The 144,179-nt window shown below is 42.8% G+C and overlaps 4 protein-coding genes across 4 annotated transcripts; 2 read left to right on the top strand and 2 right to left on the bottom strand.

Annotated features, from left to right (window-relative positions):
* Positions 1-4,097: 4,097 nt before the first annotated feature.
* On the bottom strand, positions 4,098-18,234 carry LOC147900160 (guanine nucleotide-binding protein subunit gamma 2-like). The gene is made up of 4 exons (XM_087377345.1): positions 17,940-18,234; positions 5,296-5,348; positions 4,917-4,961; positions 4,098-4,699 (listed from the first exon to the last, which is right to left on the bottom strand). Exons 1-4 carry the CDS (start codon positions 18,129-18,131, stop codon positions 4,621-4,623), a joined length of 369 nt encoding a protein of 122 aa, XP_087233471.1. The 5' UTR covers positions 18,132-18,234; the 3' UTR covers positions 4,098-4,620.
* A 9,844-nt stretch (positions 18,235-28,078) lies between these two features.
* Positions 28,079-30,022, top strand: LOC147900161 (20 kDa chaperonin, chloroplastic-like). The gene is made up of 5 exons (XM_087376846.1): positions 28,079-28,348; positions 28,538-28,717; positions 29,112-29,267; positions 29,486-29,563; positions 29,655-30,022. Exons 1-5 carry the CDS (start codon positions 28,190-28,192, stop codon positions 29,826-29,828), a joined length of 747 nt encoding a protein of 248 aa, XP_087232972.1. The 5' UTR covers positions 28,079-28,189; the 3' UTR covers positions 29,829-30,022.
* Positions 30,023-49,604: 19,582 nt separating this feature from the next.
* Positions 49,605-101,670, bottom strand: LOC147900162 (serine/threonine protein phosphatase 2A regulatory subunit B''beta-like). Its single transcript, XM_087376775.1, has 12 exons — positions 101,371-101,670; positions 89,275-89,535; positions 89,011-89,116; positions 88,795-88,894; positions 72,260-72,365; positions 72,038-72,128; positions 69,899-70,040; positions 51,681-51,828; positions 51,302-51,411; positions 50,494-50,650; positions 50,009-50,134; positions 49,605-49,900 (listed from the first exon to the last, which is right to left on the bottom strand). Exons 1-12 carry the CDS (start codon positions 101,515-101,517, stop codon positions 49,760-49,762), a joined length of 1,635 nt encoding a protein of 544 aa, XP_087232901.1. The 5' UTR covers positions 101,518-101,670; the 3' UTR covers positions 49,605-49,759.
* Positions 101,671-139,688: 38,018 nt separating this feature from the next.
* LOC147900163 (putative protein phosphatase 2C 58) lies at positions 139,689-143,475 on the top strand. Its single transcript, XM_087376821.1, has 5 exons — positions 139,689-140,041; positions 140,318-140,554; positions 140,683-140,959; positions 142,837-142,991; positions 143,082-143,475. The coding sequence occupies exons 1-5, from the start codon at positions 139,979-139,981 to the stop codon at positions 143,217-143,219; spliced, it is 870 nt and encodes a 289-aa protein (XP_087232947.1). The 5' UTR covers positions 139,689-139,978; the 3' UTR covers positions 143,220-143,475.
* Positions 143,476-144,179: the final 704 nt, after the last annotated feature.

The following is a 144,179-nucleotide window of genomic DNA, read 5'->3' on the forward strand; positions in this document are numbered from 1 at the left end:
GTTTTTACACTTTTACTTTCACTAGATTTAGATCCCTTTATCATAAAAATATACATAATAGTCACTCTTTCATTTTTACATAACATAAATTTTCTTATTCATTGACATCCTTTGTACCCTGTTATTACCTTTAAAAAGTATTGAAAAATAATTCCTTTAAGAAACATCCCTCATAATCACTCTCAATATAATAGTACTATACATATAAAATTACTTATTAAACACATTTATATCAATATGACAAGAGCTTTCTAGTGTTTTAATAGCATAAATAACAAGATATTTATTGATATTTTTCTAAATAAGTTTGAATTACTATAAATAAGTATTAACTTGGGCTTATATATCACTCTCATAAAATATATGCAATATTTAATACTATATATGCAACATTTTCTAAAATATAATCCCATATATGTGCTCAAATGGGGTTTTTCATTCAATTTGAGTGACTGAATGACTATATTTGGACATTGGATGTGAAAGTTATGCCACTTTTCCATGGTAGTTTCGCCAGCGAAACTACCTTGGAAGACCTACTTCAAAGGGGTTTTGCTGCCAAAGAGGTTTCTTTGGAGAAACCCTTCATGAAGCGAGGTTGAGAGAGAGTTTTCAATGTCACCCCCTATTAAGTAAAAGTTGTAAGAAAAATCATAAGGGATTTCTCATAGTGAAGTCTACTCTACATGTGCCAGGTTTCTTCAAAATCCAACCCATTATGTTACTCACCATTCCCAAAAATTCATGAAAGATTTGTGTATAAAATAGGCATTGCTATAATACTTTGCATATTTCTAAGTGAAACTATGTTTTGTTCTTATCTATTTTTGCCATATTTTTACATAGTTGGAAGCTTTTTTTTCCCTTCGCTCGGATGCTCGGAAGATTTTGCTCAGAAAATGGTCGTCCCTGTAGTGGAGGTAGGGTAGTGGTATAGGTGGTGAGGAGACTAAATAGAGGTTGCCACAAAGGAGCATAAAAGCACCTCACGAAGTTGGTATGCAAATCTAGGATTATCCATAAGTAGGGATTTAAAACACATCACGGTACACATAGCCAATAAGGTCAAAATGTCGAATTATTGCAAGGTAACAAAATTAAATCATCTAGGTTTAAAAACTTATGGTATTAATATATAAGACCAACCAAATATATAAATGATTGAACAAGGTAGCATTGTCCATACCATGTCAATTAAGTCAGCATAGTAGTGTGTGTGCATCCATTTTGGCTGCCTAATCATTAAAGATAAATCATAAAGGTGGATCAATGATATATAGCCATGGTTAAAAGAGTCAAAAACTGTCACATCTTCCAAAGCTTACAAGGTACCAAATAATAAATTCAATAGTCATTGGACACTTGCATATTACGTCGAAGTTTGCATAGAGACCACTTTCTCAATACCATGTCATCTAAGTGAGCTACATCATATCAAAACAATGCATCAGTATTAGGCAATAATACAGGGTGTTACTATGAAAAGATTATAGGGATGTGTGTGTGTGTGTGTGTGTGTTTCAATGTACACATGATGTAGATTGATATACAAACTCCAATCTCTAGTACTAACTACCAAGCACTCTATTGAGGTGCACACACTTGTATGCATTCTTGTATCCTAGAGTTATGCTCTTGCTTTTATCCATTTGGGTAGCCAATATAGGGACATCATGTTTCAAGGAGATAATCTCTTTCTAAAAATTTGCACTATCCTCACCTGGTGAGTTGTGAGGCATAGACTACAACACTCTTTCTTCCTCTGTAAGCTTGCTGCAAAGTGTTTACACTAGGTTAGAGCCTCCCAAATCCTTCTTACGTCATAGGAAGTTGAATTCTTGCAAATGATCCCTTGGTTCATTAACCTAATGCAATTGGAATAACTAGGCAATCCATGGTGACAATCTCCTACATTGAAGCAACTTAACACATTTTCAAATGTAAGTGGTGTACTAGTTATGGGATCCATTGAATAGATTCCACCAATGCTCTATTGGTCGACCTTCTCTTTGGGGGAGGGCGATCCTCCTTGAAAAGAAAGGAAGTGAACTTTAGGGTCCTCCTTCGGGAAGGGGGTAGTGCACTTTTTGAGGAATAGTGGGGACCCACCAAACCCATGGACATGCAATTTTCACAAGACGATAGGAGCCACTTAGGCCTTCTTAGTCCCTCATCCAATTTTATCATCCATTCCTTCTGAGGACTTAGTCCCTTATTCTAGTTGTCCAATCCATTCTTATGAGGACTCAATCCAAATCTCCCCTGATGGCTAGTCCTTCTTTATCATGCCATAATGGTCCACTTTTCTTTCCCAAGATGTGGAAGTTTTGTTTTGATACTTTTGACTTTCTTTATATGCATTATGGCAATCAAAATAATAAAGAAGAAATAGCAATCAACATTGATGTCAACATTTTATATTTGTGAAGCTCCATATTTGTGTGTAACAGGGGTCCTTAAGACTTTGAGACATATAGGGACAAAGTTTACATAAGATCATTTCTAATACTTTATTTAAGAGTGATGTTGCAACCTTTTGAGTGGAACACATAGAGACACTCATAATTCAAAAGCAATATAAATGAGACAATCATGACTACAGATTCTATTGTGAGTATATTTAGACACATCAAGGATTTCACAAGAAAAGTAAATGAAAGCCGATCGAGAGTGAAGATCTCTAGGCACATCAAGCATAGTGAGCACACCTTTGCATAGGTTACTCACTATGGAATGGGACTAGGGAGAAGTCTGATACAGCAGATAGATAGAAAATTTGAAGATGTACGCATTGTGGAGTTTTACCAGGGAGAACACCTATGCATAGGGGTGGACATCATGAGTAGAGATTGCTGAGAGAAGTGCAAAAAGTTTGAGAGGAGGGGATGGAGGAGATAAGGTAGCCGTCATATACCAAGATATTACACATTATTGACATACTCTATTCCAAAAAAATGTCCTAGTACAAGGTTTGAGGGGAGGGGATGGAGGAGATAAGGTAGCCGTCATATACCAAGATATTACACATTATGGACATACTCTATTCCAAAAAAATGTCATACAAGATTATACACATAACCCTATTAGGCAAATTACACTCAATCTTTACATGTGAGACATGTCCACCATTCTTTGCATACGCGCTTCTCAAATCAAATTTAAATTCCTCTTCCTCAATTGCACTTCTTAAAATGAGGGTGGAAGCATAAGAATTTTTCTAAGAGCAAAAATACAAAGACCAATTTGGGTAGACTCCAACTTGCCCTCAAGAGTACAAAAATCTATCAAAGTTTAAAATTTGCTCATTTTGAGGCAATAGATAAAATGAACTTCACTAAACAGTAGCTTTTCCCTAATAGTGTGGTGATGCATTTGTATGTGTTTGGTGAAAGCAATGCATTCTTGGCCAAGTGTATGCTGCTCATATTGTCAACAAGATGAAGGGATTTGGAGAGAGAAGGATTTCACCCATGCTTTGAGAGCACCAAAGATGAGAGCAACGCATTGTTGTACGAAGATCTTCTAGCTTAACATGACTTGAATACAGATAAAACAAGAGAGTTGAGAGGTTCATTTGGCTAGATAGGCAAATTGTGTTATAACATTCAAATTCTTCATCAATGCCTCATAAAAAGGCGCAAAAGATTGCCTCCATAGGATTTCTTGCTATTTTCAAGTTGGACAATTAAGTATTAAAAGAGACACTTACAAAAATTCATAAGCTACATATGAACAACCCTAATGAAGTGAGAATCACATAATGTAAGTGTACTTCACGAGTTAAAATTCTCGCCAGGGAAAGACAATCTTAAAAAGGTAAAATCAAGCTATTGCTTCATACCCAATAACATGTGGCTCACTCAAACTTGTCAAATTGATATAAAGCAATCACAATACTAGAAGTCATTTTTCAGAAATGTAATATCAAACTTTAGAATTGAAAATAAAACATTAACATGAATAAGAAAGAAGTGGGATAGAAATCTTACAACCAACAACAAAAAAGCCAAACCAAAATGCAAATATTCCATCATTCCCATTCAAAATAGTGTGAAAAATGGAAAAATTAAAATTGCACCTTCTAAAACAAAGACAAGTCGTCCCATTAAACGTAGCACAATCAAGAAAGACAACATGCTCACAAAAGAAAATATTGGGCAAGACACCCAAATCTGCCATTGATAACAGGCATGCTGCTATATTGCACTGTTAAATTTGAAGTGAGATAAGGAGCTTTAGTCATTCTCCGCTTAGTATATTGACTGGGCCAATGATAAAGCGAGCCATGGCTATGCATCACTCACCGCATAACTCACAGCAGTGCAGCTTCAACGCAAAGCAATCTTCAGATTAAGTAATACAGAAAACCTGTATTTTACAGCACTGTTGCACCTCTCATGTCATCTCAAGCACGCATGTTGCCAATTTACTCATCTCACTAACATTGGCAACTTCTACCAGCAAACGTGGCTCTACTAGTCTTGTGGCACTTATTTGCTTCCTCATTGCAAAGGTGCGAGCTCATTCTGGTAGATGCTGGGACCACAAACATCCATTGCCACGAGGCTGTTGAGCGCTCAATGTCGACAAATAGTAGTAATAAGTTTACTTATAAATTTATCACATCCAACAACAGCTTTGGGCTTGAGGGGGCCGTTCAAACCACCGATCCCATGCAGGATTTGCAGGTCCAATTGTCCTACATCAACAGAAAACATGACCGATGAGGAAAAGATCAAGACTTTTAAACCACAATTCATCTTTGCGCTTATTTATAACAGCATGTAAGTGTGTTCCTCAAAGAAAGGAGGTTCTGCCTGCATCCTCCCGGTTCAAAAGAACTCTTAGAAAAATGTACATCTTTTGTCTTTCTTTAATAATGACAAGCTCAGAAAAGAATACCAAAAAAATCTTACGCGGGAAGGAGAGGATCGGGTGTGCTGTCTATCTTTCTCACCATTCTACCAAAGGAAACATAAAATATTAAGTAATAGTTCACAAACAGAGACTATGGTGCCAACACTGTTACAAAGAATCACAACATTTGCACCCTTAATAAAGTGAGACCCAAAAAAAACAAATATAAGGGGAGAGAATTCCAAACCTGAGGACTGCAAGTAAAACTGAGAACAGTCGTTTAATGAACGAACTAATAGACTTGCACCCTCAGAAAAGAATGAGTTTATTTACATGCCTTTCCAACACTTCCATAATAGATTTGATTAATTTAAGTGCTTCGATGCAATAACATATGAACCACCTCATAGCACAAATACAAGTCTGAAGACAACTTACTCTTCGCAAGCTACAAAGGCAGATTCTGTTCTCTCCAGCCTCTCAAGCTCCTCCTGCTTTCATAAACAGCAATCAGACACATTTAGCGCAAACAAAACAAGCTATTACCAAGACTCTCTATTACAACACCTCTCTCCCCCCTCCCCCCCTCCCCGCGCTCAAAAGGATTACAACGGCTCTTCTTCAAGGCAAACAAATAAGCTATCAATAACTTAGCCTGATTACACACCTGTGACTTAGTACTATACTAACTGTCCTATCTGGACACTACTAGCACCTTTAGGCAGTTGATTTGAAGCGCGCATCTAATGGATAGGTCTGATTCAAAGCATTCAAGGATTTTTGGAATATCGTTAGGTATGATCCTTCCACACCTTTAAAAAAATTTAAAGTGTGCTCCTGCCCTTTAAAAAATATAAAAACTAAAACCCACCTGGACGACAACGCCATTGCGCACGACTCCTCTGCCTGGCATTCATTCTGCTCTTGGGTCAACTGGAGTTATCTACTCTTGCCTCTTTCATAGCTCTCTCAGCCCTCTCTCATCCCTTTCCCCTCTGTCAGCCCTGGTCCCCTCCCCCCCCCCCTTTAATTCTCAGCCCTCCCTCACAGCCTGCTCTCCGGGTTCCCCCTTGCCTCTCCTTCATTCTCAGTCCTCCTCCTCATCCCTCTATGCTCTCTCATCCCCTCTGCCCCTGCCCTCTCTCTAGACTCAGCCCTCTTTCATTCTTAGCCCTCCCTCTCAATTTTCGGCCCCCTCTTATCCCCTTTGCCTTCCGAAATGGGATATGATGTCAAATGTCGAGAGTGGTATGATGTCCTTCAATATAGGGAACGACCCCAACCAGGGTTGGAATATTAAGTGTCTCCAAGAACAAAAGACAAAGAAGCAGTTCCTCATTGGGTCAATCCCCATCTCCATATCCATCTCGATTTTAAAAAAACCTTGTAGCCTACCTCCTTTGGCACCCTTACATAGGCAAGGTACCCTCCATCAAGCACACACCACTCAAGCTTGGAAAAAAAGCGCATGAAAATAGCTAGGATAGAGATGTTATTACTTTCACTAACAACAGTGTTGAAAGTATAATACGATTATTATCAACGGATGTAGTCTCCATAGGGCCCCTTTCATTAACAACTTTTCTACTTTCAGAGTAAAGGTGATCATGTTCACGTTTACCATTCAAGGACTCAAGGAACTCATTACAAAATTCAGCTTATTTACCGAAAGCGTTTAATTCCTGGTAAGGCACTTTGGAAATATAAGCAACTCCTCGCACTAATTCTATCCTATGATCTACTACTATCTCTAGAGGCCAACCATTAGGAACATCCTTTAGAAAAACATCAATAAATTCATTTAGAAAATATTGAACCTTTTCACTTTTATTTTTAACTAAATGCAACGAAGTTCACCAACTTAAGCAATATTACAAAGAAGCACCTTGGGCATCATTGTCCTCGAACGACTGCTCCAATGGCATACAATTAATGAGAGAGAGTGTTAGATATATCATGCTCACCTTGGAGGTGGAAGAACTATACGTCCTTTTAAAAACTAATGAGGTTATTCAAAATAACTCCTTTGTAGAGTATGGTCTCACCCCTTTTGAGAAAGACTTTCTCAAAGCCAAACCAACAACTAAGAACTTGCTTGCTATCATGCAAGTTCAGCGTGGTTTTTAAGAAATCTGTGTCTCACAGGCAAGACACGTGAGGCATGTGCGTGTCTTTAAGACATGCTTAAGACACGCCTTTTTTTTCTCCTAATTTTCTTGTCCTTTTTCTTTTTCTTTTTTTTTGGGGGGGGGGGGGGGTTGTTTTTTGCAAGTAATGTTTTTTTTCCAAATTTTAAAAATTAAATATGTGCCAGTGTTTTAAAGCCCTATTTTTTCGCTTCTTGTGTACACTGTCAATTGTCATGGCTCACACTTGACTTGTGACTTGAGACTTTCATTTCAATTATCATCTCGATGTTTGTTTTATGATGTAGTACACTTGAATTATTATACCTATAATTATTGACCTATCATGAATTTTTGACTTCAGAATTTTTTTTTCATTTTGGTAGTAGCACTTGCCTTGTTGGCTAGCTATCTGGAGTTTGGAATATTAATTCTGGGTGTGACTTGCAAGCTCTTGACTAGAGTCTACTGTCTCTACAATCTGTTAAATCTTGAATGCATAATGCGCTAAATGCGAAGACACTAAAGTTAAAAGTATATCTGACATGTGTTAAATGTTTAAATTCTATGTAATTTCTAATATATGGCAGCTTTTGGCTATGGCTATACTAGTAACCAAATCTATACTTTTATATATTTTTAAATCAAATACTTATAATTTAAACAAGGGAGCTAGCTTAACCTAACCCCCGGGTCGGGTCGGGGGTTTAGCCCGACTCGGGGTTAGGGTTAGTTTGGCTGTTGCTAACCGAGGCAGAGGCAAAGGGCTGACGGGTTGCTGCGGACGGGCTGCTTCTAATGGGTACGGATGGAGAGGTACGGGCCGCTGCTGATGGACTGTACGGTGCGAGCTGTTGCTGACAGGCTGTACGGACAGGGGGAGAGGTACGGAGAGGTGCTGACCAGCAGGAGGTACGAAGGTACACGCGACGAGCTGTGGTACGGAGGTACGGTCAACGGGTTGTACTGTGGTACGGACGACGAAGGTACGGACGGAGGTACAGGAGCTAGGTGGAGGGGGGGGGGGGGGAGAGAGAGAGAGAGAGAGGGCATGGGCATGGGCATGGGGAGCAGCAAGGACGTGGCATAAAATGATTAGAGGGACACTTTTGAAAAAAAGTGTAACGAGAGCACTGCCTTTGCAGGCAGTGCTTAAAAAAAAGGTGCCCTAAGTATTCTACTTTTACCGCACTTAAGACACCAGCGATTAAAACATGTCTAACACTATGGCCTTGGCAATCACAAGGTGCCCAAGGAATACAACTGAATGGTCTCACAAATGAAGGCGCCCATTCATCATCTGAATCCTCAATGGAGAGGCTGAATCTAGCTGGCAGTAGAGGCTAGATCTTGCTGTCCATGGCTAGGGCTGACTAGAGGAGGGAAGGGGACATATCCCACAAGCGAATTGAACACGGAGAGGCTAAGAGGGCTGGGGAGGCTGCTGTGAGGGGGCCGTTGTCAGCTGAGGGCTGAGGACTAGGTGCTGCAACTTCTGATGGATAGAATGGGGCCACAGAGGGCCTTTAATAGGCTTCTCCCTGCTGTCATAGGCTGACCAGGGCATGTGACCTGACCTGCTCCTAGGCCCTGTGGCCCTGGGGCTTGTGACCTGACCTGCTCCTAGGCCCTGTGGCCCGTGTGACCACATGGCTGTTCCACATGCCGCTGCTGCTGTTAAAGGCAGCTGTGCCTGTCCTGGTTGCTGAGTAGCCCTCCTGGCTGGTATGGCTGATGTGGTGCTGATGCAGCCTGATGATGCCTGATGATCTGGCTGTACAGCAGCTTACACCGCTCCAAACCTCTGTTCTGATATAGCAAATTGCAACCTGTACAGCTGCTTGCATAGCACATTTCGGTCATTGGGGTGATGCAGACAGTACTGATGCCCCATGAATGTGCTGCTGCCTTGAACTAACCCTGGCAGAGGGCTTTGCAACCCTTGAAGATGCCCTGTGGCTAGAGACACGTCCTTTTGCATCTGTATCTACAGCATGCCCTGCAGGCCAACATAGTTGTGGGTGTAATTGGTGCCTAAGGAGGGGGCCACCTGCAGGCATGGATGCCTCCTTGAAAATCGTCACCATCCTCCTCTAGCATACTGCCAGGTACTGTGGATCTGGGGGATCTCCCACCGAGGCTGAAGAATGGAGAGGAGTCATGGAGAGGCTACTTGAAAGTTGAAACAGAAGACATCCATGATGTCTTGCTTCCACTCCTAACCCACTCTTGCTCCTCACAATCTCAGGGATTGACACTCCAATACCAATGTATGGGGTCTTCATGCTTCTCGCAATAACCGTGCTTGTTAAGACAGGCAATCTCCAAATGCAAAGGCCAGGGCCAAACAACTGGCCAGAAAGGCCAAAACTGGCAAATCTCCAAACACCAAGGTCAGGGCCAAAGAAATGGCCAAAAAGGCCATAACTGGCCGACCAAAACTGGCCGACCAGAACTGGCCGACCTAACTGACCAGATCTGGCCGACCAGATAGGTCAGGCCTATAAAAGGCTGTAGCCCCCTGGCTACTTAACTCACCTTTTTCTGGAACAGGCTGCTGCACACCTGCGCTCCAGTATTGCTGCTGCCTCTGCTTCCTCTGCCTCCACTCCTGCATCCTCTCCAGCTTCCTCTGCCTCCATTCCTGCATCCTCTCCAGCTTCCTCTGCCTCCACTCCTGTAGCCTCTTCAGCATCTCTGCCTCCTCTGCTTCAGCTCCATCATCCTCTCCTGCTGCTGCTCCAGATCAGCATCGTCTTATATCTCTACTGCTGCTGTATTATTTTCTCCAGATCTGCAGCAAACCTTTGCTCTTCTGGCAATAGGTTACTGACCCAGCTCTGGTTCAGTTCCAGCTCGTGGAGCTAGTGCAGAGCCCACTTCAGTTGGCTGTTCTAGAGTACTGCTATTTGCTCCCTCCACAGTTTCTTTCTCAGATATTTCTTATCTTGTATTGAGTTCCTTTGGTGACATATATTTCTTCTTCAGCTATCATTAGTCTTCAGTGTTGTTTTATTTGTCTCCAAGAACTTTCTTTATATGGTATCAGAGCAAGGTGTGCCTATCGACACCTAAGCCTTGACCTGGAAAGCTTGGAAGATAGATCATCAACTGAAGATGTCTTCTCCTTCTTCCCCGAAGCGATCTCAGCCCGAATCGACCTCTATTCAACCACCACCCTCGTCATATGTCGAGAGAGAGTCTGCAAGGATCGAAGGTGATGAATACCTTTCCAAACTCTTTAAAGAATTTGCTGAATTTCAGAAATGGAAGGAACTTGAAGCAGGTACCCGCACACCTCGTGCTTCTTCTTCTCCACATTTTCCTCCGATACGTCAACGAGGACCTCTATTCAACTCGGAAGAAGCTGAGCAACATCTCAAGTTCGGTGCCGACGAAGAACAAGTATACCCTGACGAAGAGGACAGGCCGGCATGAGGACAATGGGTTATTCGACAATGCCTATCCCACAAGAATCAGTGCAAGGTATGTTGCCCTATTCCCTTGGTGCAACTCCGTCTGTTATGCAAGGCATAGGAACGAGTAATCACGAGGACACAGATCCATACATGCATGTGAACACTCGTAGACGAGAAAGGAGAAATGCGTCAGACAATGAGTTTGCTTTCGGTTCTCATTCTTCCTTTCCTCCCATCCCTCTCATATCTTCCGCTGCCATCTTTCCTCCAGTGGCTTCTCATCCTCGATCTTCTCCCATGCCACTGGGCTCCTATAGTTTATTTCCCTCTTTCTCTCCCGCTACCCCTTTTTCCCCTCTCATGTCGTATCCCGCCTCTCATGTTTATCCCTCCCCCTCAGGGCCTTCTCCGAATCCTTTTGTTCCTCCGGTGGTGCCGCCTCTCCCTCCTTCTCACTCCGCTCCTATTCTGAGTCCTCTCATGCATCCACCGGTTGCTTCTCCCTATCATTACCCTTTCTTCCTCTCACCCTGTCTCTGCAACAGCCAAACATACTGATATGACTCGTTTTAACGGGTCTAATTATACCACATGGTCAAATCTCATGCGGCATGTGCTTTATTCTCAAGACCTATGGGAACTCGTTCAAGGTACTGAACCGCAACCCGATCCTCATGTTTATCCTTATCAAGTAGTTTGCTCGTGGCGACATCGTAATGCCACTGCCATTGTCGAAATCATGCAAGGTCTTTTGCCTGAATTTCAATCTCAATTACAGCATTTTGACCTTGCCTCTGAGCAATGGGCACATCTCACTGACTGCTATGCAGCCCGAGATCGTACTCGTCGCATCAATCTTGACCACGATCTCCAACAATTTCATATCACTGCTGACGATGATCTCAAGGTCAAACTGGCAGACTACCGGCGGTTAATTGCTGAATTTGCCACAACTGGTCCTCCCAAATCCGAGGATGACCAAGTTTCTTTTTGAACAAACTCCCGCCCAAGTATTTTAGTTTTATGCAGCAAATCATTTCTCAACCCTCCCTTCCTACTTTTTATGAGTTCGAATGTCAACTCTTGCGTTATGCTCGTCTCTACTCTCAGGTCCACCAAAAACATAGTGTTCCTGCTTTAGAGGGGGCTCTTCTCTCCAGGATTCAAAAAGATCAACTCAGCTCCGGGAAGCCCTCTCCCACTCCTGACTCCAATAACTCCTCTGGAATTAAACCCGCTTGGCACAACCTTCCCAAAAAGAACCGGTTTTGCCAGCATTGCCAGAAAATTGGGCATGTTGATAACGAATGTCGCTCCAAAGCCAAAGGCATTCTCCCACAGCCCCCCACCACAACTCCTCTGCCACCTCGTTGGCGCCCTAGGAGTGGTCCTCCTCCACCTAACGCTGGCCTTCGGAGACCATAGGGCCATGTCACTAATCATTTCACCCCATCCCCTCCTTTCATCACTCCCGAAGGCCTGTCTGACTGGTCCACTGGAGATTCTCTAGACTTCACTTCTCAAGCCTTGATCCATATCACCGAGCTTGACTCCTCCCCATCCATATCTGGATCAGCATTTCATACTCTTCCATGTGGCCCTAAAGCCCCTTGGATTGTGGATAGTGGAGCCACTCATCATATGACCCCTCATCATGATCTCTTCATTTCTCGCCAACCGGCAACAGGGGGAGTCCGTTGTGGCAGTAACTCTGTCGCTCCTATTCGTGGTGTTGCTTCAATCACATTTGATACCGACAAAGGCCCCAATCTTGCTCAGTTGGATCATAAAACAGGTTCAATCACATTTGATACCGACAAAGGCCCCAATCTTGCTCAGTTGGATCAAGTGTTTTATGTCCCCCAATTAGGGGTCAATCTTCTTTCCATCCATCAACTTTGCCTTGTTGGCCGCGCGGTGCTATTTACAAAGATGCATGTTGAAATCATAGATGAGACATCGGGACTCCTTTTAGCTCGAGGTGAAGCCCAACCTCATGGTCTGTACCTCATAACACAATTTCTTGAAACTCCCTCCAATACCGGCTTTGGGTTTCATCGGCTTTATGGTCTTGCTACCCTGAAAGATCCAACTGACACAGAACGATTGTGGCATTATCGTCTGAGACATTTGTCCTATGACTCTTTATATGAAATGTCTCGAGATCATCTGGTTGATGGCCTACCTAAATTATCACGAGCCAAAGATATTTGCCACCAACAAAGCCGAACTCCTTTTCCTTCTCATTCCACTTCTCGAGCCAGTGAAATATTGCGTCTAATCCACCTCGATATTAGTGGCAAATCTCCTGTTCCTTCATTGAATGGCTCACAATATTTCTTCTTAATTGTGGATGATTACTCTCGATATCAATGGGTGTTCTTCATGAAAGAGAAATCTGACACTTTTTCCTTCTTTGCTACTTCAGCTCAATTGGTCATGAATCAAGAAGCCTATTGGGATTGCTCGTAGTGATAATGGAGGTGAATTCATTTCCCATGAGTTCACTCACTTGCTTCACGAGCATGGTATCCAACGCCATCTTACATCTCCCAATTCGCCCTCCCAAAATGCTCGTGTCGAACGGAGACAGCGCACAGTCATGAACATGGCACATTCCATGCTTTTTGCGGCCGAGTTGCCTGAACGTCTCTGGCCAGAAGCTGTGAATACTTCTGTCTATCTTCTTAATTGTTACCCTACTCAGCCCATCCCGAACATGACGCCTTTTGAGGCCTTCTATGGCTACCGACCCTCTATTTCTCATATCCGCATCTTTGGATGCCGCGCGTACACTCATACTCCCAATGATACTTGCGGTAAACTAGAACCTCATGCTGAACTTCTACTTCTCGTTGGCTACTCAGCGGAAGCCAAAGCTTATCGCTTATTTGATCCTCGCACAAACAAAGTTTTGGTTCGCCGTGATGTGGTCTTCGATGAAAGAGATGTTCTAAAAAATTCCTCTATTCTCCCTGCTGATGACGCACCTACTCCCGTTCCCTCCGAAACCTCTTTCTCTCCCCCCGAAACTTCTTTCTCTCCCCCCAAAACTTCTTTCTCTCCACCCATTGCTTCTCCCGTTCCTCGATCCTCTTCTCACGACCCGCTGCCACGCGGGTATCAACAAACTATGAAGGATTCCGAGATTGTTTCCTTAGAACTTCCTCCTCCCGGTCCTCGACGCTCTACCCGGACAACTTCTTCCACTACCACTGCCTCCATTTTTACCACAGCCTATATCATACATTCTGAACCTGCCACTTGGCAGAAGGCAGTTCAACATCCTGAGTGGCATCGTGCCATGCAACAGGAGCTTGAGAGCATTGATCACAATGAGACCTGGATTTTGGTCGATTGACCCAGTCACAAAAAGGTCATAGGAACAAAGTGGATCTTTCGAACAAAACTCAAAGCAGATGGAACACTGGACAAGTACAAAGCTCACTTAGTAGTGCAAGGATTTCGCCAAAAACATGGTATCGATTATGAGGAAACCTTTGCACCTACTGCTCAATTAACATCATTTCGCCTTCTCCTCGCCCTAGCCGCTCATCACAGCTGGTCTATCTATCAGATGGATGTCAAGAGTGCCTTTCTCAATGGCTACATCGATGAGGAAGTCTATGTGGCTCCCCCACCAGGTTTTTCTCCTCCTGGCCATGAAAATAAGGTATTCCATCTCCGCAAAGCTCTTTATGAGCTTAAACAAGCACCTCGGTCCTGGTTCCACCAAATAGACACTTTTCTCAAAACTAATGGGTTTCATTCCACTCCTTTTGATCCGAATTTATATATACATCAATCTTCAGAGGGGGTCTGCTTTATCTTACTTTACGTGGATTATCTTTTGCTTTTGGGCTCTACCACCACCACACTTCAATTCATTAAAACACAACTCAGCACCACATTCGAGATGACCGATCTTGGTCTTCTCTCCTATTTCTTGGGCATGGAAGTTGTTCACATTCTGGTGGTATCTTTGTTTCTCAACAGAAATATGCTCTTCAACTCCTTGATCAGATCATTCCCCACGAGCCTAAGCTAGCTGCCACTCCCTTGGATCCCACAGTCAAGCTCTCACAAGACTTGGAGTCTCCTCCCTTTGATGAACATCTCTATCATCAGGTTGTTGGCAAGCTGCTCTGGCTCAATCACACTCGTCCGGATCTTTCTTACTCAGTTTCTATTCTCAGTCAGTACTTTAATGAACCCAAGCACACTCATTGGCATGCATGTATTCGTATCTTGCGGTTCATACGTGGTACTTACTCTTATGGTTTACATTTCAGACCAGGACTAACACTACAGGGATACACTAATTCCGACTGGGCTGGCGACTCGGACAATCGCCGTTCTCATGGCGGCTACATTTTCTCGTTCGGCTCGGCACCTGTTTCTTGGTCAAGCCGTAAACAAGAAACTGTTGCTGGATCTTCTACTGAGGCTGAATACCGGGCCTTGTATGATTGTACCACAGAGGCCATATATCACCGGCAGTTTCTGACAGAGCTACACTTTCCTTGTACTGAACCAACGGTCCTCTACGTCAACAACAAAAGTGCCATCGCTCTCGCCGGCAATCCCATTTTCTCCAACCGCACCAAACATGTTGGCGTACACTTTCATTTTACTCGCGAGCAAGTGGAACTGGGTACTATTCGATTGATATATGTTCCAGCTACCGATAATCATGCTGACATTCTTACCAAGCCAGTTAACCGACTTATTCTTGAGCATCTTAGCCCACAGCTTGGGATTGGTGTACCGCCTCCTTCTCCTTAGCAATATTTGTATACTTGTGCTTAAGGAAGTGAACAAATCCCCTGCGAGGGCACTCCTTAAGTACCTCTCTTTTTGTACTTTCTGATTGTACCATCACTACTAGGCATTTAGCGAAGATGAAAACCTATATACCTAGATGAATCCGGGAACATTCCCAAACTCATCCTCTAAAAACACAACATAGTGCAGTTTCAATCTCATGATAGTCACTCACAAGGTTGAAAACCATAAACTCCATCATGCATAGCAGGGACTAGCTACTATGACATCCCCACTGACGTCATCAGCGCCCAACAGTGGGTGTAGACCATAGTATAAAAATATGCTCTCACACATACAAATCCACACACCCACACATACTTGAGCATCAGCGAAGATGAAAACCTACTTTGTAGGCATCTCCATCTAAATGAAAACCCTCTTGTAATAAATAAATTTTAAAAAAAAGGCTGATGAAGAAGATAGATCACCCCTGGAACCATTTTTTACCCCTGGAACCATTCTACCTTGGACATTGAGAGGGGGTGTTAAGACAGGCAATCTCCAAATGCAGAGGCTAGGGCCAAACAACTGGCCAGAAAGGCCAAAACTGGCAAATCTCCAAACACCAAGGTCAGGGCCAAATAAATGGCCAAAAAGGCCATAACTGGCCGACCAAAAAGACCAGATCTGGCCGACCAGATCTGGCCGACCAGAACTGGCCGACCAGATCTGGCCGACCAGAACTGGCCGACCTAACTGACCAGATCTGGCCGACCAGATAGGTCAGGCCTATAAAAGGCTGTAGCCCCCTGGCTACTTAACTCACCTTTTCTGGAACAGGCTGCTGCACACCTGCGCTCCAGTATTGCTGCTGCCTCTGCTTCCTCTTGCCTCCACTCCTGCATCCTCTCCAGCTTCCTCTGCCTCCTGCATCCTCTTCAGCATCTCTGCCTCCTCTGCTTCAGCTCCATCATCCTCTCCTGCTGCTGCTCCAGATCAGCATCATCTTATCTCTACTGCTGCTGTATTATTTTCTCCAGATCTGCAGCAAACCTTTGCTCTTCTGGCAATAGGTTACTGACCCAGATCTGGTTCAGTTCCAGCTAGTGGAGCTAGTGCAGAGCCCACTTCAGTTGGCTGTTCTGGAGGACTGCTGTTTGCTCCCTCCACAGTTTCTTTCTCAGATATTTCTTATCTTGTATTGAGTTCCTTTGGTGATATATATTTCTTCTTCAGCTATCATTAGTCTTCAGTGTTGTTTTATTTGTCTCCAAGAACTTTCTTTATACTTGGTACTATGAGAAGTGCCGACCTCCAACAGGTGTTATCTACCAAATACGGTGTGAATGCTATTTGGAGAGAGAGAGAGAGAGAGAGAGAGAGACTATGTGCATGCATGAGAACCATGATTGAAAATAAACTAAAGACTAAGGGTTATGCTACTTACAGTCTTTATTAACTGTGGCCTTGGCAATCACCAAGTGCCCGAGAATCCGACTGAAGGGTCCCCACAAATGAAGGGAAAGCCTGGATCTTGCTGCCTATAGATGCTAGATCTGGTTGTCCATGGCTAGGGAACACCACCCACGTGGAACTGTGCTGAGGGGGCTGGAGCATAATTGCCAGGAAATGTTTGGGAATGTCAGACCCCCGGGATCAGGAACACCTTCAGGATCAGGGGCCACGTGATGCGACATCACCATACAACGTCATCATACTAAGCAAATCTTCAATAAATTTCAGTGGAGCATGCTCTCTATTCTGCCTTTGCTTTTGTGACGTGGCTGCTGATGCAGCCTGACAATGTGACTGTACGACTTCGCTGTTGCAAACCTCCATGCTGATATGGCAGCCTGTATGGCTGCTTCTGGGTGCTGGAGATAATTGAGGTATGAGACTTCTTCTTGCTTGAATGATGCCCGCATTGAACTAAAGCGGCTGATGGATTTGGCAACCCTTGAGGCTGACCTGGGGTTAGATGTCTACTGGCCATGACATTGTCAAGGACTGACAAAGCGAATAAGAACTCCAATGAACAAAAATATTACTGTATAAAGTATGTAAAGCAACCTGAGTAGGCAAGGAACTACAACAGCTCCAAGCTACTTCACTAAGCGCCAGATGTGCTCAAAAAGGGCTCCAAAAAGGTGCCAATTAGGCCACCCTATTGCCCTACTTGCCAGCCTGGCGAAAGAATACAGGTGCCTGTTTTCCGAACGTTCACCTGTGCTGAAGACCTGTATCCAGTGCACAATTTTGTTGCTGGCATTTTAATTGATAGAACGCACTTGCACCTCGGTATTTATAATTGTATGTCTGTATAATAATATTCAATTTTGGGACTTAAAATTAGACTTAGGGCACTCCTGGCTTCAATCAAGTAAAGCTACCTAATTCCTCACCTAGCTGAGGACCACGCAGAGGACGCGCATCCAAACGAAGCTGGAGAACTATCGGGAATTCTATTGGAGACAAAATGCCGGCAGAATGTTGGCACCCGCTCTACTGAAACTAGGGCTTGAGTTCTGTAATCGATCTCAGAACCCCAACCTCAAGTGCGGAGAAGCAGGCGTATTGAAGCTACCTGCTTATGAAAAACAAAGCTCATCTGCCATCAAATTTGCTCGTTCCTATTGTTCCACTTGGTTTGATACGTGAGTGTTGGGAATGAAACTCTTAGTTGAACGTTAGACGGCACAAAATGCGCGGGCAAGGGGATGACTCACAAAGCTGTTGAAACAAGAGGACAAGCGAAACAAAAAAGAGGGACCTGCAGAAGTCGGATTTCTTGGTTCAATCGATTCAACTCGGCTTGCTTCCGATGCTTCCCTCGGATATCAGGAACGATCTGGGGAGGAGGGCGGGGCTCAGGGGGGGGTTTAGGGGAGACGAGGGGTTGAGGAGAAGGGGAGAAAATTGGGTTTGCAGTAACAACTGCAGGTCGATTGGGATGAATCGGCATTGCTGCTGCTGATTGCCAATATATCACAGATTCACAAGGTGATCCTACTTTAGATAGCAAAGGGAGAGTGATGATTTCATCATCATCAAGTCATCATTTGTTTGCTCCATAGATACATCATCATTATCATTCATCACTTGTTTGTCATGAGGAGCTTGTTGTCTGTCTTGTTGCCATGTTGACTTCCTTGACTTGATTCAACTCGCCTTTGTTTGTTTGACATATGAGGGCCTCCCCGTGCAGTGCACCCCCACTGGCATGGAGGATTTGCATCCCCCTCGCTCCTGCATGCTCCGCCCAGCATTTGACCGCTGGCCTGGCTTTGTGGATTTTGCCTATTCTAGCCCTCCATTCCAATGCCCAAGCCTTGCGATTGGTGCACAGACTTCGAGCTTCTTTCCGATTTGCTAAAACAACCTGCAACAACCTCGTCAGGTCACAAGCTGAGCTTTCATGAGGACGTGCTTTTTGCAATGTTGGCTCAACATCTCGCTGCTAGAGTTCTAGCTTTAGCATGAGTGTGGGGAGGCCCTCTTATTGACTTGATTCATCTTGTCATCATGAGCTTGTTGCCATGTTGACCTCCTTGACTTGGGTGGGTTCGCAAACTCCGCAGTCCCTAGACAACGACTACTACAAAATTGATGTCCTTCACTTTTCTAGGTGGCCCTCGGGCCAGCGGGGTCCTGCATTCCCTCGTTCAAGCTCTCAGTCTTGTCAGAGCTAGAGGGATCCCCTCGTCGAGGCCTTAACACTAAGTGAGAGCTGGGAATTGAGCTCCTTATTGGAGCTGACTCCAAACTTGGGCCAAAAGTGGGGTATGCAAAGTTTGAAATACTATCCTCGAGCTCGAGTTCCTTGGACAAAATTCTTCCAGACCTCAAAGGCATGTATGAGATCTTTGCGGAGGGACACCATGCCTCAAATTCAATTATGTATTCTTTACAAAGAGTCTGTTCCCAGAGCTATCCCAATGGTCGAAGGGTTAACTGTAAGCTGACGGGCCGTAGGGATAGACTTATGCCGACGGGCCGTAGGGATAGACTTAAGGCAACAGTCGGAGGGTTAGCCGTATGGCGACAAGGCATAGGGATGGACTCAAGGCGATGGGGTGTAGGGATAGCAATTGACATGTGTCGCAGGTTAGGATGAGATTGGTATGCCAACGGTCGTTGGGTTAGTGTTAAAGCGACGAGCAACGGGATGTTCAAGTTGGCGGGATGTGAGTATGGAAACGGTCAGAGGGTTAGCTGTAAGCCGACGGGACGTAGGGATAGCCTTAAGGCAACGGTTGTAGGGTTAGCAATAAAGCAATGGTCGGCGGGATGGTTGCCTCGGAGGGATACTAGGATGGCAACGGTCGTAGGGTTAATAATATGGCAACGGGAGGGAATAGACTTAAGGCCACGGGTCAATGCCTATCAGACCGACGAGATAGTAGACCCTGACACGTCATAAATAAGGCGGTGGATTAGGCGACTGACAGGTGTTCGGTTGTGGGGATAGAGCTAACGCGACGGGTCATGGGATAGCGAGCTAAAGCGATGGGTCGTGGGGATAGAAACTCGCAGTGTCACCAACTGTTTTTTGATGATTCTTGATGATTTTGAAGTTTCTATTCAAGTTTTTTTGTGATAGGGGAATGCCAAACTACCTAGTCTACCTACTCAATGCCAAAAAGCAACAAAAAACAACAACATTTGAATGACAAATGGGGTGTTTTGCAAAATGTGAGTTTCTCCTTCCAACCAACTTCGAAAATCACTCAAAACATCACTTTTGGGTGTTTTTGTTGGAGTTTGCTATCACACACACCTTAGCAAATCTTTAAACTCTCTTCCTATCAATTCAAAACACTAAAAAACATAAAAAACGAGCTTCACATGATCCAAAATGCTTTCCAAAAAGAAAATGACACCTTCATCTTTTTCCATCCAAAACTCACACTTCTTCACTCATTCTTGTCCTACAACTCCACTATCAATGCTCCTAGTTAAGCTTGAAGCAATGAGCAATGGGTAAATGACGAGAGAAAACGAGTGCAATGCAAAAGCATACCTTGAACTCCCTCGATAGTGGCGCCAAAGATGTGGCTTCTCAATGCCGACCCACGTGACGTGGGGATCTTGAAGGAATGCCAATGGAGCCCCCACTCCAAGCTACTCCTTGTGAGAGAAATGCAAAGCACGAGCCATCCGCAAGTGTCACTCAAGCAGCTCTCAGATAATTGCAATGTGTTTCCATGAGAGAAAGAAGGCTTTAAAGGGGAGATGGGAGGGGAGGAGAAGAGGAGAATGAAGGCGAATGGAGTGGCAAACACAAAGGCACTACAAGGGAAACAAGAGAACACCCAAAGACAGTCTTGGAAGAGAAGAGGGAGATTGTATTCCAAACTTGTGCATACAACAATGGAGACCAAAGTCAATCATTTGATTCGCAGTAGGTGGATCGGTGTACAAAGTTTGGATAAGTGTACAAAGTTTGGATAGGTGTACAGAGTTTTGGGGCTAGATTTTGTAATCAAGTCACTTTTTGAAGGGAGGGCCAACCCTATTCCTTCTACCACTCTCTTTCGTCTCTCTTTTGTTACAACCACTTGGGCCCATATGGTGCCAAGGCCTATGCTGATTCTCTCAACCTTCTCTTTGTCTTCAAATGGCTCTTGTGTTATCCACATACGGGATCCAAATGGCTCTTGTGTTATCCTTGCCAATTTGGATGATCCCAGTGAGACTACCTCAGTCCTAATCCATTTGAGGCTCAAAACCCACACGACTAGCTCGATCCTGAGCTGTCTGCAGCTCAAAAACCATAGGGCCAGATTCGTCAACGTGCTCCATGTCTGTGGCTATTAACAAATATGTATTTGGCCTTCTCACTGTGGCCAAAGCACAAAGAGTTATTTGGTTTTCTCAACAAAACCAAATTATGGAAGGCAAGGTCAAGTTAAATTTGGACGTGATGCTTCATAGGTATAAGGCTAGGCTATTGTTTGAGTGGTTTACATAGATAAAAGGACTCATTAATGATGAGAGGTTTTATCCCATGGTGTGAATGAAGATGCTTCGAATGGTGGTTGCATTAGCAGCTCATTTGGAGTTGTCCATCTTCTAGAGGGATCTCAAGTGAGAATTTCTAAATGGGATCTCAAGGAGGAGGTCTATGTGGAGTAGCCACCTAGATCTTGGATCCAAAGTGATAGAGTGCACAGACTCTAGAAGGCATTGTATGGGCTAAAACAAGCCCCATGAGTGGCACACTAGAGGATTGACAATTACTTTTGAAGAATCGATTTAATATATCTCCATTCAATGGGAGATTGATGGTGATCATGTACGATGATGATCTAATGATAATAGGGATCATGACAAGAAGATTCTTCACAAAGTTTAATATGACCAACCTCGATATGATTCATTTCTTTCATGGTATCCAATAGAAGACTTCATCTCTCAAGCGAAATATTGTTTAAAGATATTGAAATGATGGTGAATGGAGTATTGCAAGGAAACAATCACTCTAATGCCAAAAATGTTAATCGATAGACTTGACCCCATATCATCAACTAATAAGGAGTCTAATTATTTAGAAGCCCAATATTGGATTCTCTTTTGGACTGCTCTACCATTTACATCCACACTGAAAAGCATTCCTTTTGTGTGCTTTGGTATTTTAAGTGTCCCACCAAATATGAAATCACCTACCAAAGTGGAATAGATTTCCATCGGTTTTGTGATTTGGAATTTGTGTTGAGAAGTGGACATGTAGTGATCCACGTATATATACTGCTTCATGTTAGGTGCTAGGGCCATCTCATGAATTAGTAGAGGCAGAACATTATGCCTCGTTCTTCCACAAAGCAAGGTACTAATTAGCAACAAGTATGGTATCACTTAACTTAGTAAGAGGCAGACCATTATGCCTCATTCTTCCACAAAGCAAGGTACTAATTAGCAAGTATGGGGCCATCTCATGAATTAGTAAGAGGAAGACCATTATGCCTCGTTCTTCCACAAAGCAAGGTACTAATTAGCAAGTATGGCTTGGTTGGACTTCGACAGACATGAAGGTGTTCCGAAGTGATGAAGAAGTGGAGATATATTGCAACAAATAGAGTTGCATAATGATCATGGAGGGCCTAGTGTCCCACATTATGAAAAAACACATCGAGGCTCATTACCATTCGAATAGGGAGCTAATTGACATGATTTAATGGACTTGATCTACTACCCAATGGAGAAAAACCCTGCCAACATTTTCACCAAGGCTTTGTCTAGAGAATAGATGGAGCATCTGATGTAACCCTTGGGTGTAGGCCCACATTAAGTCAATTTAGAGGGGGTATTAAAGACCGTGGCCTCGCATGTGAGCCCCCATATGAGGACAACAAGGCAGGTGATAGACCATATTAGGCCTTCTTAGTGAACTATGGAAGGTAGGACTCAGGAGTCCAAGATTGGACCTAGATGATAGATAGCCCAACAAGCATCCCAAAATAGGTTCCACAAAAGAGTCTTAGATTGGATCCAAATGACAAGTAACTCTGTAGGCAACTTGGACTCGGATGATATGAAATATTGATGACAATTTAAATCATGAACTAGAGCATTGATTTAAGTTTAGCCAACTGGCTAGAAATTAAGTGTGATCTCTATAAATGCAAGGCCAATTTGAGTGTCATTAGTCATAGTGGATTGACACCACCGCCAAGTGCAAGACCATAGGCAAGTTGAGACCTTAACTCATAAAGGAAGTGTGATTGTTCTCGAAGGTGCTAAAGGTGATGCTCCTAGTAGGGTTGCTAATGAGATGAGGAGGTTGAGTTCCAAACACGGTAGCCAACCAAGTTCAAGAGAGAAACTGGGAAGATGAAGCTACGTAGCACAACGTAGCCACATATGGAGTTTGAGCTAAGATGCTGGATGTTGCTGGAGAGATGAGGATTAATGACATGCTAGAAGTTGCACAAGTATCAGGTCTAGAGTCTAGAAAAAGCTTAGTGGAGTTGTGTGTAATCAAGGAGTAAAGGTGTGAACTGTAATGAATTCAGCATAGTGACTTGTGTGCATCATTTTGTTATTTTTGGTACTAGTCGAGTGGTTGTAGGACCATTCGCTCTATGCTATCCCAAAAAAAAAGAGTTTTCACTGGTAGGAACATAGGTAGAGTAGTGTCTATTGGTGTTCAGGCTTCATATGTGATTTCTTCTTACAAGCAATATGCTTGCACGCCTGAATAGATATATGATATTTTTGAAATGCTTGCACATTCATTTTTATTGCCTTCCTGTGTATATAGCAATTTGTAATAAGATGGATGCCTTAATAACATGTTTCAATCATAAAAATTGATGCAATTAGCACCCAATAAAACTTTGAAAATGAGCAGATAATTGCAAGAAGTGAAGTTGTTATCTGTGCTCCATACAAGATGCAAGATTTAATTATAATTCCATAAGAAGATATCTACAATTCGGAAACTTTGTGCATCCCAAAAGGAAACTTTGATATTTAATATCTTTTTGGAGGAGCATCCTTCCCTCTTTCAAATCTAAATGCTATTTACATATTCTTCCCATCAATGGTCACTCACTTTTTGTGTTTGCAAGATAAGTATCATCAAAGAGATCCAAAAAGTAGGTCCCAATAGCTATATATAGTGCTAGCATGGCCTCAATTGTTATTCTCCAAGGGGATCTCATGCCTCCCCATTTGAAATAGTGAGTTGTCACATTGACATGACCTAGGAGACCACCCTTACAAAGCTAGCATTTGAGGTGAGGAGGTCCGTAAACCTTGATAGTTATAGATTTCCTTAATGCCCTATGAATTTCCTGAAATTCTTTCTTCTTTCAATGGGGACGACATGACATGTGGTAATAGCCTGCAAGCATAGGGCGATCGTATGGAGGGTGGTTCAGGATCACTGGATGATGTGGTGGGATTAAACTTCAAGACTCCAAATTGAGAACATAGCAAGATTTATTTACATCTATTGACTTTGGTAATGGGGCCTTATCTTTTGTCCCAACAAAAGGGATGCTTTTTTAAAGTTTTTAAATATGAGCTAGTATACCCTCGTGCTTACGACGGCAGTATCACACACTCCTTGTACAATAGCTATAATGAAACATTCCATAGCTTTATGCATTGAGTTAGATATAATTGATCTAATTGAATTAAAATTTAGAAGCTATATAGTAGATTCCAACGTTTTTTATAGAACACTTCTCTCAAAGCTCTAGAGCCTTTGAGAACATGTCTTTTAAAGCACTAGAGCTTTTATCATGGATATAGACAAGTTCTAAGATAGTCCTACAAGACTTTATTGATGCTCCACAAAGACCCACTTTTCTTAGTTAGTTCATCTATCAAACACAATTTCCGCTAGCCCAAGCATGCATGCATTGGAATGTCTTTCATGTAGAGTAAATTTTTTTGTAACTTTGAAATCTCCGCATTTAAAGTTGTGTTATTTAATGCCTTAATATTACCTTGAAATTCTTAATTCTCCTTCTATAGACTAGCATATCCTCTTTCTGTCTCGATCACCAGAAGATTTAGATCTTGCACAAATGACCTGCACATTCCAAGCCTCTAGATGACATGCAATCTAGATTCCAAGCCACTACCATTAACTTAAGAGCTCTAGCCTTCAATAGCTACTTGTTTGAGGGTGATCTACTAGAGTATGAATAGAATTCACTCGTACTTTAGTAAATAGACATCCACTTATAGGCTTTGGTCCTTAATAGCGTCTTGTTTGATAGCTACTACTAGTTGATTGGGCAAAATCATGGAAAGGAGCAACATAGGCCATGTGCTACATATTATATAACTTACTCTTTCCTTATCGTTATCCACAAATGAATATATATACGACCTTATTAGGTTACAATGCACATATGCTAATCTAGTACTAACAACTTATCATTTGTGCACACAATATTTGCATAGGAGATGTACATCAAAAACCTTGATTTCTAACATCCTATTTAATGCTTGACTTGAATTGAGCCAATCTAGCTTAGGTTTAAGTACTGAAAACTTGTGTATATTTAAAGCCTTTGTGAAGATGTTGATGGTTTGATCTTCCAATTCACTAATCAACAATGGGCTAGGCCAACAAAATGTCAGAATTACATTATCACTATACAACCGTAAATATAAAACTACTCACACAAGAGTGACTTGTCATGAGCTCACATAGAAGGAACCAACTTGAAAAGATGAGAAATTGGTGATCCTCACTTTATTTCACATGTACGAGCACCATGCTGCCCAAAGAACAAATAGAATCAATCTTTCAAATTGTATGTGCACCATGCTACCAGATATAATCAATCTTTCAAATTGAAATAGAGCAACCCAAGACTTGAAGATTGGTTTTGCATGCAACAGTTGAAAGAATAACTAGGAGACCTTGGATCTAGATTTGCATGCAATAGTTGAAAGAAGAACTGGGAGACCTTGGATTCATATTTGTGAGTTTCAACAACCATAGACACTTGTATCCTGGTTGTAGAAAAAGTTATACTTTTGCTCCTCACAAGACTTGCTCTGATACCAACTGTTGGAATCAAGAGCAAGCTATATCATGAATCATAGTCATGAGCCTCATCCATAACATACCCAAATGTCTTCAATAAATGAGTGCATAGGGACAAGAGTAGAATATCATAGCGCAAAGAGATGAAAACGCTCTACCAATGTGTACTAAGAGATCATGTGAAAAAAGAGAAGTAGATGACTCTCATGAAGAACAAAGAAAAAACAATATTCATAGAAAAAAAGAGCTCAACTAGACTAGGTTGGTTGCTCTATAAAAGAGCTATAAAGAACTGCATCTTAGCTTGCATCTGAGAAAGTTGTAAATGCATCTTAGCTTGCATCTGAGAAAGTTGCACATGCATCAAGTGAATCAACAAAAAACATGAGTGTAATAGAAGAAAAACGTCGTGTTGTTGAGCCTCTCCAAGGCTTTTGCATATGATATAGAGAAGTGCTTGAACTAATTTGTCTAGCCATAATAGCTTTTAGACAATCATGCATTTGAGATTTAATTCCCAATCGCATAATCAAATCCAATCATGCATTTGAGATTTAATCCCAAACACCAACCTATTCCAAAAGAGATCATGATGAACTTTAACACGTTTTGTATGAGCAGCAAGATTATGAAGAAATATAATGCTTGTTGTTATAGTAAATGATTGTGAGCCTTACTTGATATAGACCTAGATTCACTAACCATAGTATCTTGCATTCAAATTCCATAATGATGTTTTAAAAACCATTTGTTTCATACTGCAAATCATGCAATGATTGCTATTCCCAACGAGACAATAATCTATTGTTGGTATTTGCATCATCAAAGTCATGCCCAAAAATCTACATTATAATCATGTAACAAAGTTGTGCCTTAATTGATAGATTCCAACCAAAACTAAATAGTAGTTTTGATGTGTCACAAGGACCTCTTTTGAGATATCTAATGAAATTACCACATCATTTTATAAAAGGGCTCACCAGTCCAACAACTACATATGCAACATGAGGATGAGACTGCATCAAGTATATTAGACTTCTTACACATTGTCCATATAGCTATGCAAATACTTTGGTGAAGTTCCAAAGTTACTTTGAGTTATTTTCCATAGGTTTTTGCATGTTGGACCTTTTAAAAAGTTCTATTGCATGTTGGTTCTATGATGAGATTGAGTTTAGGTCCATTCCACACCTCTATATGCATCAACATCACATCATTGCCATATCTAGCATGTTTTTGAAACATTTGCATCATACTTGATTTCATATAGCAATGATTGATCAATGTTTGTAATAAGCAAGTCATTCACATACAATATAGACGGAGACATGGAATATGATTGAACCATATTCATCCACATTACAAATCTATAATGATGAAGTTATCCACATACAAGTTAACATATTTTAAGCTTTTGCAATGTTTCCACATATACACATTAAAAAATGCTCATCAATCCATAACGATAAATACCAAGCAATGGTGTTTTTTTGATATTCCAAAGTGCCATTCCTTTAAAATATTGCAAAAGGGACACATGTATAGTCAAGTGTCTACATTGAGTCCTATTATTGTTGGTAGATTTCCTGGAATCGGTCTTTTTAATGAATCTTCCATTCTTCTGGAGCACTAAGCCAGACTTGGCTCTCTCCCTTGCCTTTATGGATTTGGTGGGGTCCTTCATGCCATGATACATCTGATTTCCCTTTTGGAGGTGAAGCCTTGACTCTCTTGGCCTTCTTTTTCTCCTCCCTCTCTATTGTCTGAAGTGTCATATGGGTTGTCAAACTGCTAAAGTTTCCCACCCTTCACACCATCTTTTGGAGGATGGTCGAGCTTGAGGGTGACTAGCCCTTGGTCAAGTGGGTGCTGATTTTCGACAACCAACTCACAATTCGCCTTGGTCGGATGCCCCTATTGCAAGTTCGGCATCCGGATGGTGTGAATCGAGCCTTAAAGGGCTTTCCTACGCTAGCTGTCCTAGTAGGCCCAATACGAAGGATTGGACACACACAAAAGTTGTGTTTGGCCCATGAAGGCCGCCCACTCCATGGCCAACCTCTCTAATCGCTACATGATTGCCCCATTCCATCTCTTCCGACAGCTACACCAATCGCACATTGGCGATATAGCCAGATGCTTGCGGGCTGGTGTAAACTACCACAGGTGGCGGCCATCTTTCAATTCTATCTCTTCCTCCATGGGTGGACGGATGGTCTGAACTCACCCTAAGTTGCTCAATCTGGAGCCACCAGTAAACCTACTCAGGGCAGATGGTGTGAAAACCACACACCGCGACGGATTGATTCGTGGCGGCGGAGTCATATGAGATGGTGTGAACCCGATGTGTGTGTGTGTGTGGGGGTGGATTCTTCTAGCCCTTTAGGAGAGGGTTTTGGATTCCGAGCTTCTGCTCATCTTCATCTTCTTCTTTCTTGTTTGCGCTCTCTTCTTCTTCGTCTTCATCTTCATTAGCATCTGCTCTTTTCCTCCCATTTTTGTGCCTGATCATGGCCGCCTCACAGCTCGCTGCAGCCCCTGCATTCCACTCCTCCTTCAAATCTTTCCTCGGATTGCAGCTCCATCCCTCCAGACCCCTTTCCTTGCCCCCCCCCTCAACGCCCCTCTGCTCCTTTTCCATCCGCGCTTCTACAGCTGTCGCCCCCAAGGTATGCATTAACGTGTTTGACTCCAACCCCTCTTTTTCTTTGAACCTCGCTCTGCCGCCCTGCCCTGCTTTATAGATCCAATGGTGGCACTTCCAACCCAAAAGACGAAGAGGATTCTCCTTTTTGGCGAAACTTGTCCTTGTTCTGCGGCGTTTTCTTACTCGGCAAGGTGATTCTTTGGCTTTCCAGTTTACGACTCTAAAGCCGCTCGGCGACCGAGTTCTTGTGAAGATTCAAACGGTGGAGGAAAAGACTGTGGGAGGCATCTTATTACCGACAACAGGTCAGTCCAAACCACAAGGGGGTGAAGTTGTTGCAGTTGGTGAAGGACGAACTTTTGGCAACAAGAAAGTTGAACTAAGTGTGCAGGTTGCTAACTTTCTCAAGTTGACTGTATAAGTCTAGTTTACTCTCTGTCATCATTGAAAATCGCTATATCGCAATTTGATTGACCAGTGCTGTTAAGAATTCACGTTTTAAAAGAAAGTTTCCTAGCAAAGAGTTTCGATGTCAGTTCTGCCAGCGACCAGGATGATCCGAATGAGATATGGTACTTAGTACCGTGGGCTATCATTGTTCGTCCTCGTTGGATTCCTTAAAGAAAAGTACGGTGGGCTATCATTGTTAGTCCTCGTTGGATTCCTTAAAGAAGTTTTGAAAATATTAAACCAAAGAACCTATTGAAGGTTGTTTCTTATGTGATATGTGGCAGAGCCCTTCTTCTTTTGGATTCATGACATTTTACTTCTTTGCCTGGCTGCAGAATGGGAAAAATGTAATTTATTCCAAATATGCGGGGACAGAGATTGAATTTAATGGCGTCAGCCATCTTTTACTGAAGGAAGATGATATTGTAGGCTATTTGGAAACAGACGATATCAAAGATCTACAGCCATCGAACGATAGAGTGTTGATTGAGGTAGGAAAATCTTCCATTTTTGTTTGGGTGGGGAGGTAAATGTCGTTGTAGTGCTGGTTTACAGTAAAATGTGAATGGGGATTTCATATAGTAAGGGAACAGATACCCTTTGAAGTGGGATTAGCATAGGATTTAGCTGTTGGTTTTGCAATGAGCATTTGGATAATGTTCGTTGAGAGAATAGAGGGGAGGTTTTATAAAGTTGCATTGCTGTGCAGGTAGCGGAAACAGAGAGTAAGACAGCGGGGGGCATTTTACTGACTGAAAGTGCCAAGGAGAAGCCTGTAATTGGAACGGTATGCTAGCATGAAAGTTCTCTTCCTTGTCCAAGGATAGTATTTCTTGAAGATCAAAGTCTTACATACATTCCTTTTATGTCTTGTGCAGGTCAAAGCTGTTGGACCAGGAGCTTACGGCGAGGATGGAACCCGGAAGCCTTTAGATTTAGTCATTGGAAATACAGTAATGTATTCTAAATATGCTGGAAATGACTTCAAGTCGAAAGATGGAAGTCAGTATATTGTTGTGAAAGCTACTGATGTCTTAGCGGTGCTATCTTAACCTAAGTTTGAGGTGAGGACATGAAATTACACATTGGGTGCACGGCTTAAGCTAGCTATGTGCAGTGTGTTACCTGTACGAGAAATTTAAGCATGCTTGGACAATTCCAGGCTCAATGTAAAGTTAAGTTTTGCATTTGGCAATGTGCAATGCAGAGACTTTTTCAAAATTCAATTAAGTTTCTAGATTTTGTATGTCATGGCCCAGTAGCGTTCCTTTGTTATTGACCTGTTGGGGTAGCAAAACTTGTAAGAAGCCTAGTAATGGAAGTATCATTTTCTCAGTATTCCATTTAATGGCTTTGATAGTTTGTCTTAGGAATATTTGTGGGCAAAGCACTCAGCGGGCTTTGAAAAGTTTGCCTTCAGAATATGTGGGCGAAGAGCTTATTGGAAGCTGCCTCATAGTTACTATTGACTTTCTTCCTCTCTTGTGCTTCACGAGGGGACAGATATGTAGGTGGAAGACCTGTGCACTCAAAAGCAAGCATTATAGAGTGAATGCCAAACTAATCTAGCTGTTTTTGGTTCTTAGGAAGTGCTAAGTCTGCAGATTGGGTAGAAGGTTGGCAGTTCAGGACAAATTAAGCCTAAGGATACAAGCTTAATACATTCTTTTCTTAGTATGAGAGTCCCTTGTGGTGCTTCAGGTGTATGATTGGTGGGTACCTGGCAAATCTTGAAATTCAAGGCTGCCTACTACATAGGTAGGGGAGATTGACGAGTGGTCATTGCTGTGGCAAATAGATCCATTTGCATGATGGGGCAAGTATGTATTAAGTTACGAGGGTTGTGGAACAATGACCATGTGAATAGAGACAGTGGGTGGGGGTTCTAACATATCTTAACAAGTTTCCAATGGTACTGTTTGTCTTTTGTGGTGTTTGTGTATGGTATTGCATTTAATTGCAGCAATGCACCTTTTTTGGGTTGTTTTGGGGGTTCTGATAATTTGGACATGCAAATTTCACCTTGTGAAGTTTTCGTCCAAGTTGCGGCCTGCTGGTTTTGTGATAATTCTTTCTATCTTAAATGGTGCGTTGCCCTATCAGCTAGATTTAGATTTAGATGCTCGTTGGGGAGAGACTAAAATGAAAATGTTTAGACTTCACAAGCAGTTGTAGCTTGAATGAAGAGATTTTGGACTACCTTTTGATTAGCCTTCTCCTTTAGTGCTAGCCTTCATCATGGCTGAGTCTGCCCTTCACCTCCGGAGTGCTGACAGAAACTCAGTACGAAGACTTTGTATAAATGGATGCTCAAGTATGTGTGGGTGTGTGGATTTGTATGTGTGAGAGCATATTTTTATACTATGGTCTACACCCACTGTTGGGCGCTGATGACGTCAGTGGGGATGTCATAGTAGCTAGTCCCTGCTATGCATGATGGAGTTTATGGTTTTCAACCTTGTGAGTGACTATCATGAGATTGAAACTGCACTATGTTGTGTTTTTAGAGGATGAGTTTGGGAATGTTCCTGGATTCATCTAGGTATATGCTTCTGCCGTATTAGCGGACATGCAAATTTCACCTTGTGAAGTTTTCGTCCAAGTTGCGGCCTGCTGGTTTTGTGATAATTCTTTCTATCTTAAATGGTGCGTTGCCCTATCAGCTAGATTTAGATTTAGATGCTCGTTGGGGAGAGGCTAAAATGAAAATGTTTAGACTTCACAAGCAGTTGTAGCTTGAATGAAGAGATTTTGGACTACCTTTTGATTAGCCTTCTCCTTTAGTGCTAGCCTTCATCATGGCTGAGTCTGCCCTTCACCTCCGGAGTGCCGACAGAAACTCAGTACGAAGACTTTGTATAAATGGATGCTCAAGTATGTGTGGGTGTGTGGATTTGTATGTGTGAGAGCATATTTTTATACTATGGTCTACACCCACTGTTGGGCGTTGATGACGTCAGTGGGGATGTCATAGTAGCTAGTCCCTGCTATGCATGATGGAGTTTATGGTTTTCAACCTTGTGAGTGACTATCATGAGATTGAAATTGCACTATGTTGTGTTTTTAGAGGATGAGTTTGGGAATGTTCCTGGATTCATCTAGGTATATGGAACTGGTTTTGCATGATGATAATTGCCAGGCTTGAGCATTTTCATTGTTGTAGCGTCAGGTGTTCACCTATGTGTTTTAAGTAATCCATTGATTTTCTACTATGAATTTCTATATGCGGCTAAATATAGGCTTGTAGTTCATAGAGCACGAATTGCCAAGGCTTGGTAGGTAAAGTTCGAGTGAATGTTCAAGTGGCTGCACAAAGTGAAGGTTGTACGAGTTATGAGCTTATTTATTTGACAAGTGCACAATGTATTTTTTTTGTTCAAGTTCAGAGTTTAATGTTTTGCAAAGTGAGTCAAAAAGTGTGATTTTACAGTAAGGACATATGTACCTCTAAGGTAATAGAATTTATCAGATTGTGGTTTAAAGCTAGCTTTGGATGGACTTTTAACCTCTCTTGGAATGTGCATCACTTTGATTGCTTCTTAATGCCTGTTAATCTTTTTGTTTCTCCCCTCGTGAATTCTATGAAAAAGCAAGGCAGCCTAAAATGCCCATGCTTTTCAAAAACACTTCCTCTCACTCGCTTCTATATGATTGTGCCTTCCATCAGTGACTCAAAATATCAGCTCCATCCATCCATCTCAGACTTCAGTGAAATTATCAAGCCAGAGAAGGAAAGACCGGCAAGGGCCTTGCGATGGCTAACACAAGTAAGGCACACACACCACCATCAGTCCATCGTGCCCAATATCTTCTTGTGGTTGGCGGACCCCCAAGTCACGAATTGGGCAGATTATTTATCTAACCAAATGAGAGATGACCTCAAAACACACGGGGAGATCATCGGCAACCCAATGCTCTACATGCTGATTCTCTACATGTTGTAGTAGCATCCGCTTGTCGGCTTCGGGTTGGCCAAAAAGTCTGCCACCACGGAACCGGCTCAAATAGAGCTAGAAGAAGAAAAGGTCAAGCCCAAGCAAGCGAGAACAGAGCCTAATGCCACTCCGGTCGGCCGTCTTGCACAACTAGACTCAAGCCATTTGCTCGCACAATACGAGGATTGCCAGATGCAGGAATTCCTAAGCTATCAACTATGACTCCAATGAGCAGATGCTCACGATAGGGCAAAAGGGTTCAACAGAAGCCCATATTAACCGAAGACCTCCTAGGCGACGAAACAGTCACCATCGGCCTCCACCTAGGAGCCAAAGCCACATCGACAACCCTCGCTTCACCACAGGTCTCAGCCTCAGCAACGGCCCATCTTGAAGAGACCACATCCTTCATCACACGAGCACCTCCTCCTCTCCATGGGCAAGCCTAACAGAGGCTCTTCAATTTTGCAACACGCCACTATCGAGCACCAAGTGGCTACAGCCACATGTCAGCCAAGCTCCTCTCATGTGCTGACCAGATGGGGCAAAACTTATTCAAAGCAATGGCGCAGCTCCCACAGGTGGCACAAACAATTCTACAAAGGCACAGCTCTTAGCAACTCTCTTCTAGACATAGCTCTCCGTGCACGACAGCCCACACAATGATGGTTGCCGCCCAAGCCACAGAGCAAACGGCCATAAACAGAGCAGAGGAGTACTGAACAAAGGTTGAAGAGCTTGAGTTGGAAATCACGAAGCTCAAGGATGAGCTCTGTACGAGAGAACAATGGGTCCAAACACTCATGGACCAGGCCGACAAAGTGGAGTCCAGTCTCAAAACAGCACTGGAGCAAAAGGCGCGGGCTGAGGCATAGCACGTCAGGACTGAGGAGAACTATGAGCGCTAGATCCAAACATTACAGGATCTCTTAGCACAAGAATGAGCACTGACGGTGTCCCTTCAAGAGCTGAACGAACGACAACGCACCCCCAATCAACCAAAAGACTTAGGGTTGGAAGACCGGGAGCAACAAGAGTTTGGAATGTACAGGGAGGTCTCCGTACAACTCGCCACTTACACACTCGCACCACGCACTACCACCCAGACACTCCAAATGCACTTCTTCGCCCCTCTAGCCTCCAAACTCTCGCCGCCCATCCCATTCTACTAAATTTCCAAGCCTTGTGTCACATCATCATGAGTCCACTAATTATCTGATGAACGATGATCTGATGCAAATCACAAAGCCCGAGGAACTGAGCCCGTGGGTCTACACCCCCAAAAGTCTGCAAACTAACATTAATTGGATGCAGACCTACATCCGAATCTCCGCAATACAATCTCAAGGGCATCTTGCGGCATACTAGTCCACCACCTACAACCCCCTCTGCATTATAATCCTCTTCAACTAGGTGCCACAAGCTCTCCTAGACTCACTCGGGTCCTTGGTGAGCAATTTTGAAACAATACGTGTAGCATATCCCAAGGAACTAGCCGAGGAGGAAGGCCAAGAAGCCATCACAATATTTAATTCTACCACCCCACCTACCGAAATCCCACAACCACCTCCTCTAGATCCCGCCCAACCCACCCAGCAAGCCACCCAACCTCCCCTTCCTCACACAACACTGCTCGAATATTCTTCCAATGCCTCTAACACCACTACCGCACAGTTTCCCGTCCATCTCCTCTATGGCTCGGGTCGACCTCCTTGAAGAAGCTCTCAACATGTTGCTCAAAGCAACCAATTTTGTCCAGACGGCTACCAACGACACAATGCCAATGAGGCTCCGCAAGCTCCTCCCTCCTTGCCCGAAAATGTCTAGTGGTGCCCCGACTTACAGTCATTCCAAGAACTGCCAGATAGTACACTTATGCACCATTAGAAGTGCCAACTTGAGGGCTCCCACCTCCACCTCTATGATGAAATATTAGAGGTGCGCCCCCTCACACAATTCATCACCCAGTCTTTCGACGACTGGCGACGCACGCATCCAAAGCACACAAGTGGAGGATATAACCTCACCCCTAATGCTTGAGTCCCACAGATTGATGTAGGTGTCGGGGGTCTACAGCCTCGTTGGTTCATTCTCTTCCTAAAACTAGAGTAGTTTTGGCGGTACTACCGTAGTACCCACTTCGATCGCGATGGATCCACCCCCTGTACATGCCAATCGAACAACAATGGAATTGGGTAGAATTCCGAGAGCCCCATCAAAAGAAGCTAGTCCTTGAGAGGTGTAGGTTGTATCGAATATCCTTGAACCCTCTCAAGTGTCAATTCACACGATGTGATTCTTGGTCATAGTGTGTCCAAGAATGGCATCTCCATGGATTACAACAAGATCAAGCTCATCATAGTTATGTTTGGTTAGACAACTAATGCATGTTTTCCTCGACTTATTATCGCTTTCCTTAGGAATATAGAAAGCCATAAGTGAAGTTTAAGTCACAAGTGGAGTAAGGAGTGAATGAGTGCATGGGTTGAGAAGGGATTAGAGGAGGTATGGGACAATTAGTGGGCTTGGTGTGTAGGGTGGTTAAAAAGAGAATGTAAAGGGGAGATTTCACAGGGGGTACATAAAAGAATAATTCATAACTGGGGAAGTATACATGTGTGTGTGTGTGTGTGTGTGTGTGTGTGTGTGTGTGTAATAAGTGTCTGCGTGCGTGAGATACATTTACTAATCAAAATTATTTTGTGTGTGTGTGTGTGTGTGTTTAGATTAAAATGTCCCATCAATAATTGAGCCATACAATTAATTCCATAAATTGGATAAATAGTAAAAGAGAGGAACATATAAGGAAAAAATGTTTAAGACATCTAAGTTGAAAAATGCAACAACTAGAGTTTACAAAAAATTCTACCAAAATTAAGAATTTTTAATAATATTGAGTGTGACAAACACAATATTGAAAAAGATGTGGAATTCTTAGGCAGTCCAGGTTCAGAGGTTAGGGTCCACGTACCTGCCACCATCCAAACATTAGAACATCATAGTATGTGTGTGTGTGTGTGCATGCACACACGTGCACGTGTGTGTGTGTGTGTGTGTGTGTGTGTGTGTGAAGCCTTGAAATAGAGCCTAGAAAATCAAGGTTTGAGGGGATTTAAATTTTTTCCAGAGAGTCTATCTAGAGAGGGGAAAGGGGGTTTTTGTGTGTGCATGTAAAAGTTTAAGAAATGTGTGTGCGCGCGTGTGCATGCGTGCATGCGCGCGCATGTGTGTGTGTGTTGGCCTCTAAATGCACCCTCTAAATGCACATTAATGGATGAGGCATCTAGAGGCGTCTTTTAAACTAATAACTAATGGAGATGCATATTGGCACCTATGCAACCTATAGGTTCAAAAAAATTTCATAATTAAAGAGTGTATAGAAACCAATGAAGAAAATCTGTGCCGTGCCTGTTTCTCAAATCACAATGACTGAACCAGAGGCATAAGGGCAGACTTACTTATCATAGGGAAACCTATAAAAGGTTTCTAGAGGAAATCAGCAATCAATCAATTTCCCTACGCTTTTGATATCGATCGATTTGTATTTTCCCGGATTTTTAACAAGGAAAAATATCGACATCCTTGATAGACTCCGCCTCTCCCTTTAGCTCTTTCTAGGTTTGGTCACCGGGGATAAGGGAAACTGGGATTTGATATGAATATTGCAAACATCTGAAGCACAACTACACACTCACATGACCTCTGTCGAGAGATAGGAGCATTTGGTGAGGCTTGTAGCTTGGCAGCCCACCACAAGGAAGCCCTACCAGGGTATTCTAGTTTCAAGGGTATTAGATAGTTATAGCGACCGCATGGCAAGATCGGTACCTCGAATCCAACGTCGAAATCTAGAGTGAGAAATGGCATTTTCTAGTGTTCAGAAGGGTTAGGGAAATGGTGAACGAGCAGGTCCCTGTGATTGAACCAGAAGCAATCACTCCATTAGTAATTATTCATGGATGCTGCGAGCATGTATACCTCCCATTCATGTACCGTCCGTTCTGCAACCTTTACATCTGGAGCTACTATAAAGCTTTTAGAAGGGGTTCAAATCCCATGATCCTGGACATCTAGATTTGCCAGCCTTCGGCCTCATCTCTCATCCTTGCTTCATGCTAGCAATTGGAGCCTTAGCTTGGTAGGGGAGGCAACGGGGGCCAACATATGAGGAGGAACGTGCCCCATCTGGAATTTCCCAAAAATGAGAGGCAATTCCTAACAAAGCACACGAGGCAGGTAGGGGTCGGCCCTCCAGGAGATGTCGGCAATGCTGACTATCCTTGTTACCTTGGCAATTGCATAAATAGATTCCACACAATTGTGGCGAAAGCCAATCAATAAGGAACCAAGGGCGTTGCCTCTCAGGAGGTGAGGAAAGGGGTCGGTTGACAAGCTGACAAATGCATTGTGTTGTCAACTAGCTCGCTAATGCGCACCTATCGTTAGGCAACCTCTCTTCCTTCTTTGGCCATTTTCATTAAGGCCATGCTTGCTTAAGGCACTCCAATATGTGTAGTAAAGGTAGCGCTAACTGTGCCGACGGGTCATCGATCCTTGGTTCCTAGTGGCACAAGGTCATTAGCCAAGAAAATGGTTCAATTATCAGTCCGTGGCCTTCACCGTGGTGGTGAAAGTTACTATGTTGGCTAGCAAGGGCCTGCAAGCAACCTTTCTATGATGATTTCTTGAATGTGTTTGCCGCTGTTGGATTTCTTTGCCAACCGGTGGGGCCGTTAGTCCCCCTCTCTTCATGGCCTTAAGGATCTAGAGGTATGCATTGCCATGCAACAATGGCATGTCGGAGGGCCGGCTCTCAGTAACCAACGCACATGGGGATATAGATGAGAAGTAGTATTCTTGGTTACGACTCTACGTGAGTCACTGACCCAACCGTAGTATGTGCCAAAAGGACCACCAATACCTTTGTGAGTTGGGAACTGGCGTTTTCACGGGAAAGCTGAAGCGTTTACCCAGCCTTCCCTTAGAAAAGCAAGCCCTGGATTTGTTGCTAACCCCAACCCCAGCCCAGGAGTCATTGTTTACCCTAACCCATTAAATGAGTATTTGTCCCGACTACTATATCTGAAGCGGAGAGTTGAATCCCCAAGGGGGTTCCCCCCGTACCTGGCATGTATAAATCCCGATGAAAACGAGGACATTTCTTCAATATGATGTCTTCATTTCCTTTGATATGTTGTCCTTGTTCCTCCAATATGCCATCTTCGCTGGTTGTTTCGACTACTCGACTCATGTCTATTGTATGCAGGGTTCCCGAAGGCAGAAGCATAAGCTTTTCCCTGCCAGGAGTGAAACCTAGAGCTTCTCCCAGAATCACACAAACCTTTTCCCCTGGACTGGAAAAGTGATCTCTATGCTTCCTTGTGAGACTTGTCCAATTAAAGCAAGCTTCAATCATTGGCAAGCTTTTATCCCTTATTAGCTAGGTGGTCCACGTGCTGACACATCTGTATCTCTAGTAGGTAGATGGAAAAGCTTGCTGGTTCCTGGTTTGCTTCAGTTTCTTGCTTTCTGGCAAGCAAACTTCATTTCCAGCTTCCGGCTCCATCTTGCACCCACCTAAAGCTTCAGAATTGGGTATAATAGAAGGATTGGGCATAATAGAAGGATTAGCTAGGCTTTGCAGGAAACAAGGAGAATGAAAGAAGTCAGTCGAGAATCGAATCGCAGGAATTAAATAATCGAATCGTAGGAACCATCTCCTCGAACCCTTCCAACCCTCTTCCTTTGATATCAGAAACTTTGATCACAGGCAAGCACCACCATAAAGCTTTTATCCCTATTAGCTAGGAGGTCAACGTGCTGACAGAACTCTATCTTTTCCATCTCTATCTATGGTCGGTTGCTTTTCTTTGACTAGATCCGGAGGCTTTCCATCGAAAAGCCACCATAAAGCTTCAGTCACTTAAAGCACCATAAAGCTAAAGCTTTTGCTTTTCCCTCGCACTCACTGGCAAGCAAGCTTTCCCCATTTCCAAACAAAAGAAAGCTTCACTTTCCCTAGTAGATATTGGGTTCGAATCCCATTCAGTGCAATGCACGTAACCCCACTAATGGAATTAGGCTATATGGATTCCCCTAGAATTGAGTATTAGAGAATAGATAAGGATTAGCTAGGCAAAGTAAGAAAACACGGGGAATGAAAGAAGTCAGCCTCCATCTCGATTGTTTTATTGCACCACTAGTTGAAGAACCGCTGCGCTGAAGAACCCAACCGAAATCGCAGGAATCATTGGAACCTAGAGTATCCCTCAACACCATAAAGCTTTAGTCACACAAGCACCCCTAAAGCACCGGTCACCTAAAGCCTTTCTATATACGAAATTTTCCGATGCTTATCCTTCTTTTTTTCACGAGAAAAGAAAAAGGCAAGAGAAAAGAGCGAGGGAAAAGGTTCTTGCAATTCAATTCTTGCTTTGCTTCAGTTTCCTATAGGAATAGAACTAGGGGGGAGAGGGAGAGAACTAGAGGAAAAAGCAATAGAATTAGATAAAGAAATCACAAAGTTGACCTTCGTCTCAGTAGGTGTATTATTCATCATTTCCCGAAAAGGACACTCATTCATGTATTCTGTTTGCCGATTTAATGATGCCCACCACCACTTCCTGGTTGATGACATTGTTGATGACGCTAATCTAGACGGCGACCGGTCTAGTTACTACATAAAAACATTGTACAAACTCAATTATGTACTGTACAAAGGCATTGCACTTACTCTTGCTCAATAACGAACGCAAGGACCGAAGCATGTGCAGCAAGAAGGTTAAACTCCGAAAAACTTTATTGTTGGCAAAACAAACAAGGGCCGAAGGCCCATATTTCAAACCAAAAAGTCTACAGGCCTTAGGGGATAGACCAATAGCATAGAGCAAGCTTGCTTCCGGTATTAAGACGAGGGCGAAGCTTGGCGAATCGAAATTTCTTTCAGTGCTGGCTACCTAGCGACAACTAACCATTAGCACTTAAGCTCTACGAATGGGGAGTGCGAATGCACACTGCCTTGCTCTATGCCTACTGAGGGTTCTGATAAATCAAGATAAATGGCCTTCCCTTGACCATATCATTGCACAAAAGGGAAAGGAAAGGATGGAGCAGATTACCCATATTATTGGGGACAAAACACTAAATGACATCCTAACACGGGGCGTTCGATCAACAATTGGACAAGCCATGTAGGAAACAACGGTGAGATCCTATAGGGGGAAATCCCTAGGAAGAAGTCAGAGAGCCCGTACAACTTGCTTACCCCCAAGGACCTAGCAATAGGAAAGCACTTGGCGAATGCCAAGTAGAAGGGAAGGAGCCTATGCACTTGTCATGTCCCAAGAGCCGGGGGTGACCGGCGGGGAGAAATTGTAACTCAGCTTATGCTTTCTCGGGATGGGGTAAATTATGAGGTGAGCGTAAAACGTGCTCCGAGGGAGCGCTTCAATCAGAATGGGGCGATAGCCTTCAAAGTACTGGGGTGGCAAAGCCCCCCACCTTTTGGGAGGGGGGCGAGATCGAAGGGAGAGGGCCCCGCCAAGCATAGCGCTTCCCCACCAACATCATTACTTGCGTTTTCCTTGTAAGGAGAAGCGCTATGCACCCCGCCTATAGCGAGTAGGAAAGCCCAACAGGAAAGTGCCTTCCGTAGGGGCTCTAAAGCGCTTCCCCTACCCCACTGAGCCCTATCGAGCAATTCCCCGACCGAGGCCTCCAGCCTCGGGACCAAGAGAAACCACTCCCTCCTTTGTCGAGTGAGTGGTGGGGGGAGTCAAGCCCCCCTTTGGGACCTACTAATCTGCTCCGCCCGTAACCCCTTCTCAAGTCCAAATTCTTGTGCCAAGGGGGGGCTTGGAAGAAATCATCCCACAGGGCCCCCTGGCCTCCCCCCTACAAAGAGGGGCTGGCCCTAGGGAGGCGGGGGGGAGGGCAATTTCTAAGAGCCCGGCCTTTCATTCGTCAAGTTAGAGAGCTGTGTGATGGGTGACTATCCAGCCCGGTTTAGAGAGCACTTGTGTAACCTGGCCAAGCATCGAATACTTATCTATATGTATGCCTCAAGAGAGAAAGATGCACTCATAAATAGAAAATAAATGAATTAACAGCCAAAAGCATCAACTCAATTAGCATCAACATAGTAGTAATATTTCTTCTATTCGAGAAAATTCCCTGAATGCATGAGAGAAACGGAATCATGGAAAATGTCAAATATTTGACCAAATCTCAAATGCTTAATTCTTTGAAACCTTACGAAGCCGACGATCGAAGCCTTGGTGAATGGCGGCCGTAACTATAACGGTCCTAAGGTAGCAAAATTTCAAGAGTATAGCAGCTTACGCTCGTGCGTTTCTCCACGTGTGCTGGACACGTGTTGGATTCAAGATGAAATACCAATCTCTACGCATGCGATTTAATGGAAATGCATCGAATCCAAAATGGAAAGTACTCCAATTCTTTGATCAATATCTCCACCAGATGATCTACTCTGCTCACAATTCTTCAACGACTCCCTTCATCACATGACTCTTCTCTATATGCTTCAATTCTTCAATCAATCCCCTCCATTGCATGATTATCTTGTGTATACTCCAATTCTTCAAGGCCTCCATTGCATGACTCTCCTCTGCACACTCCAATTCTTCAGTCAACTCCCTCTATTACACGACTCTTATCTACATACTCCAATTCTTTTGCATGCCTCGTTTTACACAATCACCCCACTTGCTAAATTTTTCTGCATGCCTTGTTAATGTGTGTCTTGCATTTTATAGGCAGACAAAGAAGTCCCAAATTTGGTTCTTGTCAACTTAAATCTAAAACATAGATCTATTTTGTAAATACATTATTACTGTAAAAAAGAAATTCAATGATAAGGTCCTTTTTGTCCATAGAAAATTTTACATTTATGACACAAGACCACCAATATGTGATATCATGGCAAAATTAGTAACCTATCAACATAAGAGGTCCTTAATGTTTTTTCATTTAGTTACCTCTATGCTCTCTCTGATATACCATAATGCAATTTAAACTAGTTTAGACTCATCAAATACCAGACCCAAAATAAACGGCCTTGCACATCCATTAAATGGAATCACAATAATTAACAAAACCGAATTTGAAACAAACGGCCTTGCACATCCGTTGAATGGAATGACAATAATCAAAAAAATCGAATTTGTGACTCATGTAATGCATCCTTTTCATAAAAAATAAATACAAATTTTGTAAGGTACCTCAAAATGGATTGAATGCAAAATGTAGCAATAGGTTGCAAATTAAAATTTCATTTTCCCTTAACAAGATGTTTTTACTTTTGGAGACTATGTGGGAGTGCAAACCTTTTACAAGGATCACCAACTCCTCCCTATATCTCTAACCTGCACAGTACAAAACGTTACATGGAAAAAAATACAGGTTCTCAACTAACCTTATTCTTATCGAGTTTGAAATAATAGTCATGGGGGGTGTTTATTGTTGCCAAATCTACTCCTTGCAAAATGAAACCTTTTCAATTCCAACATGAGACTTGCATGCCCATAATGAGAAATAACTATGTCAACTAGATGGCTCCCATCTTGTACGTCATCATGCACATCTTTCCATGAAAGGTTTTTCCATCGCCACCTTTGGATACATGAAAGGCATGGACAGATTTAGTCTTCCCACAAAACATATGCTCCCATACTTATCTATTAAAACTTAGTATCATAAATCATCACAATTTTTAATAGGTACTCTATGTAGCCAAACTGACACCTAGGCTACCCAATTTATTATGTTGGTTAATTGATGATGCCCCAAGAATGCAACTCTAGCACCACCAATTGCGAGGTGGCTGGTTGAGTATTCAAGAAGTGCAACATTAGTAATGGCCTTGCATCGCTACCTGAGCTAAGGGTTACTGCCATCTCAACAAGCAGAACAACCACAAGCCGAGCCACAGTTCTGCCAATAGAGATGTAGAACACCAACCCATATAATGAACATCCCCTCGAGAATCTGTGAGATGTGTTCTTCTTTTACGAGGCGAGAGCTTCACATCACCAAATGGATGAGGCATCGGGTGATTTGACTATGGAGGCAACGAGGGGAGTCATAGTCATGAATTACATTGCCCAGAAGCGATTCCCACCTAGGTGGTCTAGCTTAATAATATTTGAGCCAAGCAAAACAAGCTTGAACTTAGGGTCATTGAGCTAACCAAGGAGCTCAACAACACGTGTTTCAAGTACGACAAGACTCGTGCACAACACTCAGCCTTTGACACCCAACGTCAACATCTCGTAGTGGAAGTGGCCAAGTGCAAACTCTAATGCAAAGCCCAATAAAAGAAGATGAACTGGCTCAAGGCTAAAGCAGCAACACAACCACCTGCCTTAGACGTCACCATGCTCAGCTCAAGAGCAAGACTCACTCCACGCATAGCTCAAGACACTAATGGGCTCACAAATCTCAAATGCTTACTGACTTTCAAAAGTGGCCTAAGCAAACCCCTTAGATTCTTGATGAGCATCCATAAAATATTCCACACTACAACAATCCTAAAGACTTGGATACAACGACATGATTACAAGGACTTTGTTCCAACCATGATCGAGTTACAAACCCCCCTCAACAGGACCCATCTTATCAACCCATTCCAAGCTCAACTGGCACCACTAGGGGCCTAGCACGCTCAACCCCCTAGTTCAAGTGCCCTCTCTATTGATCAAACATATTAGCATCTTGAATTTTGACTCTAAATCTAACCAAGCCGAGTCCCCCATAATCGAGCTACCCAAGCGGAGCCAATAGCCCAAGCAACCCCATGATACCACTCCCATGTTAGAGGTTGAGCGCCTATCCCAGAGATTGAGCCAATTCTCTCAATCCTTGATGTGACATATCCTAAGGCCAACCCCTTCTCTTAGATTTGCTAGGAGTGATCCCAAGGCACAAAAGCATCCACATTCATCATGTGAAGCTGGATGTTTCCTTCACAACAAGAACCACAACATAGACAAAGGGCTAATGATACCAAATGAGGTGATTCCCCTAACATACATCCTAGTGTCAATGAGCCTACAAAACAAGAAAGTACAAACATTTAATGACATGCAAAAGACAATCAGCTAGCAAGGCTAAAACATAGTGCCAAGCAATCCATGCCACCAGTGTCAAGTTGCAAAAATTAACCAAGGCCATACCTCCTAACTACACCACTTGCCACAATGGGAGAAACTTTTGGCAATCACCTTGTAGATCCACTAAAAGTAGATCCATGTAGATCCATAGAACGACACTATCGATTAGACCTATCCGAGGAACACTATGCATGGACAAATGCAAATTCAACCCACGATGGCAGCTTGTTGCTTGTATGCAAGGAACAACACAAGAGGTGGACACGTGCTTGCCGACGCCAAAAACAAGTGTAGCTAAACTTTGTGCACCTTGGGATCATCCATCTCGAGCCTGTCCACGTCATCGAGCAATACAAGAGTGGTGTTTGTAAATTGATGACCCACTAGAGGTCAATGCTATATACCTTGGCCCCCAAAACTTTCAATCGAATAGAACTTACTCACTCCTTTCATCACAATCAAGATGAGCAGCCAACACCCATTGGAGGACCACCACTTTTCCTCACCCCCGAGCTCCGTCCAATAAAAGGCCTATTATGGGCAAGAACCCCATGCTCGACTCAAGACTGCTATCCCATCAAGACAAGCAGCCAACACCAATAGGAGGTCCACCCTTCATCGCCCCCAAGCTCCATCCAATAAAAGGCCTCTTTTGGGCAAGAACCCCTTGTTTAGCTATCAAAATTACTATCCTAAAGCTACACGTTGGACACTACGACAATCACATGCCATCAAAATGGCCTTCTATACAAAGAATTTCCTTCACCTAAGTGAGGATAGCTTCAGTCATGCATTGGGTTGGTACAAATCACCATGGGTCAATTGAGGACCTTATTTCATAAGTTCCACATAAATCCATAACATGATATTGGAGCCATGGAGAGATGTGAGACTATGTGCCCTATGGTGAGTTGCATGGGCTGTAAAGAGTACACATTAGTGAGATTCCATAGATACTACAACATCCGAGTGTGATTTCACATGGGTCATTGAATGCAATGATTTCGATTGCGCCCTATGTGACTTGCTTGAGCTATAAAGAGGAGTACATACTAGTGATATTCCATAGATACTACAACATCCGTGTGATTGTAGCTAGGCCATTGAATGCAATGACAACCCCCCCTCTTTGTACATGATGACACTAAATACTAATCTAGGCTCATGTAACCCTTGCTAGACATGTCTCTTGGTTGCAAATCAAGCTTCTTCTCAAGAGAGGAGCCCACAAAGACAAGGGTTGTCAGACTCGGGACCATTATCCTATCCTCCAAACATGTCAGCTTATAGCATGCTCCCGTGCCATTTGAGACAACCTCATTACCACACAACGCTAAGGCACTTCAAAAGTCCACCTATAGAATACATTGTGGACTTGGGATCTTCTACTACTACCTCATAGGTCTTTAATATCACAATTCACCATCCTTTCACCTAGCCCTAGCCTTACCGCAACCCATCTAGCTCACCTCCACTATCACCTTAGACTTTGATGATTCACAAGTCTACATTTGTGGGGGCTACTTGTTTGCACTCCTAGAGGACAAAGACAACCAACTCTAGACATCAAGGCTCAACTCCACATGCACTCCATCAACCTATCAAGACAACAATTGTTGCCTTACATGGCAAGTCCACAAAAAAGCACCCTAGGGCATAGGGGGAGTAGAAACCGCTTAGGCCAAATTCGCATTCCAAGACAATCCAAGCACCCCCAGACAAGCAATAGATTGGGAATAAGTGCCGACACTTAGTTCAATGCAAGAAATGATAAGTTCTTTTGCGGCACGAGGAGAGTGTTGAGCATTTTCTACAACAGTTTCTTGTGTGATGAGTGGGAACCCTTTGAGTGTTCTCTACAAAGGGACTCCATATTTGGTTGAAACTCTTGTAGCTTTGCATTTGCTATCCCTTCCATCTCCAGTCCTACCCTTTGAAAGCCGAATATTCACACTCTCTATGAGATTCTAATCAACCCATGGGAGATGTCATTGACATCCTCCACCCCAAAACTCCACACTCTTCACCACGTCATGCTTGAAAGAGGCTATCAAAGACTTTGAAATGACACAACCAAGGGTAATGAAGGCCTTCACATAGAAGACTTTGGTTTAGAAACACTTGCTCTAAATGCTAGATAGGCTTTTAAATAGGTCTTCTGTAAAGTTTTTTTCCATTTTGGAGAATCAACACCATCACATTATAAGAAAGTTTATGGATAACTATCAAACCATGTTTACTTGGGATGCATCTTTGCAACACCTGAGTTCACCATGGAACTTACAACCCAAGCACTACTCCTTCCAAAAGAGCAACGAAGTTTGCAAGGAAGTGCTTTCAAACACATTTTCGACATGGCCATACTATACCTCAACCCAAGACCAAATTGAGAAGAGTATACAAAGGCTACTCCAAAGGGCTTTCTAATGCAACACAAAGATGAGGGAGATAAAGAAGTGCTAATGCAAGAAAATGGCTCAATTTACTAGCTGTGCTAGGCACTAGATGGTTTCATCTCATGGCTGGTCCATTGATCAACTCCCCTATGTAAGTATTGCCTTGATGCCCCCTTCTAAACGATCGTCATAGTAAGAGATACACCGGTCAATAAAGATTTGAACATGTGCATTAAACTAACATGTGGTATCCCAATCCCAATCACATGCCAACAAAATGGCATGGTGCTTCATTTAACCAATCCACTCCAATCACGCCCAACTCCAAACATCATCTAACCGATTCAATCAAGTGAAGGTGACACCACACCACCGTGACTTGAGGTTGTGCACTCCATGCAACATGCATGAGGTGGCAACAAAGGAGCTATATTGAAGAGATGCCCCTAGTATCAAGTCAATATCATTGCTTGTTCCACAAGGGACTTCAAGTGATTGAACACTCGAACTAAAATTGTGTTTTTTTCCCTACATAGGAGATCAAGTACAAACTCATGAGATACACCGTCAAATGGTACTCAACTAGCAAGTCCTCACGGCCTCCTTCATAAGACAAGTCCACATTGATTGGACATCGCAAGATGAAAGCTTTCAACCCCATCCAATAGTAAACTAACTAGAGGTTGGCTTACAAGGTCAAAAAGCTCTCAATGCATTTGAGGTACCCTCATTGCATCACAATGGCACACTACCTTCTCCTAGAATCTCACATGTTCCAAAGACATCAAGATTCACATTGAGAGAACCAAATCTGATTGACACAATGCTGACATCACTTGTGGGAAACACCTAAGAAGATCACTTGAAGCATCACACACACATTCAACATGTATTCCACTTGTTAGTTTCAATCTCAATTTATGTTAAAGTTCCCCTAAGAGGGGTTTCCTTTTCACGTTTTAATTTAAATTTGGTCTCTACGAGAGTTTCGACCTTCTGCAAACATCTCTCTCTCTCACAAGCGCGCTCCAATCATTTTTTAGATTTTCTCTTGGAAAGTAAATTTCTAAGACTCGATGATAGTTAGCCTTAGTCCTAATAAGAAGCATAGCTCATATGCTGTCCAAGACAATAGGCTTTGAAGAAAATGGTTTTTGGAGCTTCCCATACTATTTATAAAATATGGTCTTCAAACTATCATTGCCAAACCACCAAATGAAACCCAAACTTTCGCACTTTCTAAACAAAACAATGTAAGGTTTGTAATTATCTTCCTTATAGTATAAGCCTTATAAAGAAGTAAGGTATTCAAAAGATATTTTAGCTTGTATAGAGACACAAAGCCCATGAACACAAGAACTGCCCACTTCTTATTTCACAAGAACATGTGCACAACATCCTTAAAATTTTGCACCTATACGTTTAAATTATTGCAATTTGTGATAGACTTTGACCTATGGTATTAAGCTATACTAGATAAATTCCAAGGATGTGTAAAAAACTTTGAAAGATGCAACGTGATGAATTGCTCCTTCCTTGTCAAAAAGTGGACATGGAGGTACATGTAGGATAATCACTTTTCCCTACCTCACTTGTGCTCATTTGGCCTCTACTTTCTATTGCCTATGCCACCTATGGGACCAACTTCTTCTTGTAACCACAAAGCTTGAGAAGCCTAAAATTGCTACATTGAGTTCTTGTTCATCTTCGCCTTCTCAAATTGATTCAATACCAATGCAAGACCTACTACCAACCCTATCCAACACGTGTAATCTCTTATGGGTTTATTTGGTATTATATGTTGTAGTCTCTTTAGATCTTCACCTTAGCTTCATTCAAAAACTTATTTGCTTTAACCATCCCTCCCTTGCTCTTAGCAAAGCTTTTCCATTGAAGTGGGGCTTGTTTTGAAGACAATATATCCCACTAACCCATTCCTATTGTCTCACACCAACCTAAACCTAACCCATTCCTATTGTCTCACACCAACCCAAACCGAAGTGTAATGCAGTAAGGTAGCATAATGTGAGTCTAGTAGTTTGCAATCATCAAGTCTCTTTGTAAAGCTTCAATCTGTTGTTCACTTTTTGAAAACAACGAATAGTATAGAGTATGAAAAGCCGACAGTCCAATCCTTGAAAGATCTTCCAAGCAAGATTTCACTTTCAACTTATTTCTGTACAAAGGGAACCAGAATCACAGTTTGTAGCAAGACCTGTATAGGACATCCGATGGGAGTATTTGATCCTTTTATTTTGAATACAACAAATAGTATAGAGTATGCAAAATCAACAGTTCAATCCTTGAAAGATCTTCCAAGCAAGATTTCACTTTCAACTTATTTCTGTACAAAGGGAACCAGGATCACAGTTTGTAGCAAGACCTGTATAGAACATCCGATGGGACAGCATGCCATGATCCTATAGCATGTAACCATTCCTAGCACTTTGATGTAAATTTAAATATATTTCGACCTTTTGTAAAACCTAGTACAACATTGACATCTGTTTGTAGGTTCAAAAGTAGTCATGGGCCAATTATAACATGAATTTGAGCTAATAGATGCTGTGCAAGGGCATTGTATCAATCTTACTTTGGTGCTTAAAATTACATCCTTCAAAACTAGTTTAACCTTTGCTGAAAAGCTTGTTTCTCCGGAGTGGATCCTAAATAATGTTTTCCCTATGAAAGTCAATCGTTACTACTTTTGTTAACATAAAGATTACAAGTAGCCAGTCCCCGTGTTAAAATACTTGTGACCCCTAATAGTAAAATCTTGAGCCAATGGGGGTCACAAGGCACCACGATGCCTGTCTGGGAAGGCCCCAACCTGCACTGCCAAGTGTCATTGGCTTGACGTGGGGATGTACTAATCAAGAGAGCCCTAAACTGAATGCAGCATCTCGCAGTCTTTTCATTCCCACATAAAATCTATGTGAATCAGACTTAGCAATTTACAGAAAATTCCGTTTTTAAAAACGTTTTTTGGTGAGCTGTTACAGCATACCCTTAGCAGAAGCAAGTCCTGTCTAATGCATGCCTTCCATTTTTTGAATCGAACCAAGTTGATTGAAATGATTTTACTATCATGCCAACCATTCCAAGTACAATCTTGACCAGAATGGCCCTTTGCATTCCAAATTTCCCTTCTATTTTCTGACACTAGAAACGGCCCATCTGAGTTCCTACTTAGAGCTATCTCAAATGTACAGGCGGTAAATGTTTGCAACATACAATGGCCATGCAGGAATCACTCAATTAGTATGAAGCACAGCAATTACTCTGCAGAAGCAGCTTGCATATTCTTCCCCGTATGATACCATTAGATTTGAAAAAAGAAAATGTGCTTCCCCATATGATACCATATGATTTAAAAAACAAAATATTGAACTTAGAAGAGCAATGTTACAAAGGATTGAACCCTAGATACAACCTTGCATGGGTGCAACAATCAGAAATTGCATGGCTGTGTAAAGAATGACATTAGAAGGCAGAGCACGTACATTTTTACAGGAATTTTTTTTCAGAAGGGTGCTTCTAATGGTTCATCCCATACTTCTGCACTACCATTCGAGGCATCTTCACCATCTTCCTCCATTGAAAGCCGAATATATTCCTGATGTGCAAAGCGGTCCCATTCCGTGAGGCTTGGGTCCTCTCGTTCCTGTAGTCATTTAAACAGACTAATGTAGATCAATTCCTTCATGCTTCGTTCAACATTTATGAAATGCTGGACATCAGTAGCAAGGGGAAATTTAAGCATGATACACACCTGTCGAACAAGTATAGGGTCCCTCGTCTCAAAAGCCACAAATTTGTTCAAATTGAACAGAATATTGAAAATGCTGCCAGAAAGTTTGCATCTTTTCAAATCACGCAAGGTTAATATGCCTTCCTTCTGCCACAAACCACACCGTGTGCACAAGTTTAAATGTCAGAATGCATTTTTGGGGTGAAGCAGATTCTTTTCTTACATCGTTTCAGTGTGTTGTCGAATACTCTCAAACACCCAACTCTTCTTCCTCATGTCACCCAATCCATTAACTCTTCCTTGAGATACACCCACTGGACATTAACATGCACGCCCTTACCGGTTTAGTTTCCCACATTCCCATCATACAAGAGAAACCATAAAACGAGTCTACTCTCCCCCACTTTTTGAATGGTCATCCTTCCTTACTTTTCAGAGCTCCTCCAGAAACAGAAATATAAATCAACTTTATAAAAAAGTCCACAATATGGCATAAAGACCTCAACCTGTGGACCAATCATGTCAATCATTTGGCAGACAATATCCTCGAACAGGACTGGTTCATGAGCCATGCACTCCATGCGATGCAGCTGCTCTTCATAGAAGTATCGCATCTCCATTGGCGTAACAACCCCATCAGAATCCAGATCGATGCACTTGAACCTGTAAACCAGACCGACCAGCTCAAAGTTTTAAGGTAGAGAAAAATATGCAATCCAATCACATGCGGAGTAAGAGAGGTGCCAAGCCTAGTAAGAGCTGTATAAGCGAAACTTGAACAGCCCTAAGTTTTAACTATACATACTGAAGCTCAGATTCAGTCACTAAAAGTTTAGCACTAGCAATCACAGCTAATCAAGAACAGTCTGCACAGTCTTTTGATTCTCAATTTTCATCTTCCCTCTCTCAGCACAGGCCAGAGTAAATCACATAAGAGATATGCAATAGAAACAAAGATATTTAAGTGGGATCCTCATTCAACCATATATCCACAACATTTTCATAAGCTTGTTGAAAACCTCAAGCAAGCCACAAAGAGAAATGGCTAGTTTAATTAGAATAATTTATTATAAACAAATGGTGGCAACTTCAATAAAAATCCTAAGAGAGACTCGCAACATTTTCATATGCTCGTTGAAAACCTCAAGAAAGCCACAAAGAGAAATGGCTAGTTTAATTAGAATAATTTATTATAAACAAATGGCTGCAACTTCAATAAAAATCCCAAGAGAGACTCTCTTCTAAAAAACCTTTGCTCTTCCTCTTACTGTGTCTGTTCTATTTCAGTACTTCGCCAGGTCTTCATTAACATACCAATATTCAAGGCTTGGTTCAGATGTCTTATCCTCTTCCGATAATATGAACCAGACAAAGTCCTCGTAGCCCATTTTCCCTGGCACTTTGCTGGTAAACTTTCTAGGAACCTGGAAAATTAACAAAATGTATGCTGTATCAACTACTTGAGCTGATCAACTTGTAAAAAAGACATTAAACTATTCGGTCATACTTATAGCTGAAGATGTCAATTAGCTCTTCCCTTTCAGTTTCCATATATCTCGATTATTTAACACACTGTCACTCCTTGAGATACATCGGCCTTTCTTCACAAAGGACGTAACTTTAATGTCTTATTCCATCAATGGACATAAATTTCACATACTTGCACATTTTTGTGAGCTTTAAAAGTTCATACCTGAGAAAAAATCCTGTCCACAATACGATATGTCAGAGCATGGTTTCCATATCGCAGAAGGTCCTCCTTGTCCATAAGGAAATCGTGATCAGTGTCCAGCTCCCAAAACTTGCAGTATATTACATAAAAATGCTCGTAGGAGAAATATCTGAGGAAAAAACAACTAACTTCAGAACTCCCAAAAAGCACATATGAGTTGTTTCAAATCATTTGTTGTTGTTTTTTTTTGGGAAAACATCGTGGCCGGCATGCTGGGGGGGCGGCGGCAGGGATTCAAGTGTAATCGTCCTTAAAACTTATGTCAAAGCCTGATCAATAAAGAGAATCCACAAAGCATGGTCCTTAATTGCGATTTCTGTTCACACTGAAATCAGTGCTTTCACCTAATGCTAAATCTAACAATCAAAGATTTGACACATATAGCAACACTAGAAGAGCGTGTTCAGAATGATTGGCAGCAGAAACTTCCTTCTCATTTTAAACTTATAGAATATCTGATATTCTCTGATTCACCCTTACAGAATGTCTTGGAGGAAAAAGAGTCACTTAGCTCTTGGTATGCTTATAGTTACGACTGTTTGTGAAGACAAGCGCTCTCTCTCTCTCTCTCTCTCTCTCTCTCTCCACATCCACTCACCTCCTCTCTCTCCACTCAGCAGCTCCCTGCTCGCCCCACTCTCTGTCTCTACCATAACCTCCGACTCAGGCTCTCCCGTCCAGACCCTTTCCCTCTCTCTTCGCTCAGGCCTTCTGCTCAGGTGTCCCAAGCCCCTCCTGTTCAGCCTTTTGCTGTTTGCTGTCTGCCCCGTCTCTGTTGCTGCTTGCTCACTTCGTCCTAATGCTATAGGGAGGTCATGTCGGTTAGTGCTGAGATGTGACCCATTGACATACCCACCATTGGCACAGATGTTTCCCCAGTCTATCACAAGCAAGATGCCAAGGAAATCCTTCCCCTGCGCTTTGGCAACACCAACAAAGCCATTTACTAGTCAAAGCTCAAGCTCATGGGGGTTCCTATTATCTGAGATCAACAAGCTATGCGATGAAAATCCTGCCCTGAAGGATCAGCTCAGCAAGTTCGAAACTGCCCTGAAGGATCAGCTCAGCAAGATTAAAACCAGGCTGGCCACTCCCGAGGGTAAACATAACCCAGTTCAAGACATTCAAGAGCACATCCCAAAAGCCAAAAAGGAGCTCATTATCGCCAACGCTCGAATCCAAGTTCTTGAAGGACCCGGGAAGCAAGCCGTAATAGACAAGGTAATACAGATATGCAAGGCTACTATGGATACAAAGCAAATAAAACTGACATTCAAGATGAAATCGAGGAATATGAAGCTAAACGTGGCAATCATTGAAGATTCGAATAGGATGCCTTCCTGAAGGTCATTTCAAAGAGGAGGATACGTATAGTGAGACTTTGGGAAAAATCAAGGCAGCCACCCCTAGTATTACGTGGCCAGAAGACAAGGATGAACATGGGTCGAATTCAACAACTAATATTCGCCACTCTAAAAGGCATGCCACTATTACACTAGCACGCAGGAATTGTGTTTTAAGCTTCTTCGTCAATCTTACAAGCTAAAAAGAACCGAGATATCGATAGCCAAGGAAGACACACAAACTCAGCTGAATCGAAAGACAATGTAATTGGCCAAGGTCAAGGCTGCAAGGAAGGATGGAAAATGGGCAGTATACCATGAGGGTGTGATCCTCATTACGGAGTATAAATCGAAACCAACAGGCCCTCAGTCTTAAACTGATATACTGCTGTTTCTTATCTTAATTTCAGTCTACAATGTAGGTACCTTATAATAATGTTGCTTTATGCACTCTTCGGAGCTGCACCTTGCCCTCCCTAAACGGATGTATTAGCTGGTTTTTTGCTGTACTACAGACCTATTGATCCCCTGTGGACATTAATAGACTTTCTTTCTTTCTTTCTCCAAAGCAAAAAGATATAAATAAAAAGCTTAGCAACGATAGCTTATAGGGCAGAGCAGCGTTGAAAATAGAATATAAGTTTCACAATATCAGTGAGCCACAACTACAAGAAAAACTTCACGAGTCAAATGTATGTCCACTAACACAGTGAAAACATATATTTGGAAGAATCCACGGACACACCCAAGCTCATCAAAGAAACAAAACGTCTCATGTAACTGCCAATTTCAAGAAGCTACAACAGGCGACCTCCCTTTTTACTCCAACACAGCTCAAGCGACATACTGTACGTGCAAATCTAAGCCATCTGCTCCAGCGTCGTACAACTATGCGTCAATGCCGTACAATTGTACGGTTCAGAAATCTGGCATACAGCCACTGGCAAACATCGTCCGTACGTTGTTGTACAATCTGTCATACGCTTGCATACAATCTATCATACGCTCAGATATCTACTCGTACAATCTGTATACAGTCGTACGATTTGTCTGTACAGCATTCTGCATGCCTTCTGTGCAATCTGCACTACGTCTTTTCTACAACCTGCACCAGGTCTTTCAGACAACCATAAGGTCTTTCGTACATGTACCATACAGGTCTTTCGTAGAGAATCTAAAACCACCGTACATTTGGGGTTTCCTGCTGCAATTGACTTGTTTTTGTTCTAGATTGAACCCACTCGGTGCAAATTCAAGCTATTTGGATAGATTTTGCCTCGATTTGTAACAAATTTGGGGTTTGTGAGGCACTTTGCAGCCAGAATTGCATGCTTGCATACAAATTTGGGATTTCTTCATGCTCTTTGCGCCACATTTGCACTAATTTCAAAGACATTACCTAGTACAATTGAGTCGCATTTGCTCTTGCACTAACATTGTGCTTATTTGGTAACATTTTGGGAATTTTCAGATTTTCCCTCTTTTTAGCCTATTTGCCCTCTTCATAAATTGGGTCTTTTGCCAAAATTGCCTTTGTAAGCTCTCAAATCACCTGGTAAAGCATAGTCCTCTCAATTTTCCACACTCAACTTGCAAGAATCTGGGCTTTTGCTCCCGTTATCTTGCATTGACTCTCATGCTTTGGGGACATCAATTTGAAGTCCATTGGAGCACATTTGTGCATACATTGGGGCAGATTTGGGCAGCACTTTTGCAAGATACAGTCTATCTTTGCAGGACAAATTTTTGGGACAACTTTTGTATTTTGCTCAATGCCTTGAAGCTAACATTTGCGAGGCACTCTTCACTTTTTTAGGCCATTCTATGGGCTATCCATAGGTGCCACTTATTCCTTAGTATGTGCCTTGTAGACCTAGTTACAGTCAATTAGGATGTTGGTACATTTAGTTCATGTTCCACCTAGTTCAGTTAGGACACTTATATACCTAGATGAATCCAGGAACATTCCCAAAATTATCCTCTAAAAACACAACATAGTGCAGTTTCAATCTCACGATAGTCACTCATAAGATTGAAAACCATAAAGACACTTAGTCCAGTTAGGGCATTTAGCCCTAGGGCTTTGTCATATCGGCTGCCTCTTGAGCCTTCATTCCTGGTAGCAGCATTTTCAATACAGCAGCTCGTTTTTGGCTTTCTCCCACTCATTTCTTAGCTTCCATTGCCTGCCATAGCCAACAGTTGTATCAGAGCAGGTCAAGGATCCACACCACAGCCATTTCCAGCTTCTCCAAGCTGTTGGTGACCTGTTCCAGCCTCATTTTGGGCCATTTCCTTGCTGGTCCGCACTTTCCCCAAGGCATTAGTGCCTGCTGCAGCTACCCGAGGCAGTTTCCAGCCCTTCCATCGCCGGAAAATCTTCTCCAGGGGCTCCTCCAGCATAGGCGACTGCTCTTCTTTGCATCTCTTGCTGTTTTCCGCCCTTTCCGCCCTGTTCCAGCATTTCGGAGCTGCTCCTGCTACCCCCGATCTGTTTCAAGGCCTGCAGCAGCCCCAAATCAGCCGCCTTTTTGCACGTGTGAACTGTGTCAGATTTTGGAGCACCTGAAGGAGCCGCCTTTGTGATTTCGGGACTGCTGCTGCAGTTTGGAGCACCTATACCAGCCGACTTTGACATTAGGGCACTGCTGCTACTGCTCATTAATTGCAGTACGGACTGCTGACAGCTCGTTAACTGCTGTACGGACACCTAACAGGTCATTAACTGCAGTACGGACTCTTGTCAGGTCATTAACTGCAGTACGGACGCCGTCAAGAGCATTAAATGCTGTACAGACCTGTCTCAAGACTTGTGCCAGAATTTTGAAGCATTTATTGCTGCTGCCTTGCTGTCTCTGGTGCCATACGGTGGCATTTGGCATTTGTTTGAGGTCATCTTCACCACTGAATTTCAGCTTTGGAGTCTGCTAAGGCATTTTTGGAGCAACTCTCTCTATCTACCTTGGTGTTTGGGTCTTTTCAGCACTCGGGACTAGTTATTGCACTCTAGCAGTGAAAGCCTTGAGGCTTGTGCAGCCACTAGTACTTGTAGTTGAGAGTTGTATCTCTCCTTTTTGCCTTTGTCAATTGTGATACTACTTTTCTATTTGCATCAATGGCCAGTAGTAGAGCAGTTGTCTGGAAAGAGCATGCTAGTTTTGTTGTTTATGCATTCGTTGCTACGGCACGCAATGAAGAGCCATTATGCCATAAAGATGCCTTTCAGAATGAGAGAATGCCATTGGAACTAAGTGGGTTTATAAAATTAAATGGAAAGCTGATGGTTTAGTGGACCGTTACAAAGCCCGTCTTGTTGCTAAGGGCTATGCTCAACAGCAAGGCATTGACTTTGAGGAGACTTTTGCTCCCACTTCCACGATCACAATTATTCACATTGTTATTGCCTTTGCTGCCCACTTTCATTGGGAGGCACATCAGCTTGATATCAAGGCAGCTTTCCTTCATGGGCATTTGCAATAAGAGGTCTATGTTTCCCAACCTCATGGCTTTGAGGTTGAAGGCTCTGAACGCAAGGTCTGCCGCTTAAAGAAATCCCTCTGTGGATTGAAGCAGGCACCTCGGGCTTGGTATTCCCGGATACATACTCATTTGCTCACCCTTGGCTTTCAGAACAGCCCCACAAAGGCTACACTTTACATCCGCAAGAGTGGGACAGATTTGGTGATTTTAGTCCTCTACGTGGATGATATGCTTGTGACTCAAACACATGCTAAGCAAATTGCAGATTTTAAGCTTGATTTACAAAAGACATTTGCTATGTCTGATCTTGGTCTTTTACACAACTATCTGAGCATCCAATTTGCTAGCAGTGAGGGGGGCATTTTGATGTCACAATCCAAGTATATTGGACAGATTTTGCAGCATTTTCAGTTTGAGGATTGCAAGCCAGTATCCACACCATTAGAACCTGTTTTCATTTCTCTTTTGAGGATGGTAGCGGTGCATTTGATGTCACTCTCTATCAGCAGGCAGTTGGTTGTTTGATTCATTTATGCCATACGAGACCTGATCTGCAGTGTGCTGTCTCAAAGTTGAGCAGATATATGCATAGCCCCTGTACGCACCATTGCCATGCCGTGAAGCCTGTCTTCACATATCTCAAAGGCACCAAGCATTTAGGCCTTCTTTATGGGGCTGATACTTCACTTGTCATGCATGGATTCACTGATAGTGATTGGGCTGGTTGTTTGGACACCCGTGTGTCACATAGTGGCAATTGTTTCATGCTTGGTACTTCATGCGTTCCTTGGTTCACTGTCATGCATGGATTCACTGATAGTGATTGGGCGGTTGTTTGAACACCCGTGTGTCACATAGTGGCAATTGTTTCATGCTTGGTACTTCATGCGTTCCTTGGTTCAGCAAGAAGCACAGTACAGTTGCTACTTCTAGCTAAGCCGAGGATAGAGTAGCGTTTACAGGTATAGTGGAGTGTGTTTGGCTTCGGAAGCTACTTGCAGATCTTTATGCATGTCAGACTACTCCTACCGTCATCTTCACTGATAGTCAGAGTGCTTTTGCTGTTGCATGGAATCCAATTTTCCATGCTCGCACAAAGCATATTGAGGTTCACTATCACTATGTCAGAGAGAGATTATTAGCAGGTGATGTTCGGTTGTCTTATGTTCCCACTGCTTTTTACAAAGGCTCTACCTCGACCTAAGTTTGAAGCTTTTCGGCAAGCTTTAAACTTAGTACCTCTTGTGAGTTGATATGTTGTACTATGTACAGTCATAGGTTGCTATATCCCTATAGGACGAACATGTGCAACCATGACATTAGATATTCAAGTTCACCGATAGTCAGAGTGCTTTGGCTGTTGCACGGAATGCAGTTTTCCATGCTCGCACAAAGCATATTGAGGTTCACTATTGCTATGTCAAGGAGAGATTATCCGCAGGTGATATCCAATTGTCTTATGTTCCCATTGAAGACAACTTGGCAGATCTTTTTACAAAGGCTCTACCTCGACCTAAGTTTGAAGCTTTTCGGCAAGCTTTAAACTTAGTACCTTTTGTGACTTGATATGTTGTACTCTGTACAGTCATAGGTTGCTATATCCCTACAGAACGAACATGTGCAACCATGACATTAGATATTCAGGTATCCTAAGCCATGTCCAAGATACTTTGGCCCATACCATGAAGGGGGGTTTGTAGGCCATTCTATGGGCTATCCATAGGTGCCACTTATTCCTAGGTCTGTGCCTTATAGGCCTAATTACAGTTAGTTAGGACTGTTGGTACAGTTAGTTCATGTACCACCTAGTTCAGTTAGGACACTTAGTCCAGTTAGAGCATTTAGCCCTAGGGTTTTGTCATATTGGCTCCCTCTTGAGCCTTCATTCCTCGTAGCAGCATTTTCAATACAACAGCTTGTTTTTGGCTTTCTCCCACTCATTTATAAGCTTTCATTGTCTATCATAGCTAACAAGTTTGGGGAATTTTCATGTGCAATGGCAAGCCATGAGTCATTTGAAACGCTTGCCGCTAAGGACAGACTTGATGGTTCCAACTGTCCCATGTGGTCACACTTGGTACACCACCTATTAGAATCTAGGATTTTTAGGAAATCGTATCCGGATCAGATACTATATCTACCACTCCAACATAGGCACCTTTTGCCACTAGCCACTACAAGTGGTGCTACGGCCAACACTGCCACTTCTAATTCATCCACCACTGCTCCCGCAGTGCTTCCCACACCTGAACAAATTTGTTGGGATCAGAGAGATGCACATGCACATGTAGTGATTGCTATAAATAGTAAAAGGGAGGTTATACCTCACATTCGGTCTTGCAACACGGCCAAAGCTGCGATGGATATTTTGGCCAACCTCTATCAAATTCAGAATGAGGCCAGGGTTGCCTATTTACACAGGCAACTCGATGGTGTTAAGATGAATGAGGGGAACGGCATGGATGTCTATCTCACACAAATTAAGGATTTTAGAGCACAGCGGATCAATGTTCATGAGATTGGTCTACGACACTTGATGGGCTCCCTAGCTCAAACCAAGAATTTGCTACAACATTGAGGCTAGAGGCCATGGGTCACCCCAACCACTATTCTTTCCATCAACTTGTTCTCCTAATCCTACAAGAGAAGCAGAGTCGACAAAATAGAAACAAGACTGCCTCTACTCATGCAAATCAGGCCTTGGCCAACAATCACAGGGAAAAAGGCAAAGAGGGAGGAGGGAGGGACCCAAACATACATCGAGTACCTCACCATCTTCTTCTCCTGCTAATAGAAAGAAGAAGCACTGTAATTATTGCAAGAAGCTAGGGCATGGCATCTTTGAATGTCGCCAAGCACATTGCTTCGGAGAAGTAAAAACAACAAAAGGTCTTGCAGTACACATGCTCATGCTACCCAAGACGAGTGGGCATTTTTTGCGACCTGCCACTACAACGCGGAGATGCATGCTTCAGCTTTATCTATTTCAACTTCTAGGTCAGCCTAATATTTTGACACTAGAGCTTCTAAGCACATTACGTCCAACAAATCTCAATTTCAAGCCTAGGGTGATGCTCCACACGGGGGCATTGTCACATAGGTCACATCAATGTCGGGTGATACAGTGACACTTGTGGAAGCTTTGTATGTTCCAAGTATCAAGAAGAATCTGATTTCTATTTCAACCATCTCCACAAATCCTTTTAGAGTTATTTTTGACAATCATCGTTGTGCCATGTATGATAACCGATAGGTATGATAATTGTATTGTACGCACACACTTGACAGCAGGCTGTATCACCTTGACATCTTTGAGAAACAGGTTGCTATAGAAGCTAATGTCATTGCTGAATTTGTGATTTCCGATACTCACTTATGGCATGAGAGATTAGGGCATCTAAACTTCAATATTTGGTGAAGATGCACTCCAAGGACATGGTGGTAGATCTCCCACCCATGCATGCAATTACAAAACATGTATGTGGGCTGCTTATTGGGAAAAATGCATCGGTTCCCATTTCCAAAAGATAGCACCCTTGGTGCATCCAAGAAGTTGCACCTAGTACATAGTGATGTATGCGGGCGAATGTGGACAGCATCACTCAGAGGCCACTACTACTTTGTTGCTTTTGTGGATGACTTCACCAAATTCACTTGGATTTATCCGATGAAGTTAAAGTCAGATGTCTAATCTAGCTTCAAGCATTTTCTTGCCTTAGCTAGAATGAGTGTGGGGAAACACTATTGACCCTCTGTACTGACAGGGGGGATGAATACTTATCCTCAGAATTTTCGGATCTTTTAGCAAACCAGGGTATCATACATCAGCGCACAATGACACGCACTCAGCAACAAAATGGATTTGCGAAGAGGAAAAATGTAACAAAAATGCAAATGGGAAGGCGCATGCTTAAGGGAAAGTCTTTGCCCAATAAATTCTCGTTGGATGCTATTATGTATGCCAACTATGTGTTCAACCGAGCACCCAATCGATCATTGACCCCTTATGGGGCATGGACAGGTGGCAAACCTATAATTTCTCACATGCGGGTGTTTGGATCTCTTGCATATGCACATATACCTGCTCAGCTAAGGCATAAGCTTAATGATAGGCCATCAAATGCATTTTCATTGGCTACAGCTCACAGAGCAAAGGATACAGGTTGTTTCAACCTAGCAAGGCAAGGTAATTGTTAGTAGAGACGTGGTTTTTGCTGAGCATGCCCCTTTACCTTGGCTGGACTGTAAAAAACAGCCCTCAATGGATTCTATACCCCTCTTCACAGATTCAGATGACACTTTGCAAGATATGACTCCACATGCTTCTAGCAATTCACATCCTCTCCTGTTGCCAATGTTTCAGCCTGATTTGCAGCCACTTGATGATCATGCAATTGATTAGGCGGTTACTGAGGAGCAGGCTGTCATTAGACAGCAGAAAAGAGTTCCAAGGCGGCTCTTGGATACTCTACAAGATAGCAAGCAAGTTGCCCTTGGCTGTTCGCACCAAAGGTGCACAAAAACAAATGCAAGGCAATTTGCTTCATGTTGCATTGATTGCTACTCCTTGTAATGAGGAACCTCTCTGTCATAAGGATGCATTTGATAACAGAGAATCGATGGATGCCATGAAAGCTAAACTTGATTCCATTTGAGCAAATGGTACATGGGAGTTGTGTGACTTGCTAGTAGGCAAGCGTACCATAGGATTAAGTGGGTCTACAAATTGAAGCCGAAAGCTGATGGCAGTGTTGACCGCTACAAAGCCCGCCTTGTTGCTAAAGGCTATCCCAACAACATGGCATTGACTTTGAGGAGGAATTCGCTCCCAATTCACACATTACAACCATTCGTTGTGTTATTGCTCTATAATCTCACGACAAGGGGAGGTCTATCAATTGGACATTAACACCGCTTTCCTTCACAAGGATTGATGGAAGATGTTTATGTTACTCAGCCTCCAAGATTTGAAATTGCAGGTCTGAAACTAGGGTACTCTCTATGGTTTGCAGCATGCATGCACCACACGCATGATATGCAAGGATATACTCATTTTTGCTATTCCTTGGGTTTTAGAACAACCCTATAGAGGCCACTATTTTTGTCCGGAAGAGTGAATCAGAATTTCTTGATTTTAATTCTTTATGTGGATGACAAGCTTATCATGAGGCCAGACACGCCCAAAATTGAAGATTTCAAGGCAGATTTGCAGAAATCATTTGCAATGTCAGATATGGGCAGGTTGCACTAGTATTTGGGCATCCACTTTGCTAACATTGAGAGGGGCATAATGATGAGTCAATCCAAATATATGGGACAGCTCTTGCAGTGCTTCCAATTCAAGGATTGCAAATTGTTTTCTACTCCATTCGAACCTGGCTTCCGTTTCTCCTCCGAAGATGGGAGTGCCCCATTTGATGCTACTCTTTATCAGTGGGCAGTGGGCTGTGGGCTGTGGGCTGCCTTATTTACTTATGTCATACCCGGCCTGATTTGCAGTATGTCATTTCCCAGTTCAGCAGGTACATGCACAAGCCTAGCACATAGCATTGGCAAGCAACGAAGCGAGTCTTCCGTTACTTGAAGGCCACACAGCATTTGGGACTGTTCTATAGTGCTCAGTCTTCACAAGATTTGCATGCATTCACGGACATTGATTGGGCAGGTTGTTAGGGTACAAGGATGTCTCAATATGGCTTCATGCATCTCTTGGTTTTAGCAAGAAGTGTTAGAAACATGGTGGAGAGAGAGAGAGAGAGAGAGAGAGAGAGAGAGAGAGAGAGAAGGTTAGGGTGTGAGGAAATGATGCTCAAATGAAGACATGAAGAAGGCTTTCATTCATTCATAAAGTATGACATGATAAGTGAAGTACAAGCCTTATATAGGCTGAGCACACACACACATGTACCAAGTGTCTATGGGATAACTCCCAAAGTGACATGTGGCACTCACACATGACTCACACACATGAACTAGTACTAGAACTCCTAGTACTACACACCAACACATCACATCACCACACTCTTTGGCTATGATATCTCCAACACCCCCCTTCAGAGCAAAGAGTGTGAGACCCAACACGCAAAAGTAGACCGATCCCCCCTCCACCGCAATACTGCAAAGAGCAAGTCCAACTATCCAACCCCCCCCATGAGATAGTGACTTCTCAGTCAGCTTACAACCGGCAAGGGCAAACCATCACTTGTCACCCCCCCCCCCCTTACTCTGAACTGGGTGGTCAATAGTAAATACCAACAAACCAAAGTAAAAGACAATAGATTTGTTTTGGGAGGACAATCCAAGACAGAGTACCTTTTATTAACTCCAAATACATTCAAATTAGAAAGACAACTCAAGGCTGAGAACCTTTACTTAACTCAACACAAACATACATAGCATAGAGGGCCTAGATAGCCCAATCCTGGTCGCAAGGGTCCTTGTCCTCAAGAGAGAGGCCGTGAACCTCTGCTGTAGCTGCATGTATCTCCTCTGGGGGCTCTTCAGGTTCAACTTGTTCTTCAGTTGGCATGGTGCTTCTCGTGTTCCAGTTCCTTCTTCTTGAAGCAGTGAGCTTCAATGTCCTTCCCTCTTGTAAAACCTGCAAATAATGTTCTTGTTGGTCTTCCATTGCTGGTGGAAGCAAATGCTTAATCACCAGGAGAAGCAAGAGAGGCTTCCTTATTGCGACGGTCCTTCTCAATGAGTAGTTCCACCATACCATCAAACGTGGTAGTGGCAAGGCGAAAGACTTCAAGCGTTTGCTCAAAGCAAGAGATTCCATGCATACACTTCATAAGGACATCCATCTTATCTTCATCATTTGTGTAGGAACAAGAATGGAGAAGAGTTGTGAACACAAGAGAACAAGAAGTGAACACAAGTTAACTCCAACTAAAATGTTCAAGCAGATGAAGTACAAGTACTGTTGGAATGGTCACCTCCCCATTTGTAAGCCCCCATATGAGGAGAGCGTGGGGGAGGGAGACCTAGGGCAGAAGATGCCAGAGAAGAGAGAGGGAGGGGACTGCCACATGGGCAGCACCTCACAGCCAATAGAGGAGGATCCCTGAAGGAACAGTACAGGACAGCAGCGTCTCTAAGTACGGGTGATAACACGTGGTTGTACGGGACAATGCATATCCTTGGAGGCGCGCTGACATCAGCAAGGTGTGCGGCTGCAGTTCAGCTGCATGGCGGGGGTCTATGGGCAGGTATGAAGCCTACAAGAGGGTCTCCAGCGGCAACAAAAGGGCAGCCTAGCAGCAGCCCAAAAGGGCCGGGCTAGGGCCCTTATATAGGGTTTGAAGAAAAGCCCCAACCAGGTCGGTTTTACAGACTGGGGGGGGGGGCAGACTGGTCGGCCCAAACAGACCAGCCAGTCGGCCCATTTAGGGCTGGCTGGTCGGTTGGTTCAAGGGGGCCTTGAGCCCTATAAAAGGAGAGGCCCTGGGCCTCATTTCATATCCAACTATCCAGCAAGAGCAAGAGCAAACAGGAGCAGCCAGAAGCCACTCCCTTGGGCCTCACACTGGGGGTGAAGGAGAGAGGAAGGTGTGCCGCAGACTGAGTTCCGTAGAGGCTGGACCTCGGCTGTCATCTAGGGCAGCGAGGTGTTGTGATCAACATCTTCTGGAGCAACACTTCAGCTAACAGATAGGAGCAGCATAGACCTACCTTGGGCCTATATCCACGAGGTGAAGGAGGTACAGAGAAGCTGCAGACTAAGTTGAGAAGGGCTGCCCACCTAGGCTGGTTTCCAAACAGCAAGGTGGAGAGGATCACTCTAGACAAAGAGTCTACATTTGCTCGAGGTCGTGCACGCGCGCTCAGAGATCTAGAAGTGCTTGACATCTAGTAGGAGAACCTTTGGGTATTGTATCCTGTCCTACTTTGGGGACATACGGAAATATAAAGAGTTGCTTCTATATTGTTGCAGACCTTGCCAAAGGAAGAACGGGTCGAGACAAACCCTCAGAGCATGGTGCCTGGAAGACTCCAGGTTGTTCACTCATTATGAGGGGGACAACTGGAAGATTGTGACGGCTGGATTGCTCGAGTTTGAAGGCAGGAACGTGACCGAAGATGGTGGTGCCAGGAGGTGCTACCAAAGATGGACCTGTGTAGGATGGTGTGCAGAAGCAGAACCAGACCTGGTGGAGCGGGAGCCACTGGATGAAAAGCCAGGAAAAGATTTCGACATGAAAAAGTTCAAGAGGACTACAACCAAGGAGTTACTAGAGCATCTTCATCGAAGTGTTGGCATTGGGCCTGGATGTGTCGGTGAGAGGGGTTGTTGGAATGGTCACCTCCCCATCTGTAAGCCCCCATATGAGGAGAGCGTGGGGGAGGGAGACCTAGGGCAAAAGATGCCCAGAGAAGAGAGAGGGAGGGAACTGCCACATGGGCAGCACCTCACAACCAATAGAGGAGGATCCTTGAAGGAATAGTACGGGACAGCAGCGTCTCTAAGTACGGGTGATGATGCGTGGTTGTACAAGACTGCATATCCTTGGAGGCACGATGACATCAGCAAGGTGTGCGGCTGCATGGTGGGGGTCTGTGGGTAGGTATGAAGCTTGCAAGAGGGTCTCCAGCAGCAACAAAAGGGCAGCCTAGCAGCAGCCCAAAAGGGCCTAGCTAGGGCCCTTATATAAGGTCTGAAGAAAAGCCCCAACCAGGTCGGTTTTACAGACGGGGGTGGGGCAGACTGGTCGGCCCAAACAGACCAGCTGGTCGGCCCATTTAGGGCTGGCTGGTCGGTTGGTTCAAGGGGGCCTTGAGCCCTATAAAAGGAGAGGCCCTAGGCCTCATTTCATATCCAACTATCCAGCAAGAGCAGGAGCAGACAGGAGCAACCAAAAGCCACTCCCTTGGGCCTCACACTGGGGGTGAAGGAGAGTGGAAGGTGTGCTGCAGACTGAGTTCCCTAGAGGCTGGACCTTGGCTGTCTTCTAGGGCAGCGAGGTGTTGTGATCAACATCTTCTAGAGCAGCACTTCAGCTAACAGATAGGAGTAGCACTAGACCTACCTTGGGCCTATATCCACGAGGTAAGGAGGTACAGAGAAGCTGCCGACTAAGTTGAGAAGGGCTGCCCACCTAGGCAGGTTTCCAGACAGCAAAGTGGAGAGGATCGCTCTAGACAGAGAGTCTACGTTTACTCGAGGTAGAGCACGCGGACTCAAAGATCTAGAAGTGCTTGACATCTAGTAGGAGAACTTTTTGGTATTGTATCCTGTCCTACTTTGTGGACGGACGGAAATATAAAGAGTTGCTTCTATATTTGTTTCTGAGCATTGTCTATTTACTGGCTTGCACATCTATGCACTTAAGTTAAGAAGTTTGTAATTCCACACCCCACACGCACACTGTGTGAGCTCCTGGGCAATACTATCAATCTTCCGCTATGCATACCCTGCTATGCATACCCTCTGTTGGGTCATTTCTACCAAGTACTTGATATATATAGTCTAAGTACTAGAGCACACAAAAACTCTAAAATAGACCAAGTCCTAGTCTATCCTACACCACCAATAGCAATGCAACTCTGGCTATCACAGAAGATCGGAGTTGCATTACCATCCTGAGCATGATGCAAGTCATGCAGAAGCTTCCTTAACCACATACATTCCATAGTGGCTGAATTTGCAGCTTTGTATTCTGCTTCACTGGAGGAGAGAGACATCTGCTGGTCTTGAGCCATGAGATGCACGCTGAGCCCAATGAGAAGCAATCGCCAGAAGTGGACCTGCGATCATCGATGTCCCCCGACCAATCTAAGTCAGTGAAGCCACTCAGAGAAATGTCACCATCTGAAGCTAATGCATCCCATAGGAAAGTGTACCCTGTACATATCTGAGAACCCTCTTCACTGCATTCCAATGCATGACTGTGGGACAATGCATGAATTGGCCAAGAAGCCCTGTGAAATACGCAATGTTTGGCCGTGTGGAGCATAAGTAGATCAAACTGCCCACCAACTGCCTTTGTACAATGTGCCATCAAACTTTTTAGATGTATCATGCTTACTTAGCTTGATTCCCTTTTCCAATGGAGTGGCCACAGGCTTACAATTCTCCATCTTAAATTTCTGCAACAACCCCTTCGAATATTTTGTCTATGACATAGAAATCCCCCCTTAGGTTTGCCAAAATTATGCCAAGACAAAAGTGTAAGAGGCCCAAATCTATCATGTCAAAAGTCTGACACAAGATGGGTTGCACTACTGCAATTTGCTGCAAATTACTGCCACTGAGTATGATGTCATCAACGTAAAGAACAAGCATGACCCAATCTGATTTTTGTTGCAGAACATACAAATTTGGCTCTGTATGAATGTTGACAAAGCCCTGGCACAACAAGAACTGATGTATCTTTTGGTACCATACACGAGGCGCTTGCTTCAGCCCATACAAGGCTTTCCTGAGCTTGCATACCTTGTGTTCTTGTCCCTAAACAAAAAACCCTTGAGGCTGATGCACATAGACCTCCTCCTTGAGATCCCCATTGCGGAAGGCGGTCTTGACATCCATCTAGTATACAAACCAACCATAAAACATAGCAAGAGAGAGATGACAAAGCGAATGGTAGCCATCTTGGCCACCGGAACAGAAGTCTCCTCATAATTTATCCCCTCTTCTTGTGCATACTCCTTGGCAACTAAACGGGCTTTGTACTTCTCAACTGTACCATCTGCATTATAGTTTATTTTTTAGATTCATTTGGTGCCAACCACATTCTTGCCAATGGGTGCATCAATCAAGTCCCATGTAGCATTCTTTTGAATGGATCTAATCTCAGATTCCATGGCTTTCTGCCATGCCGGATTGCCCTGAGCATCCTCAAGGCACTGAGGCTCAGTTTCAGCTTCCATCACTTGGGTCATGAGAGCAAAATTCACCTGCATCTTAGCATTCTAAGTGCCGGCCTTAGTTCTCCCCAATATAGGCTGATCTTTAGCATCTGCAAGTGTCAACCTAGCCCATCTAGGAACTGAATTCTCAGCTGTCCCACTAGGAATAGCATCTGGAAGTGCATTTGGAGTAACACCCTTTGCACAGCACTAATAATGTTTCCAAATATTGGGTTGTCCCTCCCCATGACATGGATGCAAATCTGAAACATTTGAGAGAAAAGAACCCTCAACATGTGACAACCTTGCTGGAGTCTGAGAGGTAGAGGAAAGATCAACTGGAGAACCCAAATCAGCATCATCCTCAAACCGAATGATGTCCAGAGGTGTATCATCATATGAAGGCAACTCCTCACTGATGGGCTGCATGCTATCATGCTCTACAAACAAAATATCCCTGCTTATTATTACTTTCCTTGTGGTTGGATTGTAAAGCCTAAAGCCTCGACTTTCAGTGCTATACCCCACAAAGATGCATTTAATGCTTTTATCATCAAGCTTGGATCGATTTTCAGCTGGTACCAAAGCATATGCAAGACCCAAAGATTCTGAAATGATTCACCTTGGGCTTGTACCCATAAAATGCCTCAAAAGGCATCCTGTCAACCAATGCTTGTGTAGGACAGCAATTCTAAATATGTGTGGTTGTAACAACTGCTTCAGCCCAAAATGCTTTTGACATTCTCTTAAATTTCAGCATACACCATGTCATATCCATGAGAGTCATGTTCTTCCTCTCTACAATCGGATTATGCTGAGGCGTGTATGGCACTCTTTTGTGATGCCTTATCCCATGCTCTTTTAGGTATCCCTCAAAAGCATGTGATAAGGCATTGTCAGAATTAAGTGTTCCAATTTTAGAATTGATTTGGTTCTCAGCCAATGCTTTGAACTCCTTGAACCAATTGAACACTTCAGATTTGCTTTTCATGAGAGAGAGCAAAGCGAACCTAGAATAATCGTCAATGAATGTGACAAAATACCGATACCCTCTATGGGTTGTGGCATTCATTGGTCCACAAACATCACTATGCACAATCTGCAAGACCCTTTGTACTCTGACTGAACCTGGACCATCCTTTTGGAACGGTAGGCGCTGCAACTTTCCATATGTTGCACATGACTGCCACATGGCCGTCAGTACTTTCTGACTGCCCTGGCCTGCACCTGCAGCAACCTAACTGTTGTTGTCTCCTGCGCAGATTTGTGCTGTCCGCAGATCTGCTCCAAATGCTGTGATGCACTCGTACAGCCTCCGTACAGCACTTTGATAGCAGCCTTTGCTGTCCATGGCAGCCTGCACTGCCCATGTGGCAGCCCTGCTTCCCATCTACCCTCGTGGCAGCCCCTTTCTTTGCCCACATGGCATCTCTGATATTCTTTTCCTTCTGCTGGTACACCTCCCCCATGTCCTCGTCATTTGGGGGCTCATAGGTGGGGAGGTGACCCTGATAATCCCAATAGTTACGGGGGAGATAGCTGTGTCCTATGGATGTATACATGCAATGGATCGGAGGAAGGACATCAACGCCATTAGTGCTCATCCTCTTCTCGTCTGTAGTCCCTTGGAGGTAGCTCGTCCTCTAACGTGCACTACCGTCACTCCAGTGGTCTATCTCCCCAAGTCAACTAGTAAAGAGGTCTGTCGTGTCATGCACTTTGGATCCCAACTGTATCGTTGGGCCTCGAGGAGGAAAGTCGCCACACGTCACTAATCAGAATGGGGGCATCTCTGAGTGGTCCAAATCCTCTTCTAAATAGATGGTGATAGCTAGGAGTCAAGTTTGGCAGATAACCTCTTATGGTTTCTCCCAATTAGAGATCCAACAAGAATTGAAGATACTCCTAAGAAATAATATCCTGAACCATTCCTTAAATATTTTTGCTGAATTGATTAATACAAGGATGAATTGATTAATGCAAGGATCTATGCACATGTCTTGCATTTGAAAACCTTTACCTTGCACATGAATTTAGAGAAGAGATAGTTATCTCAACTGAAGTATCTTGGTCATAGTGTCTACAATGAAGATTATCATGGACTTTAAGGATGTAGCTGTTAAAACTGAGCAGGCCGAGTAACAAAATAATTCTAGTAGGGTTATGTATAAAACCAATCTGAGACTCCTCCAAGATCACAGCATATTTATAATTGACTCGTTTCCAAAACAAGATCTTTTAAAGGAGAAATAGGTTTTAAAAAGGTAAGGTATGTGGTTGTTTTGCTGCACATACGTTAGTGCTTTCTATGAAGAAAATGCTTCCATGGGAGCTAATAACCCTCAGACCAGCATTTCTAATAAGGTAAACATCAAATAAACACCTATATTCAGTATAGAAAGTATTCTCAACAGTCATATAACAAAACCATGTTATTCCCTTGAAACAGTCTTTGAAGGCATTCTCTCAAGATAAACACAAGCTCTGAAAACGTAACACATGTACCTCAATACTTTGTTAATATCCTCCTCTTCATCTACTTGTTGTAAAACAGCAACTAAATTGCTGCGCTTAAGTTCTCTAAGCTGAAGGCGCCCATTTGCTGATCTATTTACATGGTAGAAAATTCTGTATATGACAGTCTCAGCTGAAAAGTCAAGGAGAACCATTAAATCTAATGTTTACAAGCTTCCCTCCCTCCCTCCCTTCCTCTCTCTCTCTCTCTCTCTCTCTCTCTCTCTCTCTCTCTCACACACACACACATGTGACATTCCTTAAATACACATGCACAGTTATGACCTTTCAAGATACTTTCAAATGGAGAGGCCAGAAATATATATAATCCCATTAGGTGATTTCCATGCAAGGGTAAGTAAAATTTCTTCCTCAAAAAAAGGAGATACCTCAATCATTAACAGTCGTTGTAGAACAACTCTAAAGGTTAGAGGCACAACCAGACAACAGCATTTGCATGTCTGCTAATATGGAGAAGACATATGTCTACTATAGAAAGAGAACAAACAGTCCATCTTAATACCACAACGCTTAAAACCACACACTCCATCCTGCCTAGTAGGGACTGGCTACTTTAACATTCCTACAACCATTATTGTGTCCAACGATGAGTGTAGACCATAGTATAGGCATATTTATGTTGCGCATACCCATAACACACTCATGAGCATCCATTTGTACAAATGTCTCAATATTTCAGCTCCTCCACAGGTCATTCTTAGAAAAGCTTCTGAACAATTATGTACATTAGTGGTGCTATCTTGGCTGTCCCACTTATCTGAGAGATTTGGCAGGTGGAAGTGAGCATACAGTTACCTCAGCACATATGGTCTGCGTTTGATCGGGCAAAAACCACACTATTTGTCATACAAAGATGCTCTTGAAATGATGTGACTCCTTGTGTTGGCACAACCCCGTACTGGCCAGGGTAAGGTTCACTTAAAGACTCTGGGCCCAAATTTGTACGAGGAGCTAGTATTACTATATCAGAAGGTGTATCAGTGCCCACCCTCAAACAATAACGTATCCATTTCTTTTGCACGCAGTTTCGTGTCGGAGCAATGCCAAGTGGCAACAGTGGTTGCACCTACCATTGTGCACCACTTTAAGAACTGCCTTATTCCTAATTAAAAATGGAAAGTTTCCAGATCTTCCATTTCAATTATTTCGGGATTCATACTGCCAGTTTGCTACTCAGAATTCCTGTGATACAAGGTCATGTACATACTAATTAATATAACAAATATCTCATTTAGTGTAAATAGACTTGATATTTAGTATGGGCATGCTCGCACAATATATAACCCTCTCAATCAGCCAGCCCCAAATCTCTTCATGAATCCTAGACTGCACCTTTGAAATGGGAAATGTATGCCAGTGCATATGCCTGGACGAAAGGAGGCCTGAGTCCAATAAGGACAGCACACAAGTGTTGCCATGCTGAAGCTTCGAAATAAGAGGGCCAAAAACCATGAACCCAAAACCATTCCACGTAGTGATTTGCTTTAGCTTCCCCTTACCCTGAAAGAACTTGGCTCCCTTTCTGGCTAAACTCTCATTTAATACCTCACTGCCATGGACATGGTTTGGCCAAGCTCCAACTGTCTAGTGATCATCCCCATAGAGGAGGTGTGCCATTTGTTGCCTAAGAAGAGGGAGGGTGATCACTACACGTCACTCCAAATGAGCCATACTAACAAGACTGGAGGAGAAATTGCTCCCAACTTTTAAGCCTCGTACCACCAACATTATCATTAAATGTTGCTGCATTGTACACGTAAAGCAGATGCCAGGTGATAGAATTAGACCAAGTTTAAGGGAAGGAGAATAAAGAGTTGAAGAGGAGGAAATGAAAATAATACAAAGGCCCAATCCAAAATTTCAATACAATTGATGGGAAAATACCACAAGAGAAGGGGGTAACGTAACAAAGAAAGGCAGCAGAGAGAACACAAAGAGAAGGAAGATGGGTGTAGGGGGAAAAAGGAAAAATGTCCAAAATTTACACATGACCTAATGGTGAGCACCTGTGTAGCCCCTTTTTGGCCCCTCTAGTCAAAACACCCCTAAATACTGCAGCGTACTAGCTTAGCCTAGCCTTCAATCTTAATAATCAAACATAAAGGGTACCATATCTTTCTTGAAATTCAGGTGTATCTTGGAGAAATTCCAGTCCACGGTGAGTAGCAAGAAGCTCTCTTAGTACTGGGCGAAAGTCATCCTGCAAAACAGTCATTCAAAACAAAATCTCATTACAACATACACATGTATTCCATGTAGACAAGTTTGTGCATATGTATCAGGGCATGAATAACCCACAAAGCACATGAAAACAGCTAATAATTAACTCACTTGTGTCAGATACATTTTGTCAGGTTGTTTTAAGACCATAAACATCCTTGTTGCCATGTCGGTTGTCATCACATTGTGTCCCATCCAAAACTCAATGAATCGATCCCTGCAATATCATAAAGTAAATATAACTGCATAACAATGGAAGTGGTTTGAGACCTAATACCCTAGCCCAACAAAACTCTCCTCCTCCTCTATCCTATTCACTCTCTACTCTCCTCTATCCTCTTCACTCTACCCCCTCCTCCTACTCCTCCTACTCTCCCTCCTCTTCCTCCTCCTCCTCCTTTCCCAAATACCGATTACCTACTCCTCTCCACAATGCCGAAAGATGCGTATTGGAGACATGCCACCTACATTGATAATTATGCTGGAGGTGGTGGCTCCAAGAAGTAAAATGCAACTATTGTGGCATCTGTTGGAATGGCCACCTCCCCATCTGTAAGCCCCCATATGAGGAGAGCATGGGGGAAAAACAAGGGGATACTGGGGCTGCCACATGGGCAGCACACAGGCTGCCATGTGGGCAGCTGTCAAAACAGGAATGCATGGGCCTGCAAAAGAGGCGCACAGGTGGCAGCATAGGCAGGCTGAAAGCACCTGCATGGTGGGCTGTCTGGCAGAAGAGATGGCGCAGAAGGGCAGGGCAGACCAGCAGATTAGGTCGGCCACATGGAGGCCAGATGGAGCAGCAAATGGGGCTGCCAGTGGGCAGTGGCATGCCTTATATAGGGCTGGGCCCCTGCCTTGATTGGAGGGCTAAAGGCCCTAGAAGTGTGGGCCCAAAAGGCTCCGGGTTGTGAGCCCTTACAGGGCTGGACCAGCCACAGACTGGTCGGCCAGTTTGCTGCAGGCTGGTCGGTGTTTTTGCCAGCCCCTTGGGGCCTATAAAAGCAGAGGCTCTTGGCCTCATTTATTATCACTTGCAGCAGCAGTTCAGGGAGCAAAAGGAGCAGCAGAACAGGCACCTGTGGGCCTCTATCTAGGAGGATTCAAGTGGGCTGTAGAGCTGCAGACCTAGCTCAGAGTGCTGCCCACCTAGGCTGGTGCAAAGACAGCAAGGTGGAAGGGATCTGGACGAATAGTCTACAAAAGCTCGAGGTGGAGCACGCGGGCTCGAGTCTAGAGATAGCCAGCAAATAGGAGAAGTACCTTGTGGTAAGATCAGAGGACCACACCATTCGTGGGACTCTGGATCTCTCTCTTTTGTATTGTGTCCATAGTTTTGGATGGAAATATATTATTTTGGTGGTTTCTCTATCTGGCTGGTTCATTGTCTATTGATGAGTCTGCACATCTATTTTATGCACCTAAGTTAAGAAGTTTGTGATTCCACACCCCACACGCACACTATGTGAGCTCCTGGGCATTACTATCAGTCTTCCGCTGTGCGTACCCTCTGTTGGGTCATTTCTAACAGCATCAACAAAACGGGGTCCGTCACACAGTTGAAAGACCATCTGGCGGGTGTTCCCAACAAGGATATAGGTATGTGTGAGCATGTGCCTCTTGATCTGCTGAATGGCCTTCAAGAATGGAAGCGTAAGCGCATGGTTGTTGCAACAAATCAAGACGAAGAAGAGACCGAGAACACAGAGCCATTGCTTGATGCTTCTGCTAGCACATTGGGTTCAAAGAGGAGTAGAGGGGCATCTGCAACATCGAGCCTGGGTCCTAATGCTATGAGGACACACTTGCCACATGGAGCAAGTAATGTGGGTGGGAAAAAGAGGCTCATTACAAAGGTCTAGCATTCAAGCACGGATGCAAAAGCAGGCAGTCAAGGAGGCCACTAGTGAGCTCACGAAGCTATTTATACAATGTGCAATACCCTTTCATGTGGCAGCTATCAGTCGCGTTGGGTATGAATGGGAAGGACCGACATGTGAAGCCTTGAGGACAAGAGAGCTAAGAAGAGAGAGGACACATATGGAAGAACCCTTGAAACAGGCTTGGGTAAAGTATGGGTGCACACTCTTATGTGATGGATGGTCAGATGTACGCAAGAGAAGTGTGTACAACATTCTAGTGTCTTCTTGCAAGGAGAGGATGTTCCTGAGAGCCATAGATGCCTCTGCCGCAGGTACAGTGATTACAGGATTGTACATTTGGAACCACATGCGTGCAGCTATCTTGGAGATAGGTGCGGACAACGTGGTGCAAGTAGTGACAGATAATGGCAGTAATTGTGTGTCTATGGGTGAGATGTTGCAAGATGAGTTTCCAAAGATTGTGTGGCCACCATGTGCCTCACATTGCCTTGATCTTTTGATTGAGGACCTAGGAAAGAAAGCTTGGATTGGTACTATTTTCTCCACTGCCCGTAGTATCGTGAAGTTTGTCACGAAGAGACCCAAAATTCTCAGCATCTATCGGGCCTACAGTGACCTTGAGCCATTGAAACCTTCAACCACGAGATTTACTTACAAGTACTGTACCTTCAGTTGGACAGTGCTAGCCTAGTACTACTAGATTAGGCCCTAGAGAGACTTCAGATGCGTCTAATTCTCTAAAGTCTCTTAGTCTATAGTCTAGACTATGCTATTTCTTTTTTTGATGATTATTGATGTAGTATTGAGTTTACTTTGGCAGCTGGCTACCTTTTTTTGACATGATTCATGATCATGGATGCTAGTAGCTTCTATGGGTGTGCTTTTATTTTTCAGACATTGATATGTCACATGGTTCATGAATTTGGACTCTGGATAATAGTAGATAATATGATGCTTTTTACTTATGCAATTGCAATATTGTAATTCGTTTCAAATTGTTGTAACTGTTGTTGATTCTTGAATCTTGAAGCATCATTCATGAATGATAGATCATAGAATCATAGATGTTGAAACTTGAAGCATCATGCATGCTGCATAAGTCATGACTTAATAGCACTAGTTACTAAGCAGATGCTAAGTAGCATAATTTGTCACTTTAAGCACGTTGCACTATATTTATAATTGTATTATGTATAAAAAGTTAATTTTTACACATAAATTGTACTATATTAAAATTTCTCGTTTCCCCGTTTTGGCTTGGGCCAGAAACTCCATTTCTGCCGTTTCTGTTTTGGCTGGCAACTATGATCATGATGTTTTTGGTGTAGTATTGATCTATCATTGACACTATGTATCAGAATCCAGATTCCAGATGACTCTGGTCTCTGGAGGCTGCACTCTTTGAACTTTCATGAATCATGATTCATGACTTTAATATTAATACAAGTTTGAAGTTTGAAGTTGAAAGTTTTGTAGCTCTATGTCAATGTAATGTGTATAATGTATATTTTTCTAAAGATTTTTGGGTAAAATTAGGGTCACGTATGTTTCAGCCCTAGGGGCTGAACCAATCTCCAATCATACTCCCATACTCGTATGACGTATGCGTATGGTAAAAAATATGGTTTGTACCTGACACTGGATAGATCGATCTGGTCCACTATGCAGTTGCAGTTGACTATTTCAGTTCATGATTATGATTTTGTTAGCATAGATTAGTACTCATCAAGGGCCCTAGCGCGCCCTTTGCTTCAGCCCACTAAGGCTTGTATGAGTTCGCTTTTCTGTGTACTTTGTCCCATAGGCCCGCAAGGCCTCCCATGGATGTTAATACATCTCTCTCTCTCTCTCTCTCTCTCTCTCTCTCTCTCTCTCTCTCTCAGAGGCTTGTATGAGTTCGCTTTTCTGTGTACTTTGTCCCACAGGCCCGCAAGGCCTCCCATGGACGTTAATACATCTCTCTCTCTCTCTCTCTCTCTCTCTCTCTCTCCCCCCCCCCGCAAGGCCTTCCGTGGACGTTAATACACATCTCTCTCTCTCTCTCTCTCTCTCTCTCTCTCTCTCAGTAATTCATCGACACAACTTCACTTACCAAGGAAAGCCGGTTGAGATTGTGCAATCATACACCTATCTAGGGGCAATCTTCGCAGGTCCAGTTTTCACGATGACTCATGCAGCCAAGGCAAGAGGACAAGGAGCTTTGGCTTGATTAGTTAGAGTGACAGTGCTTTCAAGCACACTTCCAATACCCTCCAACGAAGGGATGGCTATTTGATACACTTGTTAGGCCAACTGTCATGGTGTGCAGCACCCGTCTTGGGGTGACCTATCGGCAATTGAGTGGCAGAGATTCAAAAAGCTACACGTGATTATGGGATCCAAGATGATTCGGACTAAGTCCTCAGTTCCTCATAGATCGTACAAGCAGAGTTCGCTATGACACCACTCCAAATTGATGCCGATTTCTAGATGGTGACATATCTTCACAAGGTTTGGGCCTTGCCTAGCTAGAGACTACCGAGGGTGGCACTAGAGCCATCCAGGCGACGATCCAAGAGCGGGATTCGGATGGCCTAGTATTATCCAGATGGTTTGCTAGTCAAGGTATTCAGATGGACCGCCAACCCCACACATCGTAGACTTGGAAAAGGAAGGGGTGTGAGAAAATGCAAAAGAGCAAGAGTGAGCAAGATGGAGAGTGAGCTAAACGTAGGTCACTCCCAAAAGTGTACTAAACTGAAGTGTAGTACAATGAAAGAGATGAGGGTTTTGTCTAAGTGACAAAACCCTATCTAATCAGTAACTGTAGTTAGAGATTAGACCGTAATTAGGGAGAAAAACCTCTAAGAGAGAAAAGTGCCCTAACCCACTTATTATATTACATTGGCCACCGCCTAGAATATAATAATAATTCTAAAACCCCCCTGCAGTGCCAATGTGGTGTACAAGGTAATGATCAAAAAAGAAGATAAGTTTAGGGCACTGCGAAATGCCTCAAACTTCTCACGTGGAAGTGCTTTGGAGAAGATGGTTGCAACATTGTCATGTGTTAACACATAGATCATACTGATCTCCCCTACATGTAGCTTCTATCTGACATAGTGATAGTGAACCTCAATGTGCTTCATGCAAGCATGAAACACAAGATTCTTTGCCACTGCAATAGCACTCTGACTATCAGTGAGAATAGAAGAAGGACCCTCCAATATGAGACGAAGATCAGCGAACAAACGTCGCAGCCAAACACACTCAACTGTCGCTGTGAAAGCTGCCCTGTACTCAGCTTCACATGACGAAGTAGTGTAAACTACTCGGTGCTTTCTATCGATTCAGACAACCGATTTTGCAGAGGCGTTTGGATGAAATCATTGTGAGTTGCCAAACACATATACTTGAACTTAAGAGATTGCAATTAAGCTGGAATTAAGACTTATACAGCTTAAACACAAAGTGGCATCATTGGAAATTGCAATATGATTGAGGGGCCAAGACGGCCCCCCCCCTTATCCAGGCTCACTTTATTCTTGAAAATGAAGATACAAGACCAAGGTGCAATGCACCTCCAAACTAGACTCAGTGAAAGCCTAGGACCTAGATACAAGACTCAAGAGCATATCTACAAGGTAGACAACAAAAAAAGAGGACTCCAAGCTCAGGTTTCAACTCTTGGCTTGCCCAATCCACAAGGAAGAAGCCTGCAACAATCACCACTTACATCCAACATTAGAGGCAAGCACTAGTTTCTAGAAAGATAGTAGAAACAACATGAAATAGTGCTGTAAATGAGATAAACTTGACAATACAGACTCCCTTCGTGACTTGACCCTTTTGTAGATGAAGTCCTTGATGCCTCTGAAGCTACCTTGGGCGAGGAGAGTGTGGAAATGGGGCTGGAATGAAAACAGCTTAGAAAAAACAGCCTGTAGACTAGAGAGAGAAAGCCTTTATGGAGTGATAGCTGTAGAGAGAGAGTGCCAATGCTGATCCCAAGGGAGGGGATGTAAGAGAGGAGCTGCTGCTGTTCCAGAGGTGCAGAGAAAGGCAGATTTCTGCAAGGGGAAAGGGGCTGGAACAGTAGAGAGAGAAAATCTGCAGTAGAGAGGGAAAGACTGCAGCAGGAGAGAGAAAGGGGCTGTGGCTGCTCCAAGCTAGGAGAAGGAGAGAGGATGATGCTGCTGCTCCAGAAGAGCTGAGAGGGGTCAGATTTCTAGAGAGGTGGGGCTGGAACTGTAGAGAGAGAGTGTGCTGCTGTAGAGAGAGAAAGTGCTGCTGAGGTGAGAGAGTGGCCTGGGGGAAGCTGACTTCACCCAAGGAGCTGGAGAGGTTCTGCTGCATCAACCAAAAGGAGGGAGAAGAAAAGTGACGAATTTTTCATGTAGGGAATGAAGGGGAGAGGCCTTCTTTTATAGGCTCAGCACCCCCCCAAGCTTAGAGTGGAAGGTGAACACTTGTCCCAAATTTTTGGTGGGCTGTAGTCCCAAAGAGGACAGCCCACAACCTGCCCCAAATCTACCAGATTTGGGGCCAAACACTTGGCCTGCATGCCCTGCCACTTGCCATGCATGCTGCCACATGTGTGGGACAGGTGGACTGGCCTGCCAGCTCAGATTCCATGTGACAGTCTGCCACGTGTCAGCTGCCACATGTCACTCCCAAAAAATCCTAAAATTTCAAAGTTGTCAGAATTCAATTCTGATCGCACCCACGGGTTCCTAACAGCTTGGACTATCTATTGACGTACTCTAAGGTCATAATTGAGCCACACTGAGCTCATTTGTTTGTCGTCTTATCTTGTATCTCCATTACTCTTGGCATGCTGCCAAGCCCACACCCAAAGCTCAAGGGACATTCTCTTGAATGGTTCCTAGGTCAGTATGCAATCTATGCATTTGATTGGTCCCACGTTTGGGTACTCAGGTGGGGTGTGGTTTCCAGATGTCCCTCTCAAAGAGAGGCCATCATTCTTGTGGGTCACTAATGCCCATAACCCCAAGCAAGGGGGTCCACCCTCAAATGCTAGACCTAGTCCCCACTGTCCGTAACTGAACAATAGGAAAACATTTCATTTCTTAATAAGCATACTATTGAAAAACAAAAAGAAATAGTACCAAGCAAGTGGATACATGTTGAAGCAGGATGACAAGTAGCCACTGTAGAGAAAACAGCCTTATGCTTTGACTTTTTGTGGCTAAAAAATAAAGATCATGACATAGGTTCTAAAAAGAAAAGATACACAAAGGTAGTAAGTGTAGAAGATGTTTGCTCTTGGATAGATTTTCTTTTAGATAATCTTTACATCACAATAGGTGATTCTTTGTTTCAACAAGTTATAGGAATCCCCATGGGCACTAATTGTGCCGTCTTTTTAGCAAACTTTTATCTTTTCACTTATGAATTTGAGTTTATGCAACGTCTTATTTCTATCAATACCTACCCTATCATTTTACATAAGCTTAGTCAAGTTAGGCATTTTATAGATGATTTATTTGTACCAGATGTTCCTAACTTTCAAGACTTTATGTACAAAGACGCTAGAGCTTTTGGAGAAGGAATCTATCCTCGTGACTCTTGTGAACTGAACTGCACTTCAAGAGGGGATTCTTGTATTTTCTTAGATCTTAGACTTTCTCAATCTACCATAGGATTAGAGGTTGGTATCTACGATAAACGTGAACAACCTGAATATAGTGGTTTACACATTATAAAAATGCCTCACATTGACTCAAACATTTCTAATTTGGCAAAATATGGAGTCATTTCTTCCCAATTCCATAGATTTTCCCGCCTTTGTACAACTAAGGAGTCTTTTATCACTCAATGTAGTAATTTGATCACTTTACTATTACACAAGAGGTATCATCCAAGGAAAATAATGAAAAAAGTTTGCACATTCTTAGATATGAAGTCTTTTATCTATGGAGTTTCGGCCTTAGGTTTGTTTAGAATGATTGAACATAAGCTGAAAACAAAAAGCGGGGAGCTGAATTTGTTTGAGTATACTTGTGCTTTCTAAGTTAGAAATGTATTTTTGCCTCTTTGCAGAAACGAGACATAAGTGTAAAGTGCCATTTAACTTTTTATGTTTTAAATAAGAGAGAGAGAGAGAGAGAGAGAGAGAGAGTTTCTAGTTTTTTGGAAGTTTTTGTTTCTTGACTTGCTTGTTTATTTTTGCTTAAGTCACCTGCTTTTGTTTATTTGACGTATTTTAGTAAGCACTAGGTTTGCCCAAGAGACTCCGCGGGTCTTTAGAAACCCAGTATAGCTGCTTATGCTTGGGCACTGATGACGACATACGTGTTGCTTTGCTTGCTAAGTATGTCTTCCTTTTGCTTTTCATAAAAGTTTTTGTTTACCTTTTTTCTTCTCTTTCATTTTCTCTTTTATTTTCTTTGTAGATTTTTTATCTTTAGAACAACAAAATTTCTAAATTTGTATGATTGGACTTATTCTAGTCTTACAAAGGTATATGCTTCTTGCTCAGCCAAGAAATGCAAGCTTTTCCCAAAAAGAAACATTTACCACAAGTGGGCTGCCTGGTATACAAAGGTATATGCTTCTTGCTCAGCCAAGAAATGCAAGCTTTTCCCAAAAAGAAACATTTACCACTAGTGGACTGCCTGGTATCATAGTCTCCAGCCCAATCTGAATCATTGTAAGCAAGCCTCTGCAAGTCATCCCCCCTGGGAAACATCAAGCCAAAAGACTTTGTGCCTTGCAAATATCTGAAGATGCGTTTTACAGCTTGCCAATGTGTTGTCTTTGGGCTATGCATATATCTGCTCATCTGAGATACTGCATACTGAATATCGAACCGTGTATTGCTCAAGTAGATGATGCATCCAACAGCCTGGCTGTAAAGTGTGACATCCACTGATTCACCTGCATCATGTGTAGTAAGCTTCAGCCCCAGCTCCATGGGAGGCAATACGCTTACAATCATGCATGTTGAACCTATTCAAGAACTTCTGCACATATGTGGATTGAGACATAACCATGCCACGCTTGTCTTGTATAAACTGGATCCCCAAATAAAAATTTAACATGCCCAAATCTGTCATGTCAAATTCAGCTTTCAACTGAACTTTGAAATCTGCAATTATATATACCTTTGTAAGACTAGAATAAGTCCAATCATACAAATTTAGATTTTTTTATTGTTCTAAAGAGAGAAAATAAAAGAGAAAATGAAATAGAAGAAAAAAAGAGGTAAACAAAAACTTTTATGAAAAACAAAAGGAAGACATACTTAGCAAGCAAAGCAACACTTATGTCGTCATCAATGCCCAAGCATAAGCAACTATACTGGCTTTGAAATTTGCAATTATATCCTCATTTGACCCTGTGAGCAGCATGTCATCTACATAAAGAATGATGACCAAAATATCCCCCCCATCTTTCTGGATGGGGAGGGTGCTTTCCGTGGGACTATTGTGTAATCCCTTACTTGCCAAAAATGCATCTATCTTGGCATACCATGCACGTGGAGCTTGTTTCAACCCATATAAAGCTTTGTTAAGCTTACAAACCTGAAGTGCATTGCCAAAGATTCAAATCCACGAGATTGTTTGACATAAATCTCTTCCTGCAAGTCCCCATTAAGGAAAGTTGTTTTTATGTCCAACTGATGGACATTCCACACAAAATTTGCAGCCATTGCAATAACTGACCGTATGGTGGTCATCCGGGATGTAGGAGCAAATGTCTCCTCATAATCTATGCCCTTCTTCTGTGCATAGCCTTTGGCAACCAGCTTTGCCTTGTACCTGTCAATAGACCCATCTAGATCCTTTTTACCTTGAAAACCCATTTGGTACCAATGGCATGTTTACCTGGTGGTAAATCCACAACATCCCAAGTCTGATTTTTTTCTATGGACTGCAACTCATTGTGCATGGCATGCATCCAATGCACATTATCCTTTGCTTCTTCAAAAGAGTCAGGCTCCTCTTCATCAAGAAGAGTTCCCGCATAAGCTGACTCAATTGAAAGTGCCCCCCCTGTGTGCCTTACTGCACTACGAGTCCTGCCAAGCAATGGAACCTCAAGCCTGCTCTCCCTGTGAGTCTGTAGCAAATAATTTGGGACTGTTTTGGCTGCGTGTATCTCTTGAACATAGTTAGGGGAAACGGAAACGGGGAAACGGGGAACGGAAACGGAAACAGAAACGTTTCGGGATTTTTGGGAGGGCTGAAACGGGGAAACGCCACGTCAGCAAGGGAGGGGAGTAGATGATGATGGAGGGCTGAAGCAGGCTGCAGGAGAGAAAGGAGAGGAAAGGAATGAATGGGGCTGAAGGAGGGCTGGAAAACTTGAGGATGGAGAGAGTATGAGGCTGAAGGAGTGGAAGGAGCCTGGAGACCAAAATCAAAAGCAAAAAGACAAAAAATGTGATTTTGGAGACCTAGCAGCCTGTGTTGTCTGAAACGGCACGTTTCAAGGCTCTGAAACGCGTTTCAGACTGGCTGAAACGTTTCAGCCAGCCGTTTCAAGGTCCTGAAACGTTTCAGACCCTGAAACACGTTTCAGGAAACGGCGCTTCCCTAAAACGGCGTTTCAGGCCTGGCTGTGCTCTGAAACGCGTTTCAGCGTAACTGTGCTCTTGAATCTAATGCCTGACAACTTCATCCACACCCTGTGAAGGTACAAAATCAGCCAGTGGCTGAATCAGGGCATGTGGATCGAGAGAAGGTTGCAGTAAATTCTGATTTTCAGCAAGGGAACCAAATGCTATAGGAAGCATCCCCTCAAAAACATTATCTGAAGAAGCTGAAATCTGAAATTCAACATGTGTATGTGCTGAATTTTCAGAGAATATAACATCTCTACTAACAAAAATCTTGCGTGAAGCAGGATTGTAGAGACAATAGCCTTTGCTTTGTGAACTATACCCCACAAAAATGCATTTAAGTGCCTTATCTGACAACTTGTGTCAAAACTCCGCAGGCACGTGGGCATGGCATATGCAACACAACCAAAAACTCTGAAATGGTCCACTGAAGGCTTTCTCCCATGCTTCATAGGGAGTGATTGTCTTCAAAGCCTTTGTGGGAGCCTGATTCAAAATATAGTATAATGGGCACACATGAGGCCTTCAAGCCAAAACCTGTAAGGCAACTTCTTACTTATAAGCATGCATCTATCCATCTCCATAGCAGTGCAATTCTTCCGCTCAGCTTTGCCATTCTGTTGAGGTGTAAGCCTCACTGTAAGCTGATACGTGATATCTTTCTCCTTAAAAAATGCCTCAAATTCATGAGACATATACTCTCCCCTCGATCTGTGCGAAGCGTCTGCACCTTGAGTCCTGTCTCATTCTCAACCATAGCCACAAAGTGTTTGAAATGCATAAACACTTTTGATTTTGCCTTGAGACCATAGACCCAAGTGTAGTTGGTGAAGTCATCTATGAATGTAACAAAATAAAGATAACCCCCAAAAGCAGGTGTTCTCATGGGACCGCAGACATCACTGTGAATAAGCTGTAATTTCCGTGTAGCTTTCACTGCACCATCCTTCTTGAAAGGAAGTCTATGCATCTTGCCAAGGATGCAACCTTCACATGCATGAGGAGGAGGCAACTCTAAAGGAGGCAATGCATCAACCATATCATGCCACTGAAGTGTCATTAACCTGCCATAGCTCATGTGACCATACCTGGCATGCCATAACTCCGCATTTTGCATCGCAGTACTGGGAGTGCTCACTGATAATGCAAGATCGGATCTTTTTTCATATAAATCAAGCTGAAAAAGACCTCGATACAAAGTGCCAAACAACATCAAAGCATAGTCATTCTCTTTGTCTCTGATTGCGTACTTATCATCATCAAAAACAACCTGAAATCCTCCTCTATTGAGAGAGGACACTGAAAGCAAATTCTTCTTTATGCTTGGCACATAGAGTACATATGAAATTCTGAAATCTGTGCCATCAGTGAATGTGAGAATAATGTCTCCCACTCCACACATTGAATAAGAAGAATTATTTGCACAAGTCACCTTCTTTTTGGTAGGTGGAGGATGCAAAGATACAAAAAGACTCTTCTTGGAAGTGATGTGCTTTGAAGCACCACTGTCAAAATACCAAGTATGCAGTTTCTCATTGACATTGAGAGAGCATGCATCCTTTAAAGGATCATAGCTGCAAGTCAAAAAAGCATAAGGGTCATCATCATTAGTGGCTGTAGCATCTGAACTACCCACTGAAAAATCTGAAGTGCAAGACAGAAAGGCATAGTGCTCTTCCACAAAGTTGGCTGCAACATCTCCCCCATCATGAGAATGTGGAGCTGATGCATCTGACACAGCCATACCTCAATCCCTTTACTTCTCTTTAGCTATGCGCTTCTTGCATTCTCCAATATAATGACCTGGCTTCTTGCAATAGTGACAAATGCCCTTCTTTTTCTGCTTATCTGCATCACCCTTTGCCTTATAAGAGGGCTGTCCTGAATCAGCTTTATGCTGATGTGCGGGCTGATTGGCATGTGGCTTTTGCTGCTCTTTACCCTCGGGCTTGAACTTGAAAAGCATGGCATGCTCGCCAGCCCGGATTGCCATATTTCTTCTTGTCTGCTCCTCTTACAACATAAGTCCTACCAACTTGTGAAAGGAGAAAGGATTGCTGCCCCCCCTCAATGACAAATTCAGCGAGGTGTGAAATCTGAGATAGGACTCAGGAAGAGAATTCAGAGTGGTGGTAATCATCTCTAAATCCGGAATGACTTCATCAATATTCAGCAATTGTTCCCTCAAATCCTGAAGCTTTGTGAGGTGAGAATTCATGGAATCTCCCTCATCCATATGCGTATGGGAAAGCTCTCGCTTCAAAAAGGAAACTCTGGCATCATTTCTTGCTGCAAACCTACTCTCTAGTATCTCCCAAGCTGCCTTTGATGTCCTGCATAACCAAATGTGATGTATAATGAACCTCTTGACAGAGAGAGAAATCACTGAAAGAGCTTGTGCATCTCTAGAGTCCCATCTTTTCTACTCTACTCTGGGAGCTCCTGGAGCAGCAGCTCCAACTACTTGTGCTGCATTTGCACCTCTACCCCTACCTCCAACTATAGGAGTGACAGGTGTAGCCACTGTATCTAGTTTTGCTTCATCTCCATTGACATAATCCCAAAGATGTCTGCCAACCAAGATATTGCGAACCATGAAACTCCACAAGGAGTAGTTGGTGCCATCCAACTTATCCTCCTGTGTGAGAACTCTGAACAACTCATTGGGGTTGTTCTGAGCCATTTTTGCCAGATAAACTCAAAAAATACAGGGGATGTCAAAAGCTTAATCTGCAAAGAAAATCTGCCCACGGTGACAAATACTGCCACAACCTATCAAAGGCTCAAAATGCACCAAAATGCTCTGCTGAATGCCCAAAAATCTGCAAATAGAATCTGCAAAAAGTGGCAAAAGTCTGCAAATTGACTCGCAATGAGTCCAGAACTACTTGCAAACTTCCAAAATGCTGTTTTACCTGCAAAATTGCAACCCAAATGCAAAAGCCCCAATTTCTTGCGGGAAATTGCATACAAAAGAGGGCAAATGATCTGAAAGCCCCAAATGTTGCATAAATTGCACTCTGCCTGCAAAAGCCCCAAATTTCACTACAAAATTGCAGTGTAATTGCAGAAGCCCCAAATTTTTGGACAATCTGCAAACCAACTGCAATGTCTGCCCACAAAAAATAATGCCCCAAGTTTTCTGCAAGATCTTAGCCAAACAATGGCTATCTGCAATCAATGCCTGCCAAAAAAGAACCAACTACTAGAGTATGCCTAAAAGAGTGAAACCTGCACCAAAGGCATTTAGTGTACATTCACTGTATGGAATCCGTGCAGTGTACGGATGACTATACGACGAAATGTACAAAGGCAGCAAGTCGAAATGCATGACAGTACGGACTGTCAGTCCGTACGTCGTACGGCGCTATACAAAAGCGGTACAAACTTGGAGCAAATGTACGAAATGCAAGCTATACGACCGCCACGAGTCTGCTGGCACAACTGTACGATAGTACAAACGAAAGGCACAACTGTACGACGACCTGTACGGCCCTGCAATACGAAATGCGGGCGGCTGACTAACAGTATGACGACTAGCAGGTATAGACGATGCACAGCAGCTATACGGCGTGGGTACGGGCTATACGAACGGCGTCGTTGCAGGTGTACGGGCGAAAATCCGTACAGTCGTACGGACAGGCAGGAGCGGGAACTGGAGGTCGAGCTTGCGGGCTATGGAGCAGTTGAAGCACGGGCAGGAAGGACCTGTTCTGAAACCAAATGTGAGAAAATGCAAGAGAGCAAGAGTGAGCAAGATGGAGAGTGAGCTAAACGTAGGTCACTCCCAAAAGTGTACTAAACTAAAGTGTAGTACAATGAAAGAGATGAGGGTTTTGTCTAAGTGACAAAACCCTATCTAATCAATAACCGTAGTTAGAGATTAGACCATGGTTAGGGGGGAAAACCTCTAAGAGGGAAAAGTGCCCCTAACCCACTTATTACATTACATTGGCCATTGCCTAGAATATAATAATAATTCTAACAGGGGGGTTGCCCCCCCCCGCCAAGATCCAATTCTACCACCACCATTTCATGAGAGTATCAAAGGATGGGATGATTATTAGATCACAATATCTTGAGGACAGACAGGTCTCACACGAACTGAGGATTGCCTTCAGACAGATACGAGTCTCATCCCATCAGCTCAAATCGAGGCAGGGAGAGCCATAGGCACGTCTAGGGAGTAGAGGATATGCAAGCTATGCACATTTGGCAGAGGTAGAGACAGCGAAGCACTTCCTATGCACTTGCCCAGTCTACTATGAGATCCGAGGATGGTACCATTGTCTCATTCCAAAGGGACACGGTTTTGGGCAACTCTCTCAGTTGATCCATTGTCATGACAAGGTTTGTGATGTCCTCTATTAAGATGCGGCGACACAAAGATTAGAGAGCAAGAGGTGACAAGGCCACAAGAGGCTGACCGTGCGCAGCGACATGTCACAAACTTCTATGCTTTCGAGTTAACTCCAGAACAAATTGGAGAGAAAGAGGAGATAGCTGAAATGGGGATAGGATGGATCAACGAGAAGCAATGGCGTGGAGCGTTGGAGCTAGGGACACAGAGACCACACAACACAAAGGTTGATCACAATACGCACAATGGAGGTCCAGCCCATCCCAGCTCTACTTAGAGGAGACCATCCGAGCCAAGGCATCACTTTTGACATGGTCAACTGGATACAAAGATCATGGAGACTACGCCCCCCGCCACAGCAAGAGACAACCCGACAGCCACAGATACGAGACATCTTCACAGCCCACATAAGAGCCACCATAGCACGTGGCTATGTATTTTGAGTACTAGCTCTCTTAGCGAGGGCCTTAGCGTGCCCTTTGCATTAGCATATAGTGGCTTGTATGAGTTACCCTTGGATTCTACTTTGTCTCATAGGCACACGAGGCCTTCCGAAGACGGTAAACATCTCTCTCTCTCTCTCTCTCTCTCTCTCTCTCTCTCTCTCATGCTTCCACACGTGTACTACTTTCACAAGATGCTAGTGGCAAAAGCTCAGGGGCGGTTCTAAATTAGGGCTGTCCCTATATGCACTATAGAAGGCTCTTGTGATGTGTGGCTACTGCCAAGCATGGGTAAGCTCAGTATGTACAGCCTCATGCTTATCTCTCTTCCCTGAGGCAAGGGCCAGTCATAGCAAATAAATACCAACTTAATAGGTTACCTCTGTCCACGGATGGCCTGTAAGTCAATAGTAAGCCTTTATTATATCAAATAAGCTTGTTTGACTACAATACACTGCACCCAAAAGGAACATTAATTTCCTTTATTGAGTTTTAGCAATGCACTGTGTACAACAAGTAAAACCTACACAATTTAGCCATTGGTGGGACAACCGTGCAATGTATGCCTCACCACTTGTGCAGCCTCAGAAGAGACATGCCAGCAATAGCCACTTCACACAAATGCAAATTTTTACTTTTTCTGCCAGTGCCTTCAATGTATCCCACCATCTATCCCAGATTTACCAAGTACTCAGAGAAAACCATAAACCCATTTTATGCAAAATGGCAGGAAAGCGATGTTTGTCTTCCTCGTCAGCCAGCAGGTGTTGTTCGCCATATGATACAGACAATGAAAGATTCTGTCTTGGAATTTGTGACAAAAATTTTACCCTTGTGCTGTAAGAACTAGAGTTTAAAGATGTTTAGTAATGCAACCCTCGTTTCTTTTCTTAGCATGGTATTCCATTAAAAAGGTACGACCCTTGTTGCTTTTGTCATGAAACCGACACGGTTCCCTTAGTGTAAGCCTTGGCAACTGCCTTGCACTTTTTTTTATGTCAAGTCTGATGGTTACCACCTTTAAGTACTCAATAGACCTAACCTTGAAAAAATATGTATGGGTTCTTTGAGCCTTTGGTTGTAATAAGACCAAGATTACCCATAATACAACTTTTCAAACACTCAAAATACATATATCATTTCCTTTAGCATGCTTCGACATGATTTCTGGCCCCATGGCCGGTATTCTAACACATCAAGCTAAAATGAAACAAACGCCAATTTCCCTCATCATGAAAAATAACTCCATGGAACCTATTCCTGAAAAGAATGCAAGAAGTGTGTGTATTTCAAGAGGGACAGACTACCCTATTGACCAGAGTAGCAGAAACACAATGCTTATACATTGAAATGCCAAAGAAGGAGAAACTTTGGCTGCGTCCTCGAAAGTCTACCTGGTAACCATGCCTGTGTTGTTGACATCAATTTTCTTGAACAAAGAACTTGAAAAAAACGATGGTAACTTGCAAACTTCCTTTGTGATTGGTACAAATGCTGCACACAACCATTACAGCACATAGAGACACAAAAGGACATGATGGCCGTATCCAATCCCACAGTACATAAAAATCATAGACCAAGAATAGTCTAAAAATAAGAAATACCAGTACCTGGTAATGGTATACCATCTGGGTGACCTGAAAATAGCTCATTAATCTTGAACAAACACTGCTCAGCAATTTCCTTTGGGGCCGGTGGGCCATTAGGGAAGTAGAACTGTGTTCAACACAACAAAATAATCTAAGTCTTATGGATGGTAGAGTAATCACAACCAAACAGCAGCTCACATTCTGAAATGTAAATACAAAATAAGACACCCAAGGATTTACAAAACTAAAAATTTGAGCAGCAATCCTCTGATGTTCAAAAGTCACCTGTGGTATGATCTCCCTCACTGGCTCACCACACCTCTTCAGAGGGGATCCTAATGTGCTTGGTCCAGAACCAGTCCGACGCATTGGTGATTTTGGTGAGTGTGGTGAGCCTGATGTACTTCTAGGAGACAGAGGTGGTGTGCTCCCAGCTGGAAACATCGACGGCAAAAGTGGAACAGACATACTTGTATTTCCATTTCCTGTACTCGCTGGTACAGATAAAGCCACCCCTGCTTTGGCATCTTCAAGTAATGACAAAACCTGCAGTTTGCTTCAAATATACATGTTTGTCCTTGAGTAAATCCCAACACAATGTATGCTTTTCTATTAAAAAATAACCAATAAAGGCAATGTGAACATTGTAACCAATGTCCTATAAACACCACAGACAACAAGAAGGTAATAACTGAAGGGCACGGGGCACGTAATCATTGCTGATTTCATGCTCTCCAGCATAATAAGCGAACAGTATCAAGAAAGAACAGAATGACATATATCTAAATGAATCCAATATGTCTAAATGAATCCAGGAACATGCCCAAACTCATCCTAAAAACACAACACATAGTTCAGTTTCAATCTCATAATAGTCACTCATAGGGTTCAAAACCATAAACTCTGTCACGCATAGCAAAGACTAGCTGCTATGGCATCCCCACTGATGTCGTCAGCGCTCAACAGTGGGTGAAGAACATGGTTTAAACAATTTCTCTCACACATACAAATCCGAACACACATGCATAATTGAGCATCCATTTATACTAAGGTCTTCGTATTGAGTTTCTGTCAGCACCCCGGAGGTTAAGGTCAGACTCGGCCGTGACAAAGGCTAGTACTAAAGGAGAAGTCTGATAAAAAGTAGTCCACATTCTCCAACTGCTTGTGACTATGTCTCTTCCAAACGAGCATCTAAGAAAAAAATTACTTAGACAATCTGCTTAAGATAGATATAATTTATCGCAATATCAGCAAGCCGTAACATGGACGAAAACTTCACAACGTGAAATTTTTGTCCATGTTGCAGAGTGACAGGAAAATGAAAGAGAAGAAAAAAGAGGTAAACAAAACTTTTATGAAAAAAAAAAGGAAGACATACTTAGCAAGCAAAGCAACACTTATGTCGTCATCAGTGCCCAAGCATAAGCAGCTATACTGGGTTTCTAAAGACCCGCGGAGTCACAGAAAGCACATCAAAGTAAAGCTTGGGAAGGCTGCAAATCTAAAAGACTGCACTCAATATCCAGTACAAGATAACATTCTCTTTCAAAAAGTGACCATACATCCACAAAAGTACGTCATGTTTTTAATTGAAATTTAAGACAAAAAAAGGGTGAACATCTAGAGACAGAGCAAGAATTGTGGAACATTGAAAGAAAAGAAAAGAAAGAGAGGGGCATCAGTTGCATGTAATAATGGGTTGAAAGGTCACGGTGCTACCAGATGAATCAGTGACACTATCACTTAGGACGTGCACAAGAACAAGTGATTTTGGTAATCGCTGTCGATAAACTTTAGAACTAGTATATCGTTCAGAATGACTTTGAAGAAATCCCTACCTTTTGATCAGCTTAAGCATCTTGCCTCATTTGTTTTGAAGCCCCTTGTCATGCCTTGTATACACTTCTTCTTGAACAGAACGTAACACATCATTCACTATGACTTTGAACAAATCCCTACACGTAGCTCTTGGGCAGATCCATTCTCCACAATTTCTTGCATCAGCTTTCCTCCTCGTCATGCCCTCTGCTTAATTTTTACCCAAGACTAAGGTCATGACCTTCAAGAGCACGAGTCTCTAGCAAAATTTTCTACTCAATTTTCTCCTCTCCTCTTTCTATTGCACCTTATAAGATCTCATTAATTATCTGGAACACATCCAGCTTAAAGCAGTTTAACCAGCAGCAGTGATTTAGGAATAGATCCTTGCCTACATTGTGGTCTGCTTTGCCACAGGTTTTCTCACCTCACCTAGGCGACTCCTTCCTAGCATTCCAAGAGCTGCCCTTCTGCTGTACAACACCTGCTGGAGCATTTTCTGGGCTGAACTCCGGTTTTCGGAGAGTTTCAGCTGCTTGGGAACCCTTGCTTTGCAGGCAACTGCTGCCCACTTCAGATTCAGACCGTCTACTCACTACTGGTCGACCATCCGTTGGAGAAGAACTGTCCTACTGCTGTTCAGAGCATCAGGGAAGCTTTTTGATATTGTTCTTGCCCAGCACAAGCTGTCTTGCTACTGGTTGCCTCAGTTTTGAGCTTTTACTTCTGTGTTGAGGTTGATTCCAGCTCTGTTTACACTGTCTCAGCACTGTTCTGTTTTCTTGGCTTTGGAATTGTCATCCTGCTGATTTGGACCTGTTCCAATCAGATTTAAACTCGTCTCAGCCTTGGTGAGCTCTCTATAGATTGCAGCTGTTATCTGTCAGTCTGGAGACTTCTTAAAGGCACTGTGCCATCACCATTTCTTGCAGGGGACTTTTACTTCACTTAGGGTTTTTGTGCACACGAATTTAAATCCTGAATTTTGTCTCTCTCTTTGTTATAGGCATCAACTCTGTATAGACTCCTAGACAATGTCCACTGATGGCAATGGTGTTACCATTTCTGAAATCATAAACAGAATAGCGGTAACAAGCAAATATAACTCTATATCTGGATGTAGCCATTGGATCCGCCAATCCGATTCGTCATAACATTCGTAGTGATCCACCTTGCAAAGATCCCCTTGAATCCCCGAGGCTCACAACATGGGTCCGATAAGCCCCGATCTATTGCTTCTTCCCTACCTGTGACACCTATCCCCTCCACTCGTTTCAGAAATATAGGATTATTTGTGATAAGTCGTTCATATTCATCGACTTTTGAGAGGCAGTAGTGGCAGGAATCCAAACATTTATCTAGCCACCCATATGGTGAATCTACCGCTACTCCCCCGACACGGAAATAATTATGCGTCATTCACATACCCGTAGCAGACTCAAGTAAATCATAAATCATTTCCCTTTCTCGAAATGTGTAGAGTCATAGGCATCAACTCTGTATAGACTCCTAGACAATGTCCACTGATGACAATGGTGTTACCATTTCTGAAATCATAAACGGCATAGCGGTAACAAGCAAATATAACTCTATATCTGGATGTAGCAATGGTTGAAATGGATATGAGATTCCTTTTGATTCTTGGAACATACAAAACATCCTGAAGAGAGGCATGTTCACATGATGTTGCATTAAGCTCAACCTGGCCAATGCCTTTCACGGCCTAAGATAAATTATAGGCACAGGTGCATCATGCAAAGAAAGAAACAAGTTCTTGCAAGAAGTTGAAAGCTTAGAAGCACGATTGTCTAAGTACCAAGTATTGAATGCATGAGAAACAGCCATGCATGAATCATGAATAGAAGGATTATACTGGCATGTAATAACAAAAGCCCAATTATGATGAGCGATTCAACCTTCTCACGGGAAGATGAGGCATTAGTGATTGCAAGGCTAGACTGCTGCTTCTTCTTCTCTTGTTGGCATCCAAAGTGTTCCCACAATTATGCTTGGGTTTCCCACATGACTTTGCTGTTTTTGCATTACCCTTATGATGGGTAGCAAATGCTTGATGACCAGTGATAGAGCATCCCGATTAGCACGGCTTTGCTCATTCTGCAACAATAAAGTGACCAATTGATCAAAGCTATAACGGTTGAGATTGCCCATGCCCACCAACGTCAACGTGGTTGTAAACCCTTGATAAGAGTGGGGAAGGCCACTAAGTGCCGTGGACACAATCTCTATCTGGCACGACTTCATTAATGTTGGTCAATTGCTCTTTAGATCCTTGACTTTAGTCAAAAAGGCATCCATGCTTTCTCCCTCATTTATTTTCAAGGCATCCAATTGCTTCACAACCCTTGCTTCATTGCGTGTGATGCAAAGATGCTAACTTATCCCAAGCATCCTTTGCAGTCCTGCAAGAGTTGATGTGAGTGTGACTATCATCCTTTTAACTGACAATGCAAATAAAGCATGAGCTCTTCCTTCAGATTTAGAATGTTTCTTTTAACTGAATTATCATCCTTTTAACTGGCAATGCAATTAAAGTATGAGCCTGAGCATCTCTTCCTTCCCATCGAGACTGCTCTTGAGTTGGAGGCAAAGGAGCAACAGTGCTCACCCCCTCTCATCTCCTGGATGGAAAAGAAACGCCAGCGAGCTGGGGGTGCCTCTGGACCAACTGGAGGAATCCATCGTGTGAGACTCGACTGTTGAAGACCGCCACAGGTACTGTCGAAGAAGCCCCCTCTTGGCGCAAACCACCTCAGCAAGATCACTAGAAAACTAGAACTGTTACTCCTAGGCCACAGCTGCTAAGTACAGTCCTCTGGTCTAGTACACTGGGTCATCTAGTACAACAATCCTACTGTTGGTACTGGTACATGACCCCAACAGAAGGTACTTGAAAAATAATCCAACTGATACTGCCATTGGTGCAAGGTCTGCTTCCCTGCATGGGCACCTATATCACAGAGCTAGATAGTCCCCTCGGAAGCCCCCCCTCTAGTCCAAACTAGTACACTATCACCAGATCAATGAACTTCAATGCTCCAATGTGTCTAGGTTTCCACGCTGGCAATCTATTGACCCATCCGGATCTCCAACAGCATCAGACAAAAGCTACAGCAGAACACTAGGAGACCCCCTCTGGATCTGCCAAGTCATAACGTCCAAACGGAATACAAACTGGTAGCATATTGCCACCTAAGTCAACGGGAACAACTTCTTGTGGCACGAGGTCTTGCTTGAAAGCCTGCCTCAATAAATGACTCCTGCCTATTACACCTACTCAGCAAGTCACGCTGCCACAAACAAGCAAGCAATCCTCCATCTGGATCCAGAAAGCCTGCTCGCAACGTGCTACTAGAAGGCAGGAGTATACGTCATTGTAGCAATAACACTATTGGCCACTTGGTTACTAGACCCCTTAATGTTCCTTTGGACAAAAGGAAACTGACGCCAATAATGACCTTTCTGGCCACACTGGTTACAGGTACGAGATGCCTTGAGAGATTCTCATTCCTCAGCTGTCAACTGCTTTCTGCCTTTCCGATCAGCTGTCAAAGCCTCAAGCTGACTGTCATAGGTACGATTGACAAAGCACTCCTCTTGGTCAAGCACCATGGGGACCAATTCCTCCCAAGTCAACTCATTCATCCTACCAATGGTGATCAAGGACGAATAGAAGGCCCCATACTGAGAGAATGACTGAGTTATGGCCATGTCCTCGGATAATATGTACTTCCCTGCCTGGAGGATCTTCTGCTGAAGCTCCTGTAACTTGTTGATGCGATCCGCATTGATGAAGACTTCTTGGGATCCAACAACTGCATCTAGACTTCCAGGGAAACCCTCTTCAGAGGTTCGATTATACATGGACGCCAAATGCTCCCATAAACTCTTGGCCACCCTCATGTGCTTCACGTGATTAATCACCTGAGGAGTACAGTTAAGGAAAATGAATGATCTTACCCTTGCATTAACACAGTCCCAGAGTTGGGATGAGGTCTTGGCCTCCTTCTGCTCTAGGATGCCAAGGTCCTTCACAAGGGGATCTGGTCTGGCCACACCTATCAAGATGAAATCTGCTAGATCGTATGATTGTAACACAGACTCCAACATCACCCGCCACAAACTGTAATTGAGCCCATCCAACTACCGGTCAATCGGGAACATGGGCAACAATGGAATTCTAGTCTTGTTCTCTGCCATCTCGGACAAGGTCGCCATGTCGAGGAGAGAGCTGAACTGAAAGGGAAGGTGGATGGGATAGACAGTGACTAAGGTAGAAGAAAGGAAAGGGCTGGAGAAGAGAAGGAAGGGGCTGACAGCCCAATATACCTTCACACCTCGCTATCCGTCCATCAGGAACACCTCCTCTCTGATCTCAAAACACCCTTCTTTTGCTGGTCACCCTAACAGTCCACTCCTCACACACAGTCCACTCCTCACACACGCTGCTCCTCAAATACACCTCCGAACAGCACCCTAATCCTCCTCTCTGTGTGCTGGCTCAACACTCCCTCCGCTCCTCGGGTCTCAAGCCAACCGTGGCTCTGACAACATGTGAGAAGTGCAGCAGAAATGAATGGAAGAGAGAGAGAGAGAGAGAGAGAGAGAGAGAGAGCACGCCTCAAACACACACCACACTGAGAAGGAGAGAAAGAAGAGAAAGGCACAAGAGAACTGCAAGTGATCTCTGGAGAAAACCCCGCTACAACTGGGGGGAAACCTCTGAACAAACAGGCTGCTCAAGATCTCAACTGGACAGCTCAACAACCACACTGACTGGAGGCACAAGGAGTGGATGGACTGCTCCACAACCCTGCTCCTGAGGTGCTCCTCCACCAGGCACCAGAATGAGATGAGCAAAACACAAGTGGGGGGGGCTATATATAGCCCCCCAGCCTCCTAATCGGCTAGCATAGGACAGGGCTGACCAGCCTGCTGATGTGGGCCGACCCACAGCCCTAGGGGCCGGCCCCTACATCCCTACAAAAGGGGCTGTCCAGGCACTAAAGAGAGGGATGTACCCTCTGCCCTCTAGCCAACCAGCATGGGGCCTATGGCCGACCCCTCCTGCCCTATAAACAGGGCTGAACCTCCAGCCTATGTAGAGGCTCACACAAGCCAAGGTGGCCGACCTGCAGGTTGGCCCACCCTCTGCTCTCCAGCCCTTTGCTAGGGCAGCACCACAGGGCATACCTGCCCACACACCTCCGTACCCCGCCTAGGAACCTCCGTGGCCTATGTGGCATCACATGGACCAGCACGAGGCACTAGAAAGCTACACTAACCCACTCTCATGGGGGGCGGTCACACCCACAACATAAGCCCTCACTCATCTACCCTAGCCCCACTCACTGGGTGGGCACACCCACAAACAAGGCCCTCTCTCTAGAGTGACATGAGGAGATGTTGACCCCTAACACTCCTCGTGTCACAGCACCGCCCCCATCTCCTCAAAGGTGAGTGGCATCGATCGTTTTTTCCATTGTGACATTTGTACAAATCCTCAACAATCTTTCCATGGATGTCTTGGGGGATTGTCTCCACTCCCATGTGACATTATGCATCTTGTTTGCTAGTATATGGTTCTACATCTTCACCTTCCTATGGTTTGACCTATCCACCTTCTCCCTTACACCAAAGTTGGGGATAGGCAGATAGGCCACTGTGCAGGAGAGATGAATTAGAAATAGAACTGAAACCACGCTACACCAAACTGGCCAGAGCATACTTAGTTGAAAAGGGAGTCGCCTTCCGTCAAGCAAAGAGGGCTCCTTCACTCAGTAGTTGGAGTACACCACAACAGTAGAACCTTTGGATTCCGACACATGTCAAAGAATAGGGCAGCAGGCTTAGCTAACTCTCACAGCAAAACTGATAGTTAAAGGACCTCACTACTCTCTTCAGCCTACCAAGCTCAGAAGTGCACAATGGTATCAATGATCGACACTTAGATCTAAAAATACAAAGCAATGTAGTACGGCCAAAATAGCTCCATAGATGTGGCTTGTCAAGTATAAAAGTGTAGATTGTGTGGGCCTGCCTAAAGCCATAAAACTGCAAAACTGAAGGCTAAAAGTGTAGATAGTGTAGGCAGCCAAGAGTTGCTCTCCTCTTGCATGCCAGTTTTAGTGGAAGTGAGGATAGAGAGCCAAACCATGAACCTCTCAAGGTACATCCTACTAGCTGCTCAAGAAAGGAAGAACGGGAAAAGGAAGGAGGAAGAGAAGTCTGAAGGTAAGTGGGAACAGGAAGGGAAGAAGCAAGAAGGGAAAGAGAAAAGAAGCAAGAAAAGAGAGAGGACAAGAGGAAAAGGAGGGTCAAAAATCCAAAGGAGTCTGACAAAAAGAAAGGGAAGGAGCAAGAAAGGAGAGACGACCAGGAAAAAGGAAAGCTCGAAGAGGCTGAAGGGACTACATGCCCAGTACAAAGGGCCAAGCCACATCCCTGGCACCAGTGAATCCTCTACAAGCATAGTTGGCGGACAGCCCTGAAACAAACGAAACGTTTTGAATCCAAAACCTGTGTTTCAGAGCACCTTAAAACCCCAAAATTAGAGTACATATTAGCATCATTTCAGCTTTGAAAATTGAACCTCTTGTCATGTGACATGCATGAATCATGATTCATGTATATTTTTCAGTTCTGAAATATGACCATTGACTCTTGAATCTTCAATGATGTGTTGTTAATTTTTTGACTTAGAAATTAGTAATTTGTTTCAAATTTCAAGTTCTAAGTGACATCAAATATCTGTGCACTATGTTTCACGAGTTTTTTCAAGTATTGGAGTTCCGGTGGTAATAATCTAAAATGTTTTAATTTTATTGGGAAAAATATATGTATTTAAATACCCTAATACGCACGGAACCTTTTTACAGACGTTTCGGGCTGGCCTTGAAACGTTTCCGAAACCCCAAAACCTGTTTCAACACTCCTTGACTACTATGTACTGCAAGGAGGGGACTCCACGATATAGGGTCAATGCCCCACCTGTGAGCCCCCAAATGAGGAGAGCTCAAGGGTTTGACACCTCAGCATGCACGTGGGTGCAAGAAGGTGAAAAGCAACATGAAGGGAAGGCCAGCTAGCGGGAGCTCAAGCAAGGAGCCTTTCGTACAATTTGAAGTTGTCAATGCCCCACCTATGAGCTCCCGCATAAGGAAGCATCAAGGCTTGATCCAAGTGTAGGGTTTTGTGGGATGTGGGCTGTGGATGCAGTTCACGTAGGATTGAGCAGTCAATGTGGGACTGCAATTTTGGAGCTCTTTTAAGGTCTAGTTGTCAGCCCTGAGACTCAAGTAGGACTAGGAGGAGCTTAAAGAGTGATGTAGGCAGATTCAGTTGGCTGTTTTTAGCATGGATTCTGCCGATGTTGGGGCTGGTCGGCCAATCTTTCTTTCTCATTATTATTATTATTATTCTTTTTCTCTTTAGGGGGGGCCTCCCTCCTTTTCGATAGGTGACCCTTTGGTGTTTGGCCCATAGTTACCTGGAACGAGAACACTGAACGGACACCGACCTCTCTTGAAAAACAAGAACAGGAAAAAGCTAGGGGACAGCAACAGCAACAGCAAAACAGAACACCACATCATTATACTAGTCATTATACTCATATACACCATTACAAAGAGAACTATACAATTATAAAATTTCACATTTAGAAAAGTAACAAATTGTAGTTCACATTTGATCAATACATTAGATGCGTCAAAGTTCAAAATATCAAACTTCCAATATTTCAACATTCACAAATTGACATATCAATTATCCTGCTGAAAACTCAGGAGTCAAAAGACAACATTACAAATGATCCAAAGGTTTAGGAAAGAGAAGTCCAAAGAATAGATAATCATAGAATTGCCAAATGGATTGTGGCACACAAAACGAGGTAGCTTGGAAAGGGCCTTCAGCAAGAAAACTCCCAAGTCTTGGGCTTCTACAAAACTGAAATCTCCATTGATCTGCATCCCCACCACTGTGCCTGCGACAAGCCCAACAAGACAAAGAAGACAAATATGATGACAACAAGGACTCTTCTAGAGGTGGAGGCAAGAAGAAGAAGACAGGCTTCTACTATGACCATCCTGGATATTATGCGAGGGACTGCGAAAGAAGAAGGCTAATGAAAAGAAGGAGGAGTCCAAGCAAGAGTCAAAGGAGTCAAAAACTAGTCGCAAACGTGGTGACAAAAACAAGAGAGCTTTCTTAGTGACAAGTCCAAGTATTGCCAAGATCAAGTATGCAAATCTGTCTTAATGTTTGGCATCGAGAGATGGTCTGATGCGCCAGAGGGACAAGAAGCCTTCGTGAAACTGGAGGACTCACACTAAGAACGAGTCTGATACCACTTGCATAAAGGACATGTCTTTGAGAATAATTCCGGGATCAAGATCAGAGCCCAAGTCCCATTCGTCTAAATTTGCCCGTGTGGCAAATACATGTGCTGGCTTCTTGAAGCCCCAAACCCTAACTAGGCTTTGCTGGGCTCACATGTGGGGCAATAACCCTCGACAAATGACCCAATGTGGTTGTACACCCACTAATCAAAGGAGTTGCTGCATCAGCTCCTTTGGGGAGAACTCAAGAAGAAGTGGAAGGTGTCCTCCAAAGCTGAGATCTTACACCGGCACATCATCACGTATTGCATGTCCATGATGTGGCACTTAACCTCCATACGCTTGAACCAATAATGGTGCACTACATCTATTGGAAACCACTTCACCCGTCTACGAATCTCCTGAGTCAAACTGGATCATAGATTGATGAGGTCACTCTAAACTTTGTAGAAGATGCCATGGGCAGTTGCTCAGCGACTGTTTGCGGGTAGATGTGTGGCAGGCTGCTATGTTCTGTACAAGCTGTCCCAGGTGTGATGCCAGATGGGACGCATGCTATCTATGCATTAATAGTGGATGAGGACCCTCATGGTGACAATTGAAGTAAGAAAGCGGCGTTATTCCCATATGGCCATGGAAGCCTTCAATATAATAAGGGTTTGAAAATCCTTTCTCCTAGGACCTTTCTGGAGACTTGGAGAGCTCAGCATGGCTATGAGACAGGGATTGGGACCCCCACATATGATACTCTCCTTCTGTGGACCCGTAGCCCCTTCTAGGGCTTTGACACCCCTTGAAGCAAAGCAGTTAGCATGCCCTCACCACCTCCTCCCCACCCGTCCCCACACACACACAAAGGAATATTCCAATTTAAAACAGAACAGGCTGTCACTTGCACTTTGAATACATGAAACCTAACCCAACCAATCCCTACAACGTTGACATCTGCGTAAAGTCAATAAAACTGACATTCTCAACGGCCCCAACACTTGCTGCAATGGAACTGCACAGGAAACAAGGAAAATGTTCACAAAATGAGTCATAAATAAGAGGTGACAATAAACCAGGCCAAATACTGTAATATCTTTAGGCTCAATGTTCAGTGGAACTTCACTAGGTTACTGAGTTATGGCGGCAGCTCTGACTCGTATTATTGCTTTTAACTTAAGTACAGTAGTTTAATACTACAATCTCACTAAGGTAAACGTGGTTGCTGTGCAACAATAAAACCATATTGGTAAAGCATGCATCCTCAGAATAGAGGACGATCAGAGTGGAAGATTGTGCTATTGATAATTATCTATCTCTAGGGGTCACTAAAGCAAGCTAATAGAACAGATTACAATAAGATTCGTTGTCCTCCAATAATTTGAAGAAATTGACCAGTCTCGAGTCAGAGTGCCTCGTGCAGTTTAAATTATGGCAAAGTCCTTACACACCAATATGAGACTACTCAACATTAGATGAGCTATCCCTTTCATGCATGTCAGCTAGAGGATAACTCACCACCGTGTTCCCGTTCACCGCCTCTTCCTGCGAGTGCTTTGGATGGTAATAGGACCAGCCTAAATAGGATAACAGTTACATAAACTACATTGTCCCAGAAATAAAGCTTTCTTTGCTTTCGAAAGAACAAAATTAGCATGTGCTGGGAAGACAATGTCCAACATGTTGTCGTCTTATATCCTTGCAGTTAGCCAATAGTGCCGGGGCATTGTACAATGAGGATAACTTTTTGAGGGCATAGCTCCAAAGTGTCGCAATGGCATATCTCTGTAGACCCCCTCGATCCGATATCTATCTTGGCTAGGATGCGATTGCGAGCTTTCAACTTCGAATTTGTCAACCTTGTGCGCTATGAATTTGAAAACGCCTTTCAGCAGGCACTGGACTTTCGTGCGAGGTAGATTGAAAAGGCTTAAAGAGGTGGCGTCAGGCTGCGATTTGTCCCAGGCAAATCCTTCAAGCTTTGTGATGTTGCCTTTTTTTTCTCCGATGGGTCCATAAGTTCACAATGAGCTACAAAAAATCTTGCCGCCACTACAAAGAAAGGCCAGCTAGGATCTCGACCGTGGGTCAACTACATGCCTTACCATCGATCACTAAGCGACACAAAAGGAGGAGCGAAACCGACAAAAAGGCGCGCATTGATAAAATCCCAAGAATGAGGAGAGGAGGAAGCAGAGCTAAGGAATGCGAAACGTACCAGGCGCTGAGTGTCGGGAAGGGAAAGCCACTGGAAGAAGAGCTCCTCGAGGGGAAGTTTGGAGGGGTTGGGTTTGGAGGGAGGATCGGAGAGCTGGAGCAAGTCAGGATCAAGGGAACCAATCTCGAGCATGGTGGAAGAATCCATGGCGATGAGAAGGAGGAGAAGGGGGGAGCATACGAGGAGCCGGTGCAAGGCAAGAATTGAGGGCAATACAGAAGAGGACGAGGATGTCTTGTGAAAATAGACAAAGGAGAAGAAAACACTATTTTGCAGTATATAGTAGCTGAGACAGGGGAGTTCTTCTTCTTCTTCTTCTTTTTGAAAGAGGCTTTTTTTTTTTTTTTTTGAGTGGGCATTTGGGCAATTTTAACATCTCATGCTTTTCTTTCCTCCCCACACTTTGCTAGAATCCCTCCACATTCTTACTTCAGCCTCGCGCCCTCCACTAGCTCCGAGCTCAGTACCATGTGCTAACAAAAAAAGAACTAGGGATGGGTTTAGGAGGAAGAGGACACATGGCATCATTTCATGTGTTTAAGAGGTGGGGACCTTGTGGCCTCCACACTCTTACTTCAGCCTCGCGCCCTCCACTAGCGCGAGCTCAGTACCATGTGCTAACAAAAAAAGAACTAGGGATGGGTTTAGGAGGAAGAGGACACATGGCATCATTTCATGTGTTTAAGAGGTGGGGACCTTGTGGGTACAAGGACACATGTCATCCTTCCATGTTTTTGAATCCCTAAAAGAGGGGAACCCATTTTGGCTTCCACGGTGTAGAGGCCATGGTCCAAGATGGGAGAAAAAGTGGCTACTCCCATTCTAAATCCATCCTAGACCACTTGGTGTGAGATGGGAGTAATGATGACAAAAAGATTCCCATTCTAAACCCATGCTAGCCCCATCCATGTGCTAAGGCCCTTGCTTTAGCCTCGCGCCCTCCACTAGCTCGAGCTCAGTAACATGTCACACACTTCTCCCCCCTTCAACATCTAGGTTGCGGCGGTAGGCAGCCTTTTCGCCATGGCTCTAACTCCAAATTGGACCTGAATCCTCACTATTATCCAATTGGAGTTTCAGTAGCAAGGTCGTGCGCTTTGTCTAACAATTACCCAATTAAGTGATGGCAAGAAAGTAAACATGCAATTATCTCCCTCCTTATATAATAGATTTGCAGGAAGAATGAATAAAAAAGTATGCTTTTGGGTCAAATTTGGAACAAGTGTTTTAGTCCTTTAGATCAAACTAAAATCAAGGGCCTAAAATTGTACACGTGGCTTAAGGAGAGCTCACAAAAGTTTTGCTTTTCTAGAAAGCACGTTTCAAACTCTTGGATCTTCATAAAGATCAACGCCTATAATCACAACACATGGCTTAACGAGGGCTTAAAAAAGGAAAACTTCTTTCTAGGCTGCCTACCGTAACAAGCTGAATGATATATCTATCATTCATTAGGCCTGCATGTGTGTGGGTGAAATGCCCCAAGCGAGCATAATTAAATTGGAGGCCCTAGGGTGAAAAGGAAGAAGGAGATTAAGAGTGTGTAAAGAGGAGTAAATGAGGTCATACAAGGGGACCCCAAAACATCAATACTCTACAAGTGCACCAACCACAAATTAACACCTAAGAGAGCATAAATAATAACAATTATTTTATTTTTCCCATCTCAAAACCACAACCTTCTTGATTTTCTAGAATGGTGACACTCCCTCGTTCTTTCATTCTTTAGCCTCCAATCATGGCAAGGCAAACTCCAATCGTTGCCACAAATTTCCCCCTAGATACAAGTTTCCAAATTCTTATCCAAAAAGACCTAGTTGGCCACTCCCCGTGGCTTCCATTCTCCACATTATCATCTTCATGCTATGCATTCAAAGTCATTACACAATTTCTCCTCTTTCGAAACAATTGCACTAAATTCAATGTTTATTACCTTGAAGTATCTAATGTGCTACGTTCTTAACCCTATGTCAGTAGAATGGTTTTTTTGGGGACTGTTGTGGTCTTTAATAATCCTCAATACTTGTTATTTTTCTTGACAATATTGCTATTATGCCTAAGTATCAAGGGTATCTCATTTATAAACTATTTATCACCCCCTACCTTTGTAAAGGTAAATTAAGAATGGACATATACAAAACTTTGGAAAGCATGGCCTCTTTGTAAAGGTAAATCATTTGACTACTTCTTTAAAAGGTGACATGGCTCTAAAGGGGCCCTAAAGGCTTCAATTTTGAGACCTTATATGCATTCAATTTCCTCTACTTTTTCAAATGAACAAAATCCAATAGATAGGATGTCCTTTCCAATCATTCTCTAAATTAATGTCTAAAAGGGTTTGATAAATTAAGGATACCATTAGTAAAACACGAGATCTTCCACATCCAATGGCTCACTTAATCTTATGTAAGCCCCCCTCTCGTGTGCCCATGAGAGTGCATGATGGGCACCTTAGCTTATAATTATTGCCATACAATTTATGTACCCTATCTCCCTTATTAATTCATTAACTTATTGTTAGAGCATTTGGGGTACATATTGAGGTCTTGCCATGGTTTTTATGTGTTAAAGTATGTGCCATTTTGGTTCCATCATGTGCCCTTGTCCCCTTCCTTGATTACTTATACGATTGCATAAAGGCCTACATCCTATTTGAACCCCTCGAGTCATTTACGACCTCCTTTAATCAATACTATATTCAAAATGTAACAAAATTCCAAGTACATGGCAAGAACCAATATTCGACAAAGTCCCTAGGTTGGACTTGTGTACAAGAGGCAACTCTTCTCATGCACACAAAGTTGGAACAACATGTATCACATGTAAACCCTATGTACAATTTCTATTGCCCCTTATGTAATTGCATTATTTTGCAATGGACACTTCTTTTCAAGATTCATATCCTTGATGGATCAAGTCTTTGGTACCAGTTTTATTGATCCCTTGGCTTTAATAGTTAAGCATCAATGTTTATGCTATCATATATGTAAGCATCGGTCCCAAACTTCAAGATTCCTAGTGTTGCATTCAAGATGAACTATGTGTGCGAGATTCCTACCAGGGGTGCTCAGAATCGAAACTATTGTTGGAACGTGGGGGAGAATAGATGCATTGTGGCAAGAAGAGTGAGAACACAAAAGATGTAGCAATGGGTGTTCTATTGATTGTGAGAGAGGTGACTCTCCCTTATAGAAATGGGGAGAGGGTGGCCTAGATCTTAGGCACCTTCCCTACATAAGTGGCAATCAGCCCCTAAAACTGCCTAAATCAAAGGAGCCTCCCATGTGGGGGCCATTGTACTTACATCATCACATGTGTCATGGCCTATGGCACTAAGTGTGCCTCTTCTACACACACACACACACACAACCGTATGATTGCTAGTGGATGCACACATGCACCTAGCAAGCCCTTAATCACATTTATCCCAACAACTATCGGGCTAAGGTGACCACATGTGCACATCTGATGACTTTCACATGCATACATGTCAATTATGAGGCTCTAATACTTTGCTCGACTTATATTAGACTCAATCCTCATGATCTAAACCTTGGAAGGACCTTCGGAGTCCATGATGGTCACAACAAGTTGGGGGGGAGCAAAGGAAGGGATATCCTGGTCGGATTATAGTCTACATGCCATAGGTCATCTAGACTTGATGAATCTCATGCTATGTCTAGTGCCAGAAGCAACCATCAAGGAAAATTAGTATGGAGGAGCTGATGAGCACACATGCCATGTGAGTGGAACCATCTAGTGATGTGTTCTTACCCCAACATCTCCTTGAGTTGCAAGCTACATAGATTATGAAAGTGCTCTCCATGATCGCATCTGTATGTGTGCGTCTATTATTCAGTACTATCTAGCTTTGTTGAGGTATCTGATGATATAAATCATATGGAATGTACTTCTTCCCCTCAATAATACAACTGAGCATCATGAACTATAGTTGCTCAACACCTATCTACTCACCCTCTCTAATGTCTATTGCCCAAGAAAGCTCTTGCACATAGGGTCACTAATCGGCGGGCTAGAGAAGAAAAAAGGAGGAAATATATCACGTGCTACAAGTGTGCTTGGAAACAATATCATTGTAGTCTTGCTGAGACGATGCATGTCCTCAAATTAAGCTTGATTGTGTTGTCAACAATGGTCAACTTCAGAGCCAAGAAAATGCATTCGAAACTACGTATGATGTGACTATTTTAAACTGGCTAAGTAATATGTAGCATTAAGGTTGAGCTTCATTGGTTTTGAAGATCATATCCTTGGTTTTACTCAAGTAGACTTTCATGTCTTTGCTCTCAGAAAAGATATGTTGTGATATTGAATGCATTTGTCTCTATTGTGTCCAAGGAGAACATGCATCATCAACATAAAATAAGATGGGATGAGGGTTAGTACCACAATGAAAATTCTTGTCTGCCAATAATATTCGCAAAGGAGGGCAAATTATCAATGTAAATTCAAAGAAGGTAGGGGATAGCAAACAATACTCTTGTTTTACTCTAATTGTGCTACCCACTACCTTAGATAATCTCTATTTAGTGCACACATATGTATAGCTATTATTTCCCATCTACCATCATGTGGCTTGAACCCATGAGACACGGCAAGCTCAGGGTACAAAGTCAAAGGCATTCCAAAGATTCATCAAGTAGCAATATACTCTATCCTTCTAGTATTTTGCCTCCTTTATGAAACCCTTGTGGGTGAAGATATAATCCAATGTGGAGATATCTTGTCTAAAACTTGCCTAAAATTTTTCTCATATCCTCGCATGCTCTGCATACTCACTAATGTGTATCTCTAGTGTTGACTAGCCATCAAGTAGCCAATCATGATGGTTGGTAGTTGCCACGATGGTCCATAAGATCCCTATCTTGTGAATTAGAATGATGGTATAAGGATCAACGGAGTGAAAAAGCCTTTATAGAAGGCCTCATTCAAAACTTTTCCAGGATTGAGACAAGTATCCCCTAACAATGGGTTAGGAGTTATACTTGAATGTCTTGAAAGCCTTCTACAAACTCCTCATCTCAAGACTTTTCCAAGATTGAAGCAAGTATTCCCCAACGACAGGTTTGGAGTTCTACCTCAACATGTTTATGATCCTTGGCTTTGTTTGTTTTGTAATTCTTTAATGGCCACTTTTGGGTAAGTCGTCATAGAAAGGGTGGAGCTAGTAAGGTGAGGAATGTCCTTCACTTAGGCATGAGCTAGTTATAGGACATGGCAATCTCCTTATTCAAGTGCTTTATCCATAATTCTTTGAGATAAAATATACTTAAGAGATTTTCCTTATGTTGCACAAGGAACTATAGGTATTTCCATTACACAAAGTGGAGAGAGAGAGAGAGAGATAGAGAGATGCAAAATGCATATCTATAAGGCAACACGTACAAGCCAAGCATGCGATTGTATAGCACAATTAAATTTAGACTTCATGACACTCTTAAAGAGTCACAATTATGTATCACCTTGAGGCAAGACTAGCATTAACGATGTTGCTCAAGGTACAAAATGGAAAGGCCAAGGATCATGATTTCCTTCAAGAATTACTCACCTCCATCTTTTGATGAAACTTTTTACAATGGCATTCTTGGATTATTAACAACATCATCTAAATCCACACAATTTTAGGTCCCATGAATGCATACAACTATTAAACTATCATGTTTGGCCACTGGATGATGAAATATTATATAGACTTGGCACTCGGGATGCACATCAATTACTATGGAAGGTTAGAGCACATAAGAGTAACAGGTGAGATTTAGACAATGCTATTCTACTTTAGAGCATATATATTTGGCCAACTAGCCATTGGTTAAGCCATCATACAATAGGCCACAGATTGGTACTAACGATTACATCACCTTGCTATCAACTTTTATAATGGCTTTGAATTAATATCAAGATTTTGAGGCCTAAGTGTTTGCATAATTATTCATATATATCAAGCCACTCCATCCAATAACCACATCACCATGTGTGTATGTGTGTGTGTGTGTGTGGGTGTGTGGGTGTGTGTGTGTGTGTGTACATACATGCATGCATGCACTCAAACACACACACACGTGCACTGTACCCCACACACACACATTATGAGTAGTAGATCATGGGAATTATGAATCATCATTATATAAGATTAATGTAGATTTTGATAATGATGAGGCCCTATTAGAGGATGAATATTTTAATAAAGTGGTGAGAATACCATGTCTTCTTGAATCTTGTAGTCATTGGTGATTACGATTGCTTGTGTGGATAGTATTCGAAATAACTTAGTTTAGAAATCTAAGCTCTAGGGTTTTGATACTTGTGTTTCCATGTGTGATATGACCATGATATGTTCAATTATTTATTAGATTCTGAGTCATTGATAATGCCATATCACATATTACACATAGGTATTAGTATTTCTTTTTTTAAACTCGAGCCTTGGTCTTGCCATTCAAGTGATGGATAATGGAATGTTTTATTATTTATGTGATACTAATATGTTCCCTTTATCTCACAGTTTCATGTTTACACATGACATGATTCAATGCTGGAGGTTTTAATAATGCCACATGTTGATCAATTTTAAATTATGTTTTTCCTTTAAGGCTTGAGAAATGAGTACTCAATATCATCTACCTCAATCTCTCCCTCTTCTTGCATTTTGTAACAAACATATAGACAAAGTGTGATACAAAAACATATCTACTTAATACAGACAACACTTTTAAGGCAAAACCACTTCATTACATGGAAAGTATGTGTTCCTTCTTCTGGAGTTGTGACTCTCTATACTCCAAAAAGGTAGAGAAAGAGCCAAAAATGATAGAACACCTGTTTTTCTCACTCCTTCCAAGCAAATTTAGGTTGCAACTTCTGGAGTTGACTCTCTATACTCCAAAAAGGTAGAGAAAGAACCAAACATGAGAGAACACTTGTTTTTCTCACTTCTTCCAAGCAGATCTAGGTCGCAACATTGGATTCTCACTTCTTCCAAGCAGATTTAGGTCACTTCTTCCAAGCAGAGAATGAATGGAAGAGAAGAGGGATGAACAGAGCTTGGGTAGAAGTTTCTCTGAAAGATTTTTGAATGTGGAAGAAAAACATGAGCAAAGAAGAGAGAGAATGACTAATCAAGAGCACTACTAGAAAGTGCCAAGAATGAATGTTTGAAATGTCTTGGAAGAGAGAGAATAGTGAGAGAGTTGGTTAGGAAGTCAAAGTTTGGGCCGAATGGTTGAACCAAATGGAAAACATGAGCATAGTTCTAGGAAAGGGATAGTTTGCCATGGGAGGAAAACAAGGAGGCATGACATGATTAGGGTAGGCCTGCCAAAGATAATTTTTATTGTGAAGTACCAATGACATTTTTTGGGGTATTTTGAAAAAAAACTGAAACTTCCCCTAGATTTGGGGAGCCTCTGTTAAAGAGTAGTCCACATGGAATAATCTCCTTCATGGATACCATATTCCCTTATCCAATCCTCTAATATTTTAATAATTCTCCAAAGTTGAGATTTTGCTCAATTCATGCTGACAAAAAAGAGAGCAATATAATGGCTCAAAATGAAAAAACATGACCTTGTTTCGACACGTTTACAAAAAAAGGGACTTATGGGGTATAATGCAAGGAGGCATAACTATAATATAGATGTATGTATATATAAAATACATGGCAATTGCATGGATTTTGAGAAAACGTGATGGTGAGCAATAGAAAAGCTCTAAAAGTTGATATCTACATAGTGTTGAGGCATAGCATTGTAACTAAAAATGGAGCTAGTAGTGGTCCATCAAAACCTAACTCTACCAAAATGGATGTAGAGGCTTCTAATCACTGATCCATCTCGGTGAATAGCTACAGAACTTTGAAAAACTGAAACAGAAATATCATCAAACACCTCCTCCTCCACGGCTTCATGAGGTAATGGTGGAGGGCTACTATCACCATCACTCCATGCATCCGTAACGGTCCCTGTGTGTGTCAATTGCACCATAAGGGTTATGGGACAAACCCTAACCCTAAGGGGTCCATATATATATTCCTATTTTCCTTGGAATACACTTAGTGTACAGTATCTTGTGTGCACTCCTCTCTCTCCCTCTCTCGCTCTAGCTACATCCACAACACATGCACCAACGACCATAGCGTCACAGCAAACGGCTTCATAATGGTTGTCTCTTGTGCAGGCCTCCAACATAAACTCCGCAATGAGAGCTCCATAGCTTCCACTGTCAAGCGACACGGGCGACGTCTCCAATCAACCTAATGAGCTCCTCAGCTCATGGTACCCAAGCTTACCTTGACAACTCTTACCGCAAATTAGCGACTAGCGCTCACAAAACAATAGAAAGAGTGGGATACCAAGGCTCGACTTGCCTTGAATATCATCAACTTCAATGTGAAAGATATGATGGTCTCTCTTCTTCATGGGCAAACCTCAGTTGTACTTGCTTGGAAGGCTTTGGAAAGGAGGTACAATGCCAACAACATGTCACGTGTTCTCTTGTTGGAGAATCAACTGAACAACAATCCGATGCTTCCAAGTGAATTAGGTCCTAACTTCTTACTCAGATTCAAGGACTTTGGTGATTAGCTCACATGACACAAGGTCAAGCAAGAGAGACTAGTCCATCTTGCCATCAATGGACTTGGTGTTGGTAAACTGAAAGGAAAGAATAGAGTGAACACAAATTTAGAATACTTGCATATAGAATGAAGAAGAGTGAGGTCCTTATGTAGGCACCTCTTACATGCTCACTGACATCACTTATGACTTCATAGCTCCACAATCATCTCCTCAATCTGCTCCTAGATTCTCTCAATCATCCTATGTGGCTTACCACCACCTAACTGTGCTTATGGGCACCTAACTGTGCCTCTAGCACTCACACATAGAAACCAAGGTGTGCCTGAGGCATACACCTTGAGATATCCCAACAAACCCCCCCTCAAGGGAATGCCTCAGGCTATGTCAAGGATACATCTAGCACAAGGTGTCTCATGCCATCTCATGGTGGTCATGGATCTATCGATGGCTAGGATCTCAAGCTAGCAAGGGTTCCCATGGGTGTAAGGTAAACAAAAGGGATATAAAAAGACCTTCCAATGGTTATCTCCCCTACATGTACATGCACACAATGTCTACAGGAGGTACCATGGAGCAAAAACACATACACATGGCCTACATTATAAGGTGACCAGAGGTGTTTACAAAACACACAAAACACAATAGTTTATTTCATTCATTTTGGAGGACTATCCAGGCTGAGTATCTTGACTCAACATAAAAAGAGAGATCTGGAGCATACATAGAGATGATTTAAAAAGCATAATCTTCAAAGGATGCCTCATCTTGTGGAGGCACATCAATTGAAAGTAGATTGGCATTTTTTGTCTTTGAAGTTGCTTCCTTTTTGGCAACCATTATCTTGGCAATCTTCAACAAGGAAGCCATGTTGTCATTTTCTTCCTTTGTAGCATAACAAGACATTGCTTTATGTTTTGGCTTTTTACATATTTTGCATAAGCAAGCCATGAGAGGGTCTAACCCAAGAATTGGGCAATGTCTTCTCTCTTACAAGGCTTAGAATAACAACTAAAAAACTTCAAAATATAAGCATTTAATGTAGCAAAGTCTTGTGACTAAATTTCAATCAATGATGCTTTCACTTATATGCTTCACAGAGGTGGCTAAATGAAAGCTTTCCAATCAAAACCAGGTATAGCAACTCAAAGCAAAGCTGAAGCCACAGTTGTACTGATGCTGTTCAAAACTTCAAAAACTTAGAAATGCTAAAGTAGCATCTAATGTAGCATCACTTTCAAAACCTTATCAAAACTGTCAAAAACAAAGGACTGAACTTGGAGGGCTTGTATCTCACTCTCCAAAGCAAAGAAAAAGGGGGTTTCTAAGGCAAAAGAAAGCTCATATACCACAGAAGGTCCACTGAGGAGAAGGGGTGCAAATCCGCGTCAGAGCGCCATAGCTTGCCTCTTCAATTTCGACTGGTTTTTCTCTATTTTCACCTTGAATATGCAGCCATTGCTGCTCAGATTTCAGCATAGGATAGCTCAAGGATGGAGAAGCTCCCTCTGAAAGGGATTAGAGAAATATGAACCAGTCTCAGAGAAAACGTAGGAAAGAGAGTCATCGATTTTGATGCAATGTCGTCAAGCAGAGGCGATGATACGTTAATTCCTTGTAGCCAAGGGTTTGCCCCTTTGAGATGTATCTCCAACAGGAAGGGTTTGGAGAATGGCAAAGAAATGGAGGAGAACAGGCTTTAGCAAAATTTGGGAAGAAGAGGAAGAGATGGTGAAGCAGAAGATGGAGAAGAAGATGATGATGTGGCAGAAATGGGATCAAGGGGGATCAAAGGGCTCTGATACCATGTTGGTAAACTGAAAGGAAAGAATAGAGTGAACACAAATTCAGAATACTAGTGCACACAAGATACTAACTGTACGCTAACTGTATTCCAAGGAAAATAGGAATATATACATGGATCCCTTAGGGTTAGGGTTAAGGTTTGTCCCATAACCCTTATAGTGCAATTTACACTCATCATTCTCAACACCCCCTCTTAAATTTAATTGCATAAGAAGAGGGTGCTTTACAAAACACAATTTGGATTTTCTAAATGTTGCATAATGGCAACAGAAATAAAGATCAGAAAAGATGCACAAGAGTGCAAAGAGAGCACAGCGGAAAAAGTATGTACAAAGGTGTACAACTTAACCTTCACTTCCCCCTCTTAAGTTGGAATTGGCAAAGACCAAGCTGATGTCGAAAGTGTGCAAAGTTATCAAGGGAAAGTGGCTTGGTGAAGATATTTGCGACTTGTTGTTGTTTGGGACAATGTATCAAGTCAATTTCTTCACTAAGAAATTTCTCACAAATGAAGGGATAATGCACTTCAATGTGTTTTGTTATGGCATGAAACAGTGGGTTCTTTTCCAGTTGAATGCTACTCATATTATCTGAATACAGCACAGTAGGGTCTCCAGAAAGTATCTCAATCTCTGAAAGAAGCCTTCTGAACCAAATTGCTTCACATGTTGCATTGGTGGATCCTCTATACTCTGCTTTGGTGGAAGACAAAGCCCCTATTGGTTACTTCTTGCTTTGCCATGACAAAGCTGTAGAGCCAAGACTAAAGAAGTATCCACTTATGGATCTTCTATCATTTACACTTCCTGCCCAATCAGCATCTATGTAACCATGGAAGTGTAAGTCAGATGACCTGGCATAATGTAGTCCATGATCCCATGTACCATGAAGGTATTTGAGTACTCTCTTTGCTACAAGGAGGTGAGTCTTCTTGGGATTTTGCATGAACTGACTGAGCACACCAACTGCATATGATATGTCTGGCCTAGTGATAGTCAAATAGATCAAGCTGCCAATGAGCTATCTGAAGATGGAGAAGTGTCAAGTAGTGACAACTTGATATTGCATTCCATAGGAGTAGGGAGTGGCGTGCAGTCATGTAGGTGAAATTGCTTAAGTACCTTTTGAGTGTACTTTCCTTGAGAGAGTGTGATCCATGTGTCATCTCTCCATATTTCTATTCCAAGAAAATCATGGAGTTCTCCCATATCCTTCATGCCAAACTCTGAGGTGAGCTGACTCTTTGTTTTCGAGATGAGATGTCCATTGGAGCCGATGATGATCAAGTCATCAACATAAAGCACTACAAGGACGATGTCTTCTATAGTCTTTCTAATGTAAAGGGATGGATCTGAATTTGATGGTTGAAAACCAGATGTCAAAAAGTGACAATGAATCCTTGCATTCCATGCACGAGGAGCCTATGTCAAACCATAAAGTGATTCTTGCAACCTGTAGACCTTTTGTTCCATCCCAGTAACAGCATACCCTAGAGGGTATAGCAGGTAGACTTTCGCATCTAGAAAACCATTGAGGAAGGCATTCTTCACATCCATCTGGTGGATGGGCCAATCAAAGTGAGCTGCAAGAGCTATGGCTGTCCTGACGGTAGTCATCTTTGAAACTAGTGCAAAGGTCTCCTCATAATCTATGCCATACTCTTGGGCATATCCCTTGGCGAGACCAACCTGGCCTTCTATTTGTCAACCTCTCCATGTGAGTTGAGTTTGAATTTGTAAACCCATTTGCATCCTATAGGCTTCGTCTCTACAAGAAGGTTTGTCAAGGTCCAAGTCTAGTTCTTGAGAACAGCATTGTACTCTGCATCCATTCCATGTTGCCACTTAGGGACTTGCACTGCATCTTTGAAGGAGGTTGGCTCATAAAATTCCATCACTTTGGCCATGAATGCATAGTTGCTCCTGTAGGTCCACCTCTCAGGTGTCTTTCGATTATGAGCAGATCTATGAGCAGATCTGAGATTGGAAGTGGAACTTTTAGGAATCTCGGTGATGACCGTGGTAGTTATTGTATCCACTATGTCAAGAACCTTTTCTTTGCCTTTACTCTGAGTGGTCACTGTGGACTGCATACTGTCTGACTCCATAGGCAAAGAACTCTGATGTATCACTGGCACTGCTAGGGTTGAGTCGTCAGACTATTAAAGTATCAGGAAGCCTTGTCAATGATAACATCCCTGGATATAATCAAATTCAACTTGATTGGATCATAGAGTCGGTATCACTTCAACTCTGCATCATATCCAAGAAAAACACACTTGATTGATTTGACATCAAGTTTAGTCCTAAGTGCATCGAGAACATGAGCATAAGAAAGAGAGCCAAATACTCTCAAGTGACCAATTGAGGGATTAGTTCTTGTGAATGCCTCTTCTGGTGTTATGTCTTGCAATGAAGCAGTGGGACTCCTGTTACTTACTTAAAACAATAGCAAGGCCACTGAGATATACACGCTATACTGTGGCACATTTCATCTATAAATGAAGGCACAAAATGTAATTGAGAATAAAGGAGCCATAATTTCAAAACAACCACAATTTACATAGGACAATCTGATAAGAACTTTTATTATAAAGCCGATCCATCTTCTAGAAGGAAATACTACAAACCTACTAAGACGGCATGTCAAAATAACCAACATATCACTTGATCTAAGAAGGGGCACAAAAGGGAAGTAAATCAACTTAACCACTAATGCCTTGATGCATATATACTATTAGGCCACTTAGTAAGAAGCCATTATGGCTCATACAAGGTATGATCAAGGACAAGATTCTCTTGATTGGCTATGTAGATGCTTTTTGGTTCTACATGGGTTTGTAATACAACCAATTCCTAGACTCAAGAGGACCCAAGGATAGAGAGTGAATAAACATCCCAGATTTGAGATGTTTCCAATAGTGTAGACAATGTAGAGAAAGACCGTAGCTCTAGATTACAAATAGAGCCATTGAGATAAAATTCATGATTCTTCAAACCCAAATGCAAGACCGTATCTCCTTGTTTGCAAGGCTACTAAGAGACATAATCTTATGCTTGAGAGAGTTAGTTTACATAGTGAATGAAAGTCTCAAAAGAATCCACAAGAAGAGCTTATGTGTTGATACATGCTCATGAATGGTGAGGGAAAATAAAACATCATCGTAAGAGAAAAGGCATATTAGGAGCAAGAGAATCGTGTAGATGCGAGGAAAAGCCTTACTAGCATACTTACTCAGTGAAAATGAGCATGGGATTTTGTGAACTCACCAGGAGAGTCTCCTTGAGGAAGACAAGGGAGGACTATAGCGAGAAGTTGTAAGGGAGAGGTAACTCTTCAGGGAGGAACTATCGCTAGAAACCCAAGTATAATAGTATGCAGTAATAGGATAGAATTTACTAGTTCAAGGACCTGGTTGGAGTCGACATAGCTTTATAGACCACAGGGAAACCATTGGCAGCATGCGAGAAGCTCCAAAGTAGCCCGATTTGCAAGAAAGAGGGAGGAACAACTGAGGCAAATGATGAAGTAAAGGTTCAAGAGAAGCCCGAGAGCCCTAAGCTCACACGACAAGGAGGTAGAGGCAATGCAAGCTTGTGAGAAAGGCATGTAGCGGATGAAGAAGATGTCAAGGGAGGAAATACATATTGAGGGGACAGTGTACTGATTTCACCCTTCAGACCTCACATTAAAGTCTAATAGAGTAAGAGTCATGCTAATGGAGTATGTAGGGGCTATCCAAAGGAATGTACCCATAGGTTCCTTAATGGTAGATTGGCATTATTAGTAGTTGACTTAACATCCCACATGAGACACATGGGAAGGATAAGCCACAATAGGTAGAGATAGCGGGGAAAACACAAGTATAGAGAATTGTCGAAACCACTTAAGATTAACCATAGTGTCCCTAGCAACCTTAAGAATTAAATTGGCATGAAGTACGATAGTGGCACTAGCAAAAGTCCATACTTAGGGAAAAGCGCTAACCCTAGACATTCAATGCATCATATATCAGGATAGCAATCTTTCATATAGGATACCCACATAGGAGACCATATGTAGGATATCTAATTGTGGTTACAAATTTGATTAAAGCCTTGCCAGGAAATCAATAAAGCCATGCAACAAGAAATCAATAATGTCAATCACTTATTCCTATACCGGATCATGTGTCAAATTCTAGTTAAGAACATATTGGTATTTTGGCCCTCAACTTTTAAGAAGTACAAAAAAACTTAATGGCTTTTTGGCTCCATTCCATTATACCAAGGTACATCCAATCCTTCAGAGAGGATATCCTACTAAGGGATTAAGAGTTTCCCATACTCTAAAGGAAACGCAACCAAAGGACACATCATAAATTGGTCCCAAGGGACTTGGTTTGCCAAGCGATAACAATGAAATTGAAGTCAATAGAGGATTAATCGCTTATCGAGAGGACTACTTACAATTAAAGGATCAGCCTCTTCCCATAGTTAAGTAATGTTGACAAGCCTTAAGTTAGAGTAGAGCAATAAAGAGGTCCCTTTCAAAGGTCTCTTTCATGAGAGGACTAGCTTATATGAGGGGTAAATTTAGCTAGCCAAAGGTACTAGGTTAGCATAGCTCTTCTTAGATAATTCACTAATTTCAAGGATAACATACATGACTAAGAAGGCTCATTGATGCCAAAAGCCATAGGAAGGAAAGCATATCATGCGGAAGGAAAGCATGTCATCCATAGATATTGTATGTCACCTATTTGATGACTTATTATGACATATATAGGGACAACAAGCCTAGATTGGAGGAGACCCCTAGAATCAACATGTAGGAAAGTATGCCACCAATAGTGGTATAGAGACTTTACCATGGTAAAATAGTGAAAACTCATAAGGAAAAAGGCATTAAACACCTACTTCCCCGAATGTGTGTGCTAAATCAGGTTAGGAATATAAGTGTGTGTGTGTGTGTGTGTGACTTTGAAATTATGGTTGTGATCTTAGTGTCTTGTTTTTCAATTCATGTAGTCTTTGTGAAATTAAAATGAGAATTACATTATACTATGGGTTTTGTGAATCTATTGCAATTTTGTGGGATGTCACACATGCAATTATGTGGAGATAATAACCTAATGCATTAGGTACTAATGGATGTTGTGTAATGCCTCATGTTGATCTTAAAAAAAAAACTTTATTGGTCCATTCTTCAGGTGGCATACTTGTTCTCCTAGGGTGAGAAAACACTATTAATTGTGTGGTCTATTTCTACGTGCTAAACCTTTACCAAACTATTGAGCTCCATCCCCACATTGATGTACAAGCCTTCATATTTTAAATTTGTTGGGTTATTGTGATTCATTGGTTAAATTCAATGACAATCCAATATGTTGCTTGGCATGAGAATCAATTGTTCCTCTAAACATGCAGTACATTAAATTAGAGTACAATGATAAATTGTTCATTCCATTTATAATTGTGAATTTCCATTTATACTTAGCATCCTCCATCGTTTAGGACTCTCCACAAATGCCTACATAACCACATCACTTAAAGTGATTGAGGATTGCCTTTGATGATTTTTGTAGTGATAAAGAGTTCAAATAAAATCCATGAATAATTATCAACTAGTTCAAGCAAGACTCAGGGTTTACTATGTATATCTTTTTGAAACTCAAGAATTAGCATAGACTTAACCTAACTGATCATGGTTTATAATGGATCCCATAAGGTCACGATCTTTGGCCCTACACTTGCTAAAAAAGAGATAGTGTTTATATAAGATAGGTGGCAAGGTTGTTGTCTGAGGCCTTGTGTGGGAGCTTGCTTGGCTAAACTCTATGAGTCTCATCTTATGTGAACATGATTTCTATCGATGAGGTTAGCATTGGTATCAAAGGTGTCATGTTTTGCTCTAATTTTGCTCATTGAACATGTAGGTACTCTCTTTGTTAGAATCACTAAGTGAGAAGGCTCAATCAACCACATTGAGGGGCTACCGCATGGTGGTGCCCCTTGTAGATTAATCCCATATACAAAGTGGTGATTGATAGAGAAGTCCACATAAGGACTAGGCAGGAGAGTCATCATGCATCCTTGTGCATACTTTTGGGAATGAGGCTCTCTAGGGGTGGCTAGGTAGTCAAGGTGGGGGACCCCTAACATGCATCCCCACACCACAGGTGGCTAGGAGGCCCAAGTGGCACTCAATTGATGTGTGTAATCAACCCACAAGTGGCTAGGAGGCCCAAGGGGAACTCAAGCCATGTACAATCAGCACGTTTTGAATTCATAACATGGTATTGGAATGGTATTAGAGCTGTGGATCTTTGTTTGTGGGCAAGCACATGCAATTTAGATGGACACATGGTAGGAGGCCAAACAATTTAACTGCCAACAACTCTTACACTATAATAAAAGGGGCCCATAAATTTTTATGGGTTGTGCATATGAATCATGGCATAGTGGCTATGTGCCAGTCTATAGAGCCATCGAAAGATAGGTAGGCAAAAAATAACACAAAGATTCTGGCAAGTGGTGGATCCATAATTTGATAGCTTGGCATGGTGTGCCTCTGATGCATGCCACGTGCATATAGTAGTAGTGGTGGCCTAGTTCCCCCTACATGTGACACTTGGCAATACATTGACTTGAACCCTCATGCTTCAATTGAGGAAAGATGTTAGAACTACCATGTGGTAAGGTTCAATCCAGCCAGATTGAGAGGCTATCACATGGCAGTGGACCTTGTGGATTCATCCCACACACAAAGTGGTGATTAATAGAGGAGTACATATAATTACTACAAAGGAGAGTCCTCATACATTTCTCTGCATGCTTTGGGGAATGAGGCTCTCTAAGGGTGGCTAGGTGGTTAGGGTGTGGGACCTTAACATGTGGTCCCACATCAATGGCATGGGTGGCTAGGAGGCCCAAGTGGCACTTGACTCATGCACAATTAAGATGTGTCCACATTTGTAATACCCTTATAATATTAAGGAGTTCCATTGGCATCCATGATATAGTTTCTTCCTGTAATGAGTACCTTATTAATTAACATACATGAGTAGCTCATTGTACCATATAGGTATTCTCTTCTAATATGAAGAAATGCCAGTAGTATCCATGATATAGTTTCCTTCTTAAATGAGTAGCTTGTTAATTGAGTGACTTACATGGCATACACATGATTAAGGAGATTAAATAGGTACCCCCATATTGAATTGGGGGGGCATTAATTAATTTGTGTAGCACGGGGGGAGGGAGTGGCACAAAATTAATGTAAGGTTTAATTCGCCACAAGGTAATTCGCTGCAATACATAAGGTTAATTTGCCACAAGGTAATTTGCCGCACGATATGTAAGGTTAATTCACCACAAGGTAATTTGCCACGATGTAAAAGATTTGAGACAAGAGGGGAGATTCTACCCTCCACAAGGTTTGTAGCTTGCTATAAAGCCCAAGGCAGGTTGAAGCAAGAAGAGGGTAGGAGGGCCTATGAAAAGCTTTCGAGAATTCAGCTTTCAATTTTCCTCCTCAAAGACATATGAATAGCCCTCCATGAACAAGGATGGCCTCAAATTCCTTCCTGATTGAAGCAGGACATCCTACATGAATGCAAGATGACCATGTGTAGAAGTCCCTTTTTATTAGAAAAGGCTTCTCTTCCTCTCTCTCTCTCTTCTCTCTCTCTCTCTCTCTCTCTCTCTCTCTCTCTTTTCATTTCCTTGTCTGCATTATCATGGCTAGCAATTTGTCTTATATTAAGCTCCAATCTTGGGATGATGCCACCAAGAGAAAAGTAGGGCAAGTGAGACACCTAGCCCTTGAAATATAGGGTTTGCTATAGGTCTTTACCTTGGGATCGGTGGACACTTCTCCACTGTGGTCACATTTTGTAAAACCTAAGTGCCAGATTATGGTGGAGCACACTCTATGCCAATGTGGTGAAGCATTGCAAAAATGACATTGCATGTCAACAAATTGGGAGACCAACCTTCCAATGTCAAATGCTGCAATTGAGCTACCAGTGGGAGCCATTGCAAAAGTGAAGATTGGACTTTATCGATCTATTCAACATGGTGACACATCCATCAAGAAACAAGTACATTGTGGTGGAAACCAACTTTGTCACCAAATGCATTGAAGCAAAAGCCCTCAAGACAACACATCCCACAACACAAAACCCTAGGAGATGACACCATGGCAACTGCGGGCTAGAAACTTGAGCATGATAACTGTAGCAATGATCAAATTATAGATGCTTTTCTTTGCAATAATCAATAAGATAAAGCAAGATTGACTCTTGAGAGACCATGCACGCTCAACATCATGTGATTTCATGTGCATGGCACTAACACATATAGAGTGCTACAAAGGAAAGGGTTAGATGCCCTGACCTAACCCTAGATGAGTTTGTATATATTCTACATTTTCAACTAAATCTAGTGTACAGTGTGCTCTCGAGCTGTGCCCTCTCTCGTCATCTCCACTCTTCTCCTCTCCCCTATTTTGTCATGGTATCAGAGCATGGTTCTACCTTCCGTTGAGGCACCATCCTTCATGTGAGAGATTGAAAGCGAGTGATTGTTCTTTCATTCCGGTGATGAAAGGTTTGCCTTGAGTGATAGAGAAAATTCCGTCCATAGAGAGAATTTCCATCAATATTTTGTGAAGAGTTCATTTCTTTTGAGTGATTCTGAGATCTTGTGAGGAAGAGAGCTTTGTGAGAAATCCCATTGTTAAGAAAAAGAGAGATGTGTACTTTCTTTGAGTACTAGTCACCAACTGGATTTGGCGACCTCAATGGTTCTTGCATGAGAATGCCATCTATTGATTCAAGTGTCCCATCGTATTCATCTCTTACCAAGAAGTTCACTCCATCAATTTGGTCATCGACATGATGATGAAGGAATTCCTCATTAGGCATAAGGAATTGATGATGTCCTATCCACGTGCAAAGGGTCAAGCTACAATATTAAACAAGGTCCTGAAGATGATCCTGCATAAGATGGTGAATGAGCATGTAAGACATTGGGATCATGCTGCAAACAACTCTTTGGGCCTACCAAATGACATGTAAGGTTACAATGATGCATACCCCATTCTAGATGGCATTCGGTCTTGAAGTGGTGTACGAGCAAAATCCTTGTGTCAAGTTTAGGGGTGGTTGTATAGCATAGGAATGGCCAAGTAAAAGTAGTAGCAAAGAGACTAGATGAATTGTCCCATCGACAAAGCCAGGCTCAAGTAGTATGGACACAAGGTAAAGTATAAACAATGAAAGAGCAAAACATGGCATGACCATCACATCAAGAAGTGAGTGCTCAAAGAGGGCATACCTTTACTACCACTGCTCTATTGGGAGTAATGAAGCTAAACCTATGACATCAGTCATTTGTGGGAACCTACCCAATCAAAAAATTATTTGGTAATATGACTATCACTCTAGGGGACCACGAAGGAAATGAAATTCTAAAGTGAATCAATGAAATCAAGATCAAGGTTTTTTGGCCATATAGGTTGAATTTGTTGGTGCAAAATTCACAGAAGAAGTCCCAAAGGACCGAATGCAAGTAGGCAAGCCAAAAGAGCTGTTACACATCAAATCAAGATTAACGAGTCAACCATGCTGAATGATGGTTGGTGGGTATGCCAAAACTGGGTACACATTGCAAGAAAAGTATAGCCTTAATGGGGCAAGATCTTGAATGAATGGCCTAATCATGGCAAGGAGAGGTGTTAAAAGTGTGTATATCTCCTTCTTAAGTTCCTGCACTTCCTTATTATATAAAATTTTGGACAAATTTTGAATGTCTTCATCCCAGTGTTGGACTAGTTGTGTTTGCAAATGTAATAGTTTGCTGCTAACTTGTGACCACAATTGAGCCGTGTGCTCTGTGAGTTTATCCTACATCTTAGATAATGCCACTAGAGGCATAAAAGTTCCCAAAATTTTCAGTTCCTCCTCCTCTTACATGGCCTTCAGTCCTCAATTGGGGCAAGTGCTGCTAGTTTCCCTTTCAATAGTAAATTTTCAGAGAATAACTTACTATGCTCTTCTATTAGATTGCCCATTTCTCTTAAGAGCCCTTGTTGAATTTGTGCCAACCAATTTTTGAGTGCCTTAACTGTCTGTTGATTCTCCACTAGTTTAGTTTTTAACTATTCCACATCCTTCTCAGCTCGGTTTTTTCATTGTAATGCTGCTGTGTGAGCAATTTCTATTTCTCCATTTTGTATTGTAAATCCTAATTTAAACATTGATTTTGTTTTGCCTGTCTCTTGGCATCTTGTTCATCCTTGTCACATGGTCTGTGATTTGTGGCAACCTCTAGTGGTGACTGTAAGTCCTTCTGCGTTCACACTACTATGTCAATCTCTACTTGCTCATACCCTAATTCCTTCAAGAGTCTTACTATTTTCTGTCGAGGAAGCTCTTTGTCATTGCATTGGTCTATTGAAGCCCATTCCAATTGATTCAACCGCTATTGCCAAAATTCCATTGACTCCTCCAGACTTAGTTTCTCGAAGACTGAAACTCGTAAAGTGGCGGTCACAAACTCCATGGGCACTACCACCTCAACTCCATAAACTAACTTGAAGGGTGTCATTCCCATGCTTACCTTGAATGCTATTTAGAATGACCACAATGCTAAATCTAGCTTTGTGTCCCAGTCCATTCTGTTTTTCAAAACTGATGATTTCAAAATCCGCTTCATGATTTTGTTAGAACTTTCTGCCTGTCCAACGGTTGCTTGTGGGGTGGTATGTTGATACAATTTCGTGAAAAATCATGTGAACATTTGTCAGTTTTTTAATGATTATGTTTACAAAGTGCCCTCCTTGATCCAATACTAACTCTATTAGACATCCGAACCACGTAATAATGTTACAGTACAAGAACTTTGCAGTACTGTCAGATGAATTGTCACGCAGAGCTTGTGCCTCTACCCACTTAGTAAAATAATATGTGGTTACCAAAATGTATTTGTTCCTAGTTTGTTTTGCAGTTGGTTTGATTGGCCCACAAAAGCTAAACCCCATTTTTGGAATGCCTCAAGTGGCAAGATTGGGTTGAGTGGCAATCTATCTGCGTCCAATGGTTGTCCATCTCTTTGGAAGTACCAACATTTCTTTGCAAATTCATGCAAGTCTTATACCACCACAATCCGACTTGAAAAATCTTTTTTGTTGTCACATCACCTGCAAGATGGCCACCTGATGCCCCTCGATGGGCTTCTTGCAAAATAGCATGCTACTCACGGTCCAAGATACATCGTCAGAGTATTTGATCTATTCCTCTTTTATACATGCTCCTGCAATGATCATGAACAGTCTGCTTTTGAGAGTCAATCTACACCTCTGATCCCTTGTGAAACAATCCATCTATCAGGAACTAGAGCATTCTATCATAGCAATCTGTTTCATGATAAGCTTCCACTTGAAACAAAGATGCATCCGGTAAGTCATCTGGAATTCCTTGTCTTAGGTGTTCCTTGGACTCCAATCTGCCAAGGTAATGTGCAATGAGATGCTATCTTCCTAGTGTGTATACTATTCTGTAATTGAATTCTTATAAAAGGAGTATCCATCTTGCTATTCTTCCGGATGATTGTGGCTTATTGACCAGATACAATAATGCCTGGTGGTCAACATGAAAAACCACTAGATTGCCCAAAAGATAATGCCAAAATTTTTGTAAGGCATATACCATACCCAAGCCTTCCTTTTCAATGATTGTGTAATTCCATTTGGCTGATGATAAGGTATGGCTAGCATAGTAGATTGGCTAAAGCCACCACTTTTTCAAGTTTTTCATTAAGACTTCCCCTATGGCAATGTTTGATGCATCCACCAAAACATGAAAATCTCAGGTCCCAATCTGATGGGATGATAATAGGTGCTACTCCCAACATTTTCTTCAATAGATCAAATGCTTTTTATTGCTCCTCTCTCCAAACCAATTGTTCATTTTTCTTAACCAATCTTGCTAGTGGCTGACAGACATAGGAAAGATACATGAGAAACATGTTGTGCCATTTTATTTGCCCAATGAATATCATAATATCTTTGGAATTTTTGGGCTCTCTAGCCTCTTGGATTGCAACAACCTTCATTAGATCAATAGCCATCCCTTTGGCTAAAGTGATGTGTCCAAGTAAGTCACTCTGCGGATTGTGAATGCACATTTCATCGGATTCAAGCTCGAGTGAGACTCTTGACATTTTCCGAAACAGAGCTAAAGTTGTTCAATGTGTTCACCTTTTTTGCCAAACACACGGAAGTCATCTAAAAACACTCTCATGAAAGTGGTGAGGTATGGTGTGAAAATATTATGCATCCATCTCGAGAATGTGGGTGGAGCATTTTTCAATTCAAAATTCATTACATTGCTTGCAAACACCCTCCATTCCATCACAAATGCCGTTTTGTCTTTATCTTCCTCAACCATTGGATCCGATTATACCCATTGAATCCATTTAAAAATCTGTACACTTCATGGCCCGCTACTACGTCCAACATTGTGTCATAAAAAGGTAGAGGGAAGGGGTTGGTAATAATGGTTGCATTCAATTTTCTATAGTCCACATAGACCCACAATTTGCCATTTTTCTTAGGGACTATGACTGTTAGAGAAAGTGACATTTCCATGGGGTATATGAAACCTACTCTAATCAATTTATCAGTTTCTTCTTTGACCAACTTAGCATAGTTAGGATTCATTTGATACCTCTATTGCACGACTAGAATTGCATCCTTTTTTTGATTTATGAATTGTATCAATTCTATTTTGAAAGTTCCTTCCACATAGACGCTGAGTTTTACTGTCAGCGGCTTTTCTGTCATGCCCAAAGTAAACTCTTCCAACTCATCTTCTTTTACCCTTGCTGTTTTCTACATCTGCTCCTCATAGGCTTCTACTACTTTACAAATGGCATCCTCGCCCCAATTTTGTTGGGTAGACTCTTCATCTGAATGTTCTTCAAGTTTCGGATTGACCTGCCCTTTACTGGATCTTTCTCGGACTTCAATTGGTTCTGGCAACATGACTTGATAAGCTGCATCCAAAAAGTCTTCCTCCTCCTCCTCATCCATCTTTGAGAGCATATTTACACATTGCACAATCAATGGTATGTTTTTCTTTTTCTAGTACCACCTTTGGGACCATGTCTAGATGGAGTTTCTTTTTTCGACTTCAAATTGTGATCTTGAGAGGCACCATGGGTGCTCTTGCACAGAAACATGGAGATATTTTCATCACACAGTTGATGATACACCAGTCATGACTCCGGATGAGATCCATGAGTGGAAAGAGAACCTTCTTCGACCATTCATTACCACAAGACATGTATTGATATATGATGCCGACTTGATCATTGGCCTCGAGAGATCTGATGAAGATGCTTCAAATGTTAGCGTGGATCAGCCCACACTTTTTGATCATGCACACTTCTCAGTAAGCCCTCAGCAGGAGGCACATTCAACAGTAAGCCCTCTGCACAATGCATACTTGACAGTAAGCCCTCAGCACGATGCAATCCCATCTACATCAGTGTAGACTGATTTTAGTGATGTACAACCATCACATTCATGCATGAATCCGCGACTCCATCTTTTGCCACAGACGCTATAGATACACAACAGGAGTTCAACAATGATCATGCAGTTATTCAGTAGTGATCATGCAATTATTCAGTAGGTAAGCCTCAATACGACGCACTCACATTTCTAGCCGCATGTATAGATACATGCCCCAGTGCATTCAACTCCTAAAATGATACCATTCCAACATCCATCATTGATGCTTTCACCTCTAACACAAAGTATACCTTGGACACAATTTCCATCAGTAGTACAAATCGACACATCAGTCTTAAGGACACTACATCATTGGCTCAATTATGCCACATTGTACCACCCTTGGATCCAGTGATCACCACCTCTTTCGATCAGTAGATCATTCCTCAGCATGAGGATATTTATGTATCAGTGTAGTCCTGCCCCAGTGCAATGGACATCATCAGGTTCAGCCATGGCACAACCTGGGGAGACTCAGTGTTTCAGCATGCACTTATGGCTGTAGTATACAGTCCTTACTTGATGCATATCAGTGGTTGGATCCATGACTTTAGATCAATCCCTACATCAACATTTGGAAGCTCATATGCCTCAGGGATATCTTATACTTTTTTAGTGATATTCCAGGCTTCTAGGCCTTTTCATTGTCAGCTCCACCTTGAGCCTATGACAGGTGCTACATCCCATGCCGATGGATGTTTAGCCATGCACATATTAGATGACCTTTAGTGTGGGGGTTAAAGGTCACTGTGCCTTTACCCTGGTTATGTACAATACTCAAACACATATATAAATGAATGAAAAAGAAGATTAGGGTGTTCTGCACCCACTAAAACTTGTGTGGCTCTTTGTTTCTCTCTCTCCCTCTTCTGTTGAGAGCACTCTCAACTGGTATCAGAGCCCGGGTGATCTAGCTGAGCGTGTGTGAATGCTTGAAGCTCAGCAACTTTGTGGGAGGAAGGAGAAGCTCTGTGGGAAGCTTTGTGGGTGACTTTACTTGCATCCAAGTGTATAGAGACCTTGGAGGACCTTTGGAAAAGTCACTTTGATTTTGCAAAGTGGTTTTGAGAGCCTGTTAAGTGTTTTCAAAGAAAAAGTCGTTTTTTGAGCTTTTCCCTATTCCGTTCGATGACAGAGACTCCGTATTGACTTGTAGAGGTAACTATTGCTTGCTTTTGGTGTCCACATTACTTCAGGAGCTTGGAAATACCTTCATTCTTGAATATGGGATCATTTCATTGAATTTGTGACTCACTGTGTCAGTTTCTGCATTTTTCTGCTTGGGTGTTGGAACTCAAGTTTGGAGCAACCATTTGCAGATCTGTCAATTCCGGTGGACTCAAGAGGTCCTAAAACTTCTATGTTGCTCATCATTTGCACTCCGGTGGAGTTTACAAACAGCTCTGTTTCCAAAAACATTTTTCAGTCCGTGTGTTGGACCCAGTGATTGAGACCACGGTTTCCAAAACCGTCTGTGCTATTGCGTTCCAGATGCCTAAAACCCCTACCTGTCAGTTTTTATGCGATTCGGTGGAGGATTTTCAGAGTTATAGATCTCTGTGTATTCGATTTCATCTCTCTGTTATGCATTTTTCATTCTAAGGTTTTGAAACCTTAGATTTATGCCACATGGCAGTGGATAAGTGTTGACTCCCATTTCTCACTCATCGAATGGGATTTTGGAGTTCCGGCAGAAGAGAGATATTTGCAGATTTTCTTGCCAAGTCCAATTATGCAATGGCACCCATGTTTTGAGGCATCTCAAGTTCTATTTTTAGTAGCGATCATTATCATGGGACTATGATTTCTTGAGCATACCTTATGCAGATCACTCTGGTTGCAGTTTGAGCAGTGTGCGCTCATTCGTGGTGTGCATTGGGTTGCAGTGGATGATTTATAGGACATTTGGATGCATTGCGGTCCTTATTGGATGTGCTAATAGGCCCAAATTGCCTTATGGGATGCTATTTTTATGGACGCTTTGCACATGGATGCTATTTTATGATGAGGGACAGCTTTGACACATTGCAGGTGATGCACTGATAGTGCTATGCTCTCTTGGATGAGATATTATTAATGCATATGCCAGTGGACGATGTTTATGCTTGAGTCATTTGGCACTTATTGGCATTTTGGATTGCCATTGCAATTGGCATTTTCTTTTGGGCTAGATTTTCTCATATGGATGCATAGTATATGCACATGAGTCAGATGCTTTGAGACATGCGTTTTGGTGATATTTCACTCTATTGTGGCATACACATTTGGGTGCACCTGGTATTTGGTGTGATTCTCTCTTGTAGGCACTAGCATTTGGGATTTTTGCTTCATCATGGCATCCTCTTCCATTTCTGAAAAGGAGTTTTTTAGCATTAAAAAGTTTGATGGGAAAAACTTTTCTTTGTGGAAAGAACAGATAAGGGATGTGCTTATTCAAAAGAAGCAGATTAAACCCTTGGTAGGGATTGAAGCTAAGCCTGCAAATATGTCTGAGGATGATTGGAATGAGTTGGATGCATTAGCAAAGTCTACTATTAGACTTCATCTTGCAGAGTTAATTTATTTCACAGTAGTAAATGAGCAGACTACGGAAGATTTGTGGAAGAAACTGTGTGCCACTTATGAGAAGGAAACTGCCTCTAATAAAGTTTACCTCATGAAGAGGTTGTTTGAGCTGCAGATGAAGGAAGGGGTCTCCATTGCTTCTCACTTGAATGAATTCAATATTATTTTCAGCGAGCTTCAGGCTCAGAAGATGAATTTTGATGCGAAGACTAAGGCAATATTTCTCTTATGTTCATTGCTATCCTCATGGGATACCTTCCGTATAGCTGTCAGTAACTCTGCACCTGGTGGAGTACTGAAATTTGATGATGTTATGGGTAGATTGTTGGCCGAGGAGATTAGACGGAAGCCTATGGATGGCAACAAGTAGGATGCAGCCTTAAATGTGCAAAGGGGCAGATCACAGTTCAGGGGGAAGTCCTAAGAAAGAGGGAAGTCTCGTAGCAAATCCAGGGCACGGAACATTGAGTGTTACCACTGTGGCAAGAAGGGCCATATGAAAAAGGATTGCTACAAGCTAAAAAGAGAGCAAAAGGATAAGAAAAAGAATACAAATTGGGGTGCAAATCAAAAGGAAGAGAGTCCAAGGGAGGACAAAGGAAAAGTGAAGATCGAGTAGATCAATGCAGTCACACATGATAGTGACAATGACGTTCTCTTCATGTCTAGTTTATCTGCAGAGTTGCTTACCACTTCAGATGATGCATATTCCCAAGATTGGATTTTGGATTCTGGCGCTTCATTCCATGTTACTCCCCATAGGGAATGGTTCTCCACTTATGACAGTGGAAAGACAGGTTGTGTGCATCTTGGAAATGACTATGCATGTGACAAAGTGGGAGTAGGTGACATAAAGTTTTCTTTTGCAAATGGGTCTGCATTTATTTTGAAACATGTGAGACATGTGCCTAAGTTGACCAAGAGTCTTATTTCAGTGGGTCAGCTAGATGATGTTGGTTTTCACACCACTTTTGGCTTTCAGAGTTGGAAAATTCAGAAGGGCTTTATGCTTTTGGCCAGGGGTGCCAAGTGTGGGACTTTGTATCCCTTACATGTATCAGGAATATTTGATCATGTTGTTGCAATAACCGAGCAGCCAAGCACTTCTTTGTGGCATTGCAGATTGGGGTGCATGAGCCAGAATGGAATGAAACTCTTATGCCATTTGGGTTATGTACCGCATTTGAGTTTCTCTGATTTTGAATTTTGTGAGCACTGTCTCTATGGGAAGCAGACTAAATCAGCCCATAAAAGAAGGGGAAAGAAAGAGTTTGAAAAGCTTGATTTGGTGCATTCAGACGTATGTGGTCCCATGCCTACACGGTCATTAGGCGGGGCTGAATACTATGTGACATTCATTGATGATGCAACTAGGAAAGTGTGGGCTTATGCTATAGCTCGGAAGAGTGATGTGTTCCAGGTATTTCAAAAATGGCTGGCCTTGGTTGAGAATCTGTCAGGTAGAACGCTTAAATGCCTACGGACTGACAATGGTGGAGAGTATCTCTCTCATCACTTTCAACATTTCTGTGATACATGTGGGATTAAGAGGGAGCTTACATCCCCTCATACTCTAGAGCAAAATCGAGTTGCAAAAAAGATGAACCGTACCATTCAAGAAAGGTTGCAATGCATGCTTTCCAATGCAAGTCTTTCTAGTGGTTTTTGGGCTGAGGTAATGAAGATTGCAGTGCATGTGATCAATAGATCACCTAGTAAGAGTTTGGATGGTGGTATTCCTGAAGAGGCATGGAGTGGCAAGAAGCCCTCTTACTCTCATTTGCGTATATTTGGGTGTGAGGCATATGCACATGTGCCCAAAGAGCTTCGAAAGAAGCTAGATCCTAAGTATAGGAAATGCATCTTTCTAGGTTATGGTGAAAGTGGAGAGATGGGCTATCTTCTCTGGGATCCAGAAGCAAAGAAGATCATACGTAGCCATGATGTAGTCTTCAATGAGAAGAAGATGCATAAGGCACCCATGAGGGATGTGGAAATGAGGAGAATCACTTTCCAGGATGTGAATCCACCTACATATGTTGATAGACAACAAGCTGTCCATGCACCAAATGTGCAAGAAATGGTACCACCAAGTACTCCCATAGGCATACAATCAAGGGTAGATGATGGATCATCTATTGGTGGAAATGATGAGCCAAATGTGGCTGATATGCAGGTGGGACAGCAAGCTAAAATGCCCTTGAGAAAATCATCTAGAGTGTTTAGACTGCCTGATAGGTTTGTTCCAGGGGTAGACTATGTGATGCTTACTGATTGCGGGGAGCCTTCTTGCTACAGAGAGGCTATGATGCGCGAGGATCAACACAAGTGGGAGTATGCTATGCAATCAGAGATGCAATCAGAGATGAGTTCACTTATGAAGAATAAGACTTGGGACTTGGTTTGTTTGCCACATGGAAAGAAAGCATTGCCATGTAAATGGGTCTACAAAATGAAGGTCACAGGTGATGATGTGCCTAGGTACAAGGCCCGTTTGGTCGCTAAAGGGTTCAAGCAAGAGAAGGGTGTGGACTTTGATGAGATATTCTCTCCGGTTGTGAAGATGACCATACAGATGCATGCTCGGACTAGTGGCATCAGAGGATATGGAGCTTATGCAGATGGATGTCAAGACAAATTTCTTGCATGGGGATTTGCATGAGGAAATTTACATGGTGCAGCCGGAAGGCTTTGAAGAAAAGGGCAAAGAGCATTTAGTTTGCAAGCTGAAGAAGAGTCTCTATGGTCTTAAGCAAGCGCCTAGAGAATGGTATCAGAAGTTTGATGCTTTCATTCGGTCCCAGGGGTTTAGAAGGAGTGAATTGATCACTGCCTCTACACTAAAAGGGCTAAGGATAATAGCCTGATAATCTTGGCACTATATGTGGATGATATGCTATTGGCTAGCAAGAATACTTATGAGCTAGATGCATTAAAGGCCAAGTTGCATGAGGCCTTTGATATGAAGGATTTGGGACTTGCAGGTCATATTCTTGGTATGCGCATCACATGTGATCGGAGTAGGAAACTCCTTTGGCTTTCACAGAAGGAGTATGTTACAAAAGTATTGCAGCGTTTCAATATGGAGGGGGGGAAGGCAGTGAGTACTCCATTGCCTCCATATGTGAAACTGAGTCATACAGATAGTCCCAAATCAGATGAGGAAAGGGCCATGATGGCCAAGGTTCCTTATGCATCAACGGTTGGGAGTCTTATGTATGCTATGATAGCCACTAGACCAGACATTGCATTTGTAGTGGGAGTTGTTAGCCGGTATATGGCTAATCCAGGAAAGAGGCATTGGGAGGCAGTTAAGTGCATCATGAGGTACATGAAGGGTACCAAGGAGATGTGCATCTGCTTTGGTAGAGGAGACATGCGTGTACTTGGGTACACAGATTAAGACTATGCAGGGCATGTGGATAGTAGGAGATCCACTTCTGGTTATGTGTTCACCTTTGCAGGTGGTGCAGTGTTGTGGATGTCTCGTGCACAGAAGTGCGTTGCTTTGTCTACCACAGAGGCTGAGTATGTTGCAGCCACAGAGGGTTGCAAGGAGGCTATATGGCTTGATCGGCTAGTGGGAGATTTGGGGATTCATACAGGTGTACCGACATTACATAGTGATTCCATGAGTGCTATTCAGCTAGCACGGAATCCAGTCTTTCATGCAAAGACCAAACACATTGAGGTCAGGTACCATTTCATCAAGGAGGTACTTGAGGACAAGCGCATAGAGCTTGTCAAGGTTCATACAGATGATAACGCTGCAGATATGCTGACGAAGAGTCTACCTAGTCAGCGGTTTGAGTATTGTCGTGTATTGATGGGCATTGGATAGTATGCTCATTGGTTGTTCTCCCTTAAAGGCACATTGTCCTTTAAGTGGGAGGTTGTGGGGGTTAAAGGTCAGTGTGCCTTTACCCCGGTTATGTACAATACTCAAGCACATATATAAATGAATGAAAAAGAAGATTAGGGTGTTCTGCACCCACCAAAACTTGTGTGGCTCTCTGTTTCTCTCTCTCCCTCTTCCGTTCTTGCTTCCCTTGAGAGCACTCTCACTTTAGCTCATGACAGTTGAGCATACAGGTTTGACAGATTGTTGTACCTTGTCAATTTTACGGGCCTCTTCTTCAGTAGAGCACTGCATCATACTTGCACCTTCGGTCCCAGATTTTTAGCCCCTAGATCACTCTGTCCACACCAACTATGCAGTCTTCTTTGACCCCGCATCATATGACATAGATTATTCTACTGCAGCATACCTTCGCCATTACTGTCAGTTCTTTTGGGTTGGTGATGCTCTTGTATGTCACAACCTATCGGATTCCTTCTCCATCGCTACATCGACTAGCCTCACATCCAGATGCCTCTTCTATAGAGTAGCTACACAGTCCATGATGACTTATGACATGTTCAACTTTGACATGTTTGGCATGTAGCCATACACACCGTTCTTCACATAGTCATCTTTCAATTAACCTGATCTAGGCAGGCATCTTACTTTTTGTCTTTCCTTCCTCTTCCCTTCGGCCTATCTTCTAGGTTTCATTCCCAAAGGCGAAGGATGACCCACACCTTAAGAGGGGAAAATTCACGCTATGTATAGGATCATAAGTTGTATTCATTGTACATGCTTCCGCTACGTAGTCACTATGCTCACACTACTATGATTCCTTCCAGTGTTCTTTTCAGTTTTGGATGCTATCATACATACCAAATGAAATCCACAAAAAGGTCTTGTACATGCATCCTTTACTGACCCAATGCAATTTAAGAGGGGGTGTTGAGGATGGTGTAAATTGCACCATACCTCTAAGGCATTAGGGAAAAACCCTAACCCTAAGGGGTTTACACGTATATATTCATGTTTATGTTCAATACAACATAGTGTACAGGTAGCTATATCTTGTGCATTCCTCTCTTTCTCTCTCTCTCTCTCTCTCTCTCTCTCTCTCTCTCTCTCTCTCAGTGGGGTTCATCCAACATCCCAACATTCCATGAAAGGTATGCAAATTCTTCTACTTTAGATTCATACTGATAAAGACTCTGGCAACTAGTTGCTCTTTATCCCAACTTATATAAGCCTATTTACACTTTGAATACTTGTTGTTGTAGCAATATGACATACCATTTGCACATGTAGATGAAAAAGTGTGCCTTGCCTCTCACCCGAGAAAAAGCCAGCAAGATGTCATACTATCAATGTGGGGGTTAAAGGCCACTGTAGCTTAATCCCAGTTATGTACAATACTCAAACACATATATATATGGATGACATAGAAGATTAGGGTGTTCTGCACCCACCAAAACTTGTGTGGCTCTCTCTTCTAGCTCTCCCTCTCTCTCACCTTCTTCCATTCCACTTCCATTGTTGAGATCTCTCAACTGGTATCAGAGCGCGGGTGTTCTAGCTAAGCCCGGGTGTGAGCCTGGAGCTCAAAGTTTGCTGCTGCTGCAGCTCTGTGGGAGGAAGGAGAAGCTCCATTGGGTGACTTTACCTGCATCTTGGTGTGCAGAGACCTTGCAAAAACCTTTGGAAAGTTAATCGAGTGGCTTTGGAGAAAAAAAAGACGTTTTTTGATGATTCCCTTGTTCCTTTTGATGACGAGACTGAGAGTCTGGAATGACCTGTAGAGGCAACCATTGCCTGCTTTTGGTGTCCCTTGCACTTTGGGAGTTTGGAGACCCCTTCATTCTTGAATTTGGGATCATTTCATTGGATTTCTGTCTCACCGTCTCTGCTTCAACGTTTTTCTGCCAGTGTGTTGGAACTCAAGTTTAAAGCAACCATTTGTAGATCTGTCAGTTCCGATGGGCTGAGGAGGTCTGAAAACTTCTATGTTGCTCATTATTCGCACTCTGGTGGTGTTTACAAACAGGTTTGTTTGCAAAACATTTTTTGGTCTATGTGTTGGACCTGGTGATTAGGACCACAGTTTCCAAAATCATCTGTTCTATTGCGTTCTAGAGGCCCAAAATCCCCTACCTGTCAGCTCTTGTGATTTTGTGGAGATTTGGAGAAGTTCCATCTCTTTGAGATGCTGGATCATTTGTTTCTCTGTCAAAATTCCATGCAAAGGTTCAAACCTTTGATTTTTTAATTACAAGTCAATTGCAAGGGTTGACTCCCCATTTTCCATGCATCGGTTGGGATTTTGGAGTTCCAGAAGAAGAGAGATATTTGCTTTTCTTATTGAGTCTGATTATGCAGTGACGCCCATGTTTTGAGGCATCCTAGGTCCTATTTTCACTAGTGTTCATTACCATGGGGCCAAGATTTCTTGGATATACCTTAAGCAGATCACTTTGGTTGCCGTGTGTGCTCATTTGTGGTTTGAATTGGGTTGCAGTGGATGCTTTATAGGCCATTGGATGCATTGCGATCCTTGTTGGATGCACTGATAGGCCCAGATTGCCTTGTGGGATGCTTTATTGATGGATGTTTAGCACACAAATGCTATTTTATGCTGAGGGACAACTTTGGCATATTGCAGTGGGGATGCACAGGTTGTGCTATGATCTCTTGGATGAGATTTTCTTCATGCATATGCTTATGGACAACATTTATGCTTGAGGCAATTTGGCACTTATTGCCATTGGGATTGCTATTGTTTTGCCATTGCAGTTGGCATTTTCTTTTGGGACATATTTGATCATATGGATGCGTAGTATATGCACATGAGTCAGATAAATTTTGATGCTTTGAGCCTTGAGTTTTGGTGACACTATCCTCCATTACGATAGATTTGTGGAAGAAATTATGTGCCGCTTATGAGAAGGAAACTGCCTCTAATAAAGTTTACCTTATGAAGAGGTTGTTTGAGCTACAGATGAAGAAAGGGGTCTCCATTGCTTCTCACTTGAATGGATTCAATATTATTTTTTGCTAGCTTCAGGCTCAGAAGCTGAATTTTGATGTGGAGACTAAGGCAATATTCCTCTTATGTTCATTGCCATCCTCATGGGATACCTTTCGTACAACTGTCATAACTCTGCACCTAGTGGAGTATTGAAGTTTGATGATGTTGAGGGTAGCTTGTTGGCTGAGGAGATTAGACGGAAGTCTATGGATGGCAACAAGCAGGATGCAGCCTTAAATGTGCAAGGGGTAGATCACAATTCAGAGGAAGTCCCAAGAAAGTGCGAAGTCTCATAGTAGCAAATCTAGGGCATGGAACATTGAGTGTTACCACTGTGGCAAGAAGGGCCACATGAAAAAGGATTGCTACAAGCTGAAAAGAGAGCAAAAGGAGGGCAAAAGGATAAGAAAAAGAATGCAAATTGGGGTGCAAAGAAGAAGGAAGAGAGTCCCAGGGAGGACAAAGGAAAAGTGAAGATCGAGGAGATCAATGCAGTCACTGATAATAGTGACGATGACATTCTCTTCATGTCTAGTCTACCTGCTGACTTTCTTACCACTTCAGATGATGCATATTCCTAGGATTGGATTTTGGATTTTGGTGCTTCATTCCATGTTACTTCCCATAGGGAATGGTTCTCCACTTATGACAATGGAAAGACAGGTTGTGTTGCATCTTGATAACTATGCATGTGACATAGTGGGAGTAGGTGACATAAAGTTTTCTTTTGCAAATGGGTCTTCAATTGTTTTGAAAAATGTGAGACATGTGCCAAAGCTGACCAAGAGTCTTACGTCAACGGGTCAGCTAGATGATGCTGGTTTTCAGACCACCTTTGGCTTTCAGAGTTGGAAATTTAGAAGGGTTCTATGGTTTTTGGCAAGAGGTGCCAAGTGTGGGACATTGTATCCCTTACATGTATAAGGGGTGTCTGATCATGTTGTTGCAATAACCGAGCAGCCAAGTACTTCTTTATGGCATTGCCGGTTGGGGCACATGAGCCAGAATGGAATGAAACTCTTATGCCATTTGGGTTATGTACTGCATTTGAGTTTTTCTGACTTTGAATTTTGTGAGCATTGTCTCTATGGGAACTATACTAAATCAGCCAATAAAAGAAGGGGAAAGAAAGAGCTTGAAAGGCTTGATTTGGTGCATTAAGACGTATCTGGTCCCATGTCTACACGATCATTAGGCGGGGGCTGAATACTATGTGACATTCATTGATGATGCAACTAGAAAAGTATGGGCTTATGCTATAGCTCCGAAGAGCGATGTGTTCCATGTATTTCAGAAATGGCTAGCTTTGGTTGAAAATAAGTCATGTAGAATGCTTAAATGCCTCGGACTGCTGACAATGGTGGAGAGTATTTCTCTCATGACTTTCAGCATTTCTGTGATACATGTGGGATCAAGAAGGAGCTCACATCCCCTCGTACTCCAGAGCAAATCCAGTTGCAGAACAAATGAACCGCACCATTCAGGAAAGGTTGCAATGTATGCTTTCTTATGCAAGTCTTTCTAGTGGTTTTTGGGCTGAGGCAATGAAGACTGCAGTGCATGTGATCAATAGATCACCCAGTAAGAGTTTGGATGGTGGTATTCCTGAAGAAGCATGGAGTGGCAAGAAGCCCTCTTACTCTCATTTGCTTATATTTGGGTGTGAGGCATATGCACATGTGCCAAAAGAGCATCGGAAGAAGCTAGATCCTAATTCTAGGAAATGCATCTTTCTGGGTTATGGTGAAAGTGGAGAGATGGGCTATCGTCTCTGGGATCCAGAAGCAAAGAAGATCATACGAAGCCATGATGTGGTCTTCAATGAGAAGAAGATGCATAAGACACCCATGAGGGATGTGGAAATGAGGAGAATCACTTTCCTAGATGTGAATCCACCTGCATATGTTGATAGACAACAAGCTGTCCATGCACCAAATGTGCAAGAAATGATGCCACCAGGTACTCCCATAGGTACACAATTGAGGGCAAATGATGGATCATCTATTAGTGGAAATGATGAGCCAAATGTGGCTGATATGCAGGCAGGATAGAAAGCTAAAATTCCCTTAAGGAGATCAGCTAGAGTGTCTAGACTGCCTGAGAGATTTGTTCCAGGGGCAGACTATGTGATGCTTACTAATTGTGGGGAGCCTTCTTGCTACACAGAGGCTATGGTGCGCGAGGATCAATGCAAGTGGGAGTATGCTATGCAATCAGAGATGAATTCACTCATGAAGAATAAGAGTTGGGACTTGGTTTCTTTGCCACATGGAAAGAAAGCATTGCCATGTAAATGGGTCTACAAGATGAAGGTCACAGGTGATGATGTGCCTAAGTACGAGGCGTGTTTGGTTGCTAAAGGGTTCAAGCAAGAGAAGGGTGTGGACTTTGATGAGATCTTCTCTCCGGTTGTGAAGATGCCCACACTTAGATGCCTACTTGGACTTGTGGCAGCAACAGAGGACATGGAGCTTATGCAGATGGATGTCAAGACAGATTTCTTGCATGGGGATGTGCATGAGGAAGGATTTGGGACCTGCAGGTCATATACTTGGTATGCACATCACATGTGACCGGAGTAGGAAACCCTTTGACTTTCACAAAAGGAGTATATTACAAAAGTGTTGCAGCGTTTCAACATGGAGGGGCGGAAGGCGCTTAGTACTCCATTGCCTCCATATGTGAAACTGAGTCAGGCAGATAGTCCCAAATTAGATGAGGAGAGGGCCATGATGGCCAAGGTTCCTTATTCATCAGCGGTTGGGAGTCTTATGTATGCTATGATAGCAACTAGTGGTTGGGAGTCTTATGTATGCTATGATAGCAACTAGACCAGACATTGCATTTGCAGTGGGAGTTGTTCGCCGATATATGGATAATCCAGGAAAGAGGCATTGGGAGGCAGTTAAGTGCATCATGAGGTACATGAAGGGTAGCAAGGAGATGTGCATCTACTTTGGTAGAGGAGAGATGCGTGTACTTGGGTAGACAGATTCAGACTATGCAGGGCATGTGGATAGTAGGAGATCCACTTCTAGTTATGTGTTCACCTTTGCAGGTGGTGCAGTGTCGTCACACAAAAGTGCGTTGCTTTGTCAACCACAGAGGCCGAGTGTGTTGCAACTGCAAGGAGTCTATATGGCTCGATCGGCTAGTGGGAGACTTGGAGATTCATATAGGTGTACGGACATTGCATAGTGATTCCATGAGTGCTATTCAGCTAGCGCGGAATTCGGTCTTTCATGCAAAGACTAAACACATTATGGTCAGGTATCATTTCATCAAGGAGGCACTTGAGGACAAGCGCATAGAGCTTGTCAAGGTTCATACAGATGATAACCCTGTAGATATGCTGATGAAGAGTCTACCTAATCAGCGGTTTGAGTATTGTCGTGTATTGATGGGCATTGGATAGTATGCTCACTGGCTATTCTCCCTTAAAGGCACATTGGCCTTTAAGTGGGAGGTTGTGGGGGTTAAAGGCTACTGTAGCTTAACCCCGGTTATGTAGAATACTCAAACACACATATATATGGATGACATAGGAGATAAGGGTGTTTTGCAAGCACCCACCAAAACTTGTGTGGCTCTCTCTTCTGGCTCTCCCTCTCTCTCACCTTCTTCCATTCCACTTCCGTTGTTGAGATCTCTCAATCAAAACCTGTCAACATCAGGAAGGATACTCAAATCTACGTCTACCCCTCCCACTCCTATTGCAACACTAAACTCAAAAACCTCAGGCTTTGTGGTGGATGACGATTTTTGAGGCCTCCCCTTCCTCTTTTCACACTGTTGCAAGGCAAAGAGTATTTAATGCCCTTCTTGCTAAATAAAAAGTCAAAATACAAAAAGACTAATTATATATGTGTTGAGTGATGCCCAAATGGAACAATTAAAAAAATATATACCATTGTCAAGGGGGACAGGGGCATAAAGTCCCTTACATATTTTTTTCTCCCCATTTAAAAAAGAAAAAAAGAAAAATTACAATGAAAAGTTATGTTTTCATTGATTCTATGCATCCGCTTGTGTCGTCAATGGTGACACTTTGGAAATCTTGGTTCGCATTTCCCCACATCGAACTAACTTCCTAGTGTGCATCCGTTCTGCCCGTCACTCAAAGGTTGTTGGCATATTCCTTGATTGAACTTACTTTATGCATGGGATCTTGCTTGATCGCTGTTGTGTATCCACCTTTACTAGGACTGAGATGTAGTGACTTTAGACAGCCTCTGTGGTGTTTGCCATCTTGTCGAACTTATATGTCCTTATTAATAAATTAATTTGACAAGGCCCTTCAACAAGACAACCTTATGTCCCCCAACTTTTTTTTTTCCCACTCGTACACATACCCACACACATGGGGAGGGGCACACTGCCCGTGCCCTATGGTGATATGTAGTAGGGGTCTTTGAACGACGCGTGCAACTGGCTTAGGTTGGGTTTAGAATGGGGTGGTAACCAAATTGACTTGTGGGACAATGGCTGCCATTGTGTGATATTCACACAAGGTGACAACAATGTAGCCATTTATAGCTAAGCACATTTCACAGTCGTGTTTTGGGTATGCGAAACCGTTATTGGATCTTCCTGGAAACATGTGGGTTCCAAAGCCTGGCGATTGCAAAGTGCGACCGTGTCTGATTGGATAGAGGGAGGATGGCAGGTGCTTGGGTGGGGGTGGGTAGTGTCGGGGGCACGCACATCCATGTTCTGATGAACCAATCATCTTGTGCCACGGAGGCGTTGATCAAGACCCGGGGGGCATTGATGAATGCGTGTGTTTTAGAGTGGAGGTAGGAGGTCATGTTTTGATGGGTGAATGGAGTGAGTCTATCCATGTTTTAATGGACCAGGAAGGAGGAGGGTGGTGAAGTTCTGAAATGATCAAAAGAAATTTAAATATGATGGATGGTCGCTATGAAGGCTTGACTTTGGACCCAAATCTCCTCATCGCCCGCCCACGTTTTTTCTTTGTTTCCTCTCACCTGTCGAAGAATCTGGCTTGCCCCCAACTTTTCGTTCCCCCCGCGCCGATTTTGCCTCGCCCCTCCAAGCTTTTTCACGAGGATTTCTTGTAGATTTCATGCTCCCTCCTTGTCCATCGGAGATGACACCACAATAGTCCGTTTGCTTTATTCACTAATCGAGTAGGCACCCTTGGAAAACAGCAACACAGAATCTTGTTCCCGCACACAGGCCTCCCTCCGCCGCACCATGCTTTCCAGTAGCGAGCCCCGGCCGCATCGGCCAAAGCTCGGCATGCTTCAGCGGATTAAGGTATGTCTTTGCCCAGATTTGAGAGCGCTTTTTTCCGCAGCCTACGCTTGCCAAACCTTCCAATCTGACACAGAATTGTGCAGTGTGATCTTGCAAGATCACGACGCTTGTAAACCTTCTCAAACGGGGGTTTTTGTCATCACCAAGAAGACAAAACTGGATTCGTCAGAGTCTAGGGCAGGGAAGATCGTGACGATTTAGAGCTTGTTAGCTGAAAATTGTTTAACTATACTGTCCTTTGGAAAATGGAGTGTCATTCCTCGTTTTGTTATGCAGATAGCTGCCGGGCTTGTGACTTCGCCTTCAAGCAGGAAGAAAGGACGGTCTCGTGTTACGTATGGGTCCTTCGCTACAAAAGGGAAATCCAGTCGTCCTATGGAAGATTTTGTCGTTGCGGAGAACAAGCGTGTGAGGAATCGTGAACTTTGCTTGTGTGGTGTTTTCGACGGTCATCTCGGTCATGATGTGGCTCGATATTTGCAAGCCAATCTCTTTAGCAATATTTTGGGTGAGGTACGGAGTTTCTTGAAAATACTTATTCTTTTACTGTCCTTCTATGGACGTGTGAAGGATGGAATCTATCTTGAATTTCCTCTCTTGACAGGTTTTGATGCCTCATAGGCTCATTCTGTTTTTCGCAGCCTGACTTTTGGACAGATCCAGCAGCCGCTATTAAAGATGCATATATGCATACAGATGCGACTATCTTACAGAAATCGACAGAGTTAGGCTTTGGTGGATCGACTGCCGTCACTGCTATTGTGATTGATGGCCGCATCATCTTCATTGCAAATGTTGGTGACTCTAGGGCTGTCCTTTGTAAAGCTGGAAGTGCCATCCAGGTGACTAGAGATCATGATCCGATGACCGAACGAAAAAGTATCGAGAGCAAGGGTGGCTTTGTCACCGTTTTACCAGGTCTTAATTTTATTCTCATAAGGCGTTGTTGAATAATCGAATTGTGAAGTTGCAAATTTACTCAGATCATGGAATAAGGTACTTTGAGGTTTCTTGTAGTTGTGAAATCCTTTTTCATTTTTGGGGTAATTGTCATTGCAATGCACCTGCATTAGAATTGTCTGCGCCTCAGATGTGGAGGAGTTTTTCTGGGGTGTCATCCCAGAGCTTTTCTCGAGGCTATTCAACGTTTCAAGAAAATGCGGATATTTGTTTGGATAGTTTTGTTTGTTTGCATAGTTTTGTTGATTCTCCTTGTTTTCAGTTTGTGTACATACATTTGTTAGGAGGGCTGCCCTTGCGTTGAGTCATCTTGTATGCTGGCAGCAGTGCTAACAACTCTTTGATCTATCATGTTTTGTTTACCCAGTTTGTGCAGCCAGTACTATATATTCTTTTGTAAGTAGCTGCTGTTAGGACCTTCTAACGAAGAGGATGGAACGTTTTCCAACAATAATAGTTTAGTATACTACAAAGAGAAAGGAAAGTAGGTTCGGCGGTGCTGCCAAGAATGATGTTGACGGGGAACATACCTTGGAAGAAGAAGCAAACTAAAATGCATAGGGTAAGTTGAACGAAGGCTGCTTAGGGCATGGTATGAGGCATTGATGCACTCATGTTTAAGAATTCGCGAAGACGCAACCAAAAGAGGAGGAGAGGAAGCCTGCAGCTGTGCGACGGAGAGGGAGGCTTAAATGAAAAGAGGAGAGGGGTGGAGAACTGACTCAGGTGGTGCAGCATGTTCTCATCAGCGGCAATGCAAGGATTTTGTCTGCATAAATTTACAATTTCTTTCAACCACAACTCTCTTCATCATTTATGTCCAATTCTTTGAGGGAAAGTAGGAGCAAAAACACGTTCTCAAAATAAATTCCTTTACAACAACATACCATTGACATGGACACCGATACTACAAATAAAGCGAGAGTTCCAAGTAGGCAAAAACCACCTAAACACTACACTCATGAATGAGGCTCCTCTTCTAATTTAAAAACGAACTAATAGAGAAACAATGATAATGTGGTTTCCTTGTGTTCATGTTTTGTTTTCTTATTTGTGCGTTGGTTTATCTTTGTTCCCATGTGTTCTCATTAGTTTTGTTTCTTTCTTGTTCTTTTTGTCTTTTGTTTTTTTTGGGGGGGGGGGGGGTGTGTGGTGGTTGTGGTGGAAATTTAGCCTAATTTATCTCTCTCTCTCTCTCAGCATTTCTTATTCTTATTTTTTGCTTTGTTTCTTCCTTTTTGCTATCAAAGTTTATGTTGTTTGGTTGGCATTTCAAAGCTTGGGTTTACCGACTGAATCTTTTGAAACCTAGATGGCAGCTTATGCTTGGATACTGATGAGAACAAAAGCGTAGCTTTCCTTCCAGTTATTATTAGTAGTGCTTCTCAGCTATATGGTAGTCGGGGAGAGAAAATTTTGATGAGCTTTTACTGGCGACTTTTATATCCTCCCTTTTTGTGGATTTTTTCATTCCCCCCCCCAACCTTTCCCCCCTTTCTTAATGGTGCAGTTGCTCAACCTGTGTGGATGCTCAAATGTTGATATGTATATTTTATAAAAAGAGTTGTACTTGCAAAGAATTGGTATGCATTTGTATCGTGTGAAGAAGTCACTCATTTTGTTGGTCTTTGTATGGATACTTAAGGAGATTTGAGCACTTGTGACTATGCTATGCTTGTACATTCCTTTTGCACAGTTGGAACATGGTCTGTACAACTAGAATTTTCAGAAGACACACATGCTTGCTCAATATTTTACTCTTGAAACCCTTTTTTTGGGTACTTTACAGGGTGGTTATTCTTATCCTTTACTTGCTCTGTTGGACATTGTTTTAGGAGACGTGCCACGTGTGGATGGGCAGCTTGCAGTAGCTCGTGCTTTTGGTGATAAGAACTTGAAAGCACACTTGAAAGCAGACCCTGATGTCTATACGCTACGTATAGATGAGAATGATGACTATCTAATCCTAGCAAGTGATGGATTGTGGAAGGTCTGTTTATTCGTCAAAAGGATGATTTATGGTTTGATGCACAGAAGAATGTGCCTTTTGGTATCAGCAGCTGACTATATGCTTTTGCAGGTAATAGAGAATCAAGCAGCTGTAGACTTAGTGAGGAAAATGAGGGATCCAAAAGCTGCGGCAAAGCAGCTGATAGATTATGCAATCGGACAGAAGAGCAAGGATGACATTTCATGTGTGGTGGTTCGTTTCCAGTGAAATGTTTCCTGTGCTTGTTTGGCCCAGACACAGTAGCATGTTTTTGTTTTCAAGTGCCAATTAGGAGTTGAGGATTTTACAAGGGAGAATAAAGAACTCCCTTTGTTATATTGTGTATATCAATATGGATTTCATTGTACATACCTTTTGCTATCTGCGTTCGCTGCCTTCATATACTGCTAAGAGAACTTTTTGTTGATTTAACAAGAGTCGAATACGGTCTATTGTTCTTGAGGCTACCTTTCTAGCCTTTGAAGATCAGAACACTCGTGGTATTTTTGGTTGTAATGAATATGAAATTGCTTTCATTGGAATACTTTACAGGGTTCACAGATTGTTCGAAGTCCATGTCACCTCGAGCTTGCTGTTGATCTAGGGTTCTGGTGCATCGATATTAGTAGGTTGTGTGGTTAAGAGAAATAGTATGTTTTAAACCTTGAGTTGTTTAAAAGTTTTTACAGAGTTCAAAGGAATTATGGTTTGTCACAACATTAAACTGATGTTGAGTGCCATGTATGCTTATCGAAGGTTAAGCTAACATTTAAAACATAATAAATATACAACAAGAATGCAAATTAAGTATTCTTGTTGGTTGCGTTTGAAGTTTCAGTCATCGTCCTTTCAAGACTTTTTGTAAATTCTTGTAAAAGTATGATAGATTGTTTACCTTGTCTCTTTGAAATCTTTGTGCTCATGTGCATGAATTAGTGCACGTGAACATGCATGGTGCTTATGTGGGGGGAGTTGGCTTGCATTTTGGGAGGGTGCAAATAGATATCTTGCATCTAGTGCTCCGCATAGATTATTCCTCATATACATGCAATGCACACACATGCCTTGCATAGGTTGCATTTTGGGAGGGGGATTGTGTAATGAAGGGGGAAAAAGGGTCCCAATTTAGTGGCAACCTAGTGGGAGCTAGAGGGATCATAAGCCCACATCCACCACTCTTTTGATGTG

Source organism: Dipteris shenzhenensis, chromosome 7 (genome assembly GCF_047967505.1).
Source record: "Dipteris shenzhenensis isolate YYH24624 ecotype China chromosome 7, Dip_SZ_1.0, whole genome shotgun sequence".
Lineage (NCBI taxonomy): Eukaryota > Viridiplantae > Streptophyta > Polypodiopsida > Gleicheniales > Dipteridaceae > Dipteris > Dipteris shenzhenensis.

Excerpts from the sequence above, each read along its gene's own strand:
- LOC147900162 (XM_087376775.1), bottom strand. The coding sequence starts at position 101,517 with ATGGATTCTTCCACCATGCTCGAGATTGGTTCCCTTGATCCTGACTTG. Across the intron at positions 89,117-89,274 it reads TGAGGGAGATCATACCACAG|TTCTACTTCCCTAATGGCCC; the intron begins GTGACTTTTGAA and ends TGTTGAACACAG. Across the intron at positions 72,129-72,259 it reads ACAAAATGTATCTGACACAA|GATGACTTTCGCCCAGTACT; the intron begins GTGAGTTAATTA and ends ACTGTTTTGCAG.
- LOC147900161 (XM_087376846.1), top strand. The coding sequence starts at position 28,190 with ATGGCCGCCTCACAGCTCGCTGCAGCCCCTGCATTCCACTCCTCCTTC. Across the intron at positions 28,349-28,537 it reads CTACAGCTGTCGCCCCCAAG|TTTACGACTCTAAAGCCGCT; the intron begins GTATGCATTAAC and ends TTGGCTTTCCAG. Across the intron at positions 28,718-29,111 it reads AAGTTGAACTAAGTGTGCAG|AATGGGAAAAATGTAATTTA; the intron begins GTTGCTAACTTT and ends GCCTGGCTGCAG.
- LOC147900160 (XM_087377345.1), bottom strand. The coding sequence starts at position 18,131 with ATGCCGATTCATCCCAATCGACCTGCAGTTGTTACTGCAAACCCAATT. Across the intron at positions 4,962-5,295 it reads GCCTTTGTAGCTTGCGAAGA|AATGGTGAGAAAGATAGACA; the intron begins GTAAGTTGTCTT and ends TTCCTTTGGTAG. Across the intron at positions 4,700-4,916 it reads CCCGATCCTCTCCTTCCCGC|GACAATTGGACCTGCAAATC; the intron begins GTAAGATTTTTT and ends CTGTTGATGTAG.
- LOC147900163 (XM_087376821.1), top strand. The coding sequence starts at position 139,979 with ATGCTTTCCAGTAGCGAGCCCCGGCCGCATCGGCCAAAGCTCGGCATG. Across the intron at positions 140,042-140,317 it reads GCATGCTTCAGCGGATTAAG|ATAGCTGCCGGGCTTGTGAC; the intron begins GTATGTCTTTGC and ends TTTGTTATGCAG. Across the intron at positions 140,555-140,682 it reads TTAGCAATATTTTGGGTGAG|CCTGACTTTTGGACAGATCC; the intron begins GTACGGAGTTTC and ends TGTTTTTCGCAG.